The sequence below is a fragment of the Schistocerca gregaria genome, chromosome 2 (genome assembly GCF_023897955.1).
Source record: "Schistocerca gregaria isolate iqSchGreg1 chromosome 2, iqSchGreg1.2, whole genome shotgun sequence".
Lineage (NCBI taxonomy): Eukaryota > Metazoa > Arthropoda > Insecta > Orthoptera > Acrididae > Schistocerca > Schistocerca gregaria.
In genome coordinates this window covers 923,249,388-923,393,566 of record NC_064921.1, presented here as the reverse complement: position 1 = coordinate 923,393,566, position 144,179 = coordinate 923,249,388, and the positions used below count along the sequence as shown (strand labels likewise).

At 41.1% G+C, this 144,179-nt stretch overlaps 1 protein-coding gene across 1 annotated transcript; it reads left to right on the top strand.

Annotated features, from left to right (window-relative positions):
• The first annotated feature begins 47,157 nt into the window (after positions 1 to 47,157).
• Positions 47,158 to 136,056, top strand: LOC126336054 (glutamate receptor 1-like). The gene is made up of 7 exons (XM_049999534.1): positions 47,158 to 47,549; positions 58,343 to 58,592; positions 66,201 to 66,543; positions 87,836 to 88,052; positions 90,438 to 90,649; positions 118,131 to 118,318; positions 135,709 to 136,056. Exons 1-7 carry the CDS (start codon positions 47,158 to 47,160, stop codon positions 136,054 to 136,056), a joined length of 1,950 nt encoding a protein of 649 aa, XP_049855491.1.
• The last annotated feature ends 8,123 nt before the right edge of the window (positions 136,057 to 144,179 follow it).

Sequence of the window (144,179 nt, the reverse complement as noted above, 5' to 3'; positions counted from 1 at the left end):
TACTTCGTCTTGATTTATAATCTGCTTCACATCGTGAATGCTAGATCGATAACTTGTTTTGCTTCGTTTCTTTGACAGTAATAAAAACTTTTTTTTACAACAGGATAAGAGAATCTACAGCTACTAAAGTGAAATGAAGTAAAGGTTGGTCATGTCTTAGAATTACATATTATTTCAACGAAAATAATAGAGTGGGAGGTTCACAGCTTATGGAACTTCATGGGAATCAGCAAGTATGGTACGAAAGTGTCCATAATATGCTATACATATATCATAGATCCTATTACTAAAAAGAAGCTGAAATCTGTGTGGCAAGGACGAAGAAACACAGCTAACTGAAGTAGGTGGCCCATGTCTATACTGCCATCTCAGGCACGGCTAAAGCTTCCTTCAAAAGTAGTTTATTTTGCTTTGATTTAAATACCTAAACTACAGCCAAATCAATATTAAACTCCCAACCAGTATTTCAAGTCGAAGAAATTGTAAATAATTATAATCGCATTAAATAAATGATTTCGAATCATTGGCTTCCAGTTCTGATCACAGTATCATTTTCTTCTGTATTACTATAAATATAATATGATTTAATAACGTTATTAAAACAATTAAATCGTTTATTGCTCAAGAAACCTCGAAATTAGTAATAGTCCGTTTTTACTTGTCTCATCTATTTTCATATTTTATTTGACTTTCCTACTTTTCACATTGTGTCATTAGCAATATTGCAAGCTTAAAGAAAAGAAATCTTGGCTAAAATTTGTGGTTATGTATTAACAATGTGAACAGAAAATTAAAATTCATTTTATAATGAGTTTCTCCACAAACATGTTGCATTCAAATAGGTCCACCTCAAATCCTCAACAACCTGTCCGTATTCAACTCACAACTACTGCCTTCGACCAAATGCACAGTAAACAAAGGCATACCTAGTTAATCAACGTTCTTAATTTGTAATCAGATAAAGTTATCTTCGCCTGCTGTAGATTTGCTGTTTCATACTTAGATTTTATTATATTTACAAAAATAATTAATGCTGTAAGTATTAGCAAAAATGACTCATATTGTTGTTTCCAAGACTGAAAAATAACTTTGACATATTTTAAGTATAATGTAGTTTCTTCCAAAAGAAATCTTCTGTACATACCTTTGCACTCATAAAAAAAATTGTGATTGAACAGATGTTGCTGTATAAAAGTATGTGCCACGCCACATATTATACAATGAAACTGTGTCACTGAGAATTACATTTATGAAATCTTCCAAGAATGTTGCAGAAATGAAATGTGTAACAGTCCCATCTTTAGTTGAAAAGAAATGGAAATAAATGTTTTTCAGAAATAAATTATTTACTGAAAGGAAAATATTCTTAGTTAATGCATGTATATTTTGTAATCCAGTAACATTCATGTGAAATAAAGCCCCACAGCTACTGTAATATTTAACCCTCATACAGTACTGTTAATAAACAAAACTTCAAATTACTTGCTAAAATGTCACGAGTGCCACAATCCACCATTCCATTATGGATTACATGTTCCATTCCTTTTTACATTTTTAATGTTAGCATCACAGTTCCCACAATATCAATTTTGTTTTGTCGATATATTTTGCCATTAAGCCCATCGTCCCTTTTGGTAGCGTCCAGCACATCTTGCATGATAATCCAACATATCTCACGTGGAAGGACAGCGTATGTAACATTTCCTTTACATAACAGTGGTCAGTAGTTACAGAATGAAGAATTTCTCGCCTGAAATTATCATATGTATAGTTAAAACTATATCTTTACAAGTTTCTGAGCAAGTTTTACGTAAGCAATGAAAAGTTCAGGGACATTATTACACCTGAAAATTATTGCAGAAACCCAGTTTCAACATATGATTCAAACTACAAGAAAAATGCTATTTCCGAAAAAAATCAACGTGAGATATGTGTAATCCAAAGTTAGAACCAGTACTGAAATATAATAAACAGTTAATTTTTTCACTAATGGAGTCAAATACTGCACATAAGTGTTAACACTCCTACGTATGAAAAGCCATTGCCTTAGCAGACAAAACTTAATTACTATAGGCCTCATTTCATGGTTCAGTATGTTTTCACTTCATATAGTATGGTACACATTGCAAAGAACATTAATGAAATCTCACTGGCAAACTAATTATTTAGTTGTTTATGTATTTGTCGCTGAAATAATATCAGTGAATTCAAACGATTGTTTCTATCCTTTCCTAATTCATAAAAAGAATCGATCACAAATACAATCTACATCTTCATCTACATCTACATGGATACTCTGCAAATCACATTTAACTGCCTGGCAGAGGGTTCATCGAACCACCTTCACAATACTCTATTATTCCTATGTCGTTTAGTGCGTGGAAAGAATGAACACCTATATCTTTCCGCACGAGCTCTGATTTCCCTTATTTTATCTTGGTGATCACTCCTCCCTGTGTAAGTCGGTGTCATCAAAATATTTTCGCATTAGGAGGAAAAAGCTGATGATTGGAATTTCGTGAGAAGATTCCGGCGCAACGAAAAACGCCTTTCTTTGAATGATGTCCAGCCCAAATCCTGTATCATTTCTGTGACACTCTCTCCCATATTTCGAGATAATACAAAACGTGCTGCCTTTCTTTAAACTTTTTCATGTACTCTGTCAGTCCTATCTGGTAAGGATCCCACACTGTGCAGCAGTATTCTGAAAGAAGATAGATAAGTGTAGTGTAGGCAGTGTCCTTAGTATGTCTCTTATATTTTCTAATATTTCGTCCTAGTTGACTACACATTCAATTGCTCTTCAGGATAACTTATACTTCATTACATGTATGATCCACATAATTCCATGAATACAGTTCCCATATGCCCCAAGCCAATTAATCATTAGCCACCACATCACACCCCTTACATAATCCTAAATAGATCCCAATAATGCTCAATAATCATCTTCATTATCAACATCATCAGCATGGCTAAGATCAACAAAAAACTCCACAAAGAAACCTAGCACACTGTAGTTATACCATCTCAAAGTAAATATCATTACATCAGTTCCAAGCTATCTCTTAAGTAATAGAACCCAGTACGTTGTCCTCGATGGTGAGTGTTCGTCGGAGGTGAGTGTATCATCTGGAGTGCCCCAGGGGAGTGTGGTAGGTCCGCTGTTGTTTTCTATTTACAGAAACGATCTTCTGGATAGGGTGGATAGCAATGTGCGGCTGTTTGCTGATGATGCTGTGGTGCACGGGAAGGCTTCATCGTTGAGTGACTGTAAGAGGATACAAGATGACTTGGACAGTATTTGTGATTTGTGTAAAGAATGGCAGCTAACTCTAAACATGGATAAATGTAAATTAATGCAGATGAATAGGAGAAAGAATCCCGCAATGTTTGAATATTCCATTAGTAGTGTAGCGCTTGAGACAGTCACATCGATTAAATATTTGTGCGTAACATTGCAGATCTATATGAAGTTTGACAAGCATGTAATGGCAGTTGTGGGGAAGGCGGATAGTCGTCTTCGGTTCATTGGTATAATTTTGGGAAGATGTGGTTCATCTGTAAAGGAGACCGCTCATAAAACACTAATACGACCTATTCTTGAGTACTGCTCGAGCGTTTGGGATCCCTGTCAGGTCGGATTGAGGGAGGATATAGAAGCAATGCAGAGGCGCGCTCCTAGATTTGTTACTGGTAGGTCTGATCATCACGCGAGTCTCTGGACGAAAGGAGGTGTTCTTTTCGTGAATCGCTACTGAGGGAATTTAGAGAACCAGCATTTGAGGCCGACTGAAGTACAATTTTACTATTGCCAACTTATATTTCGCGGAAAGACCACAAAGATAAGATAAGAGAGATTATGGCTCCTGCAGAGGTATATAGGCAGTCATTTTTCCTTCGTTCTGTTTGGGACTGGAACAGGGAGAGAAGATGCCAGTTGTGGTACGAGGTACCCTCCGCCACGCACCATATGGTGGATTGCAGGGTATGTATATAGATGTAGATGTACTGCTTCATCATGAAAGTAGTGCATCATTATTCATCCAATGAAAATCGCACCCCAGAAATAAAGCCTACATCATTAACAGTGTATTTCATTAGATTCACATCTGCAGATGGTTATAAATTAAAAACTTGTCTGCCGCTCGGGATTAGCGGAGCGGCCAAGGGCGCTGCAGTCATGACTGTGGCTGGTACCGGGGAGGTTCGAGTCCTCCCTCGGGCATGGGTGTGTATGCTTGTCCTTAGGATAATTTAGGTTATGTAGTGTGTAAGCTTAGGGAATGATGACATTAGTAATTAAGTCCCATAAGATTTCACACACATTTGAACATTTTTAAACACGTGTCTCCTTTTTCAGTACTTAGTGGTTAAAATCTCAAAGTTCGAATGAGATAGATTTAGACAAATGTATTCTGTATTACAGTTGTTTCATAACATTAGACGATATTTCTGATTCATCGTAAGGATGATTAATGTACATCATTAATTATTATTGAAAACGAGGAAATTCAAAATACACCCATCTCACTGAACGCAACCTTCCTCCTTCCATAAGCTATGGTGCCAGTATTCATTTAGTACCTTGTACAAGTATATATTTACAGGGAAGAGTCACCTAACGTTACCGCTGGATGTATTTCGTAAACCATATCAAATACTGACGATCCGATTCCACAGACTGAACGTGAGGAGAGGCGCTAGAGTAATGGTTTAATACAAACCATACAAAAATGCACGGATGTATGTTTTTTAACAGAAACCTACGTTTTTAAAAAAGGAACCACGTTAGTTTTGTTAGCACATCTGAACATATAAACAAATACGTAATCAGTGCCGTTTGTTGCATTGTAAAATGTTAATTACATCCGGAGATATTGTAACCTAAATTTCACGCTTGAGTACCACTCCTCCGCTGTTCGATTGTGTGTATCGGAGAGGGATCCAAAGGAAACGGTGATGGACCTTAGGTACAGAAGAGACTGGAACAGCACATTGCGTCCACATGCTAACACATCTTTATTGGTCTTTTTTACTGCCGCAGATGTACATTACCATGAGGGATGAGGTACACGTACTGAAGTCGTTGCCGTTTTCAATTACGGAGTGGAATAGTGCGTGTCTCGACATGTCAGGCCAATAGATGTTCAGTGTGGTGCCCATCATTTACTGCACACAACTGCAATCTCTGGCGTAATGTTCAGATATGCTAACAAAACTAACGGGGTCCATATGAAAAAACGTAGGTTTCTGTTAAAAAAACATACTTCCGTGCATTTTTTTGTGGTTTGTATTAACCAATTACACTAGCCCCTCTCCTCACGTTCGGTCTGTGGAATCGATTGGTCAGTATTTTATGTGGTTTACGAAATACATCCTGCGGTGATGTTAGGTTACTCACCCTGTGCGTATATGCGTATATATATATATATATATATATATATATATATATATATATATATATATATATATATATATATATTCCTGGAAATTGAAATAAGAACACCGTGAATTCATTGTCCCAGGAAGGGGAAACTTTATTGACACATTCCTGGGGTCAGATACATCACATGATCACACTGACAGAACCACAGGCACATAAACACAGGCAACAGAGCATGCACAATGTCGGCACTAGTACAGTGTATATCCACCTTTCGCAGCAATGCAGGCTGCTATTCTCCCATGGAGACGATCGTAGAGATGCTGGATGTAGTCCTGTGGAACGGCTTGCCATGCCATTTCCACCTGGCGCCTCAGTTGGACCAGCGTTCGTGCTGGACGTGCAGACCGCGTGAGACGACGCTTCATCCAGTCCTAAACATGCTCAATGGGGGACAGATCCGGAGATCTTGCTGGCCAGGATAGTTGACTTACACCTTCTAGAGCACGTTGGGTGGCACGGGATACATGCGGACGTGCATTGTCCTGTTGGAACAGCAAGTTCCCTTGCCGGTCTAGGAATGGTAGAACGATCGGTTCGATGACGGTTTGGATGTACCGTGCACTATTCAGTGTCCCCTCGACGATCACCAGAGGTGTACGGCCAGTGTAGGAGATCGCTCCCCACACCATGATGCCGGGTGTTGGCCCTGTGTGCCTCGGTCGTATGCAGTCCTGATTGTGGCGCTCACCTGCACGGCGCCAAACACGCATACGACCATCATTGGCACCAAGGCAGAAGCGATTCTCATCGCTGAAGACGACACGTCTCCATTCGTCCCTCCATTCACGCCTGTCGCGACACCACTGGAGGCGGGCTTCACGATGTTGGGGCGTGAGCGGAAGACGGCCTAACGGTGTGCGGGACCGTAGCCCAGCTTCATGGAGACGGTTGCGAATGGTCCTCGCCGATACCCCAGGAGCAACAGTGTCCCTAATTTGCTGGGAAGTGGCGGTGCGGTCCCCTACTGCACGGCGTAGGATCCTACGGTGTTGGCGTGCATCCGTGCGTCGCTGCGGTCCGGTGCCAGGTCGACGGGCACGTGCACCTCCCGCCGACCACTGGTGACAACATCGATGTACTGTGGAGACCTGACGCCCCACGTGTTGAGCAATTCGGCGGTACGTTCACCCGGCCACCCGCATGCCCACTATACGCCCTCGCTCAAAGTCCGTCAACTGCATATACGGTTCACGTCCACGCTGTCGCTGCATGCTACCAGTGTTAAAGACTGCGATGGAGCTCCGTATGCCACGGCAAACTGACTGACACTGACGGCGGCGGTGCAGAAATGCTGCGCAGCTAGCGCCATTCGACGGCCAACACCGCGGTTCCTGGTGTGTCCGCTGTGCCGTGCGTGTGATCATTGCTTGTACAGCCCTCTCGCAGTGTCCGGAGCAAGTATGGTGGGTCTGACACACCGGTGTCAATGTGTTCTTTTTTCCATTTCCAGGAGTGTATATAAAATACTTCCAAAACTGTAGTATTGCTCGATTTGCTTAATTAACAAACTCAAAATAACATAATTACATAGCGTCAAAGGTAAGACAAACTATTATTAGTACTTTTTCCGGACATGCTGCTTTTACGAATAACACATTGAAAAATTAAAACATGAATAAGGAAAGACAATACCTAATAGTGACTAGAAAAGTTGATCTTCATTGTTCATAGGATAGTGTTTTAGCACATATCGTAACACAGGAACATTAATAAGTTCCAATCAGCGATGTAAGTGTCTTGTAATAGAATAACAAAGTTTTTCCCTCTGTTTCTTTTCGACTCACCAGTCTTTTGACTGGTTTCATGTGGTCTAACCCGAGTTCCTCTCTCCTGACCACCTCTTCAGAGTGTGACACTTGTAACCTATGGCCTCGATTATTAGCTGGGTGTATCTCAATTTCTGTTCTCCCCTACAGTTATCCTTTCACTTCTTGTCAATGTTTTATATGTACTCTTTACTCTTCGTTTCTTTGGAGAACATTGCAATTCCTTACGTTAAGAGTCCACCTAATTTTCAAATTCTTCTGTGGCACCAGGTCTCTAATGCTTCGATTTTCTTCTGTTCCGGTTTTCCCACAGGCCATGTTTCACTGACGCACAATCCTGTACTCAAAAAGTACTTGCTCCGATATTTCTTCCCCAAATTAAAGCCTATGTTTAGTATTAGTAGACCACCCTTTTTTCCAGTTCTAGTCTGCTTTTTATATCCTTCTTGCTCCGTCTGTCATAGGTTATATTGCGGACTAGGTAGCAGAATTCCTTAACTTCATCTACTTCATGATAACCAGTCCGAATGTGAAGTTTCTTGCAGTTATCATTTCTGCTACTACGAGTTACTTCTGTCTTTCGTTGATTTACTCTCATGTATATTCTGTAGTCATTAGACAGTTGAGTCCATTCAGCAGATCGCATAATTCTTCTTCAGTTTCACTGACGATAATAATGCAGTCAGCGAGTGTTATCATTGATATACTTTAACCTTGAATTTTAATTCGATTCTGGAACCTTTCTTTTAATTCCATCAATGCTTCTTCGACGTACAGATAGTACAGAAGGGGTGAAAGACTACATCCCGGTCACACACTCTTTTCGTCCGAGAATATCGTTCCTGGTCTATAGTTTTATTATTCCCCAATCCGCTCTAATTCTCGCTAGGACGAGAGTGAACCTCACAAGCTCCGATAACCGTCCTGTCATGTACAGTTTCCCGTCAATCACAGTCCACTGTCAGCCGCCTATCACCACAGGGGAAATCTAGGGGAACCGGATAAAACAAATTCCAAAACATCGATGTTTATGTGGCCTAGAAGATGTATTACATGTATGTCGAAAACACAGGATCCTTTGCTATAATATGAGCGAGTGCAGCAGCAGTATGCCTACGCCAATATCTAACTATCTGTCCGAAAAATGTGTTAACCAAAAGCATTTGGCAACACATTTCAGGCTATGGTATAAAACTGTTGAGGGGGGGAGGGGGGGGGGGATGAGTGCTGCTTTGTCAGTAGAGAAGCACTAGCAGCAGAGTTGCATGGACAGTGCCTTCCAACGTGATCTTATCACTGTTTGTAACCTGAGTAAGACGGGTATTTAAACCCTTTCTATGCTGTACCATTCTACTGTTCGTGATGTGAAGTGAAACACGAACGAGCAACAACCACACACAGTACTAGTCAGACCTCATGTACTGAAACAGAAGTTTCGTGAAGCACCGTGCAGACTGGATCTTAAGAATTACATGAAACCAGCAACAGGAATCATTCACAAGCTCAAACGTGCTACAGATAGTCCAGTTTTCACAATGATTATACATAAAAAGTTGGAAAGAATGGGCGGCCAAGGTCGAGCAGGTCCTCATATGCCAGTTATTTCCGAAGTCAATTATAAGCAACCCTTGTCGTGGTGTAAAGGGGTATGCCATTGGATTGTGGATGTTACGGTATAATGGAATGATTTTGTGTGATGGCCGTTATCTGCTGTCGGTGAAGTATGAAGATAACGACACTACGATAAGGGGAAGTTTTTCGGGATTAGGGTGCCGTCCTCCTGCTGAGCTTAAGAAAATGCTAAATGGGAAAGGAATCGGAACCATTGTGTTCTATATACATCAAAATAAGTTTTCAGGGACTCTTTATATGAACATGACAATGCACCATGTCATAAAGAAACCTACGAGTAATGGTTTGTGCACAACATTCCCGAAATGGACTGGCCCGTCGAGGGTCGCGACGTGAAGCCGATGGGATACCTATGGCATGAGTTAGGTCGACTTCGCTCCTGATCTCAGCGATCGACATAACTACATGTGTAATTTCGACCCTTGAGGAGAAATGGGCTGTCATTCCGCCACAGACATTCGGACACCTCATTTAAAGTATTCACAATAGAGTTCATACCCTATTAAAGGCGAAGAGTGGACACATCCCTCAATCAATTTTACATTCATGAAATGTTTTCTGTAGCAACGAATGCGGAAATGCTTGATGTGCATCTTCATGTCTTCGCAGTGCAATGAGTGCTTCCTTAAATTTCGGGAGTGTAGCATCATGAATTCCGCTTCTTCTTAACGTACCCCTCCCCTCTGTGGACACATTACAGAAAATGCGTTGATATTGCTAAGGCTGTGCCAAAAGATATGTTTATGTTCTGGGTCCTACGTGAACATCAGTGCCAACTTAATAAGTATGCTCTTAATAAAGATTAACTATAGTTAACTTTTTTGTAGTGGGCGTAAGTACTCCGCCGCCGCCACCTTTTTAGTACACGCTATGGAAAATTTATTGGTATTGGTATACAAATCCTGAAATCTGTTCCATCTAAAGTGCAGGATAGGTGTATTTAAAACACTGAATTGTTTATGTTTCAGTATAAAAACAGGTTGATTGTTAGGTTGATGATACGTTATGCACATTGCTGGTAGTTTTCCCACACAATGCATGGAAGCGTCATTTCGCCATTTTTAACAAGGATACAGCAGCGAAAACTTGGTTGTATAGTGGAGTTGCCTCCAATATTTAGTCATATTGTAACAACCTATTGTTTGCAATAGGTAATATTCTAAAAAGTGTTGAAGACGATGTACAATGTATAGGTTGATTATTGTTAAAGTTAGTGTTTCAAAACGCTGGTCAGAAAGACCTCGAATTTGAATGCAATATTAGCGAAGAAATTGGATATGTTATGAAAAAGAAAAAAATTGCGAACTTTTTCCCACTAGATATCTTTATCAGAGTCATAAAGCAAATGGGATCAGCTACAATAAAAGATTACTCGCAGAACGACACCTATGGTGTGAGCTGCGTATTAAAGGAATCGTAGTGTGCACTGTGCATAACTGTAAAATTTTGACATTAAACAATTGTGGGTCTGTTAGTTATATAAGTCCATCCTGCACGACAGGGCCATACCACATCGGATGGAAGAAATCGGTTGCTAAGTGTCTTGAAACTTCCTGGCTGATTAAAACTGTGTGCCGAACCGGGACTCGAACTCAGGACATTAGCCTTTCGGGAGCAAGTGCTCTACCGACTGAGCTACCCAAGCACGACTCACGCCCCGTCGCCACAGGTTTAATTCCGCCAGTACCTCGTATCCTACCGTAAGCAAACAGTTGCATAAAAGACAATGATGCAATTGGTTTTTATCTGTCATGAAGTCAAAAACCGTATAAAAAGCAAAAACAAAATAATTTCTTAATTTTCGTGGCGCAAAACGTGCTCAGTATGCTGTCCAACATTTTCTGTCACAAGTTGAAATTAAGATACAGTATATCTCGGGAGGTAAGTTAAAAGGTGGCTACACTGGTTCACAGCGCCAGCGATTGCGCCAAAGAGTATTATTTAGCCGCCTCCACTGGCAGTTGCAGCTGAGAAATTGGTGTGGGCAATTGTAGTTCTGAGGTAGGCGTCATCAGTGCTTGTTGAGACGTTGTCGATAGAGTACTAGTTGTGAGCATGTCGTGTGCAGTTATTCTGTTGGGAAAGAAACCATATGTTATTCGATTGGGGATGTTGTAATGATCAAAGTGTATTTTTCGTCAAAATATATGAAGGTAAAGAATTTTTTTTATTTTAGATGTCGTAAACAACAATTCCTCTTGGTCACAGGTTCCGTCAACAAAGCATCTGGCTCATGTTCTTGTATTAGACTGTAATTCCGGTTTCTATGTGCAATCATAACATTTCTGCTTTTTTTTTTAATTCCTGCATTGCAAATGGCAATTAAAGCACCTTGTCGTATTGAGGAAGAACCGTGCCAGATATGTACGTTCAATCACACTTCCACACACAGAACAGCTACACTTATGCTTTGTTGTTTCATAGCTTTTATAGTTGCTAGGGAGTTATATAATTAATTGTGTTAACGGAAATTTTCTTTCATTCTTTGTTGTTATTCTATGCCGTCAGATTGCGTACTAATATTATTCAGGGCCAACCGGTTACGAGACAGCGTAACTGGACAAACAGTGACTAAAATTAAAAATATTTGCATTTTATTTAATTAAGCCCCCATGCACGTGGCGACCGCTGGTTCGGATGCTCCCTAGGAATTCTTTTCATAATAAAAATAACAGACAGTAGTATTGTTGTAGTAATTTGTAGTTTAGTAATTGTAGTCTATATTGCACTTGTAGATTTGGTAATTGAACATTTGTAGTTGTCTTGTCATTCTTCTGATGGTATTTTGGCAGAATTTAATTTTTGATGTCTTGTATGTGGATTTGACAATTTTGTGCAACTATGAAGATTTTAATTGTTAGTTAGGCATGTTTGTCGGGAAGAATTTCGTGTGAATGGTATTGCTGGTGATAAAGTGTTATATTCTGTCTAATTTAGTATTGTGACGAGTTTTGTATGTTTTGTAAATGACTACGCGATCGATGAAAAAGGCAAAAATGATGGGTAGTGAGAATGACGAAATTGTTAACATGGCGAACTCGCTAATACAAGAGAACAGTATGACGAATAATAAAGTAGAAAACAATTTAATAAGTCGGGAAAATAGTCCAGAACCAGTTCAAAATTTTTTACAACCAAAAAATTTCCAGAATTCGAAATTAACGACGGAAGATTCTGTAATAGTATCGAACACAGATAGCTTTACTGCTATAACGAAGGAAGATAGTTTTACAGCAAATGTTAGGGGCGAAAAGAACTTCGAACAAGTTAATATGGAGCAGTTGATGAGTGCAATATTAAATTTGGGATCACGGTTAGACTCACAAATAGGAACAATTAAAACACATATGGGAACATTGGAAACACGGTTAGACTCACTGGTATCACAGTTAGGATCTGAATTAAACACAGTGGGATCACAAATATGAACAATTAAAACTGATATGGGAACAATAGAAACACGGTTAGACTCACGAATAGAGACATGTTTCAAAAACATGAAGATGAATTAAAGAAAGAAATTAGAAAAGAAGTACAACCGATTTTTAATGCTCACAATAATAGATTAGTTTCAATAGAAATCAGACAAAAGGAACAAGATAGAGAACAGGAAGAAAGAGATCGCGTGATAGTACAAAAATTTTCTGAGTTAAATTTACAACGTGCACACGATAAGGACGAGGTACTTGAAAGAATCGAGGAATCCGTACCAAATGACAGAATAAGTAACCTAACACAACAGTATGAACAGTAAAGTATTAAATGTGTCAATAATGAGACACGAGCCGCGACACTTACGGAAGACGTAAATAAACAGGAAGAACAAATAGGTGACTTATCGGAAAGAGTTGAGGAGATTTCCGATAAATTTACAAGTTTAGTTTAAATGGGGACAGAGATTCATATGATACAGCTCCATTGCCATTTACAGAAACAGAAGAGTACCAGAACATAAAGAAACACGTCGAAAATCAGGGAAAATTTAATGAACGCGTTAAAAGGGAATTTGAGGCGTTACGAAAGCAAGTCAAACAAATTGAAAGCGAAATCGTAGGAAAAGACAGCAGAAGAAATTTAGAATCACAGATAGCAGAGGGGATTGAAGAAAATAATTTATTTCATTTACGAGAAGCAACAAGAGAGCGCCAGGCGCGCGAACTTGACAATAATCCAGACGCGGTAGGTCTTTGTCGCCACGAGGCGAAAACTTTGACTATAAACACTTCTTAACTGTTCGGATATTTAAGGTCTTTCGCAATTCTAAGAATGACATACATCCATGTTCATGGTTACATCAATTTATGTACGCATTTTCACGAAATTGGCCACTAAGTCACCAACTGGAATTTATGTGCGGCTATTTACGTCCTCAGGAGATTCGCTACACTAAGTGAATATGTGCCGTAACGTGAACAGGGCCCTAGATGTAGTGGTGCTATTTCCCTTTTAGTTTTCTGCACCGCTGCCTACTCTTTTACTATTCTATGTATCTATCAAAACAACTCTTCAACTATCAATCTACCTAGAGAGCCGGTAAAGAATAACCGAATATAACTATTTTACCCAAAAGTGATTTCGAAAATCACCGTTTGGATTTACTATATCTTCTGCAGAATTCATTCGTGGTTTAAACGAAATTTTACCTGTTTATCTTCGTGACAATATTACTTCATATGTTGACGATATTCTTATTCCTAAACGTTCTTGGAGTGAGCACAACAAAATTTTGGATTCATTTTTACGTATTTTTGCAAAAGTTGGCATTACAGTGAACTTGGAAAAATCTGAATTTGGTCGTTCTCAGGTGAAATTTCTTGGTCATATTATTTCTACAGAAGGTATTCTTCCTGATCCAGAGAAACTAGACGCTTTTCGTAATTTTGCTGTTCCTACTACAAACCGTGATGATTCGTAGTTTCCTTGGTGTCTGTAATTTTCTTAGACGCTTTGTTTTCGTGAACTATCTGGAAAGAATTGTAATTGGTGTTGGGATGAGGAAGCTCAATCAGAATTTGAACAACTTCGTGATGCTTTAGTTGCTGCTCCACTTCTTTCAGATAAGGATTTATCTAAAGATTTTTGTTTGGCAACAGACTCGTCATACAAAGGCCTAGGTGCACAGTTATTTCAAGAGATAGAAGAAACCCGCGTTGTAGTACAGAAAACTATTGCATTTGGAAGTCGTGTTCTCTCTGCATCAGAAAAGAATTATTCGATTACGGAACTTGAAGCCTTCGCTGTTGTTTGGGCTTTCACAAAATTTTGCATCTTTTTGTACGGCAGACATACTAAGGTTTACACCGATCATCGACCTCTGGAATTTCTTATGTCAACAAAATTAACACATGGAAGATTGTCACGATGGGCGCTGTATCTACAGGAATTTGATTTTAGTATTGTTTACATACACGGTTCTTCAAATATTATTGCTGATGCTTTATCACGTGCACCTATGGGTTTGAAACAAAGTGCTGAGGAGGACTGCAAAGAAAACACTTATTGTTTGATGTACACTCCTGAAAATGGAAAAAAGAACACATTGACACCGGTGTGTCAGACCCACCATACTTGCTCCGGACACTGCGAGAGGGCTGTACAAGCAATGATCACACGCACGGCACAGCAGACACACCAGGAACCGCGGTGTTGGCCGTCGAATGGCGCTAGCTGCGCAGCATTTGTGCACCACCGCCGTCAGTGTCAGCCAGTTTGCCGTGGCATACGGAGCTCCATCGCAGCCATTAACACTGGTAGCATGCCGTGACAGCGTGGACGTGAACCGTATGTCCAGTTGACGGACTTTGAGCGAGGGCGTATAGTGGGCATGCGGGAGGCCGGGTGGACGTACCGCCGCATTGCTCAACACGTGGGGCGTGAGGTCTCCACAGTACATCGATGTTGTCGCCAGTGGTCGGCGGAAGGTACACGTGCCCGTCGACCTGGGACCGGACCGCAGCGACGCACGGATGCACGCCAACACCGTAGGATCCTACGCAGTGCCGTAGGGGACCGCACCGCCACTTCCCAGCAAATTAGGGACACTGTTGGTCCTGGGATATCGGCGAGGACCATTCGCAACCGTCTCCATGAAGCTGGGCTACGGTCCCGCACACCGTTAGGCCGTCTTCCGCTCACGCCCCAACATCGTGCAGCCCGCCTCCAGTGGTGTCGCGACAGGCGTGAATGGAGGGACGAATGGAGACGTGTCGTCTTCAGCGATAAGAGTCGCTTCAGCCTTGGTGCCAATGATGGTCGTATGCGTGTTTGGCGCCGTGCAGGTGAGCGCCACAATCAGGACTGCATACGACCGAGGAACACAGGGCCAACACCCGGCATCAAGGTGTGGGGAGCGATCTCCTACACTGGCCGTACACCTCTGGTGATCGTCGCGGGGACACTGAATAGTGCACGGTACACCCAAACCGTCATCGAACCCATCGTTCTACCATTCCTTGACCGGCAAGGGATCTTGCTGTTCCAACAGGACAATGCACGTACGCATGTATCCCGTGCCACCCAACGTGCTCTAGAAGGTGTAAGTCAACTACCCTGGCCAGCAAGATCTCCGGATCTGTCCCCCATTGAGCATGTTTGGGACTGGATGAATCGTCGTCTCACGCGGTCTGCAAGTCCAGCACGAACGCTGGTCCAACTGAGGCGCCAGGTGGAAATGGCATGGCAAGCCGTTCCACAGGACTACATCCAGCATCTCTACGATCGTCTCCATGGGAGAATAGCAGCCTGCATTGCTGCGAAAGGTGGATATACACTGTACTAGTGCCGACATTGTGCATGCTCTGTAGCCTGTGTCTATGTGGCTGTGGTTCTGTCAGTGTGATCATGTGATGTATCTGACCCCAGGAATGAGTCAATAAAGTTTCCCCTTCCTGGGACAATGAATTCATGGTGTTATTATTTCAATTTCCAGGAGTGTATATTCAAGGTGCTGCGTTTGAAAATTTTATTTCCTCTTCGCCCCAGGACATCGCTAAGGAGCAAAATAAGGATTGAATGTGGAAGGACATTAAGAAGTGGAGGAGAAAGGAAAGCGTAGCGATTAGACAGTATTATTTAGTTCGCAATGATATTCTTTTTAAACGAAAATCGGTCATCAACTCTGTTTGGTTTTTCTGCATTCCTGATGAGTGGGTTAATAAATTGATTTGGTATACACATTTCAGTTATGCACACTTTGGTCCCAGAAAATGCTTTCTAAAATAATGAGAAAATTGCTACTTCAGTAACATGGAAAAACGTATTCGATCTGCTCTTGCCAAATGCAAATTATGTCAAAAGGCTAAGCCGCGAAATATTTCTCACAGAGCACCGTTGTTTCCTATCACTCCAGCGAAATTAATGGACATGGCTGCAGTCGATTTGTTCGGTCAAGTGGTTCGTTCTACTAATGGTTTTGCGTACATTTTGGTAGCAGTGGAACTGACATCAAAAATGTGTGTTTTACACCTTTACGCAAAGCAACAGCTCGTTCAGTATATAATGCTTTCATCAAACATTTTCTTAAGGAAGTGGGTTATGTTGATAAGGTTATATCAGATAATGGATCACAGTTTCGCTCTAAAATTTGGCTTCGTACTCTACGACCTCGTAAGATTAAACCAATTTTCATTTCACTTTTTCAATCTCAATCTATCGCTTCAGAGAGAAGGATGAAGGAAATCAATAAATTGTGTCGACTTTGTCATCAGAATCATAGAACGTGGGATTAGTATCTTCATATTTTTCTAAACATTCTGAATGAACTCCTTAATGATTCAACTTCTTTACCGCCTATATTGGTATTAAAAAATAAAGCACCGACAAATCGCATTTTTGAAATCGTTCCTTTTCCGCCTTCACGGAAACTGCGGCATTCTGAAGCTGTCAATCTGGCTCTACAAAATAATGCATATGCGGGTGCTAGAAGAGAGAAATCAGCTAACCGTCCTGGTCATTTAAAAATCTTGTTAGTTGGTTAAAAAGGTGTTAATTAAGTCTCATCGTTTGTCTCACAAAGGAAAAGGCTTGTGTCGCTTTGTAACGGTCCATATAGAATTCGCAAAATTATTCATGATAACACTGTCGAAGTAGAAACTCTTAAATCACGGGGCTCTAAAGGAATACGTCATATATGGAAAGTTAAATTTTTTTTTGGAATGACATACTTTTGAGAAACTACCAGTTATACGTAAACACACGGAGAGTACAAGGATACCGCGCCGTGTTCTGGCGGCGCCACATACTCAAAGCAACAGTCAAGTCTGCGCGCCGCACAAGGCAGTCGTTGACCGCAAACAATTACTTCCTACGTCAAGCGTACCTACAGCTGATCGAGAGCTCAGCGTGAATGCACTGACAGCCGTAAACAAATACACAGTCTAATTTCTCCGAATAAATTCAGTATAAAAATAGTGACTTGATGAATTACGTTATTAACGTTCAGTATTTCTCAGGATACGGTTCCATAAAATATTTAAGAACATCAGGTAAATTTTGTGTGTGTCCGATGTTAAGAAGACTTGCTATCGAGAAAATCACAGGAAGAATGTAATTTCGAAGAAGAAAGTAATAAACTAAAAAGGTAACTATTAACTGAGTTTATTTTTCAGGTAACATATTTCCACTTAGGTACGTACTTTCGACGTAATTTGCTGCTCGCGATTACGTGATTTATACGTTGTGTTAACTGATTTTGACAATGCTTGATTAATGAACAGGGTTGTTAATTATATATATTATGCATCACCTGGCTGCTGTGCTTTTTCACTGATGTCACATTTTTTTTATTTTGTGCCTGCTGTGCTTATTTACTTAAATTATGATTGTCACACGATTAGTCGTCCTGATATGGTTATGTATGTAAGTTATAATTTGTGATTTATCTGCTTGCGCCTTCATGTTTACTTGTTTAGATTACATATGAACATTTATTAGCTTATGCTGATATGATGCTAATGACCTGTTTATTATGTAAGATATATATTTGCTGCTTTGCGTATCGATAGCATATTTACACATTTATGTTTTTTTGTCATAACTACCCTTTAATTTGGTATATAGAAATGCTGATATACTGTGTACGAACATGGAGTTTAGGCCACACTATGGTATTAATTATAAATTGTTCGCTTGGCAGAGCCTCGTTATAGGGATTGTGCTACATCCACTTGTTGACATTCTGTTGTCTACTGGTATATGTACTCGATATTGCATGTTTTGCTTACGCTCAGTGCTTTATATTTTAAGATAAGAAATTGAACTGCTGTAATTCTACGAACGACATTGGTACAAGAAACTTCAATTTATTCTAATAGAAAGGAAGCTAACGACATGAAATACCAACACTAGGTTTAGACCATTGACAGTTATTACACTTCATTCTTCGTGAGCAATTGAAACAGCAAATGACACTTGACACAAGAAATACTCCACATGTTTGCTTCTGTTCTGCCATGATCCTTGAAGTGGTGTACACACTGTGAAATATTACGATCATTCACACTCCGTAGTCGTCTTTACTTACTGAAAGTTATTCAAACTAAAGGCTGTTAGACGTCATGTACGCATTTCCTTTATTTAATGATGGACAAGGTAACCAAAATGTATTTTATAATTCATAATGAGTAGAAGATTTGGCTCAGATGGATTACACAGAGGTTGTGTGTGGACATTGTGTCTTCGGACTGTATGTGATGATAAATTGAAGTTTGCACTAGGATTTTATCTGTACTTGTTCGAGGAGACTGACTAGAGGAAAGAGTTGTTATGGAAGTGAAATGATATTGGTGATAAGGTTTATATGTATTGACGTTTTGAAGAGGTTTTATTGAGGTATTGAGATTGTGTGAAGTTGATGATTATTGGAGTTTTGGTGGACAAGAGGTAAGGTAAATGATATTGATGATAATGTTTATATGTATTGCCGTAAGAGGTATTATTGAGGTATTAAGATTATGTGATGCTGATGATTATTGGAGTTTTGGTGGATAAGAGGTAAAGTAAGTGAGGAACATATTTTTTTGTTGGTTTATATGGAACAAGGAGGATGAGGATGGCAGACTAGAACACTAGAAGATTGTCTACACACACACACACACACACACACACACACACACACACACACACACACACACACACTTTGTTAAATCAATAAGCAGTATATATTTCTTTTTGGAGAATGGAAGTATCTGCATATCATGGCAGACTGACAGTTGTTCAGTAAAAGTTGACTTGGCAAACATTGGTCTTGACATGATGACTATGACGTTGACTAACTATTATTGACTGTTAAACACTGTACCACTACTACTTGATACACATATTGATCATCAAATTTTGAAAGAACTACATTTCCACAGTTAACACTATTCAATTACACAGTAGTACTTAAATGTGGATGAAAGACGAGTGAGTGTGTTTTGTGTGTTTTCCTTTCCTAATCCCAAATAATTGGTACCGACCTATCTCCTAAATATTAGTTTACTTGTTTGTTGTGGCTAGCACTGACACCCACAATTATTATAGGTTTACTGATATTTCTGTATTTGTAATAGTTAATATGACAATTATTTGATATCATTTGTGTGTTTATTATAATTTGTATGTTTAGTGTAAGAGCATTGATAATAATTTTATTAAAGCAATTGTGTGTGCATTCAAACTGTTGTTCGTGCTTACACATATTAACACTGGGTGGGTGCCACTTGGAAATGTTTAATTTCTGCTGATAAACTCTGTTGAATTGTTTGATTATCGATAGTAAATATTATGGACTGTTACCTGCACTTGTTCACCATTGATGGGTGCCACTGGGAAATGTTTAATTACTGCTAATGAACTATGATGAACTGTTTAATTATTGGAAGTGGATATTACGGACTGTTACCAGCACTTGTTCAACATGATGGGTGCCACTTGGAAATGTTTAATTTCTGCTGAGGAACTCTGATGAACTGTCTAATTTGTGATAGTTAATATTATGCACTGTTACCTGAACTTGCTCAACATTGCTGGGTGCCACTCATGAAACTGCTTCTACTGAAATAATGTTACTTCTTGCTGTCTGCACCTGTTCAACATTGCTGGGTGCCACTGATGGGCTGCTTCTACTGAGATAATGCAACTTGTTGCTGTCTGCACCTGTTCAACAATGCAGGGTGCCATTGATGGAACTGCTTCTACTGAAATGATGTCACTTGTTGGTGCCTGCAGCTGTTCAATATTACTGGGCGCCACTGATGGAACTGCTTCTACTGAAATGATGTCACTTGATGGTGTCTGCACCTGCTCAACATGGCTGGATGCCACTGATGGAACTGATTCTACTGAAATGATGTCACTTTTTGGTGTCTGCACCTGCTTAACATTGCTGGGTGCCACTAATGGACTGCTTCTACTGGAATGATGTCACTTGTTGGTGTCTGCTCCTGCTCGACATTGCTGGGTGCCACTGTTGGATGTGTTTAAATACTGTTGATGAAATGTTATGAGACTGCTATTTGCACCTATTGACCATTGCTGGGTGCTACTGCTGGAACTGTCAAGTACTTCGAGGAGTCCTACTTGTTTATTGAACTACTGGATGGATTTTGTGTGAATATTTGTATAAACTGATTTTTTTTGTGTATTTCTGTGTATGGAATGTCATGAGACTCTTATCTGCACCTATTCATCATTGCTGACGCTATTGATTGAATTGTTTAACCACATGATACTTGTGTAAACTATTTTGTAAAATCACATGTATGCAAGCATTTGTATTCCTTACTGTATTTTATATATTAGGTTATTGAAGGGTCAGTGCAAAGCCAAAATTTATTTTGTTTTGTGGTATTTACTTATTTAATATTATGTTTTATTTTTGTCTGTATTTCTTTTGGACGAATGTGGTGGTTTTTTCACCACCAATGCTGACAAAAATACCATCAAATTCTAGCCCATGGAGGAGGGGCATATGAAAGGTGTCTACACTGAGTCACAGCGCCAGAGATTGCGCCAAAGAGTATTATTCAGCCGCCTCCACTGGCAGTTGCATCTGAGAAGTTGCTGTGGGTTGTTGTAGTTCTGAGGTAGGCGTGATAAGTGCCTGTTGAGACGTTGTCGACAGAGTACTAGTTGTGAGCATGTCGTGTGCAGTTGTTCTGTTGGGCAAGTCACCATATGTTATTCGACTGGGGATGTTGTAATGATCAAAGTGTATTTTTCGTCAATACATATGACGGTAAAGAATTTTTTTTTATTTTGGATGTCCTAAATAACTCTTGGTTACAGGTTCAGTCAACAAAGCATCTGGCTCCTGTTCTTGTATTAGACTGTAATTCTGGTTTCTATGTGCAATCATAGTATATATATTTTTTTAAATTCCTGCATTGTGAATGGCGTTTAAAGCATCTTGTCGTATTGCCAGATGTGTACGTTGAATCACACTTCCACACACAGAACAGCTACACTTATGCTTTGTTGTTTCGTAGCTTTTATAGTTGCTGGAGACTTAATTAATTAATTGGGTTAACGGAAATTTTCTTTCATTCTTTGTTGTTATTCTATGCAGTCAGATTGCGTACTATTATTCAGGGCCAACCGGTTACGAGACGGCGTAACCGGACAAACAACGACTAAAATTAAAAAAAATATTTGCATTTTATTTAATTAAGCACCCATGAAACGTTCAGAATCCATTCTGCAGCTACGTATGTAATCGGACCACGGCGCCCAGTATCTTTCAGATGACGCCACAGCCAGAATTCACACGGATTAAGATCAGCTGCTTTGTATGGTGAGGTTGTAGGGAAATGGCAGCTGATAAATCTGAAATTTCCAAAACGCCTCTGCTATAACTGTTTCACTGGCAGAGTAGCGCCATCCTACATAAAAATGATCCTACCGACACGTGCACACTCTTGGAAGGTTGAGATGACGTTGGTGCGCAAAAGACTCTCACAGCATTTACCTGTGACAGCACAGGTAACGGGACCCTTCCTTGAGAAAAATAGCCCTACGATAAACCCTGCCCTCAATGCTCACAGTTAGCTTTGCAGAATGAAACTCTACCGATTGATGTGCTAGTGAATTTTCCGTTTCCCATATTCTACAATCCTGCGTATTTCCGTGTTCTTGCAGATGTAAATGGGCTTTGTCTGTCACAGCTTGTTTCATGGTTATTTATTATCCTCATTCATGCAAACACCAAGTTCTAGATTCGGCGTTTGGCATATTGGCAGGTTAGCCTGAACCAATTTCTGAGAATGGGAAATTTTGTATGGATAACAATGCTGGATGTTTCGTAGAATTTTATGATTTAGTGAATAGCAATCACAGGAATTCCCTGAGAACTCCCTGTTCATTGCATCTCTGCACACCACTACTCGACCCCTGCTGCAATGCTTTGGCCAAATTTTCTACAGCCATCGGTTAACTTGTTCTGTTCCCTCTGCTACATTTTAGTTCAAAAAAACCTGTCTATTCGAGTTTCGTAATTATTTTCTCCAGACACTTGCCAGACATCAGATCGACGCCTTGTTTAATATCCTTGAGCATCAGGGGCTTCTACAGAGTTACTAGCGCACAAACACCCTTCTTCCAAAGACGCTTAACGTCAACGTTCGATCCTGCTTGAGACAGTCAAGCCGAACATCTCAGATGTAAGCTGGGGAGCAGCCATGTGGCCTAGGTCTTTTATTTTCTAAATTCTGCTGCTTACAGTGCCATACAGTGATGATATTATCGTTGAGTATATTTGTTCCCATATCGTTCCCTAGTGTGTCATAACATTCCTTTCAAATCTGACGTCAAGAGGTACGTCTTATTTTACAGCGTTTTGAAACTGGAACTGTAATTATTATCACCCTGTATAATATACCTGTGCTGCAAGTCAAAATTTGCCATGAATTGTTGCTCGAAAACGTATACAAATGTTTATAATATACACTACTGGAAATTAAAATAAGAACACCGTGAATTCATTGTCCCAGGAAGAGGAAACTTTATTGACACATTCCTGAGGTCAGATACATCACATGATCACACTGACAGAACCACAGGCACATAGACACAGGCAACAGAGCATGCACAATGTCGGCACTAGTACAGTGTATATCAACCTTTCGCAGCAATGCAGGCTGCTATTCTCCCATGGAGACGATCGTAGAGATGCTGGATGTAGTCCTGTGGAACGGCTTGCCATGCCATTTCCACCTGGCGCCTCAGTTGGACCAGCGTTCGTGCTGGACGTGCAGATTGCGTGAGACGACGATTCATCCAGTCCCAAACATGCTCAATGGGGGACAGATCCGGAGATCTTGCTGCTCAAGGTAGTTGACTTACACCTTCTAGAGCACGTTGGGTGGCACGGGATACATGCGGACGTGCATTGTCCTGTTGGAACAGCATGTTCCCTTGCCGGTCTAGGAATGGTAGAACGATGGGTTCGATGACGGTTTGGATGTACCGTGCACTATTCACTGTCCCCTCGACGATCACCAGAAGTGTACGGCCAGTGTAGGAGATCGCTCCCCACACCATGATGCCGGGTGTTGGCCCTGTGTTCCTCGGTCGTATGCAGTCCTGATTGTGGCGCTCACCTGCACGGCGCCAAACACGCATACGACCATCATTGGCACCAAGGCTGAAGCGACTCTCATCGCTGAAGACGACACGTCTCCATTCGTCCCTCCATTCACGCCTGTCGCGACACCACTGGAGGTGGGCTGCACGATGTTGGGGCGTGAGCGGAATACGGCCTAACGGTGTGCGGGACCGTAGCCCAGCTTCATGGAGACGGTTGCGAATGGTCCTCGCCGATACCCCAGGAGCAACAGTGTCCCTAATTTGCTGGGAAGTGGCGGTGCGGTCCCCTACGGCACTGTGTAGGATCCTACTGTCTTGGCGTGCATCCGTGCGTCGCTGCGGTCCGGTCCCAGGTCGACGGGCAAGTGCACCTTCCGCCGACCACTGGCGACAACATCGATGTACTGTGGAGACCTCACGCCTCACGTGTTGAGCAATTCGGCGGTACGTCCACCCGGCCTCCCACATGCCCACTATGCGCCCTCGCTCAAAGTCCGTCAACAGCACATACGGTTCACGTCCACGCTGTCGCGGCATGCTACCAGTGTTAAAGACTGCGATGGAGCTCCGTATGCCACGGCAAACTGGCTGACACTGACGGCGGCGGTGCACAAATGCTGCGCAGCTAGCGCCATTCGACGGCCAACACCGCGGTTCCTGGTGTGTCGGCTGTGCCGTGCGTGTGATCATTGCTTGTACAGCCCTCTCGCAGTGTCCGGAGCAAGTATGGTGGATCTGACACACCAGTGTCAATGTGTTCTTTTTTCCATTTCCAGGAGTGTAATTTAAATCCACAGCATTTCTCTTTGATTTGTTTTCCTTTCATTCACTGTGTAATATTTTATAATGTTGTTGCTCTATTAAAGTAAGCATTACTATGAGGTTAATTTTAATAGAGAAGCAAAAGGTGATGGAGGAGAATAGGAAATACACAGAGGTGTATAAATCAGAGTAGTGATGATGCGGCAGTTGTGGACATATTGTGTACACAAATATTAGATGAAATTTAATGACGAGGCAATACAGTACTGTATTTGTAGGGGTAGAACGTTATGCGGTGTGTGTTACTGTAATAGAACAATAGAAAATAAACTTTTTGTAAGAACACATACACTCACATACTCTGTTCCTCGATTACTATGAGAGAGAGAGAGAGAGAGAGAGAGAGAGAGAGAGAGAGAGAGCACATATGTAATGCACACAGTATTTGATGTATGAGATACAGAGGCATGTGTGTGTGTGCTTTTGCACTAATTTACGCTTTTCAGAAAAAAAATTTTAAACATAAGGCAATGGAAACCGAATACCTTTGAACATGAGGCCACTTCAGATGAATATAAATTTTTTTTGTTGAGAAATACGGCATACTTTTGAAATTGTTGCGACTTTTCCGCAACTCAGGTGACTAGTTACCTCGTCTAATATTATACCTGAAAGGGGAGGAGAAGAGGAGACAGAGTGTTGCTTGTCCAACAATGATAATGTCATTGATATGGAGGGTGGGGCTTTGCAACATCTGAGAAACAGTAACGATGCCTGTACCCTTACAACCCGCAATAGATATTGTGCTAATAGGTGTAAAACCTCCTCTAGCCTTGATAACGGAGTAAATTTTACGGAGAAGAGAATATACAAGTTCCTTCAGATACGGTGTGTCCAGATAAATCCACTTATTGATAATCAGGCATTCTACAGCTATCAAAATGCCGGATTATTAACTGTTATGTTGAACTTTCCGTTTCATTTAGTTATATATATTTTGAATGTAATAAAACTATGAATATTGAGCGGGCGAGTCGAGGTGTGCTGGGAAACCGGAGCTTTACTCTACGAACGTGGCTGTTGTGTTGGAGCACAGGAGCATCTACAGAAATTCATCTATCAGACCTGAATGTTTGGCCATCAGAAACTTTGAAATACACATCTTGGTGGTATTTAATTGTACCCTCCATGATTTAAACTAAGGCCAAGGTAACGAAAACGCTCACGAAACATTACAGAACCACTTGTGACCCGAACCACACCTCATTACACTGCCGACTAAACACCGTCATTGCATTTAGCGTCTTTCGTTACTGCAAAATAGACAAGATCGCGATTTGTTGTACCACAGTACTTCTCTTCAGTCAGTTTCTGTTCAGTATCTGTGTTGTATAGACGATTTCAGCAATAGATTGCTGCCAGATACTGTTGCGGCCTAAAGACAAGCGCTGGCAAGGAGATCAAGAACGATGCATCAGAGAGGGCTGTGAGACGACGTCAGCAAATACCACGCTGACTCGGACGTCACCACGACTGGAGCGACCTCTGCACGAAGAGAGTAAAAGCCACGTGCCGTCTAGCCGCGGCCGGACAGCTAAAGAGGCACCATAGAAAAGCCGCAGTGGTCTTAATGATAGCAGTGACTTATGAACTTGAGTGATAAGCTTGAATGGAAATTGTATATATCAAAGGACATTGATTATTTGCATGTGCCCACGGGCTTGCGACCTATCATGTAGAAAGATAAGTATTGTCAGTTCACTCACTGTAATGAACTCCATTAATATGATTTGCTTGTATGTTGTCTAATTGTCCGAGAAAACAGATTCCTAGCCACCTTATAAGAGACGAGTGATCAGGATCCCACAGATACACGACCCTAAACGTCCATTTCATGCACTTTCGTTCGTAGTTTTCACTCCGGATCCGTTTGAAATGGACCTATATTCACTGACAACAACATTTCCTATCAGGTTTGAAACCGTCATTGGCAACGATTGACTCTCTTTTCCAGTCCCTATCGCATATTATAAATGAAATGACAGTATAACATTTATTAACCGGCATATCCCCTTAAGAGTTCGGACGCCGTATTGCAAATCTTCTTAGTTGACGCCACTTCGGTGACTTGCGTGTCAATCATGCTGAAGGACACACAACACCCAGTCACCTGCCGGGAATCGAACCCGGGCTCCCTTGTGTAGTAGGCGGTAACGCTACCACTGGGCTACGGAGGCGGACGTCACATATTATATTTTTACAACCACAGTGCTTGCTCGTTATTCGTGTCAGCGGGTGGTCCGCTATTCCTTCTAGACACCGTTCCTTCTAGGCAAGTTGGTCAGTACATTAGTAAATTGGGCCACTTCTCTCATGGCATGTCATGGATATGTTCAAACACATGGATTCTTTCTGCCATTCTGTTACACCCCCATATATCGTTCCACCGAATGTGGAGCTGTTTTCATACAACGAACTACCACCTACACAACACTTTAGCGCCATAGTAACGTCAACAGTGGAGGCTCACATGAGCGCCTGGCAACTGTTCTACAATATCTACAGCGTTCCATGCACTTTTTCATGGGGTGAACAGTATTTCGTCCGGTGGGTTTATCTGAACTAGGCTGAAAGTTAGATCCTGGATATGTATGAGCGATGTGAGATATGAAGACGTAGTGAATAACTGAATTTCTGTTAGTAACGAAGTAGGTTCCGCTGAGTATATGTATGAGTGTAAGTAATACCCCAATAATATTGAATAAATATCCTCGTAGTACGTGTCCAATATCAGTAGAAATGACGAGAGAGGATAAATTAAACTATCTTAGACAGTCCCATTTCCTAACCAGTAAGCATCCGGTCACGTTTTGTCTGCTTATGTCCTTCTGACAGACGTAATATACTTGCCACTGAAAGCTGAGCTATGCGATTACTAGCCGTGCGAAGTGGCCAGACCGTTTGAGGTGCCATGTCACGGATTACACGGCCTCTCTCGCCAAAGGTTCGAGTCCTCCCTCGGGCATGTGAGTGTGTATTGTCCTTGGCATAAGTTAGTTTAAGTGACGTGTTGTCTAGGGACCGATGACCTTGCCAGTTTGGTCCCTTAGGACGTCAAACCCATTTTAACATTTATATAATTGATGAGAATGACCGCTTTCTGTAAGTACCGGTATATCAGACAGTTCTTCGTCCACACCAAGCTATCAACAGTCTACAAGAAGGCGGGGCGTGGATGGCAAAGAGGCTAAACGGAAGAAGAATGACAGCAATTAACAAGTGTCTTGGCAAAAGCCCATTTGAAGAACCCGATCATAAACTGTGGCCAGTTATAGCCGTAATTTTAAAAGCATGTAGTAACAGAAAACGGTGGAAAACGCAGACACCACTGCGAGAGAAGTGCCATTGTTTTCGACTTTAATAACGGATGAATTCACGGTGGACTGACAGCAGATGGAAGGCATATTCGTATGTTAAAGTTGCGAGTAACAAACGTCCACACTGGCCCACATAAGGTTTAATTCCCTTCGCAGAATTGCGGGGAAAGTTAATGTTGGTCACGCCACTGTTAACGGTGATATAAATAGATGGTTCAAACTAATATTTTTTCATGCACATTTTTCTTCAAGCTTTCAGTTTTGGGCATGTGTGTAAGAGTTACATTCCAATCATGTGATAACAGTCTTTTCTTTCGATCTTTATCCTTAACCAAAAGTTGATAAAACTGAAGCGTTTGAGAAGTGGTGCTCTAGAAGGTTGTCGGAAACTGTAAAGTCTGAAAAAATAAGGTATGAGGGGGCTCTACACAGAAGTGGTTAAAATATGGAAATCACTGCTAAGAAGAAGGGACTGGAAATGGGTCAAGCGATAAGACATCACGCAATAATTTCCGTGGTACCAGAGAGCGCTGCAGAGGCTGAAAAATTGGGTGAAGAGAAAGATTGAAGTACATGCAACAAAAACTGAACACGTAGGATGCACGTTCTACTCTAAGATGAAGAGACTACCAAGAGATGAACCGTATCAAACCTGTCAGATGATTATTGACTTCAAAACGAAACTTACTTTCAAAACATTACTGTTTGCACATCATGATACACTTGTTTTACCTTATTATCTTAATTTTGCTACGCAGTTTTGGTTTTTCGCTGTCGATAATTCTTTCCACTTCAGGTTTGACTTCCACTGGGTTTGGCCATTCGGATCTCGCCAAAACGGTATTTTTTCGGCTGCTTGACGTGTTTCTGTGATATTACGTCGTGGCACTCCCCCACAAAAGTGAGGACGAGGCTGTCTCGACGATAGCTCGTGACGATGGTTCAACACTTTATGGAGCCGTAGGAGCGTCAAATAACGCTGCAGGAGCCACATCAGGAAGAGATCCTTTTGCAGCAGCAACTACAGCATGACCAGATGCAAGACACCTCAGTGTGAATTTGGAGCTGATCGAAAACATGGGCATGCAACCTTTGGGGTCACCTTCACACCCAGTTCCCGCCGTTTCATGTGTTCGACGATACAGTGGGAAAACTACCTGTCTAGATTTATTCCAAATTGCAAGGTAACATAATAGGTGCCAGAATCCTGAGCGCTTTGTTACTGAACTCATCACAGTAACTACATCCCGTGCATCCACCTGGAACTAGATTGTAATACCACTGATATTCAAGTCTATTACTACTTTACTAGGAGCTTGGTCCGCTTCAGTCGAGACTGGAGTTAAAGCGGACACCTCCGCTTGGTCAAGTTCTGTTACCCTCAGTGCAACGGCGAACCCCGGTGCATCGGCCCGTAGCGCTTTCAACAGTTTGGACAAAACTTACGCATCGGTGTTGGGTGAGTCCGACGGTGAGGTGGAACTTTTCGTATTATCTAATGGTTGAAATGGATCTAAGCACTATGGGACTTAAGATCTGAGGTCATTAGTCCCCTTGACATAGAAGTACTTAAACTTAATTTACATAAGGACATCACACACATCCATGCCCGAGGCAGGATTCGAACCTGTGACCGGAGCAGCAGCATCGTTCCAGACCGAAGTGCCTGGAACCGCTCGGCCACCGCGGCCTTATTATCTAAATTGAGTGACCCATGTCATCGCCTGGCTATTTGGGAGTAATAAATTTTTCCCTGTGTGTCATGTACTGGATAAGTATTACGAAACGTGGTGAAGAACTGAGCTATAGGCCAATTACCTGAAAACGTGGTTGGACGCACTTCTCTATGCCTTCGCCGCAACTGCATGTTGTATCATACAGCCAGCAAAAGAAGGTTAGGTAGGATTCCGGAACTGTACGTGTCTATTTTTGCATAGTGATTTAAACACTGAGATCCAGCCGACAACCCGTATTAAGCACAACTACAAATATTGCAAAAAGGTTTGAGTTGTAGGCAGTAGTTCAACAGCAACTGCCGCAGATTACTTCATTTTGTCAACACACAAGAATGTAGAACAGCAAATCTCTGTGTTGGCCAATGGTTTGTATGCAGGTGATGTAAAAATTTTTGGTGTAGATGCGTTCGTCGCATTTGGTGTTTAAATGTTGAATAAGGGGAAAGTGGTATCCATCCGGCACAGTACCGTTCCAATATTTAGAACCGTTACTAGAGATTCCATCCAACACTGTTAAATAGTTTAAGGCACATATTTCACTCAAGCATTTAACTATGTAAAAATTTTATCATGCACAGCCAGTTCCCATTCACAATGCACGAATCGTATATGCCCAGTTACACAGATTGCAGGATCACTGCGCCGATCTCAGACAGTCAGTGTCTAACGTCTCCTTTTACAAAAAAAAAAAAAAAAAAAAAAAAAAAAAAAAAAAAAAAAAAAAAGTTCGAATGGTTCTGAGCACTATGGGACTTAACATTTATGGTCATCAGTCCCCTAGAACTTAGAACTACTTAAACCTAACTAACCTAAGGACATCACACAACACCCAGTTATCACGAGGCAGAGAAAATCCCTAACCCCGCCGAGAATCGAACCCGGGATCCTTTTATACAACCACCGTTTGCGAAAATACGTTTGACTGTGTTCGCATGTGCCTAACAGAGAATAAAATTTGCGTGGATTGGGGAGAGGGGTATATCGGTTCTGAGGGTGAGTTTTGCAGCAAGTTATCTCTGAGGACAACCTATTCCACCCACTCTACGTTGTTAAATATAGTTCAGTTATCAAAAACTGTGCAACCATTCACGTATTTCTTAACGAGGAGGAGCATCATGGGACTCGGGATACAAAACAGTACACTTTATTGATACTAGTACTTCTGGTAGTCTCGGCAGCCCAGTTGGACACTGTCCGTTCAGTAAGGAATTAAAATAGCGAACAGCAGTGAATAAGGAAAAATTGGAATAGAATAAGATTTTCTGGCGGTTTTTTCCTCCTTGTCTCTGCCACAGATTGCAGCCGATGCTGGATTAGCTAAGTTGGATTACACAGTGGGGAATCTACTGACCTCTACGTTTTGTGATGAGACATTGTCGTCGTATAGCACACAGGCTATTCGTTATTTCACCGTCTTTCATACAGCTTTGCCGTTTCAGAGATTCTTGTGTCCAGCCGCATCGCCACAATAATGAGTCCTTTGACAAAAGCGCTTATACCAGTGGATAACCACATTTTCGGGTCGTATCTTTGCTATAATCTACATCTACATCTGCATACTCCGCAATCCATCATCCGGTGTGTGGCGGAGGGTACCTCGTACAACAACAAGCATCTTCTCTCCCTGTTCCACTCCCAAACAGAAAGAGGGAAAAATGACTGCCTATATGCCTCTGTACGAGGCCTAATCTCTCTTATCTTATCTTTGTGGTCTTTCCGCTAAATGTAAGTTGGCGGCAGTAAAATTGCACTGCAGTCAGTCTCAAATGCTGGTTCTCTAAATTTCCTCAGTAGCGATTCACGAAAAGAACGCCTCCTTTCCTCTAGAGACTCCCACCCGGGTTCCTGAAGAAATTTCCGCAACACTCGCGTGATGATCAAGCCTACCAGTAACAAATCTAGCAGCCCGCCTCTGAATTGCTTCCATGACCTCCCTCAATCCGACCTGATAGGGATCCCAAACGCTCGGCCAGTACAAAAGAATACGTCGTATTAGTGTTTATAAGCGGTATTCTTTACAGGTTAACCAAATCTTCCCAAAATTCTACCAATGAACCGAAGACCACTATCCGCCTTCCCTACAAGTGCCATTACATGCTTGTCCCACTTCATATCGCTCTGCAATGTTACGCCCAAATATTTAATCGACGTGACTGTGTCAAACTCTACACTACTAATGGTGTATTTAAACATTACAGGATTCTTTTTCCTATTCATCTGCATTAATTTACATTTATCTATATTTAGAGTTATCAGCCATTCTTTACACCAATCACAAATCCTCTGCAAGTCATCTTGTATCCTCCTACAGACACTCAACGACGACACCTTCCCGTACACAAAAGCATCATCACCAAACAGCCCGACATTGCTATCCACCCTATCCAAAAGACCATTTATATAGATAGAAAACAATAGCGGAGCTACCACACTTCCCTGGGTCACTCCAGATGATAGCCTCACCTCCGATGACCGGTCGGGGTGGCCGAGCGGTTCTAGGCGCTACAGTCTGGAACCGCGCGACCGCTACGGTTGCAGGCTCGAATCCTGTCTTGGGTATGGTTGTGTGTGATGATCTTAGGTTAGTTAGGTTCAAGTAGTTCTAAGTTATAGGGGACTGATGACCTCAGAAGTTAGGTCCCATAGTGCTCAGTGCCATTTGAACCATTTTGAAGTCGCCTCCGATGAACTCTCACCATCGAGGAGAACATACTGGGTTCTATTACTAAAGAAGTCTCAGAGCCACTCATATACTTAGGAACCAATCCCATATGCTAGTACCTTAGTTACGAGTCTGCAGTGGGGCACCGAGTCAAAAGCTTTCCGGAAGTCAAGAAATTTGGCATCCATCTGATACCCTTCATCCATGGTTCGCAAGATATCATGTGAAAAATGGGCGAGTTGCGTTTCGCAGGAGCGATGCTTTCTAAAGACTGCCCATTCGTCTCTCTTCCAATTACATTCTTTCCTTACTGTGTCCCGTACCCGCAACACCACCAGGAGGCATCAACCTGGCGTTGGAAAGTGGCTATAAAGTTTTGGATCGTCTGTGTATCATTTGTCTGCCACGTTGTTGGCAATACCCTTCCACAATTTTAAATTAAATCTGTTGCGTGAACTCGACCCTGCTTTCTGAGTGTGTCAAAACACTCTTCCTTCGCTAATAAATCCGTACTATGTACACGACATGATACGAAAATTTGTTTACCCTAAACTGTTAGTTGAGCGTTCGAGACTTTACTCGCTACTTCGGTGGTGGTCGTGACCAACGCTTCCACCTCAAATATTTTGTCTTGCGAGACCCGTCTACTCCTTAACTTTCGTATCATCTGTCGATACTAAATTTGTCAAATTTGAGATTTCATTCGCTTGTACCTGTAGCACTGTAGCGACATGTTAGCTGAATCCATCGCTCAACATGCTTCCTGTGTTCTAGACAGTCGGTTCAACATTATCTCAGTATCACACAAATCGACCATTTACATTCTGACCTTGCGACTTCATGTCGTCATGTCGCGTTTAGGACTATCAATTTCGGTACTGATTGTTTCCATATCCTTCTTTATCGAATGTTCTTTTTTGTTCACTGCAATAACACTGTTATTGATAGCAGTAACCCATTCACCTAATTTCTTTCGTTGTGTCTCCATTTACTCCATATCACTTTTGACTTATGTATTGTGGGCATCTATTTTCTTTCCCTGTATCTCCATTTTAACAAGCGAAATACTTGAGAACACATTTATTTCTCGCAGAGAGCATTTTTGTGCCTCTAATGTCGGTTCCTTTTTAACCTCTTCATATAAATCGTCAGCTGGTTCAGTTTTAATAAATGTAATGCATTCGGTGGCGATTTCAGTAGCGTGAAATTCCTCTGCCGTAAGTGTTCGCATTGCCGTGGCAGCATCTGGGACGGCTACCGTCCGCTCCTCAGTTACAGATTCCGACTCACGCGGCATTCTTTGTTCGACCGCCTGGTCATAATTAAAGTCGACCAAATTCCGTTTTTCAGTACTCAGCATCATTTTAATATCTTTTGCTAATGAAATAAAATTTTACTATCCCGCGCCGTTGTTATATCTTCTGTGCACCTGCGGTAACAGTACGTGCACGACTATTTGTTCATTGTGAAAAGAGGCTTCATTACCACACGAAATTTCCACATAGTGCAAAATTCGGTTACTAGGCAATCGCAAGATTGACATCGGCGTCGCCACGTATATCGTCCCCCCACACGTAACTGCCTTTTGCGGAAATACGATTGAACGTGTTCGTGAGCGCCTAACAGAAGTAAATTTGGCATGTTTCCGATGAAAACGTAACACCACCTAGCAAGAGAGAGGCTTACAATAAGCTCTCTCTGAGGACAAGTTATTCCGCCTGGTAATAAAACACAAAAAAATCTTCAGTTGACTTTAGAATTATTTAAATGAAACAACTACCACTGAATATCAACACAACTACAAGTCATCACACAAAACAGCATCACAAGTTTACGTAAAATTAGCAAGTGTGAATAATGTTTTCTTTTAAGTAAAATCTTTAGTTTGCAAAGTTGGGAATTAATTTACTTTTAGATAAGTGAAATTACTTTTGAACTAAAAGAATAACTTTGTCTCTAAACAATATTTATCTCAACAGTGAAGTTCCTCAGGCGTATTAAAAATACTTCGCATTAAAAATACTTCTAATTCTGTTTCCAAAATTATTGAAAAATATAGAAATGAATGCCACTGATATTCTTTTTTATATATTTCTTTCTTTTCAAATAAACGATATGCGATGTTTTTCAGTAACAGAAATTGAAAAGGGACCCACTTGGTAATATTGACTCGCGATAACTATTAGGTTAAAGATCATAAGTTTTTGCTGTCATTTATTAGAACTAAAGCATCGTCAGTATCATTGAGTACTGCCGTTATAGATCTAAAAAGGTGAACTAAGTGATACAGTCTTACGTCCTTCGCTGTCGAAGAGATGAAGCTGCAGTCGTCATCGACACTGCTGCTGTAGTTCCAGAGAAAATTTGCCAGCACACATCTAGTTAGCAATGACCACTGGCGGAGCAGGATCTAGATGCGAATGGAGCTGCCTTTTCATTTGCCCGAGCTCGTCAATTGCTATCGTGCCACTAATTAAAACGTCTCGTCACACACGCTCAGCACTTAACTCGCAGGTCTAATCACAGAGTCTTCAGCAAAGTGCCTGTGCAGTGCGTTCTGACGTCACTCCACTCGCGTCCAGTGACGCCGCTGCACAGTGCGTCTTTACTTTTTGATACATGTCCGTAATATTTCTCTAACCAGTATTAACCGAGTGCAAAGTACAGTTTTTACAGCATTACTTACACAGATCGATAAACATTCTTCACACATACAAATATTTTTAAGGCTTACAGGGGAACTGAAACACAATTTTTATAGTGTTGCCACATCGAAAATGCAGATAAAATACCTTCTACACCATCCAAAACATTTCGCCGTTTAATATCCGTTGATAACTTGTAGTGTAATTCTAATTCCGAATCTGTAAACATTATTACAGAATCCATGTATAATACGTAGAGGATGTAATAGTGTATTTATTTCTGAAGTTGTGTAATTGATGATTATTTTGATGTTAATATTGTAATTGCTGGGTTATAGTCAAGGGAACTTCATTTAAATGCATTCATAGAAACGACGAAATGGCAGTAGCTGTGGCGTTGTCTGTCTTTGCGTTCCAAACAGAGACGAAACAGAGCAGCTTGAGTCGCGAAACTGTGTGGAAGTGTTTGTTGGGAGCTCCAGCAGATACGGTGAGCAGCTACGATCGCGCCAGTACAAGCACACCTAATTCGACTGAGACCACGTTAGGACTGGACAGTTGGAGAAAGCTACAATTCTAACTATTACCTGTCTCATAATTATCCGTGGCTCTGGAGACGACTCGTCGTTCTCAACGAGCAGCAGCAACTGCAGTAACTCAGCGCGGTCGTCGGCTACATTCTTCGTCGTCCGCACAGCTACAACATCGTAAGGCTTTTAACTGGCAGAATATAGTTAATATTGTACAGGCATTACGGAGTGGTATTTCTTTCACAAATTTTGACTTACATTCTTGAATAAGAACCTGCTGCAGATAAAACTTGCAAGTCCCCTGTGTTGTCGTAGTCCTTAGACACTATTACCCAGCAGAGTCACTTCCCTTTCCTTGCAATCAGCAAGCGTCGTAAAATTATTAAAATTGATTAACTATTTACTCCCCGTTTTGTTTGTATGCTGATGATCAGTTTCAGGATAAATTTTGTTGCCTCAGAAACTGTTCATTCTTGTATTGTGTAACACAGACTTAAACAATTTGCAATTTTGAGTATTAACTTAATTCACTTAAAGTAAACCAAGATTTCAATGGCAAAGCTAGTAAGTAAAGATACAGTTCAAATTAAGAGGGCGCAATTTTACTCGTATGTATTCTGTATTCACCTTAGCGAGTGACTTCTGCTGACTCGGTATGTGTTTTATTGTTGTTATATTAAAAGTAAAGTGAGTTGCTCATTTATTTAAAGTGAATTCAGTTCAGTATTTCAATAATCAAAAGTAAATAGCTTGCCTTTTTATGAATTTTGCTTTATGTTACACTGAGGGTACCCAAAGTAGCTTTTTTTCCATAACGAAGTTTTAGTTACATTTATTTAACCAGCGACTTCATTTAATTTCACTTTCAAAATTGACAATTTGAGAATAAGTAACTTCAAACTCAGGGCCTTATGATTCATTTATTTTCTCGTGAACTATTGTGTTGTGGAAAAGCGTGACAACTTTCTGTTGCCACGTCAGTGATTATATCCTTAATTTTCTTTTTCGTTACCTACCTTAAGATTCTGTATGTTCATTATCCTAGTGGGCATATGAATTAAAGTGTTACAAGTGCACAGCTCTCTTGGTCCTTGTGAAGAAAGCGAAAGGGACCATAAGAATTTTCGGTTATTTTACGGCAACGATTAACGCTCAAAAAGAGACAGGCATTTATGCAGTCAGTACGCGAAAGGACATTTTACCAAAGTTAGCAAAGGAGCAGAAATTTTCAAAGGTTGATTTGGAGGACGCGTACTTGGAGTTATCTCTATATGCAGATTTTCAGATAAACCTGGTAGTAAATGCGCCTTTAGGAATGTGTCAGTATAAGAGTCTGCATGAGCACCAGAATTTTCCAAAGATATGCGTGGCATTCCGACTTGTGTGAACTATTTGGATGACATTTGGGTGTTGGGTGCTACTAGGCAAGAGCAAGCGAAATTTACTAACCCAACAATTGCTGGGGAATTGAATCTGTTGCGACCTGGACAAATTCTAGTTTTCTGCATCATCTGTTCAGTATCTGAGGCTTACGCTGAGCAGCAAAGAGATCACACAGATGGCAGCGCATTTTGATGAAACTGAGAAGCTGCTAGCCTGAAATCACGTTAAGCCATCACAGGCTTTATCTCATTGGAAAACTACATCACCCATTCACTGAACAATCTGGAGAAGAAAGATGTTCTGTTCATTTCCTAGCCTCCGCGTTACAAAGCATTCTTGAGTAAAAAAAAAAAGAAAAATGTGATATTATCCCATGCTTAGTGACGTTCTCGCCAGGCAAGCTATTGAGCCTTGCAGCACAAGCGCCCTTCCCTCACATACGTATGCTAATAGTACAGAGCAAACAACTGCTTTTGCCTCTAAAACACTATCACATGTGCAGCAAAATTATTTGCAAATTGAGAAGGAGGCGTTAGCCATTGTGTATTGCATTAAAAAGCTCCACGTTTTTCTAAATGGGAATAAGTTCCAGTTGTTACCTACAAACCTCAAACCCTTTGTTTATCGTTTTGGCCCATGATCCCGTCTGCGAGACAAAACGGCGCTGCGTTCGAAGCATTGGGCTCTGTTCTCGAGCAGTTACCATTATGGCATTTATTTTCCTCCTGTGCACAGAATGTAATGGCGGAGGCGTTATCACAGTTACGCATTGGCCCTAAGGTCCAATTGAAAATAGTATGTTTTGTCCTAGACGAGACTATGTGCCATTCTTTGTAAGATTTCCCAGTCACTGCTCACGAAATTGCAGTGGCTACTAGCCGGGACTCTCTGCTTCATTGACTCATGCGTGCAGTGCCAAGTGACTGGCTCTGGTTCAAATGGCTCTGAGCACTCTAGGGCCAAACATTTGAGGTCATCATTGCCCTAGAACTACTTAAACCTAACCAACCTAAGGACACCATACTCATCCATGCCCGAGGCAGGATTTAAACCTGCGACCGTAAGAGTTGCACGGTTCCGGACTGAAGCGCCTAGAACCGGTCGGCAGTGACCGGACAGAGAGTCTCCATAAGCGATCAGCCCCAGAATCCTAGAGTTATTTTTCTATGAAATAGGCTGGATGTGGTTGAGGAAGTAGTATTATTGTCTGAATGCCACATCATTGTTCCACCCCACTCCCTGGTGGCGCCCTTGCTTTTGTGTCTATAACCCAATGGGATACACATAGGATGAAAGCTATAACTTGGCGTTACTTGGCATAGACGGTACACTGGAGAACACAGAGTGCCGACGTCAGGTGTGTACTTGCAACCAAGTCGTCCCACAATAATGTTTTTCCCAGTGTGCTCGGCACCACACTCGATACTAGCCTCTCACACCTACAGCTCTGCAGTAAGAAGCAGGTAGCTGGTAACATAGAAAACGCAACTGGCTGCACTGGTTCAAATGGCTCTGAGCACTATGGGACTTAACATCTCAGGTCATCAGTCCCCTAGAACTTATATCTATTTAAACCTAACTAACATAAGGACATCACACACACCCATGCCCGAGGCAGGATTCGAACCTGCGACCGTAGCAGTCGCGCGGTTCCGGACTGAAGCGCCTAGACCCGCTCCGTCACAGTGGCTTGCAAACAAATTATTAAGAAATTGAATGATAAATGTATGCTTATATGACACTTGAAAATACAGAAATATGTATTAGATTATATTGCAGTCAGAGACAGATTTATGACTTAGTTAATGTGCAAGTACTCGTATAACAGAAAGTGCAGAACACGATTCAAATTATGTGATCGGCGTCGTACGAAGTAGACTGAAAGGCAAAAGAAATTTAACGTGGTGATAGACTGAGAAATTAAAACCTTGGGATAAAGTGAAAACATCGAGGGTTGTTTGAGGGGGGGGGGGGGGGGGGGAAGGAATGCAACAGTAAAACAAGTCACTCAGGCTGATCATACCTCTGTAGTTCAAAGCACAATTAAAGAGCAAGATACTGCCATTACAAGACAACTCACGAACGACTTGAAAAGATTTCCTTGTGGTAGGGGTTATTATATGATTTGGTATGTAAGCTAACCTAGCTGGCACTATTAAAAAAAAAAAAATCCACTCACTCTATTCTTCAACCTTTGAGGTGCCGATGAAAAAATTAATACAGTCCAACTGAAATGTCGCAATTGTTTAGCCTCAAGCACTACATGAATAGGAAATGTTATCAGTATTGTTGGTATAATAAGTGGCTGCACCATCTTCTGCACTGAAGTTTACACATGACGCCTCTACAGAGCAATACTACTGTGGTACTTCCTTCAGAAAAATATGTAATAGGTTTAACTGGTTTACAAGAGGCTAAGTATTGAATTGCTTGACAGGGTTTTGGAGATAAACAGAATGCAGTAGTAGTAGCTGCACAAAATGTGTCGGAGGCTGCTGTTCGTCATCCTGAGTAAAGTCTGTTGATGGGTTTCCTTTTCCCTTTCTTTTCTTTCGTTTTCCTGTTATTGCATTCGTCTGTCCGTCAGGGTTAAGATGGCCTGAGCAAGATGTATGAGACACTATAACTATAAAGAGCCTATCGTCACAAAACTCTCCCAACTGTTGAGCAAGATGTATGAGACACGATAACTATAAAGAGACAGTTCTGACAAGACTCTCCCATCTCATGAGCAGGATGTATGAGACAGGCAAAATACCCGCAGACTTCAAGAAAAATATGATAATTCCAATCCCAAAGAAAGCAGGTATTGACAGTGTCAAATAACTGAACTACCAGTTTAATAAGTCACGGCTGCAAGATACTAACGCGAATTCCTTACAGATGTATGGAAAAACTGGTAGAAGCCGACCTCGGGGAAGATCAGTTTGGATTCCGTAGAAATATTGTAACATTTGAGGCAGTACTGACCCTACGACGTATCTTAGAATATAGATTAAAGAAAAGACAAACCTACGTTTCTAGCAATTGTACACTTAGAGAAAGCTTTTGACAATCTCGACTGGAATACTCTCTTTCAAAGGGAAGGGAAGGGAGTGAGACAGGGTTGTAGCCTCTCCCCGATGTTATTCAATCTGTATATTAAGCAAGCAGTAAAGGGAACAAAAGATAAATTCGGAGTAGGTATTAAAATTAATGGAGAAGAAATAAAAACTTTGAGGTTCGCCGACGATATTGTAATTTTGTCAGAGACGAAAAAAACTGGTTCAAATGACTCTCAGCACTATGGAACTTAACGTCTGTGGTCATCAGTCCCCTAGAACTTAGAACTACTTAAACCTAACTAACCTAAGGACGTCACACACATCCATGCCCGAGGCAGGATTCGAACCTGCGACCGTAGCGGTCACGCGGTTCCAAACTGAAGCGCCTAGAACCCCAGTACCCACACAACTGTTGGTCGCTACTGGCAATGGTCACAAGGTGTGGCCTGGCACCAACGAAAGCTTCGGCGAATCGCCTTTAGCCCGAAATGCAGACGGGGTCTGGATCATAGCCCATGGGAAGTGTACTTCATAGGGATATTTATACTGGATACGAAAGGACACTCTACCGGTGGGTGTCCATAGGATTGTCAGATATACGATTAGGATTACCAGCTAAGATCGCCCTGTATTATCTGGGACGGAGTAACTGGGGAAAGTGTACAGGCCACTGCCCATCTGACGGGGGCTGGGTGGGGCTACTTTTTTCATACGTACAAAGTGGGCTATCCCCCTAAACAGGTTTACTTCTTCTGCAAGTTATTGACAATTGCAAATTTTCTTTCGTATTATGGGTAGCTTGCAAAACGGCAATGTACAGCTGCCGGGCCATCGACCGTCATCGGTTATTTTGCTCCCCAAACAGAAAAACTCCTTTACTACTTTAAGTGTCTCATTTCCTAATCTGTTTCCCTCAGCATCACCCGACTTAATTTGACAACATTCTATTATCCTCGTTTGCGTTTGTTGATGTTCATCTTATATCCTCCTTTCAAGACACTATCTATTCGTGCAGCTGTTTTTCCAGGTCCTTTGCTGTCTGTTGAAAGAAGGCTAAAATTGCCAGAACAAAGCTATTACAATTTGTGTGACAATAGTGACGTGTGGGGCAATTTGCTACCGATTTTCTATAACATTGACAATGTTATATAATTTTGCTGTAAGTTGATGATGTATGGGGCAATTTGTTACAGTTTCATTCGTTTCTTATCTGTAACCCAAGACAAAATGAGGGAAACAGGCATTGAACATAAATACTGCCAGCTTCTGTCGTTACGACGCAGATTTAAGATCGAATAGTTGACACATACGGCACGTACACACTGTCAGCTTTATGTAGTACAAAACTATTCTGAATCTAATAGCCGACGACGCCGACTACTAGAATACCAACATCCAATAGCCACTGGATTCAGAAACCCAAGTCAACGTACCTTAGCAGGACCACAATAACTGCTGTATAACTGGTAGAGCTCACACAAACAAACCTCCTCTCAGTTTGCAGCCAAATTGCCTGGATAGACTATAGCAGTGCACATTTCCTTAGTGAAAAGTTACAGCTGTTTATCTCTAATGGTGACCAGGAGCTCGTTTTGTACCAGTTTAAAGGTTTTGACGTGAACTCTAGTCATAGGTCCGTAACATTTGGCTCTGAGCTAGAAAGTCACAGTTGGAAACTGTTTGAAACTGAAATAAGCGTTTAAGGGCTTACACCTTGGGCTTGCTTTCTTTGGATCGTCCAGACACAATAACTGGATTTTTTATGTACTTCTTTAATTATTTCATTACTTTTGTTATTTCCCATGAAATGAATCACAATACCAAATAAATTTATGAAAGTTTTGTACCACAGAGATGATTCTTTAAAATATTGCATTTGGCTGAAGGTACAGTGTTGTCTTGTACCATGAGGAACAGCTTAAAGTCAGTGGGCAATATACACTAAAGCGCCAAAGAACCTTACATAGGCACGCGTATTCAGATACAAATAATCCTGAGTTAATAACGGTCATCAGAACGGGTACAAGGACTAATGAACACATGGTTGTCCTAGCGAGATTGAATATTGTAATCCCCAAATTTTCTAAAACTAAACGAAAAAAATACCTTTTCAGAAAAACAGATGAAAATTCACTTGACGCCTTCGTCTTAGACAACCTCCACTCCTTCTAAATTAATGATATAAGTGTAGACCAGATGCGGCTTGAAATCAGAGAAATAGTATCAGCAGCAATTGAGAGTTTTATACCAAATAAATTAACAAACGACGGAGCTGATACTCCTTGGTTCACGTAACGGGTCAGAACACAGTTGCAGAAACAACGAAACAAACATGCCAAATTTAAACACACGCAAAATCCCCAAGATTGGCGATCTTATACAGAAGCTCGAAATTTATCGCGGACTTCAATACGAGATGCTTCTAACAGTTTCCACAGTGAAAGTTTGTCTCGAAACCTGGCAGAAAATCCAAAGAGATTCTGGTCGTATGTGAAGTATGTTAGCGGGAAGAAACAATCAATGCCTTCTCTGTGCGATGGCAATGGAGATACTATCGAAGACAGTGTGGCCAAAGCAGAGTTACTAAATACAGCCTTCCGAAATGCCTTCTCAAAAGAAGGCAAAGTAAATATACCAGAATTCGAATCAAGAACAGCTGCAAACATGAGTAACGTAGAAATAAATATCATAGGAGTAGTGAAGCAACTTAAATCACTTACTAAAAGCAAGCCTTCTAGTCCAGACCGTATACCAATTATGTTCCTTTCAAGGTATGCTGATGCACTAGCTCCATACTTGACAATCATATACAACCGTTCGCTCGACCAAAGATCCGTACCCAAAGACTGGAAAGTTGCACAGGTCACACCAGTATTCATGAAAGGTAGTAGGAGTACTCGACTTAATTACAGGCCCATATCATTAACGTCGATATGCAGCAGGATTCTAGAACATATATTGTGTTCGAACATTATGAATTACCTCAAGGAAAACGGTCTATAGACACACAGTCGCCACGTGACATTAGCCGAGCGGTCTAAGGCACTGCAGTCATGGACTGAGCGGCTGATCTCGGCGGAGGTTCGAGTCCTCCCTTGGGCATATAGGTGTGTGTATTTGTCCTTAGGACAATTTAGGTTAAGTAGTGTGTAAACGTAGGGACTGATGACCTTAGCAGTTAAGTTCTATTAGATTTCACACACATTTGAACATTTTGAACACACAGTCAACATGGGATTAGAAAACATCGTTCTTGTGAAACACAACTAGTATTTTATTGGCATGAAGTGTTGAGCGTCATTGACAAGGGATTTCATATTGATCCCGTATTTCTGGATTTCCAGAAGGCTTTTGACACTGTACCACACAAGCAGCTTATAATGAAATTGCGTGCTTATGGAATATCGTCTCAGTTACGTGACTGGATTTGTGACTACCTGTCACAGAGGTCCCAGTTCGTAGTCATTGACGAAAAGTCATCCAGTAAAACAGTGATTTCTTGCGTTCCACAAGGTAATGTTATAGGTCCGTTGACGTTCCTGATCTACACAAAGGATTTGGGACACAATCTCAGGTTGTTTCTAGATAACGCTGTCGTTTATCGACTAATAAAGTCATCAGAAGATGAAAACAAACAGTAAAAAGATGTAGGAAAGATGTCTGTATGGTGCGAAAATTTGCAGTTCACCCTAAATAACGAAAAGTGTGAGGTCATCCACATGAGTGCTAAAAGGAATCCGTTAAACTCCGGTCACTCTATAAATCATTCAAATATAAAGGCCATACATTCAACTAAATACTTAGGAATTGCGATTACGAACATTTTAAATTGGAAGGAACACATAGAAAATGTTGTGGGGAGGCTAACCAAAGACTGCGTTTTATTGGCAGGTCACTTAGAAAATGTAACAGAGCTAATAAGGAGACCTCCTACACTACGCTTGTCGTCCCCTTTTAGAATACTGCTGCGCGGTGTAGGAACCTTGCTAGGTATCACTGACGGAGTACATCGAGAAAGTTCAAAGACGGGCAGCAGGTCTTGTATTATCGCGAAATATGGGAGAGAGTGTAACTGAAATGATACAGGATTTGGGCTGGGCTTCGTTGCGACGGAATCTTCTCACGAAATTCCAATCACCAACTTTCTCCTTCGAATGCAAAAATATTTTTTGACAGCAACCTACATAAGGAGAAACAATCACCAAGATAAAATAAGAGAAATAAGAGATCGCGCGGAAAGATATAGATGTCCATTCTTTCCGCACGCTATACGAAATTGGAATAATAGAGAATTGTGAAGCGGTTCTATGAACCCTGTGTCAGGCCCTTAAATGTGATTTGCAAAGTATCCATGTAGATGTAGATGTAAACAGGCAGAATACGGCGGTGCGGTCGACAACGCCTGTATAAGACAACAAGTGCCTGGCCCAGCTATTAGATCAGTTATTGCTGCTACAATGGCAACTTATCAAGATTTAAGCTAGTTTGAACGGGGTATTATACTTGTCGCACGAGCGATGGGACACAGCATCTCCGGGAACTTTCCCGTACGACCTTTTGACGAGTGTACCGTGACTATCAGGAATCCCGCAAAGCATCAAATCACCGACATCGCTGCGGCTGGAAAAAGATCCTGCAACGACGACTGAAGAGACTCGTTCAACATGACAGAAGTGCCACCCTTCCGCAAATTTCTCCTTTTTTCAATGCTCGGCCATCAACAAGTGTCAGCGTGCGAATCTTTCAACGAAGCATCATCGATATGGGCTTTAGGAACCGAAGGCCTGCTCGTGTACCCAAGGTGACTGCAAGACACAAAGATTTACGCCACGCCTGGGCCGTCAACACCTACACTTTACTGTTGATGACTGGAAACATTTTGCCTGATAGAACGGGTCTCGTTTAAAATTATATCGAGCAAATGGATGTGAACGGATATGAAATCCATGGACCCCGAATGTCGGCAGGGGATTGTTGAAACTGGCAGAGGATCTGTAATGGTGTCGGGAGCGTGCTGTTGGTGTGCTATGGGTTCTTCGATATTCTAGATACGACTTTGACAGGTGACACGCACCTGTCTGATCACTTGCGTTCATGTCTGTTGTGTGTTCCGACGGACTTGGGCAATTCCAGCAGGACAATACGACACCCCATACGTCCAGAATTGCTATATAGTGACTGCAGGAACACTCTTCTGAGTTTAAACACTTCCACTGGCCACCTAACTCCCCAGACATAAACATTATTGAGCGTATCTGAGTTGTCTTGCGCGTGCTGTTCAGAAGAGATCTCAAGCCCTTGTACTCTTACGGATTTATGACAGCCCATCAGGATTCATTGTGTCAGTTCCCTCCAGCACTTCTTCACACATTACTCGACTCCATACTACGTCGTACTGTGGCACTTCTGCGTGGCGGCGGGGGATTTACACGACATTAGGAGGTGTACCAGTTTCGATGATGAACAGACTTAGCTGAACATGAACACAGGGCTAGTAAACCGAATTCTAAGTGATTACGCATAAAGATAGTTTTTCTGTTTATCTGCTTAGGCATAAAATCATGTTAATAAACATATAATAGTTACAAATTTCATTTATTGTATTAAGCCTACATACTCTTTCTATATTGTTAATCTTTATTGCTATATTGTAAACGTCTGCTCCAACGTACCTTGGGCCATGATAATCATGCTGTCAGCAAATGGCTCAAGCTACAATTTTCATCCCATCTCATTAGCATAAACTAAAATAATAAAAATGGTTCAAATGGCTCTGAGCACTATGGGACTTAACACCTCAGGTCATCAGTCTGCTAAAACTTAGAACTACTTAAACCTAACTAACCTAAGGACATCACACACATCCACGTGCGAGGCAGGATTCGAACCTGCGACCGTAATGATCCATTAGCTTCATCATGATTGTTAACGATTTACGATTAATTTTATTTACGCATATGTCGTTAGAATAGAAGTCGATTAAGAAAATTAGAATTTACGATTAGGTGAAAAAAGGATGGCTTACGTATGAACATGAAATAATTGCTCCTCGATTCCGTTCTTGTGTTACAACCGCTGGCTATTCTCGTATCATAGTAGGCAACCTTTAGTGTGAAAAAGTTATAAAATTTACAATAGGTACGTGCCGGCGCAAGTTAAGAGCAGATAAAGGGTTACGAAAATATTTGACAGAATATAAAAATTAACCTAAACTGTAAGAATTCTAATAAACTATGACGACAGCCGAACACATTATACTTTAACAAGGTGCGAGTGAAATGTTGCAGGAAGTACGACTTCCGGTTGCCGCTGTACAGGCATACCTGATGGCCAGCTACATAATGCATTAGCGCCGTTGCATTTCCTTATCGGCGCTGCCGCCACTCTCATATTCTGTAGGCAATCTTTTACACTTTTGGATGTCTCTCCACGCGACTTTTCTACTGGTTTGCGTTTTATAAATTTCCTAGCATATTTACAAGTCATATGATACGACATTTTCGAAAATATTGTAATTTTCAATTAAATCCGATTTTCACTTATAATCCGCCAACATTTTTAGTGTTGCTCTTTTGATACCAGTAGTATTCCTCACGCTCTTCACAATGACACATGAATCAATGTCCTAGATGTCCTAACTAAACGCATTTCCAAGCTACACTAATTTTTAACTATACTGAAAGGTAGGTCGTAACAATTATGCGCGACCGCATGCGCCTGCGCAGGTACGATGACGTCACAGACAAAACAAACGCAGGGCAACAAACACGTTCAGACATGATCTATCCATTGCGGTCTCAACCACTGTTTACTCATTATTAGTCTCGTAGTCATCAGGGATTCAAATCTGACGGTAGTTTGTCACACAAAAAAGCTCGACAACAAGCGAATAGACATTTTCAACTCAAAAGTCCGTTGACCACGGATGAATAGCTACAGATGTATAATTTACGTTAGAATGCTGCCATCTCGACACGGTGCTTTGAGGTTATTATCTCGACTAAAAGCGGTCATTTGCTTTGATCTGGAATTCAGAGTGGAAACGAAATATTTAACATCTGCCAGGAACGTGAGGGTAAGTATCGGAAGAGGTAATATTTTAAAACGACGTCGGATGATTGCCTGACCCGACTCTTTACTTATATTTCAGAAGGAGACTTTTGATCTATGTATAAATCGTGCAAAATATTGTTTCATAACCAAGAAATGTGTTCAGTCTATTTTTTGCGTGAAAGGTAAAGGAAACGTAGTTCCAATTAGCTCGGGAGGCCGATTTAAATATTTCATGGTATTTGCCTCATATATAGGGTTGTACGGTGCCCGAGAACACGCATTTAAACGGCATCAGATGTACCACACAGACAACAGACAGGAGTGAATCAGATGTTGAGTTAATGTAAACCGAAATATTACTTTGGCGACTGGGAATTCTCCCAGCGAAACATAAAACTGGTGTAGTTAGAGGCGTTTTTACCAGGATAGGTTTCCTCTGTCACTAAAGGCAATGCATTCCTTCCCGATGGTGGCCACATTAGTAATTTCTCTGTGCGATGGACGTCTGACACTGCAGAACGACGATCTTAGCACTTTTAATGGTTTGATACAAAAAATGGGGTCCAGAATTCTGTTGAAAGAATTTGAGAATTACAAATGTGTAATTGCATTGTCAGATGTCCCAGATGGTTTAGCGTACTTAAATTTGTGGTTTCGCGCAGCAGTACTAATATCGCTGGCCAGTGGAGAAGTTCCTGTGGAGCGCTTTTTGGTGTCCGCCCTGGATGCCGACTGCCGAGGATTGGTGGTTCGATGTCGCGACGCAGCAGCTTGCGTCGACGCGCTCCTCAAGGCGTCCAAACTGGCCATCGTGCGAGTGAATCGTCGCTTGCTGGTACTGCCGGCAGCTCAGTCTCCACAGATTAACGTATCTGCGATCTTCGCTCTGCCCAACATCGACCTTGTTCCCGACATTCTAGTGGCTAGAATGGCGGATGATAATGGCAGGTAAGACGCAGATATATTTCACAGCTACTTCCTTTCACCCAGTCGGTGTTAGATTGTCGTGAGATTTCTGTTTTTGTATAGGGGATTTCAATATCTGCTCAGTAGGTACCTTCTTCCTGTTAATTTAATCATATCTTGCTGTACATGTCATACATTTTGCCTTTCCCATTGTTTCATAATTTGAAGCAGTACAGGGTGCGTCAGGGAGAAAGGGATATGCTTTGACGGGGTGAAATTATTGGTAATTCTCAACAAAAAATTTGAGATGGACATATGACTTTTCCGTAACCATATCTGACATAAAGCTGTTTGAAAATCATGGGCGTAAGTCACATGTTCTTCTTCACCAGCGTCCTCATGTGAATACAACCAAAGCGACAGTACCCTATGTAGTGTTGTCTTTATTGACAGTTTCAATTATGACCAACTCATCGATCTACCTATTTCAATGGAGTGCACTACTATGATCCCTTGCAAAATCTGTTACCAGAGTATTTGCAGGATATGCCTTTGGCAACACAACGTCGTATGTACTTTTAGCACGACGGAGGTTCTGCACATCCCGCACAGCCAGTGACACAGTGCCTCACTAAGACTTGTCCTGTGTATTGGATCCGTCACCGTGGAGTCTTTTCTTGGCCACCGAGATCAGCCGGTTTTTATTGTATTACACTTTGTGGGCTTGGCTTAAGAGTCAAGTCTACAAGACAGAAAGTAAGAATTTCTCAGTCGTGTATTACATGTGTGTGCTCAAATAATGGTCAGTATGCATGAACTCAGATCAGTACTACAGCAGCTGTCTACAAGAGCAGAAAAATGAATTGCAGTTGACGGTCGACTTGTTGAACGTCTTTTGTGAGGAAATTTGCACAGTAAAACGGAAAATTAGATTACAAAGTTTCATTTGCTAGCACCAGCATTAGTTCTATTCATCAATGCTTTCATCCGCTTCCTCGGAAACTTTTACGAACTGAACATATGTTCATACGGCGTTTTTCGTTCACAATGACTACCACCCCTACACGTATTTGCCTTTCCTTCAGCCTCATTCAGTAACTTGTCAGCTATTTAAATCAAAATCTGTGTTAATGTACAGTTTGCAGAATTTTATTAAAGGATAGTTTTCGGGATGTGTGCCTCCCGCTTTGATGCTTGAACTGACATGTCTAACCTCGTCTGAAAAGAAACCAGGTTGAACGAAAATACTACATGTATTCTATAAATATGTTAAATCTGAAGTAAAAATATGCCATTTGTACGTTCCTGGGAAGAACCGTATAATCTGGAAACTATATTCTCCGACGTAGGATACTGCAAGGTTTACATTTTCTGTGTACGCCACAGATATAATATAGTCTGACGTTACTGGAGTAACAACTAAAGATATTCTATGCTGTTTTAATTAAATCATTTAGGTTGTTAGGCCGCATCACTACAAAATGCTAAAACAATTATACCACTATTTCGACTGTCTTTGGAGCGATCGAGGGTAACTGTAGAGGACCGTTGCAAGACGGTCGAAATACCCGTAGTATTGGTATAGTGTTTGATTATGACGTGTCCTAACAGCCAAAATTATTTTAGTGAAACTGACACTGACTGTGAAAACAAACAAATTTATATCTTACTTTGTTTGTCTGTATGAACATAGATGAGAATGTCGTGTAGGTACTGAGGTATAAAGTAATTGTGTGACCTGGTAAAATATCTAGCGTCTGCCAGAGTACAAGAGGAAAAAGAAGACACATAATCTATAAGTATAGATACGCGAAGGGTTATCTGAGGTGTGTTTATTTGTTTCATCAAATATAATGGTAGGTAGACAAGATCTTTGTAAGCTAAAACATTTTCAGACTTTCGCCTCAAATATATGATAATATTATTACTCCATTTTCGAATTGTGGACTCACTTTCTGTATACTGCATTTTTTTTGGGAAATTGCAGAAATTACCTTGGAAAGGAAAGGTGTTCCTAAATGTGTAAATATGTCACTGGTTACTACATGATTGTGTGCCTAGGAACAAATTCTATTGCAATTAAAAAGTGTCGCATTCAAGAAATTCTTATCAATACTGAATTTAATAGTCTGTCAGTTACATTATTACACATCAATATTTAGAAAGTAACATGAAGTTAACTAGAAGTATTATAAAATCCGTTTACATGTTAAATACGTTATGAAACTGAAGCTATTGAACACTAAAACAAGTTTCCATTTTCTAGGCAAATAAAGCTGATAAGATATTGAAGAAACTCAGTAACTTACAAAATCGTATGTTCTGTAGTGTAAGAACTTTTTTGTTTCAAGATAGTATGATATAATTATCCACATGCTGTACTCATATAAATAGTTTTAAAAATACATGACTTTTCTTTCTTTAAAAGTGTATAACTGAATCATTAAAAGTGCCATCCAAGCAGCTTAATATATTACGCGGCACATAAATGTGTAGATGCGAAAATATTTAAAAACTATGGAAAAACAGGCCTCATAGCTGACAACAACGAAAATAATAGAAAATTTCGGGAACTTCTTATGTTGGTCTCTAGTGTGTGATTCTAAAGTCAGCTACTAGAATAATACATCGACCAGGAACAAACATGTGTCCATAGGTTCACTGTCCCCAAGGTACACCGCTCTCCCCTACAGTAAGTGAAAGAGGTCATTAGTTTTAGGAGAATACAGAAAGGAGCACATGAAAAATATCTTCACTGGATATGGATTTATCAATCGGATATTGAGACTGCTTCAAGTTCATCATATAGATGGTCATAATAAGTCTCTAATGGTAAGTAAGGTGAGTTGAAACGAACATATAAGATTAAATAAAAGAAATGTAACAGCCATATTATTACCGATTCAATGAGCTTGTCGATAGCTGTAGTAAGAGAGAGATTTAATGTTGAAAGTCAGAGCGAAGGAAGAAAACAAAAACATATTTAAAGTTCTGCCGACGATGACGCTATGAAGACGGAACACAAGCTCTGACTCAAGAAGGATGTTGAAATTCATAATTCGTCTCAATTTAAGAAGTGCTTTCTGGAAAATATACTGAGATATTTAGGATAGTCGCAAGAAACTAAACCTGGACAGCCAATCAGGGATTCGAATCTCAGTCGTCCTAGATATATTAATGTTGAAATGATTAAATATGAAAATATACCATACGATAAACGAAGTATTTGAGGCACTAATCTAAGGATAATGGAAAGCAATGAATGGTGAGGTGAGAGAAGAATGTGAACAACCCTTAAAGAAACTGTAACAAAAGAGTGATTAAATTATATATTCAAAAGAATGAATGAAATATCTCACGATATGGGATGTGACCGCTGGAAAAGAAGTCAAGAGGTTTTTTATATGGCAAGCGGAACGGCTCAGAGAGTATTTTGTGAAGGATAATCAGTTTAAGCCTGATTTCTACTGCATATATGTCAGATTGTATCTGCGACGAAAATGTAGTGTGTATAGAATGTGGCATCTCATATTCAACAAAAGGAAAATAGCTCATTTGGTGTAGAATTTATTTGGAAAGTGTCCCAGTACTGGTAAGAAGCAACAGTAATATATTGCGTGCTCAGTTTGAGAATAACGGAATGCCACGGAACTTTCAACCTGTTGGCTCGAAACGTCCTGTGTGCTTATGTATAAATTTGTTCTAATATAATTATTATTGTTCATATTTATGATCTGTGACATCGATCTGTCTGTTGGGTAGTTTATTGTCCATGCTCGAATTTCTGGGAAATAAAAACCTTCTAACTTGAATGTTTTCAGTAAATACTTCCTTCCAACTAAGGGAAGTATGTAAAACAGTATTGGTGAACTGCGATTGGTATATTTTAAAATATGAGTACATAATAATAATAATAATAATAATAGTAATAAATTATGAAAAGCTGTTAATCAATTAAGTGGACAGGAGCAGGCAAAATAACTGCTGGAACCGTTGAAAAAACCTTCGCTTCCAACACGAATGTTGTTAGATACAGGCTACGATGGTGAAAAGGATTGGGCATATGCGCACTGGGGGTTAAATATTAACTTCATTATAGACATTACATCCGAGACCGAGGATCTCACCGATACTTGCCTCTACAAGAAATGTACTTGCAACTCAGAATATGGACAACAATGCTATATAATGGAATTGTGGCAATGAAAATTTGTTCCAGACCGGGACTCGAACCCGGATTTCCCCCTTATCGCCTCACCATTTGGCTATCCGTACACAACTTACTGCCAGACCAAAACTTACATATGTCGTCAACCCCTCACTAGACAGTAATCTGTTCCAGCGAAAAGATATTGCCTCTTTTGGAACGATGCGAGATGTTGAGTGCTGCGATAGTCCAAGGACACTTTTAACACGCCTCACAGTTGTAATTGAATTTCAAGCTGTTCAGAGAGTTTTATCATAATATGATTTCGTCCCATTCTTTCAGGTTAGTTTGAACTCTGAGCAAGATGTTTATTTCACCATAATCAGTAACCGAGCATTGCCACTGATTATCTATCTTCATGATGAACGTTCTGTGGACAAGCCTGTCTTCCAATATGTAAAGAGCCATTTTCATCTTCTACACATATGCGCCATGTTCGAAGAACCCTCAAAACAGCCCATCGCAGCTCAAATGGCCTACTGAAACACCCGATCACATTCACATTGAAACTGTTTAGGAATGCTTGGAACAGCAGGTGAGCGTGGCAGTCAACATCACAAAATCCTGTAGCTCGACGAGATCCAATCATCGGTGCTTCAATTGGGAGCGGAATACCGGAAGCAGCTTGTGGCCCTCTTCCTTGCCGGAATTCGTCGTCTGTCAAGGTTAGAGTCACGGTTACATGGCGTTAGCAGAAAATCTCTGTCAGTTTTCAACTTTTCCTGCTGATGCTTCTTAATGACACGTAACATTTGTGAAGTATCTAACTTCGACAAAGTTTCTATTTGTAAGAATTTATATATTTCTATTGTATTTAATTTTTTTTTTGTTTGGTGGTTGTGGGAGCAGGGGGTGGGGGACGGTGGATCGTCTTCCGACTGGATGCTGAGGTCCGACACTCCCTCCTACGCCAACCACTTCCCTTCAGAATACCACTTCCATCCAACGTCTTGATTTATTTCTTCGATATGTTCCATACTCTGCCTTTATCTACTTCTTTGTTTTAAAAAAATCTTTACAAACTCCCTCTTGTACCACGAAAGTTATGCTGATGTTTGAACACATATCGTATCATTAAATCCCTTCTTATTCTCAAGATTCTTTGTGGTTACTTTTATAGCCGCTTCAGAGTAGAGCCTCCTCGTTTGTGATCTTACTGTTAGCACTCCACCTAGTTTTCAATATTTTTGTGTAGCGCCACATCTCAGACGATTCCATTCCCTTCAATTCTGGTTGCCCACTGTCCGTTATATAATCCTTCGCTTCAAATGAAAATTATCAGAAATTTATTCCTCGAATAAAGCCTTATATTTCGGACGAGTTGACTACTTTTAGCCAGGAATGCCGTCTTTCCCTATGTCGGTGGCTTTTTGTATGTCGTCCTGGCATCATCCGTCCTATGTTTTCTTTCTTCCCAGCTGTCAGAATTGCTTTACTTAAGGTACTTCGTGCTAACCAACGTCGATGTTAAATTTATTGCTAATCTCATTTGTACTGCGTCTCATTACTTTCTATCTTCTGCGGTTTAAATTTAAGCCAAATTGTGCACTCATTAGACTATTTCATTTAACCGTTCCTGATATTTTTTCTTATGCTAACTGAGAACAGCAACATTAGAAACGACTGTTATCGTGTATTATTCTTTCAGGATGAAAATTGATACTATTTCTGAACCTTTGTTTCATTTTCAGCATTGCCTCATCGATGTATAAATTGAAAAGAAGGGGCACCAGACTGCTACACAGTATTACATTGAAACGTCCCCTTTGAAAAATTATACATGACTCTACTTAAACTGACACACAATATTTTCAGGGCAACGCAATTTGACTTTCAGTAATCCCTACAAAAGAATGGCCCAGACTAACATTAACCTATACCTTTCACAAATCACTTACCTCACCAAAAATCTTCGTTACTCGAACTACTGCAATACAGCGAGCACCACTACTGCCAGTTAAATAAAAGATTCAAACTACTGAAGGCACTAACTACTGATAGGCACAGTTAGCAAATGAAAGATTTTAATAGAGAACCAACAATGCATTTACTTTAATAGTCTTTATATATATATATATATATATATATATATATATATATATATATATATATCAGTTCATGACATAAATTCTTACAAATTTCAAAACTCCGCCATCTCTATCCTCAAATCCACCACTGCTGGTGGCTCGCCTCCAACTGCGCAACGTTACGCGCTGTTAACAGCCAACAGCCCAACACTACAATGGCAGACAACAATGCAAACCAGCCACAGACTGCACGCGGCGGCGTTACCAATAAAAAAAAACTGAACTGCCTACTTACAACATTCCTTTTAATTGGGGCACTTCGTTCTTGTTCTTTCATTCTGATTGTATCCTCTTGATGATTGCTCATACTTTGTATTAACCGTTTTGCTTCCGTAGCTCAGCCTATTTTTCTCAATATTTCAGATACCTCTCACCATTTTGCATTCTGAAATTCGATTTCTAGGTTAATAAATCGCATCAATATCTATTGATTGTTCTGAAGCGTTGCTTTGCATAAGTAAACGCTACCTCAGAACTCCCTCTCAGGTCCTTTAAGTATCCTAAAGCTAAACTGACGGCCGTCTATCCAATTCTCAATTGTCTTTTCCATTTTCTGATGGTAGGAGGATGCTATGACCGTTTTCGCCCTTGTCTGCCATTTCTGTCTTTGAGATTGTGAGGATGATATTTTTCCGAAAGTCTGATGATAGGCGTCCAGTCAAATAGATTCTACACACCGACTAGAACAGTGGTTTGGTTGCCACTACCCACAAATGATTTTAGAAGTTTCGAACGAATGTTATCTATGACTCCCGTCTTAATTGATTGCAAAATTTTCGTAGCTTAATTCTTGCTGTAGCACTGGACGTCCTATGTCTTACAGATCGACTCCCGTTTCTTCTTCTATCACGTCATCAAACAAATGCTTCCCCTCGTAAAGGCCTTCACTTTACTCTTGACATCTGTGCGCTCTTTCCTCTGCATTTAAAAGTGGAATACCTCTTGCTCTCATAATGTCGACGTATCCTCTTTTTATTTTGCCGAAGGTTGATTTGACTTCTCAGTTTACTGAGCCAATCCATCCGACGACCAATTTTCATATTAATTCACATCTTTCATGCAAACCTTTCGCTTTCGATCAACAGAACTTACTCTTTACTTTGTTTCTAAGTGACCTATATTCCAGTTTTCTATGATAATTTTTATACTTCCTTCTTTCGTAGATAAATTGATTCCTTTTTTTTTACCCAAGATTTTTTTGTACTTTTCCCCGTTCCCAACAATAACTGTGGAAGCCTTGAGAGGATGGAGCATTTAATGTGAACAATCCAATGAATGTGCATTACTAACAAACAAATGTAATAGACAGGTAGAATATAGTTTTGTTGTTATTTGTTCACCAAATGCGTTTACCATTTTCAGTGAGTACCATTCCTAATGGACCTAACCTTTTACTACGGTATTCATTATCACTGTATCTACAAAATTAGAAATTTTCAAATGCAGTTTGTCATTACTTATAAGTTCAGGATCCAGCTGATTCTTCCTAAAGTTTCTCTGAAACTTCACCCTATTCTTCAGTAATACTAAGTTCAAGTCTGAGTTTATATTTGCTCCTAGGTATATCTGAAATACACTACTTGATTTATTAATCTGTGTCTCAGCATGGTGTAATCTTCAGGAATCTACCAGTGGTTCCAGCCTTTTATAATTATAGTTTCGTGTGCTGTGGTTTTTGAACAGTATGTTCGCTATCATTAACTCAAATTTATTGCAGTACTCAATTAGTCATTCCTGTCTCGCATTTCTACTGCGAATCCCATAAGCCCCAGTGACTCTGCCGCCTGTTCCGTACCCTTCTACTCCATTTGGATCCGCAGTAATTACTAGATTTTCATCTCACCTTAAGTACTGTATTAGCCGTTCTATATCCTCATATGCTTTGTCTGTCTCTTCCCCTGAAGCTTATGAAATTGGCGTTAGTTTGCTATCGGTTGTGATCAGGACAATCCTTTGACTAAACTCTTGACATTATCTCAATCTCTGCCCTGTCTTTCTGTTCACGATTCATCTTACTCCCGATATACCATAACTTGCTACTTATGTTCCTATACTCGTCCGGTGATATCTCTTTTATATTCCACTTTACTGAACTAAACTATATCTGAACTGAGTCTTTGAATTTCCCTCATGGAATTTGTAGATCCCAAACCACTTTTCGACCGCTGACGTTCTACACTCCGACACATAAAATGCTATCATTTCGCTCGTTGTTCAGACTTTTTGTCATGGTCACCTCTCTAATGGCAGTCACCTCCAGGAGATCCGAATGGTGGACTAGTGCAGAATCATTTGCCATTGGAGAAATCATCATGACACTTTTCCAGTTGCAGAAGCATGTAGTGTGAATATACGTTATGTGTTTATATTGCCTTCTGCTTCCTCATCAAGTTGATCACTACTGATTTTTCCGCCTTTTGGGAGCAACTTTCCACCCTATGTCCAATAGAGTGCCCCAAATTTCCATCTGCCTGTTCCCCGTCTTTGACAAGGCCGCTGAACGGACCAGGGTGTCCCGCCGTACTGGGAGTCTATGGCTGTCGTTACCGATGAGTTTTATTGAGAACTGAATTATGGCTGAGTTCGAGTCCAGAAGCTACAACATTGTAGACAGTGACCAAAGACGTACCGCTGCTCCACGGTAAGCCTTGATACTACATTTAGTTTGCCGCAATAACACTTGAATTATCTTATACACACATTAGTAAGCATGATTTTTTCGTCGTATTTTTATTTCTATGTAATAGAAGAAACCAACTACGTTTCAGTCGTATTTTTTCGTCGTGTTTTTATATCTATGTAATAGAAGTTTCATCTTACCGCACCATTAACAATTTTGTCACTTTGTATCTTTTGAAGGAACGTTAATATATTGGTTCTTGTGTAGTTTGTTCGATTTTTTTGTATTTTTCCGCGTTCCCGACAATAATCTCACTGTGGAATCCTTGAAAAGATGGAGCATTTAACGTGAACTATAGTTGCTATGAGATTTCTATCAAAACTGCGTTCTCATTGTCATTGTAACCGTAGTAAGGTAAACACCTTCCGGCTATCTGTCGCTTGGAAATCAATCAGACCTACTTGGTCTTCTTCTTACAAGCAGTTGGAGATTCGACCGTTCCACTCTTGGAGAAAGTTGTGGCCAACGTTTCTTTGGTCTTCCAATGACGTTTTACTATTTGGTCTACCACAGAAAGCGTTCTGCTATTCTTCCGTGATGTATACTGTCCTCTTGTGAGGAGCATCTTCCTTTATTTTGTTTGGTTCTAAATTCTATCTTTAAAATATTCATTTCTCCACATTGTCGTTATTAAATATGTTTTACTTTCATTGAGCCTTTCAAGTATCTCAGGAATATCGAATTTTAGCCGCCTAAATTACTAACAGTTGTCACTTGGCACTAATGTCTCCGAACCCTACATTTTATATAATTAGTCTATTACAAGTTTTTATAGTTCTGTTAAAAATGCCATACCGTTCGTCACATGAAACTATTTTACCACGTCGCTGTCGTTTAAAAAGTTTAATTACGATTCAATAACATTTCCGGTTTGCTGATAAAGTTAATTCTGATCTGAAACTTCCTGGCAGATTAAAACTGTGTGCCCGACCAAGACATGAACTCGGGACCTTGGCCATTAGCGAGCAAGTGCTCTACCATCCTTTTTTTTTTAACATCTCATTTTGTTCGCTTATGTTCGTTGCATCTGCTCGGGGCGGAAGTCGTAGGACATCCGTTTAGGTTCGTTATTTATCTAATAACTCGTTTTCTTTATTACAGAGGGCAGCTAACCCTCTGACCGAACATGCTGAGCTCTGAGCTACCGTGCCGGCTACCATCTGAGCTAACCAGGCATGACTCTCCCCCCCCCCCCCAAAGTCCTCACAAACATACATCTGCCTGTACCTCGTGTCCTACCTTCAAAACTTTACAGAAGCTCTCCTACGAACCTTTCAGAACTAGCACTCCTGAAAGGAAGGATATTGAGGAGACATGGCTTAGCCTCAGCCTGGGGGATGTTTAAAGAATGAGATTTTTACTCTGCAGCGGAGTGTGCGCTGATATGAAACTTCCTGGCGGATTAAAACTTTGTGCCGGACCGAGACTCGAACTCCGATGGTAGAGCACTTGCCCACGAAAGGCAGAGGTCCCGATTTCGAGTCTCGGTTCGGCACACAGTTTTACTCTCCCAGGAAGTTTCATATCAGCGCACACTCAGCTGCAGGATAAGAATCTGATTCTTGTTAATTCTGATCGCTATTGCATTTGTGAAAAGTGACGAGCGTCAAAATTATGATGGTAATCCAACATATACTCTGAATGTTAGCAAAAATATAGAAATCAAAACTAAATATCAATCTAAAAAAGTATCAAAAATAGTCAAATTGTCATTAAAAACTGTCACGCTTACAGTACAAAAGGAGGTAGTTTGGCTGTGCGGTCTTCAGCAGTTTTAATTTCTTATAATTTCTCGAGGTGTATTACATTGTTTGTGTAAGAAAACTGGATGTGTTCGCTGAGACATCATTCTGTTCACTAGCTTTGAGTTGGTGACGCTGATGTTGACGGGGGAGGAGACGTGGCGCAACGAGCTGGTTGTGGCGCGGTGGAGCCGGGCACGTGGCTTACACCCGCCGTCTGCAGACCTCTACCCCGACAGGTTGGCAGACCTGGCCGGGCGCACTTTCATAATCGCGACATTCGACTACCCGCCGTATGTCGTGCTCAACAGCGACGCTAATCTATTTGACGGTGTCGACACCCGCATTATCTTAGAGCTCGTCAGAAAGGTACGTACTCGCAGCTTCTGAGAAATTAGCTGACAGATAATATCATTACATTCCCCTGACGAAAACGTTGTAAACAGCAGTCTCCATGCTTCTGTGCAACAATCTGTTTTCATTGACTCATTCTTATCACTCGCAGATTCTTATTTAAGAAATTGCTGAACCTGAGTTTTGAAGCAGAATTAGCACTACGTTAGATTAATTACTACAGCAAGTGCTTCTGAATTTAGTAGCTGTTATTACATTTACACGTGCATAATTCCCTACGAATATTCTTATACCCTAAAGGAGCCATTACTGTGAATCTAAAAGGAACTAAATTATTATATACAGGGTGTCACAAGAGGAAATGTGAATAATCACGGATATGACAGGAGCGATCATTTGAAGAAAGGAAGTGTGGTAAACATTGGTCTGAAATGCATACCTTGAATGCTATGAGGACTTGTTGAGTGGAACAGATATGTTCCAGAGAAAAGGAACAATTACTTTAAGTTGTGCGCTTTAGAGCGCATGTTTACTGGTAGTTTTTTTCTTGTTTTAGTCTACTACCACTTCTGATAGTATGGAATTAATGGGCTTGCAGTAGAAGAAATTTGTTTCACAATACAGAAGGTAAAGAAGTGCTCATAGTCCTAAAGATATGTATTTCAGAGGTCTTGTTTACTAGATTTTTCGATTCGAATGATTGTTCCGCACATATTCGTGAATATTGAATAATCCTGCTTGGACACACTATGTATCCGCAAGAATTTGACGAAATGCTTAGACTGTGTCCCTCTGTCAGTTTCATTAACCTCTTATCGCCGTCTTGGATTGTGTCTGTCTTGGGCTTACTACATAAGGTGCTTTCTGCTTTTCTAGGCAAAGCAGCACTTGCAGTCATAATAATAAGGGTTGTACATAGATGATACTAACAACTGTATGATCAAATTGGCATGGGTGCTCAGTTGTTATTATTATCCGTATGACACACAAATCCATTACGTTTATAATACGTTATAAATAACATTGCATAAAACAAAAACAAATCAGCTTAATGTTAATATTTAAGTTTTTAATACATTCCACCGCTGTGGCTCCGGCATTCATAAAACCACTCTACGTGCCCTTACAGCATTGTAGGACGCACTATGTCCGACAGTCTGTTTCAGCGCACCACATTCACAGCACACAGACACCACAGTACCCAATTTATGATGTGAGTCAGAGCACCGCAAGTCTAGTGCGGATTCTATTTAATTTGACCAGCAGGTCCCCTGACGAGTTCGACACCGGCAGTATCACAGTCATATTTCTCGAATCATTCACATTCTTTATAATTTCCGGTGAATTTGCAGTTCTTGCTCCAGAGATCTCTTGCTTTGTTGTTACTTGCAGCTAGCTGTTCAGTAATCGCGGGTGTCTCAAAAGATGCCTGTTTCTTCGTAAGACAGGTGTGTCATGAAAAATGGGTAGTTCCTTTTTCTCTTGTAGAAATCTCTAAGCAAGGTCTCAGTTCTGCGAATCTGGGGTGGGTAGATATTTCTTAGCTGGGGGATCCATTAGACGGGAGTTGGTCTGAATGTGCCTGTAATCGTACGCGTTGTTGCATTGTGTTGTTGTTCGGCGCATCGATGAGGCTAGTATGACAACAATTACATGATACTGAAGAACAATAATCTGAGGCCTCAAAAACATTGTAAAAGCCAATTTTCGCAAAGTCTCCATTGAGGCACCCTAGGTTGTGTCACACAGCCTCTGAATGATGTAATTGAGAATTCTTTTCTTGGCTGATATGTTTTCTTGATGATTATTATAAGGTAGTGTGCAGTCAAGTGTGATGCCACGATACTTGGTCTACCTCTTTTGCTGGAGAATAGCTCCATCATATTGCACCGTTAGCCCCATGTTAGCTTTTTTGTTGTTAAGGTGAAACGAATAAACCTCTCTTTTACTCGTACTGGACTACAGACACCATTTTCTTCCATGAAGATGATTTTGGAATGTCAGAAACATAAAGGCTAAACAGGAGGGGTGCGAGGACTGAGATCTGTGTCAGAGCCTTATTTAGTTTACTAACCGAGCTTAGATTATCACCAAAGCGAACCTAAGAATATCGATTACTTATCGTATTAATAAGAAACAGTGTTGTTCATTATTTAATTAGTTTCATTAGTTTGTAATTTATGCCTTCCTTCCAGATGGTGGGTCAGATACTGCCGTAAAGACTATAAAGCCCACAGATGTTTTTAATGTCTCCTGATTACCGGCGAGTATGAAAGTTCTGAGAGTTAGCAAATGGTCCTTGCAGCTTCTGTGAAGCCTAAATCCCGCTTGTTCTATTGAAATTTGTTCTAAAATACTACCTCCAACTCTATTGTAAATAAGCCTTTCCAAGCGCTTATAGATTCAACTACGTAGGGAAACTGGCCGAGAATTCTGGGGGAGAGCCGGTGATTTATTTCGTTTAAAGATTGCCACAATTTTTGTATTTCGTTTCCTAGAGTGTAAATCCAGCTAACGTCTGCAGTAAAATACTGCACGTGACACTACGTGACGTAGAGCGTGTTGGTAGCCACACCTTTATTTAGACTTCCAGGCTACCATCATGCAGACTAACTTAGATTGTTCAGTGGATGATGTCCTGCTATGGTGTCTAACTGCCTTGAATGACGTTATTGATGAAGCACTAAATCTAGCTCTCACGACATAACTAAAGATAACATGGTGGCATCATCATTTCTTATGAGCAACAACTCTTTTTAATATTTACCTACTTACCCTGCTGCACAAAATGATACCCGCTCTGCTAATGTGGAAATAGGAACACCTACCCTGCTACTTCACCGCATGTTTCCCTTAGTGCAAGCAGAGAATAGAACCAAAAATTGCTAACACATATTACTCAAGCCAGTATACGAAGCACCTATGTCATTAGCACCAAGCAAGTACATATGAAGCTCAAGACGGTGAGCTATCCTTAACTTCTTGAACGAAGTGAAAAAGACATGACAACCTAGTAACTCAGCAAATAAATGTTAGCCTAATTTCATTCCTGTTGTGAATTGAACATAAGCTATGAAGTGATATTATGTATTCCTTTTTATATGATGTTAGGTTTCTCTTGTTGTACAGTTAGAGAGTGCAATTCAGTGTCGAATGACAGTTACATTCACCACAGACGTTAAAGATTTCTGCTCCAACGCCATTTAATGACTATTGTTGTATGGTTAATTTTTGTGTACTGTTGTTCTATCTCCGAAAGTAAAGTTTTTATCTGGCCCTGAGATGTGCATTGCATCTGACAAATTAACATAAACTATTATAGCAATTGTTGAAGGTCCTGGAAAATATGCATTTGATTGTAACAAGGTGTTCTACAGCTACAGTCTGACAAATGAGAAATTGCGGATCTACATATTACCTCTGTTGCATACTATTGTTAGTTTCTGAGAAACTTCTGCACAGCTGTAAAATGGATTACTGATGCAAGACCAAATAAAAACTGTCGTATATATCTGCAATACGTATTTATACTGCAGTTTGGCTAAATGCAGTCTTTCATACTGTAGCTGCAACTTTTCATGAAATAAGTAATTACAGTAAAAAGTCGCCTTTAGTATTTTTCCCACATGTAACGATTCTCTGATCACAATGTACCGCAAATAATATTTCCACTTTTTTCGTAACGTGTTAAATCCGTCTCAAATTGTGTACGAAATACTTACCCATAAACGTTTTTTTTAATCACTTTTTTACCCTCCTGGAATAGGCTACTGCACCATCTGTAGTTTATGTTAATTGCGAAACATAGTTTTTAATGCCATGGGAGGTACACACACACAACCTACTATGTTTTAAAAACATTTGGTAATTATGCTTACCACCAAACTATTTTCTCCAAGAGCCTTGGGAAGTATACTTACCATAACATTAAAATGTCTTTTATGGACCTCTAGAAGTGTACTTCCCCTCACCTTAATGGTTTTACGAAGCTTTCGGTAATATTTCTTACCACCTTTGGATGTGTCTGACATACTATGGCAGCAAATTGTACAAAGTATATAAAAACTGCTACAACATTCAGTTTCTGTTTGTCGTGAGGTCATTACTTTTGTTACTTATGAAGTCGGAAAACATTGTCTCCTTCCCACACTGGCAAATACACCTACCACTAAAATAGAAGTTAAAAAATTATCCATGCGGGTATACATGCCATCATCTTTTAATACTAAATCACGAAATAAAATTACAAAAATTACTTTATATAGTGAGTACATCTATATACACAAAAATGTAAACGTTTGTTTGTACAAAATCTTAAATTTCTGAAAGCTGTTCACAGATTTCTTCTATATTTTGAAGCAACGTTGCATTCGCATGCGTGTATATCCTTGTTACCTTCTGCAGCGCCATCTTTTGAACATATATGCAGGGTTTCCCCCCCCCCCCCCCCCTAACTCTGCCACCTCCAATGTTTGCGAAACGAAACAAAATGCCAAAAATGCAATTGGACAGGTAAACAATCATCACATTCAACGCAAGTTACCTTTTTGTTACCTTTATTTCCTTTTCTTTTTTTTTTAAGTGTCTCACGTATGATGACCGAGAGACAGATGGCTGAAAGGATGTAGTGAGTAGAGGAATGCGTCCAGAAGAAAGGAGAAGACTGGACCAAGTTCAAGACGGGGATATGGTGAAAATACAGAAGACGATGGAGAGACCTAGGTTCCATACAGACCAGGCCAGAGGCTGGAAACTGTCCAAGATGATAATGATGGTATGTGAAGGAACTGGAACCATAATTTCCGCCATAATGAGTAGAGCACGGACTGGCTACAACAAGGTTCACGACAGAGGAGGCAACCTGCATTACGAATTACTGCATTATAGCTGTGACATCATTTCCATTATTAAACGTGTCAGTATCCCAGACGGTATAACGCTTAGAGTAATGTATCCAAGTCTGCGTCAATTAACTCTACCTCAAGTTTTCTTTATTGTAGAAAAAACATACACGTGTTTGGAAAAGGAATGTAACTTAGTGCATGATGTTTGCATACTTGTAGGGATCTACATTGCTGCCCGCTGTGTGAGCGGCAGACATAGGTGCGTCCCTGGACTATTGCAGTTTTCACGTTTAGTTTCATTTAGGAACTACATAGGGGGATGGCAAAGTTATGTGGAACACTATGTATAGCGAAATGCTGTACTTTTTTAGCAAAAATACTGAAACGCTCTTGTCCGATTTACTTCAGATTTTTACACGATACTCTAATAGAAGGGACATACGCTGCATAATTTTGAATCTATTTAATGTATAGAAATGTATATTTAGAACAAATATACGAGAAACGTTGTTAGAAAAAACTGGAGTGGCTCTTGTCCGATTTCATCTGCCCTTAACAATGTCGTTCAACCCACAGTGTTATACAAAGCGTTCAAAAACCAAGTGTGAGGTTTTCATATTGTCTTGTACAGAAGTGATTCCCACACTTAGCCACAAAAGTTTAAGTGTGTTGTTATTTGCGCCCCCGTTTCTCTCACCGCCCAAAAATTGGCGACTGCACGAATTTCTTCCCACATTCGATCTTTTTTGGTTTTCATTGACTGACCTAAAGTTGTGTAAATTGTACCTAAGGATTTTGTGATTTTTAACAGCATAAAATAAACAATGACATCGATGTATACGTCAAGCTTTCTGACTACGAATATACCGTGCTTGTTAGGGTGCAGTTTGGATCTAATTGTCAAAGTAATTAATTTTAATGTACCGTTTACAAAAGCCGTTTTTCTTTCATTATCCTCATTGGTATACTTTTGAATGAATAATGTTGACATAGTATTCGACTAGGCTAGTGGTGTTATAGCCCAGTCCATAGACATAAAAAAATCTAATATCGGCCATAATTCGTGAATTCAGAAATTTTTGTACAGTGATAAGAGTAAGTGTCTCGAACAACGTAGTAGAAATACTGATTGGTGTGGGATGAGTGTGGAGGTGCCTATGCGTTTGAATGTCACTTGCGTACGTTTTCCTTGACTTACTTGAAAACCGAGGGCTCCAATGCAAATGCATCCCAGTACGAAATTTAACAAAATGAAATTTCCCACAAAAAGCACTAACAGTTAATACATAGCGAGTGAGAGAATATGAAAATCGTTAGCGTGGTTTTTGAAGGCCAAATATAACATTGCTGGTTGCATAAAAAGACGTCGTTAATAGCAGCCGATGATGCTCTAATAAAAATTCTGTCAGACGTTCTCTTTACATGCAATACATCTACACAGCACTACATTGCTGCATTTGTGCCTTCAAAATGACAGCGTGTGCACTTGTCGAAATAACGGTGGCCAGCAAAGATGTCACGTGGTTCCATTCCCGCAAATTATTCATATATGACTTGTATTCTACATCCATTCGAATAATCTCATTTAACAAGCACAGTCTTCAATTGATGAGTTGTTAATGATGATACGAGAATGCCAATACACGTCATCTTTTTGATAACTGCAATAACTGTACAGGTAACTGCACAACAGTTATTACCGCCCACTATGCAAATAAATTGTAGTCACTAAAAAGGTTTTATGTGTTACATTTCGTTAAGTAATCAGATATCTGCATTCATACTTCCACTTCTCTGAAATGTAATAATTAATAGGTACTACAATCTGATTCACGTGTCTGTTGTAATCCAGCTAAAAATGAACAATGTTAAAGCAAAGTACAGATGGAGAGATAACCTGTGAATACCTGTATATTCGCAGCATGTGCCACATTTGCCATAACAGGCTTCTAGGGGTTGTAGATGGTGCTCGCTACATACGTTTTCGGTGAGAAAGTCATGAGTGGAAATGTACTGTTCGGATGTAAAGTAAGTCTAAAGGTCAGATCATTTTCAAATTTCAGCGTTACGGTACGCACACAGCAGAGACAATGACCTATGACCTGCGTGATCTACAAGAGTCTGAAGGGTGAAGTTCAAATGGTTCAGATGGCTCTGAGCACTATGCGACTTAACTTCTGAGGTAATCAGGCGCCTAGAACTTAGAACTAATTAAACCTAACTAACCTAAGGACATCACACATATCCACGCCCGAGGCAGGATTCGAACCTGGCACCGTAGTGGCTGCTCGGTTCCGGACCGTAGCGCCTAGAACCGCACGGCCACTCCAGCTGGCTATAGGCGAAGTTTCGAGTACTCGCAGTCCTGTTGTCTTCTACTTGACGAAGGACGTTATCTTCAAAATTGCGAGTGTAGTGTGTCCATGGAGACCATAGTCAACTCTCCTGGTTGCGAAAGTGTCAGTTTCTCGTTGCTGTCGTCGTATTCCGACAAAGATGATATGTGATGTCATAATTACAACACATACTGATGACCGCTCTTCTTTGAGTGCGTGCCGTGAAGCGGGAGATTTTTAAATCTACGTGGAACATTTCCGGACATGGATTCCTGGTCAAAGCTTTATCTACGAAAACTCCTCTACAATCCCAAGAAGGCTGTAATAGGACTTGTGAAAAACCCTTATCTAGTAGTTCTTAACCTACCATGAATATACTGTGAATCGCGGGATCATTGCTTGTTTATCTCGCCTATTAATGTTCAGTTCATGGATGTTTGCAGAAGAATGCAACATGGAGCCTGCTTGAAGATACAACATATAAGTGGGGCACAATATGGGAGAACGGTTCTGGAAACGGCGTTCTTGGCGCCGTGGCGATGGACGAAGCGGACTTGGCGGACGATGGGCTCTACACCTGGTACCCCGAGTACCTGTTCGTGGAGTACTCGCGCCCCTACATGAGAGCCGGCATCGCGTGCCTGGCTCCTCGGCCGCTGCTTCTACCTGGCTGGCAGGTCCCCATACTGCCCTTCTCACCTCCCCTGTGGGCGGTCGTTGGATGCTCCGTGATCTTCGCCACGGCCACACTGTACGCTGCAAAGAAACTCTCTGATAGGGTTCTTGGTGAGTTACAGCTTGGTGTCATGACGGGTGCGACGATGCCATCATATGACACCAGCATTTGGCTTCCTTGTCACTGTGGAGTGTGTTATCTTCCACCTAAGCAACTACTCCGTTTTGAGAGTCTATCCTTCTTTAGTTTTAAGAGTATCTTAGCATATCGAATTTTAGCTCCGACACTTGGCTTTACACCTCATTATTTGTAACCACGTGCAATACTAAATGTAACGTAGAGTTGTACAGCAGTAATTCTCACAATTCGTTTGAATTCATCTGAGTAGGCTCCATATCCTCCCCTAAATATAAAGAACGACGTCATTTCTACTGGGTCGTTAGTTTAAATAAGTATTCCATTGAGCAGTAGTGCCCAGTTTCGAGAGTGCGTTACTCAACCATGTGGCGCTGTGTTTTGTGCACTGGACTTGCGTTCAGGAGAACGACGGTTCATATCCGCGTCCAGCCACTCCGATTTAGAATGTCCGTGATATCCCGAATGAATGCTGCGATGGATCCTTTGAAAGACCGATGCTGTTTTTCTTCGATCTCGTTGCCCACTCAAAGGTTGGGACCTGTCTCTAACGACCTACTAGTCCATGGGTTTTTAAACAACTATCTCCCTTCCTCCCTTCCGTCAAGTGTGTCCTCACTTGCATGTACAATAACATATAAAAATTGAATGGAGGTAAAAACCACAGTATGAGAGGACAGATTGAAGGAAGCGATGCCAGAGAGGATAAGGAGTAAAAAGGTTCATATGGACATACGGCCGGAAATGGGTTCGAAAGAAGATTCACCCACCTGAATGGGGAGATAAACGATGTTTGACAGTGACACCACTATCCTGCATCGGGTAAGCAAGACAATTGTGTGAAACAACTGACACTATCTGTATGGCTTAAAATGCGTGCAGTTCTAATTACCTATGCAGAAAATCTCCACTGTATGGTCCAACGGCTCAACCTCAGTCTGTGGGTGTGACTTTTTGGCAACCGCTTCGTGGGATCAGTCATCCATCCCCAGCGCCTCAAAAAATGGTTCAAATGGCTTTGAGCACTATGGGACTTAAAATCTGAGGTCATGAGTCCCCTCGAACCTAACTAACCTAAGGTGATCATACACATTCATGCCCGAGGCAGGATTCGAACCGGCGACGGTTGCGGTAGCGCGGTTCTAGACTGAAGCGCCTAGTGCCGGCCCAGTGCTTCACAGATGTGGGGGTGTTCCTGTCTCCTCCTCTTCTCTCTTTATTGTAGATGTACCTTTCATGAGCAGAAGGCCAATGAGGCTACTGGATAATGACGCTCCAGCTCCCTACCATCCTGATAGTGGACCTAATACACTAGTACAGTCGGAACAGTCTCAGCTGACTAGAGCGTTCTCATGTGTGCTTTAAATCAGGGATTCCTACAGTGCCATTCTGTCCATCGTCTGGTGTTTTTACCTCGCTTGGAATGCATTTGACACCTGATCTTCATATGACCTTTGGGGCTCCAGTTCTATTATCGTACAAAATTTGGGCCAGAGTTCAAGCATACGCCACTTGTTGGCACTGCAGTATGAAGTCTCAATTGAAATATTTTTTATATATCCTGCTGCTAACATACATGATTTTTAAATTTCCCTGATCGCCCATCTTGGATTTTTGATATTCCGATGGAGACTGGAATTTCAAAAATACGAGAAAAATGGTTCAAATGGCTCTGACCACTATGGGACATAACATCTATGATCATCAGTCCCCTAGAACTACTTAAACCTAACTAACCTAGGGACATCACACACTACCCAGTCATCACGTGGCAGAGAAAATGTCTGACCCCGCTAGTAATCGAACCCGGGAACCCGGGCGTGGAAAGCGAGAAGGTTGATGGTGTGGCTGAAGGAAATAAAAATACTCACACTGGTGGATGGTGGAAAAAATAAAACTTGACAAGGGTGGATTGCAGGTATTTAAAATTGAAGATGGCAGTAGTTAAAGATGGTGAGTGGTAAGATATTTAAAAATCAGGTACAGCGGTTAATGTCACTGTCTTTGGTGCAGAAGGACACAGATTCGGTTTCTGGCACCTCCTATGATTATTGTGAGGTATGGAGGACCGGGACGGGATCACTCAGTGTTAGAATGAAGTTAAAATGAAAGCTGAATGGTGAAGGGAGATACCTACTGAGTTCATATACGTTGCTTCTTGAAACTGAGGCACAAATTCCTGAGTTCAAGTATGATTTGATGGAAATCTATATAATTTAGTTTCAATATATATGTGATCAGGAAACGTCAATAGAAAGTGATCAGATAGTGAATGTGTGAAAAAAATGTAAAGCAGTGAACTTAAAAGCATTGTTTGATTTCAGCTCTGAAAATTCCTTCTCAAAACTACAGGAATACCTTCGCTGGCGACCATTTCCGCTGTCTCAAAGGAGCAGCGGCCCAGGGCGAGGACGTAAACAGGTGCTTTGTGGCGAACGCCCTACACGTTGACACTGGAGACGTTGTACACATACAGGTGATAGGTGTGAGGATTCCCTAGCCTAAAGATTGAACACATTGCGAATGGCCTGGCGAACAGTGAGCAGTGTAACAAAATCTGATGGGCACCTTTAACCACTAGGGCGGAGCGTCAAGAATGCGCAGGTGAAGGCATGTGAATTCTTCTGGCTTTGCAGTTGACGTTTTACCTACCTTAGAAAGCAAGAACCTGTCGACAATTCCAGCACTCCACATGCACTGGGAGCAGCGTACACAAAACACGAAGAATTCACAAAGGGAGACCTGTGAAAGAAGCCAGCCTGCGTAAAAAGATGTTTTCTGGACATCCAGGACATTTCTTACAAACGACAGAAGCCAACAGACTCTGAAACGAAGCACGTACATGAGTCTGTCCAGGCTTCATACACGAGTCTATCCAGGCCTGCTTCCAGTGCAGCTTTGGAATGCAGGAAAACATCGCTAGAATGTAGCGTCAACGCTGGTGAAATCGTGAGAAAGGCAGCAATACCAGAGTCACGCACGGAATTTCCAACCTTCACCAAGAGGCGTAGTCATGACATTGCAATCAGTCATCTGGCGGCATCGCAAATTTAGTCTGCCAATGGCAGGGCCGCGAGACAAGAAGATTTCGACGAATTGTTAAGCAGAGAGATGGATGGGATGTGAAGAAGGTTCGGAGAGTCAGCGCGGAAGCAAGAGCACATGGGGGCTCGTCTATCCATCGGTATCATTAGCCTTCAGACACCTCAGTATCGCAGCTTCGCCCACGCAAGGGACAACAGGCAGTCTAGGCCGAGATCGCACCTGGGCCACGCCGCAAAGCCTTGGGTGCCGTTGAGAGCGGCCAACTCGTTCCTCACAGCTCTGAGGCGAAGCGACGTACTGAACGCAGCGCCTACCACCCACAGCACTAAATGGCAAATCTACATCTACATCTACATGGTTACTCTGTAATTCACACTTAAGTGCCTGGCAGAGGGTTCATATAACCATTTTTATACGACTTCCCTACCACTCCACTATCGAATGGCGCTTGGAAAAAGAAGCACTAAAATCTTTCCGTTCGAGCTCTGCTTTCTCTTATTTTATTATGATGATCATTTCTTCCTACGTAGATGGGTGTCAAGAAAATATTTACGCATTCGGAAGAGAAATTTGGTGATTGAAACTTCGTAAATAGGTCTCGCCGCAAAGAAAACCGCCTTTGTTTCAGTGACTGCCAGTCCATCTCGCGTATCATGTGTGACACTTTCACCCCTATTGCGCGATAACATAAAACGAGCTGCCCTTCTTTGTAATTTTTCAATGTCCCCCCGTCAATCCTTCCACGTCGCGCAGCAATATTCCAGCAAAGGACGGACAATTGTAATGTAGGCTGTCTCTTTAGTGGGTTTGTCGCATCTTCTAAGTGTTCTACCAGCAATGTGCAGTCTTTATTTCGACTTCCACACAATGTTATCTATGTGGTCCTTTCAATTTAAGTTGCTCGTAATTGTAATTCGTAGGTATTTAGTCGAACTGACAGTCCTTAAATTTTTGAGATTTATCGTATACCCAAAATTTATCGGATCTCCTTTAGTACCCATGTGGATGACCTCACACTTTTCTTTGTTTAGTGCTAATTGCCACTTTTCGCACCATACAGAAATTCTCTCTAGATCAATTTGTAATTGGAACTGATAGTCTGATGATATTAGTAGACGGTAAATAACAGCGTCATTTGCAAACAATCTAAGGGGGCTGCTCAGATTATCAGCTGGATCATTTATATAAATCAGGAACAGCAGAGGGCCTATGACACTACGTAGCAAAACGCCAGATATCACTTCTGTTCTGCTCGATGATTTACCGTCTATCACTACGAACTGTGGCCTCTCTGAGAGGAAATCACGAATCCAGTCACACAACTGAGATGATACTCCATATGCTAGCAATTTGATTAATAATCGTTTGTGAGGAACGATATAAAAAGTCGTCTGAAAATATAGGAAAATGGAATCGATCTGTGGTCGCTTGTCTACAGCACTCATTACTTCATGGGAATAATGAGCTGGCTATGTTGCACAAGAATATTTTCTGAATCCATGTTGGTTATGTATCAATAAATAATTTTCTTCAAGGCGATTCATAATGTTCGAGTACAGTATATGCTCCAAAATCCTACTGCAAATTGAGGTCAGTGAAATGAGTCTGTAATTCAGGGTACTTTCGTATTGTGTGTGAATGTGTGTGGTAAATGTAAAGCACTAAATATGAAACAAAATTAAAGGCATTAAAATCCATGGAGAAGAAATAAAAGCTTTGAGGTTCGCCGATGACATTGTAATTCTGTCAGAGACAGCAAAGAACTTGGAAGGGCAGTTGAACGGAATGGACATTGTCTTGAAAGGAGGGTATAAGATGAACATCAACAAAAGCAAAACGAGGATAATGGAATGTAGTCGAATTAAGTCTGGTGTTGCAGCGGGTATTAGATTAGGAAATGAGATACATAAAGTAGTAAATGAGTTTTGCTATTTGGGGAGCAAAATAACTGATGATGGTCGAAGCAGAGACGATATAAAATGTAGACTGGCAGTGGCAAGGAAAGCGTTTCTAAAGAAGAGAAATTTGTTAACATCGAGTATAGAGTTAAGTGTCATGAAGTCATTTCTGAAAATGTTTGTGTGGAGTGTAGCCATGTATGGAAGTGAAACATGGACGATAAACAGTTTGGACAAGAAGAGAATAGAAGCTTTCGAAATGTGGTGCTACAGAAGAATGCTGAAGATTAGATGGGTAGATCACATAACTAATGAGGAGGTACTAAATAGAATTGTGGAAAAGAGAAGTTTGTCGCACAACTTGACCAGAAGAAGGTTTCGGTTGGTAGGACATGTTCTGAGGCATCAAGGGAACACCAATTTAGTATTGGAGGGCAGAGTGGAGGGAAAAACGTGGAGCGAGGCGAAGAGATGAATGCAGTAAGCAGATTCAGAAGGATGTAGGTTGCAGTAGGTACTGGGAGTTGGAGAGGTTTGCACAGGATAGAGTAGCATGGAGAGATGCATCAAACCAGTCTCAGGACTGAAGACCACAACAACATGAAACAAAAATATGTACAATTTAAATTCTGACTGTTTCTTGCTGTAGCTAGATTGTGGGTAAATGTGTGCATGGAGCTTTGTTAGGAATGCAGTCATTATACACTAATTAACTTTACATATGAAATATTTTGTTTAACTTATCTACCTTTTTAAACTTTTCAAAGAGAGACATGGAATTTACTGATGATCAGTATAGTATTTGCTGTGAACAGACAGAGAAAGAGAGAAGAAATTTACTGATGATGTGTCACACACATCAGTGGGGCATAAAAACAGATAGAGAGATGAATTTTACCAATGTGGTAGAGGTGAGAAAGGACCTTCCATAAAAGTATTGGCGATATTTCCTTTTCCCATGGTACAAAAAGAATGTGACACTTTTGATTATGGCAGGCTATACGTATTGACTAGCCTTTCTGATTTAAGGTTAAAAATATACTTTGATATCATTTGCTCTTGTATTTTAATGGGCACTAAAATTTCTTTAAAATATTTTCCGGTCTGTAGGGCCTTTCTTTCGTTATAATGTCTGTTCATAACATTACACTGTAAATGAGTTGTTTATTTTAGTGGATACGGAGAAACGTTTGCTTAAAATTTCCCCACATTGTTGCATTTCTTAATGGGTGATGTAAAAATATTTCCTGCAGGTACCACCTTCCATAATACTACACGCCCTTGCCATCGCCTTCTGGCATTCTGAAATTTCCTGCCAAAATCAAATTTAACTATTAATTTTCCCACCATCTGTCTTCTTTAATTTTTAAAGGTTTCCCCATACGACAACTTTAATTATTAAATTTCTCACCATGCACAAGCTTTAATTTTTAAGTATCCTCCATTTGTTTATCTAATTTTTAAATTTCCCACTTCTTCCCCTTTTTTGAATATGTTTTAAATCTCCTGCCATTGTCTCCTTTGATTTTTAATTTTCCCGCCATTCGCCACCATCGAGTTTCGAATGTGTTTCCATTGCCACCTAAACGACGCCTGTAGTGTCGACTGGTGTCAAACACTGAGCTGTGGCTGGAAGCCGGCGTAGTAGTTCTACTGTCTCCTCTTCGTGATCCTTTCCTGCAGTTTTTACTCATGTAAAAACACCATCTTGCATAAAATTTTCTACAACAAAACTGGATGCTGTATGAAAAATTTATTATGTAGTTCACTTTCCCGTACTTTCTTTAGGACGGTTTGTTGACTTTTGGCTGTAAAACTACGTATTCGTAAAATCAGATATTGCCACTTCATTAATCTCTATAAGCAGTAAACTACTTTATGGAGATGTGATTTACTCAGTTGACGGGAATAAGAAACAACGATTGTTTATAGGACGATCTTTACCACATTTATTATAAAGCATCGAATCGCCTTGGGAAACAAATAATGTCAAATATCATGTTAATGGAAAGGCGTCGTTCGTCTATTTACTCAGTTACTTAGTACTTTGTTTCTTACACTTGTTAATAGTCCTACATTACTACTGTTGAGTGACAATATTAGGTTTCAGTGCTGGACACTATTTTCTCGAAAAGCGCCTGTCTGCTTGATGGTTGGTGGCTGCAAAATAGTTTTCAGTTTTTCTCCTACAGCTTCCAATCTTGCCCAAACCTGACGCTGGGTAATTGAGTGTTGCTGTTAAATATCCTGAGATCATATTGGATATTGTTTTGAGCTATCTGTTATATCTAGATCTTCATTCATTTTGACTTCAACATTTCTTTTTCTGTGGGTCATTTCATGTGCCTAAGGAAGAGAGGTGAAGTGAGTTGGGAGTCTGAAGTTCACTCTTCACTCTGTGTATCTTGCCTTCCAACTCCACTAAATTATTTACAATAAGACGTGCGACTGACATAAGGGATTACATCAATAGATCTTAGCTATGTGAATGACGATTCAGTTCACAATGGAAGGGGAAAGGCCAGTTCACTAGCAAGTTACTGAGAAGTAATGTCAAAATGACATGTCTTCCATTTAAACTCGCTGCGAGAACGAAACTCGATACTAGTCAGCAAATGAAGAACTCCGGAGACGTCCTGTGGGATTTTATTGTTTTTACTTGCATGTACGTTGTCACTAACATGTCACTCTTCGTATAATTTGTTGTAATTAACCCTCTGTCCAAAAGGTGGGATGGAAAATTACCTGCCCGCCCTGTTTTCTTTAGTGTGCATGTGCTATGTAGCTCATGTTTTATGCCCATCTAGTGTTTCTACCTTTCACGCTCATGGAAGTGGAGGCGTCGCCTGCTCCTTGGTACGTACTATTTGGATCGGATTCCACTCGACTTTGTTGTTAATGTCCTTGACACCCACTTTGTAGGCAGAGGGTGACATGTCAATGAATGAGATATTAGTCGTAAAAGGCTTCTACCGATTATAGGAAGAAATTTTAAGATGCAAGTCAGGAGATATATTTCACACTGGTGCACTAGATAGAGACGTGAAGTTAAGAATATGTAATAACTACGTTCGTATTCGCTTGCGATCTAGTAATTCTTTATACACATTCCTGTTTGTAAAAGATTCTGGGAAGTCTTAGTACTTTAATAAAAGTATGTCCTGTAATATTCATTGTTACACTGAGGTGACAAAAATCATGCGATGCCTTCTAATAAGCTGTCGGACGCCTTTTTGGCCGGCGTTGTGCACCAGCTCAACGTGACATCGATTCAACAAGTCGTTGGAAGTCCCCTACCATCTCTATAGCAGTCCGTAATCGTGAAAGTGTTGACGTTGCTGGATTTTGTATACGAACTGATCTCTTGATTTTAACTCACAAATGATCGACGGAATTCGTGTCCACCAATCTGGGTGGCCATATCATTAGCTTGAACTGTGCAGAATGTTCTTAAAACCAATAGCGAACAATTGTGGACCGGTCTTATAGCGCATTGCAAGCCATAAAAATGTCATCGTTGTTTGGGAACATGAAGCACATGAAGGGCTGGAAGTGGTCTCCAAGTATTCTTCATATCCATTTCTACTGAATGATCGGTTCAGTTGGACTAGAGGACGGAGTCCATTCCATACAAAAACAGCCCATGCGATTATGGAGCCACCACCACCTTGGAAAGCATCTTATTAACAACTTGGGTCGATGGTTTCAAGAGATCTGCAACACACTCGAAACCTGCCATCGTCCCTCACCAACTGAAAGTGGGACTCATCTGACAAGGTCATGGTTTCCCTGTCGTCTCGCCCAGGAGAGGCAATGAAGGCTTTTTCGTGCAATTAGCAATGTCAATTGTATCGGTCGTCTTCTGCCACAGTCCAATAATACCAAATTTCGCCATACTGTCCTAACGGATACGTTCGTCGTACGTCCGACATTGATTTCTGCGGTTATTTCACGCAGTGTTGCTTTTCTGTTAGCACCGAAAACTACGAAAATGCCATTGTCCTCGGTCGTTAAGTGAGGGCCGTCGGTCATTGCGTTGTCCATAGTGAGAGATAATTCCTGAAATTTAGTAATCTCAGTACACTCTTGACACTGTGGATGGCGAAATACTGAATTCACAATACTGTCCCAAGCGGCTAGCTCGAACTACCATTCCGCGTTCAAAGTCTGTTAATTCCCGTCGTGCGGCCATACTCGCGTCTGTCATTTTTCCACATGAATCACCTGAGTGCAAATGATAGCTCTGACAATGCACTGCATTTTCATATCTAGTGTACATGGTACTATGGCCATTTTTACGTGTGAATATCGTTATCCCATGACTTTAGCATATATATGATATATTGCATTCAAAACCGGTTCCTAGTTGGACTGCGTTTTCTGTAACTAAGACTACTTTTTACTGAATCTCTTTGTTACATCCAGAATTTCCTAAATATAACTATAATTTAATGCCATACTTGTTTGAATTATTTTTAAAAAAAGTCTTTTAACTTTGGACATTAAATGAAAGTAGCTTTAAATGGAGAAATTTGTTTCGGGGATACATTTCAATCAAAAGCAATTAAATGTAGATTCAGATTAATAACAGACTTGTGTTGTCTAATTCAATACAATCATACAGTAAATGATAATTTTTAAGCAGCATGACAGAGCCATGTCAGCAGTATTAATTTTAAAAATTGAAATAAAAATGATCATATATTGAAAATAATGCAATTAGTAATATATGTTTAACGAAAGCAGCTTGAATCTTAATTAAAGATAAACATAACTATTTCTTATACATATGACCAATACTTTACAGCCTTGTTTTTGGTCACTGACTATCGCGTCCTACAAACATTAATAACCTTGAATCGATTAAATCCCCTACCCTGTTTCTCTATCTTTTCAGGTAATTGTGCTTCTTGAACTTCGTCCACTAATTGGTCGTATGCTTATTTTGCCATCACAATGTATTGATTTCCTTTTTGTGTGTTCGTCAATCTGTAAAACACTATTTTCCTATTTAAAATCAGTTTTTATTGAGATTCGTTTTTGACCATTACTTACTAGTGGTTACAGAGGTATTGAGCATAATCTAGTTTGAACTAGTAAGAACGCGTTGCAACTAAAATCGGATTTTCACTGACAAAACATTGTTTAACGTTCTTACCAAAAAACTCGAAAAGTACTGGACCTGTTGACTTCACATTTTTACAAGATACTCTAATGGGCTGTACATTTTTTATACATATAATACATAACTTACATAAGAAGGGGAATATTGGGCTACTAGGGCGTGAGGAACTTGACGAGTCCTGGGAACACCTCAAGATCATTAACAGTAACATGCAGTTCACCATGACGGCAGAAAGAGAAAATGCATTGCCATTCTCCGACGTCCTTGTCTACCGCAAACGAAATGAAGACGGCCACAGAATCTAAAGAAATCCCACCCACACCCATCTGTTCTAGCACGAAATCCTTACCCGGCACTGAATATCACTGTTTTATAAACATTGGTGCATCGGGCAAGAAAGATACCAGACGCTGATGACCTGCCACTTGAGCAGAGCAACCTACGCAAGGTCTTCAGGAGCAACGGGCATAGCGTTCCGAAAATAAACGAATTTATCTTAAGCAAGAATCATAATAAAACCACGGATGAGGAGAGGGGAAAAGAAACTTTCTTTTTTGCGGTTCTCTAGCTCCGTGTCGGGCTTGATAAGAGGCCTAATGAAAAAACACAATATTAAGTCGACGTTCCGGCCTCCGTGAAAATTTTGTCGATTACTGAGACCAGTTAAGGATGCAGCAGGTCTCATAACACATGAGGCCTACAAGATCCCTTGCGAGTCTAGCCAGTTTTAAGTCGGACGCCGAGTACGCACTGTTAACAACGCAGGAAGGGGAGTAAGAGGTTTCATCGCCTACACGAACCCGAGAAATGTAAACACGCTTTAGAAAACGTCGGGACTAGCGTTAACGGCTTCTGGGATTTTTTAATTAAAGAAATCATTGAAATAAAAATCACCGACTACAAGCTAAATAGATACGGTGGTCTGCAGCTCAACACAGTGTGGTACCCAGCGAACGCGCGCCTGAAGAGGTACATCGAACGCCGGGTCAACGTGTGCCCATACATGGCGATGCCGTCGGGGCCAGTGATGTCTCAGCAGGTAGCTAGAGTACATAAAGGACGTACGAACAGCCGACTGGCAGTTATACTACTTGAAGATGGCCAATGAGTGCTTGGCCGAAAGTGGGCATCTTGAATTTGCACACCCGATAGCCTGACTGGCTAATTTTAGTGGTAATTAACGCAGAATCCGCGCAATGCGTCTGACTTTTTATTAACAACTATTTCTCACAACAACGAACAGTACAAAAAACTTAAAAGCCTTTATGACTGTTTCTGACTACCCAAAATAAGAGAATTCAGTCTTCTTGGATTTTGTGAACATGCCCGAGGACACTGAGAAAAAATTGCAATCGGGGTAGTTTCTTTGGCAGAGGTAGGAATAACGCGATTTGTAAGGAAGTATCCAGATCCGTCTTATTTCAAAACTGAAGTTGTCATACAACTCCGTCACTTTACGTACAAGGTGTTCGGAAATTCTGTGTTCGGAAATTCTCGTTAGGACTTATAGACGGAATAACGTTTCGAATAGGAACCAATGTCCGGAAACATCCAGCGACGCTACAGAGGGTCAAAGTTATAGGCGCCGGTGCCTGTAAACATGCGGTCTATACAGGGTGGTGGTGGACGTTAAATGTATCAGTCTGAGTCAAGTGATTCTGTACCGGAAAGGCCAGAACCGCGCGACTGCCAGGGTCGCAGGTTCGAATTCTGCCCCGGGCATGGCTGTGTGTGGTGTCGCTATCTTAGTTAGGTTTAGGTAGTTCTAAGTTCTAGGGGACTGATGACCTCAGATGTTAAGTCGCATAGTCCTCAGGCCCATTTTTTATTTTATTTATTCATTTACTATTATTTTTTATTATTTTTTTGTTCCGGAAATAGTGTCATACCTCTGAGAGTGAAAACAGTACTGTTATTGAGATTGTACAGTAGGCAACTTTCAGAGCTGGCAGTATGGACCAAACAAAGGAAATATGTCCAGTAAACATCGGCTCTGAAATTCATACCTGGGGAGTTATGGGCATGTCTTCATCTTCGTTACTGTGACACACACCTTCTTTATTGAACAAGTGTTCATTACTCTTAAGGTACGCGTTTCAGAGTCCATGTTTTCTAGACATTTTTCTTTCTTTTGGTCCATGCTACCACCTGTCAAAGTTGCCTATCCTACAATCTGAGCAATAACAGTATTAGTACATGTATCACTGTCAGAGGTATCAGTGATTCGTTCGTTTCCGGTACAGGGACCTTTACATGAAACTGATACATTTTCCTTTCTCGATCATCGAAGAAAGCTTTTAACATCATCACGTAATCACCCTATATACAGGGCGCACATTAATAAAACCGACAATCTCCTGGGCAGATTCCTGATCGGAAATTGATGAAACAAGGCCTATGAACATGTATCCGGACATGCATCATTGCAATTTTGTTTGTAGTGGCTGGAGTTGGTGACGGTAATCGTACTGGTATAGCCGTGCTGCCTCTCGATCGCTTCAAATCAGGGAGGCAATACACAAACATCACCTCGGCTTCTTCCCGATATGTATATCGGACCTTTTTTCTGTTTACAGCACGCTACGTCAACCACATTGCCTACAACACTCAGGAAACACATGGCACGTTGTCAGAGAACTTTCATTCGAACGCGCCGTCTACCACGGCACCGATACATAAATGAACGCCTGTTCGTAGGACCTTTCTCCATCCATTCCGAGTCAGGAATACCTTGGTGCAGTTTGTCGGTTTTATTAATGTATACCCCTGTAAACATTCATTTACAGGCTCCTGCGGCTATAAATTTGACGCTATATTGCAGCGCTGAACGACGTTTCCAGACATGTTGTCCTATTCAAACTATTTTGTACTTACTTCCCTCTATAAGTCCTAGAAGTTTGTAACGGGAATGTCCGAACGCCATGTGTACTTGCTAATGAATATATTGCACTGGTTGTTAATTTTAAGACCCATGTGACACGACTCCCACACGGGAGTGAAATGATGTTTGAGGTATGCTGAGCACGGTTGATTAAAAATGTGCTTCCAAGTGTTCTGCCGAGTTGTTGTTTTCATTTTACGTGCAACTATCGGCTGCTATGGCGAAACTGTGCATAGAACACTTGGAAGGAAAGGCTCTAGAATCTGCGAAGCTGGAACGAATATACTTCTGTCGTTATGTAGAAGAGCCATTTGTGGTGTGGCCACAAGGTGTGAAACAGTTTCCAGAGATAATAGAACATATACCACTCCCCCCCCCCCCCCCCATGAATCATGGACCTTGCCGTTGGTGGGGAGGCTTGCGTGCCTCAGCGATACAGATAGCCGTACCTTAGGTGCAACCACAACGGAGGGGTATCTGTTGAGAGGCCAGACAAACGTGTGGTTCCTGAAGAGGGGCAGCAGCCTTTTCAGTAGTTGCAGGGGCAACAGTCTGGATGATTGACTGATCTGACCTTGTAACACTAACCAAAACGGCCTTGCTGTGCTGGTACTGCGTACGATTGAAAGCAAGGGGAAACTACAGCCGTAATGTTTCCCGAGAGCATGCAGCTCTACTGTATGGTTAAATGATGATGGCGTCCTCTTGGGTAAAATATTCCGGAGGTAAAATAGTCCCCCATTCGGATCGCCAGGCGGGGACTACTCAAGAGGACGTCGTTATGAGGCGAAATAAAACTGGCGTTCTACGGATCGGAACGTGGAATGTCAGATCCCTTAATCGGGCAAGTAGGTAGAAAATTTAAAAAGGGAAATGGATAGGTTAAAGTTAGATATAGTGGAAATTAGTAAAGTCCGGTGGCAGGAGGAACAAGACTTTTGGTCAGGCGAATACAGGGTTATAAATACAAAGTCAAATAGAGGTAATTCAGGAGTAGGTTTAATAATGAATAAAAAAATTGGAATCTACTACAAACAGCATAGTGAACGCATTATTGTGGCCAAGATAGACACGAAGCCCACGCCTACTACAGTAGTACAAGTTCATATGCCAACTACCTTTGCAGATGACGAAGAAATTGAAGATATGTATGATGAAATAAAAGAAATTATTCAGATAGTGAAGGGAGATGAAAATTTAATAGTCATGGGTGACTGGAATTCGGTAGTAAGAAAAGGGAGAGAAGGAAACGTAGTAGGTGAATATGGATTGGGAGTAAGAAATGAAAGAGGAAGCCGCCTGGTAGAATTTTGCACACAGCACAACTTAATCATAGCTAACACTTGGTTCAAAAATCATAAAAGAAGGTTGTATACTTGGAATAAGCCTGGACATACTGACAGGCTTCAGATAGATTATATAATGGTAAGACAGACATACAGGAACCAGGTTTTAAATTGTAAGACATTTCCAGGGGCAGATGTGGACTCTGAGCACAATCTATTGGTTATGAACTGTAGATTAAAACTGAAGAAACTGCAAAAAGGTGGGAATTTAAGGAGACGGGACCTAGATAAACTGACTAAACCAGAAGTTGTAGAGAGTTTCATGGAGAAAATAAGGGAACGATTGACAGGAAGGGGGGAAAGAAATATAGTAGAAGAAGAATGGGTAGCTTTGAGGGATGAAGTAGTGAAGGCAGCAGAGGCTCAAGTAGGTAAAAAGACGATGGCTAGTAGAAATCCTTGGGTAACAGACCAAATATTGAATTTAATTGATGAAAGGAGAAAATTTAAAAATGGAATAAATGAAGCAGGCAAAAACGCATACAAACGTCTCAAAAATGAGATCGAAAGGAAGTGAATAATGGCTAAGTAGGGATGGCTAGAGGACAAATGTAAGGATGTAGAGGCTTATCTCACGAGGGGTAAGATAGATACTGCCTACAGGTAAATTAAAGAGGCCTTTGGAGATAAGAGAACCACTTGTATGAACATCAAGAGCTCAGATGGAAACCCAGTTCTAAGCAAAGAAGGGAAAGCAGAAAGGTGGAAGGAGTATATAGAGAGTCTATACAAGGGCGATGTACTTGAGGACAATATTATGGAAATGGAAGAGGATGTAGATGAAGATGAAATGGGACATACGATACTGCGTGAAGAGTTTGACAAAGCACTGAAAGACCTGAGTCGAAACAAGGCCCCGGGAGTAGATACATTCCATTAGAACTACTGGCTGTCTTGGGAGAGCCAGTCCTGACAAAACTCTACCATCTGGTGAGCAAGATGTATGACACAGGCGAAATACCCTCAGACTTCAAGAAGAATATAATAATTCCAATCCCAAAGAAAGCAGGTGTTGACAGGTGTGAAAATTACCGAACTATCAGTTTAATATGCCATAGCTGCAAAATACTAACACGAATTCCTTACAGACGAATGGAAAAACTAGTAGAAGCCGACCTCGCGGAAGATCAGTTCGGGTTCCGTAGAAATGTTGGAACACGTGAGGCAATACTGACCGTACGACTTATCTTGGAAGCTAGATTAACAAAAGGCAAACCTACGTTTCTAGCATTTGTAGACTTAGAGAAAGCTTTTGACAATGTTGACTGGAATAATCTCTTTCAAATTCTGAACGTGGCAGGGGTAAAATACAGGGAGCGAAAAGCTATTTACAATGTGTACGGAAACCAGACGGCATTTATAAGAATAGAGGGGCATGAAAGGGCAGCAGTGGTTGGGAAGGGAGTGAGATAGGGTTGTAGCCTCTACACGATGTTATTCAATCTGTATATTGAGTAAGCAGTGAAGGAAACAAAAGAAAAATTCGGAGTAGGTATTAAAATACATGGAGAAGAAATAAAAACTTTGAGGTTCGCCGATGACATTGTAGTTCTGTCACAGACAGCAAAGGATTTGGAAGAGCAGTTAAACGGAATGGATAACGTCTTGAAAGGAAAATATCAGATGAATATCAACAAAAGCAAAACGAGGATAATGGAATGTAGTCGAATTAAGTGGGGAGATGGTGAGAGTTTTAGATTAGGAAATGAGACACTTAAAGTAGTAAAGGAGTTTTGCTTTATTGAGGAGCAAAATAACTGATGATGGTCGAAGTAGAGAGGATATAAAATGTAGACTGGCAATGGCACCGAAAGATTTTCTGAAGACGAGAAATTTGTTAACATCGAGTACAGATTTAAGTGTCAGGAAGTCATTTCTGAAAGTATCTGTATGGAGTGTAGCCATGTATGGAAGTGAAACATGGACGATAAATAGTTTGGACAAGAAGAGAATAGAAGCTTTCGAAATGTGGTGCTATAGAAGAATGCTTAAGATTAGATGGGTAGATCACATAACTAATGAGGAGATATTGAATAGGATTGGGGAGAAAAGAAGTTTATGGCACATCTTGAATAGAAGATGGGATCGATTGGTAGGACATGTTCTGAGGCATCAAGGGATCACCAGTTTATTATTGGAGGGCAGCGTGGAGGGTAAAAATCGTAGGGGGAGACCAAGAGATGAGTACACCAATCAGATTTAGAACGATGTGTGTTGCAGTAGGTACTGGGAGATGAAAGAGCTTGCACAGGATAGAGTAGCATGGAGAGGTGCATCAAACCAGTCTCAGGACTGAAAACCACAGCAACAACAACAACCTAAATTCTGTTCATCGTAATATAAAATTCATTGTCGAACTTGAGAAAAGGGACCAACTACCATTCCTCGACGTGTTAATTACGAGAAGAACGAATGGATCCCCGTGTGACAGTGTTCATAGAAGATCTCCACGTCTCAAACCATTACCGTCAGACTCTGCTCAATAGAACTAAATCACTTTCAGGCAAGGAGAGCCCCACAGAAGAATTATAACACCTACAAATAGTATTCCATAGGAATGGCTATTCTGATCATCAAACTGAAGTGGCGTTGCAATCGGAGTCAAGAATGGCTTAGAAAGAGGTTGAGACTGAGACCTGAGAAGACAGTCCAAGAAAGGACAGGTAATTTATTTCAGTTTCTATAGTAATGTGTCACATCACCAACAACTTTAATCTTGGCACAATTAATTACTCTAAACTTTAACCCACATGGAAACAGACTCTGATTCATTTATTTTACGACGATTCCTTTTCCAAAGAAACAACGTCGGTGTAGACATATAATAAGATGAACCACGATCTCTGTTATACACACCACATATCTGAAATGTACGATAAGCAATAACTTCTCGAATACCTTAAGCCAGCCCAGTATCCTGAAAGATCGATAGACTCTTACTTAAATCTGGAATACAGTGTGTTTTACTCTCTTCAACGAATATAAAAGAATATATTTTTAATGTTAGGGGCCATCCAGGTCTTACCACAGTGACGACGACCACGTGCATAAATGGTCGGAAAGTTGGTATTTTGTGACACGTCGCGGTCAACAAACCTAAAGAATTTCATGCAAATTTATTTCAGCCCCAGTGGTCTACGAACTTTGAATGAAATATATTTTGGTACAGGCGTGGCTGTGAAATACATTCACTGACAAGCTTGTGCATGATGTGGTTTGGCTGAAAATTTGCGGGATGTATCGCCTGTCCAAAGGTATTAGGGACGTTTGACCTGGAAATGGGTTCGGAGTTGCCTCTAGTAAGGCTGGTGGTTGAAGAAAGTCATAAATAATGCGTCCAAAATCCTTTTTTTTCTTAAGTCAGTCTTCTCACAGGTGTGATGCGTCTTGCACAATTCCTCTTGTGTGCCAGCTTCTTCATCGAAGTGTAGCACGTACTTCTAACGATCCCGATTGTATATTGGATATATGACCTATCTCTTCCACAAAGCTTTTTTGTCAGTAAAGTCGCCTTTGGGTACCGTGGTATATATTCCTTGAGGTCTTAACACATGTCCTAGCATCGTGTCCGTTTTTGTCATCAAGGTTCCTCACATATTGCTTTCCTCGCTAATTCTGCAGGAAACCTCCTCGTATCTTAATACAGCGAAAGTAGTTGTTTGTAGAAATTATAATTCTAGTCTATTGTGATTTAGTTATTTCTAGTAGCTCATATAATGGACAGTCAATTGAAAATGAGACAGATGGAGAAAAATTATGTAAACTTGTGTACATAGTTCCGCATCGTCAGCGCGTACACAGCTTTCCCACTTGAGCGCGCCCCGCTGAGCACAACAGCGCTGGCGTAGCGCTCATGCATCTCCGCACTATGAGATGGCGCTGTCTTAGAGACGGACCAAATTCTGCTTCCGTCGATCCGCGTATCAATATGTAACGCAGCCAATGAGATTGCTGCTAACGTAGAACCTTTTCTCCTCGCGTATGACACTCTCACAGTGATACCTGAACGCTCGAGGTATTATAACGAAGTGTGTAGACCTATTATTAGTCAGTCTGCATTTGTCTGCATTAGTCTGTAGTCAAGTTTCAGTCTGGGCCTAATAAGATTATCATATTCCTGTACATAGCCACGAAGAGAAATGTATAGACACTTTGTCAAGTAAGACAGATACGTGAGAGTAAGATTAACGTACCAAGACCAAAGGAACTTCAGATTGTCCATTGTAAATAGCATCTAGAATCAAGTTAAGTACGGTTTATGACTGTCATTATTTTAATAAATGTGTGTGAAAATTAATCAAGTTCAGTTTAAAGTTGGTCACCGTCAATCTGCTACTCTAAGCGTGCAAATGGCATTTCTATAGTCTGACCAAACGGCAGAAGATAAACACGCCACGATAAGACCACAAGACATATTGCTGACACTCACCTACTTCGCTAGAGCGACCAGTCATATAATCTGATGGTATGTGTGCCGAAGGTCTTACAGTACGCACAATACCACAAAATTGTTTATTATTACGAAAGTAATCGCCATAACTGTTAAATGGTTTATCCACTGTGAGGCACTATAGAAACATGCTTCCGGTTGCTTATTCAGCCAGATCTTACCAACACGTGCACCTCCTCGTTGAAAGCAAATCGACGGCCATGACAGTCTGTTTCATTGCTCCAAATGTGTGGAAATCATAGCGTAGTCGGAAGAACCACCATAATGACCTTCTTTGTCTGCAACGTCGTGCTGCTTACTGAGTTTCTGGAATGCGGCACCAGATTTAACGCCGAGTGGTAGGTGGATACTTAGAAACTGTAGTGCGCTATCAAGTCCAAACGCCTAGAAATGTTCACAGACGGCATCATTCTGTTGCAGAATAATGCCCGCCCACATGTTGCCGAGATTGTTTCCTCTGTGCTGTATATCTTTCTCTCTCCCCTTGTGATTTCCTCCTTTTCTTGAGTCGTGAAGAAAGACATTCAGTCATGGACTGTGCGGCTGATCCCGGTGGATGTTCGAGTCCTCCCTCGAGTTTGGGTGTGTGTGTTTGTCCTTAGTGTAGAGTCTCTTTTTATTTCTTTCTTGTTATTCTTATTATTTGTGAGGCATGGAGAGCTGGGCTACATGGGTTCTTCCCTTGGCTCAGAGGATGAGGTACCATAAAACATCCCTTACTCCAAGAGTTATTTATTGACAAACATTTCCTTGACAACAGTGCATTCAGCGGACTTGAACCGGTTTACTGTACTCGCTTGGTTCAGTGCTTCCGTAGCAACACGACGTAGTGGCCTCGGTGCTGGCGGCGGCGGGAGATGCTAACGTAGACAGCAAGGAATGCCCCAGAAACAGCAGCTGACGACGGCCGCACGTGGCGAGCGCTGCTTACGCGGCAAGACTGTGTGCTGGCGAGTGTACTTGCCTGCAATTCCGGGCGGCTGGTCGACCACTGCTATGTCGAAAGTTGCCCCGTGCTAGAAGCGAACCCGTGTTCTCAGATTCGGCGGTTCTGGGTGGCGTCCATTGAACTGGAGTTCTTCCCAATTCATGGGTGACTTTACTGGTTCGGCCGCATCCCTTCGTCCGAACCAGTCACCCGGCTTATTCACTATACGTCTCCCTCTGTTGCTATAGGTGAGACTTCGACTTTAATGACTTCACTCGGAACGAAGACTCGACTTCTGTGATATAGTGGCGAAGGGACGACATCTTCTTCTTTCTTCGTAAGTCGTGGTAACTAGACGCTGCTATCAGGTTCGATGCTGTCCTACGATCTCCCTAGCTGCCGCTTCTTCTTCATGCGTATCGTCGGGAGTACATCAGCACGCCCAGCGAACGTCACGAGGCTTCCGGAACATGACAAGCGTACTCCATAAGTTGACCAGCACTACCAGTTAGACTTCGAGCAGACTTCCAACAGACTTAAGAAGAAGCTGCAAACTTCGAGAGGGAGCTGCCTCTTTCCGGGGTATTTATTTCGTGTTCCTGCTGACGGCTTGACGTGTGTAGCCCAGTGACTGACCTCTATACTTCGATGCTAGAAGGTTCCCTCGTGTATAGTACACGTGACTTATGCTGGCTCCGGATCCGTCTGCCCTGCTTTCCAGCGGGGCGGGCAATGTCCTCCGGATGCCGCCCCCAGTAGACTGCTGACTGATTGGTTCGGTTCGCATACTCGATCGGACGATTACCTCTCCGCGGTCCTGCTCCTCTTCCGTGTATCTGCTAGCGTGCTTGAGTCCCTGTAACTTCCTTCACCAAGTCTTTACTTAATTTTATAACTAATATTTACACATACGATCACTACACCTATTACATTACGATAATGTAGGCTAAGTAATGTGTGTGAGCTTAGGGACTGATGACCTTAGCAATTAAGTCCGATAAGATTTCTCACACAGTTGAACATTTTTTTAAAAAACTTGTCTCCTCTTTCAGTACTAAATGGTTAATATCTCAAACTACAAATGAGATAGATTTAGACAAATGTATTGTGTATTACAGTTGTTACATAACATCAGACGATATTTCTGTTTCATCATAAGGATTATTAATGCAAGTCATTAATTATTATTGAAAACGAGGAAATTCAAACTACACCCATCTCACTGAAAACAACCTTCTTCCTTCCATAACCTATGGTGCTAGTATTCATTTGGTACCTTGTACAAGTATATATATAATATTTCACACATATTTTTGAGAAAGACTTTCAAGACAGACGAATTGCTCTTCAGATGAGGAGGTGCAAGTCCGGGTGCGACCGTAGTTCGACAGGCAACCTCAAACACTTTTTATCTTGTCTCACATTGGGGTAAACGTATTGGCAAACTTGGCGATTTCTTTTGAAAAACTAAAAAGATCATTTACTTTTTTCCACCTGTGTCGTTTTTATTTCACTACCCTTCGTACATATCTTGGTATTTCTCCGGTTATCGTTTGAATGTAACCTATACCTCTCACCGTTGACCAATTTTCAGGTAAAGACGATGGGCCAGCAGGCGGTCGGTACTCGACGGTGGAGGACTGCTTCTTCCGTTCTTTGGGCCTGCTGGTGCTGCAGACGCCGGACGTGGAGCGGCGCCACACACGTGTCGTGGGCCCCACGCGCCACGTGCTGTCCTGGCTGCTGCTCGCCTACCTGCTCGTCACCGTAAGCTACGGCAGCGGACTCTCTTCCATCCTCACCATACCCAGGTAATAAAGAGGTTCATTATCAGCTGATTAAGCTCACGAGAAGAACGTCGGCATTAAAACGGGTTGTGGTTGAACACAATTTCGAGCATTCGAAAGGCAAATTTACTATCCTCGTCACACAGGGTGAAACAGCTAACAAGGGGAGGCCACGACGTTTGTAACGCGGATTTATTGCAGACTTCTCACACTCGTAGTACTCCATGAGGACAACAAAACGTGTAAGTACTAGCGCGTACTGCTCAAGCGTTATTGAGAAAATCGCAAGATAATTTCGGTCCTCAAATATATACATGAGTTTCCAGAATGAGATTTTCACTCTGCAGCGGAGTTTGCGCTGATGTGAAACTTCCTGGCAGATTAAAACTGTGTGCCGGAGCGAGACTCGAACTAGGGACCTTTGCCTTTCGCGGGCAAGTGCTCTACCAAGTTGTGACTAAGCTATGTCTCCGCAATATCCTTACTTTCAGGAGTGCTAGTTCTGCAAGGTTCGCAGGAGAGCTTCTGTAAAATTTGGAAGGTAGGAGACGAGGTACTGGCAGAAGTAAAGCTGTGAGGACGGGGCGTGAGTCGTGCTTGGGTAGCTCAGTTGATAGCTGGCACGGTAGCTCAGCGTGTTCGGTCAGAGAGCTGGTTGGCCTCTGGAATAAAAAAAAACTGAGTGATAGGATCAACAACGAACTTGAACGGATGTCATACGACGTTCGCAACGACCAAACACAAGGATAAAAAAAATTAAAGTTGGTAGAGCACTTGCCCGCGAAAGGCAAAGGTCCCGAGTTACAGTCTCTTTCCGGCACACAGTTTTAATCTGCCAGGAAGTTTCATATACCTGCTTCTTGCCATTTGTACCATGAAGCAGCAGCAGAGGAGTGGTTAGCCTTCGATCCCCGTAATCGCTGGATCAAGTCCCAGCCGTCAGTTTTTTACATTCAGCACAGTAATTTTCTTTACTATTTATATTACAATTGTTATAATGGGAAAAATATTAGTAACTGGATGAACTTTTATTAAATTTACTATGTTATTTGGCAGTCTACAAATTTTTACTATCACAAAGACTATAATATTCATCTTTGTCGACTAGTAAACGACCGAAAGGACAAAGCGGTACGGAAAATGTATGCTTGTCCGTGATTTGAGAAATCCCTTTTACCTGGAAGGAGCCCGAAATGACTTGTTAACTCCAAGTTTTGGCCGGCGCAGATGGCTTTCGAAAGATGTACAATTAATCGTCGCTTTCGACATTACGAGTACAAGTTTCAGAATGGTATTTTTCGTAAGAACGTGGAAAGCATAAAATTAAACGGCACCAGCTGCATTGAATAAATGCTATGTTTCCGCATACGCAAGGTCTTTTGAGGTTTTCCGTGGAAAAAGAAAACTCGTAAACATTTTCAGAAACCCCTCTTTCAGCCGATAATTAGGAAGCAAACCATGCATAACGCTGTATTTCCTTAAATATCGGCGCTGATAATTGGTCGTGCAGTATCGAGTGTATTTCACTAGCGTCTTCACGAGAAGTAATTTCTCGTTCTCTTTCGATTAAATACGAACAATTTTGAAGACACGGACAAGCATACATTTTCAGTATCACTTTATGCGTTTGGTAGTTTACTAAAAGATTGTTATGAATATTATATTATTTGTGACAGTATAAATTTGTAGAGTGCCAAATAACATTGTAAATTTAATAAAAGTTCATCCTATTACATATATTTTCCCATTATATCAACTGTAATATAACTAGGAAAGAAAATGACTGTGTAGAAAAAAAAAGAATGTGACGAACGGGACGCGATCCACCGATTACGCGGCTTGAACGCCAACCACCTTTTTTTTTTTTTATTCCACAGAAACAGTAACAAAAATAGCTAGAATGAAATGACATAAACAAGGTGACAAATAACTGGAGTCATAAATTACACTACTCGGCTGCTGTCGCTTCATGGTAAAAATGACAACACACAGTTATATATTTGAGGAGCGATATTATCTTACTAATTTCTGAATAACGCTTGAGAAGTACACGCTACTGCTTACACATTTCGTTGTCCTCATGGAGTGCACGAGTGTCGAAGTTTCCAGTAAATTCGCGTTCCAAATGTCGTTATCTGCTCTTGTAAGACAGACCATCCCGAAAACATGCAAGGTCAGAGCGGCTTTTGTTTGCTTTTATCAGTTATTGCAGAATCCTTCGAAGAGGGTTTCAGCCACATAATATATGTGGAACTTGATCAAATGCCAACAGATACGAACACGGCAGCCAACATTACTGCCTTCACAAGAAGTGTTGACACATAGTGTCATTGTAGTAATACAGTTGATGCCTTAAATTTCCGAAAGTTACTGTTTAATACAGCAGTTTTAATTTTTATATTTATCTAGATACGAGCCTCCCATAGACACCGTGGTCGACTTGCATGGCAGTGGGCTGAAGTGGGCAGGAATGGACATTGCGTACCTCAAGTCTCTCAGAGGTCGCACAGATCAGATCGCCTTGGACCTGATCGACCGCTTCCGGGTGCTCACACCAGACACCCTGCGTTCTCGGATCACCACTCGAGACTTGGCTTTTGCCGTAGAGCGGCTTCCAGGAGGTATGATCTGCGAATGATATTTTTCAGGTATAGTCTTCATTAAATTTTAAAAAAGTAGGGATATATTCCATATTTTGTGAATCGTGGTCATAAACTACCCCTGATTTCTTGCGAACTCCTCGCTTATCCATTGAGCACATGTCTTACGCTTATATAAAAGTTGAAGGACGTTAGAACGTTTTAATCAGTGGTCTGGTACTAAAAGGCAACATGTATGGGTAGCTAATGGGATAAGCGTATCATGTAGAACACAGCGGGAATTATATAAAAACATTAGGAGTATCAGAAATCGAGCTGGGGTAGATCATAACAAACAGTACAGCAAAGTTCTTACAACGTCATTAGGAAGACAAAAATCTTGTAGAATGCGAAAAGAACAGCTAATTCTGAAGGTGAAGGAAATGTGTGGCCAACAGCTGAAGGTCGATGATTGGAAATCAACACGTAGTAAAGATTTTTTTCTTTAGCGTTAAGTAAAGCATATTTACAGTACTTAAAATCATTTTTAATATAGTAGGTGAATTGAATAAGAACGTATTTTCTAAAGGGAATCATGTAACTGTTTTATAAATCTCTTTCCAAGACTTCTATACAAAATACGCCTCCGTGATAGAAACACGGTGCGGCGGTGCGGTTCCTTTCATCCTGCACCTACCTTAGAACTCTTTGCAGGAGATCGCCATTAGGAAAGCCGAGCAGAAACCTACCGCTCTGCAACTCGCACCAGGCTACATACAACGTAACTACTCTAAGACTCGGGAAAAGGTCTTCATTTTGGATGAAAATTGGTAATACTGGCAAAACTTCGGTATATTCTGAAGTCGAGAATTACAAGTTAACTGCCAAGCCCGTGCTGATACTAACACTGTCATGTACAAAGCCTTTCATTCACGATAGGAAGTTCACGCTAACGTATTCCGCGAAATCTGAACAGCTACTAAAGAAGGATTGTTCTTAAATGAAAATGCTCGCCCCACTATTAAATTTATCGGTGTCAGTGCTCTCAGGTTTTTAGTCACCGATCTGCTCAATATGCCACGCAGAATTACCGTCTTTTCTCATACTCAAAATTACTTAAAAAATCCGTACTTTCTAAAAAGCGCGCCGTAATAAGTAGGTATTCACTTTAAAACACTTTTGGAACCTGTAGCAGAACTAAAACCGGCAAATTACAAATTCCTTCGGAGGTCGAATTACACACGACCGTACCATTGAAAGGCTGTGCTCTCGCTACTTATACTACTGTACGAATTCTCTATCTCCAAGAGAAAAGACACGCGAAGAATACTCCGCTATGATTCTTCAGTTTTCCTTAAGGGCAATAGAAAAACATTATTCTCCAGCGTTAGTCCGCGCTTTTCATGACTAACCAATCAACAAATAACACACATTCGTACTGTACTTTTTGCCGAAATATATATTTAACATTCTGATATTTTGTTTATTCTTTATTTCATGAACTATTTTCATTTGCTCTCGAATTAGCTTTCCTTTTACCCTAAGCTTACTTAACATATTATGATACGAAATTCCCCGTCGTCTGTATTCAAACTGTCTTAAAACTTTCTCGCACTTCAGCGTTCATTTGTAGAACAATTATTTACCTCTTTACTTTACACCACATACAAGCATCATTCACTCTACTAAACATATACAAAACTATACAAACACAAATACACAAAAACCTTAAAGAAATAAACGGATAAATTCACAAAAACATTCTCTTGACCTGTTTCTTGAATGTCTCTGTCCGCTGCTGTACTCTGGTGGATGAAAATTAGAACCACGTACTCGACTGAACCCGCTTCACACCATATGTGTGCACGCATGAGTCAGTCTCCCGATACACAGGCTCTAGACACGAGGTATATATAAGGCGCCACACCTCAAAGGGGGCGATTGAATAAATAATTAGATCGATAAAAACTAAAGACTCTCACGGATATGATGCTGTATCTGACAGGATACTAAAGCACTGTGCTGCTAATGTTAACCCACTAATTATCTGCATTTGTAATTTTTCCTTTAGAAATGGTTAGTTTCCTGAAAGATTAAAGTACTCAACGGTAAAATGCCTTTATAAAAAATGGGAAAGAGGTAATTTACACAATTTTAGACCTATTTCTATGTCAACAGCATTACAAAAGTTACTAAAAAGGCCATGTGTATAAGGGTAATTGATAATAACAGTTCAAATAAATTGCTATCAAATGCAGAGTTTGGTTTCAGAAGAGTCTTAAAAACTCAAAATGACATATTCGCTTTCTCTGTGAGACACTGGATGAGTGAAGCAAAAGTTGTGAATACTAGGCATCTCCTTTGATTTAGCTATGCATTTGTTGTGTGGATCACGAAAACTACTGCACAAGGTGGACCATTGGACCATTAATGGAATAAGAGGAGTAGTTGAGTGGTTCACAGTTCAGTCCTCACATACTTTAAGAACAGAGAGACAAAGGTCATTTTCCATTGCAATGAAAGCAGCTATGAATGGTCTTCTGACTGTGGCACAGTTAAATGGGTAGTTCACCAGGGGTCAGTGCTGCTATTTGTTATATATATATGGCTTCTGATATTGTTGATATTGTTGTTGCTTTGGTCTTCAGTCCAAAGACTCGTTTGATGCAGCCCTCCACACTACTGTGTCCTGTGCAAGCTTCTTCATCTCCCAGTACTTACTGCAACCTACATCCTTTTGAATCTGCTTAGTGTAGTCATCTCTTGATCTACCTCTACGATTTTTACACTCCACGCCTCTCTCCAATACTAAACTGGTCATCACTTGATGTCTCAGAACGTGTCCTGTCAACCAATCCCTTCTTCTAGTCAAGTTGTGCCAGAAATTCCTATTCTCCACAGTTCTATTCAGCACCTCTTCATTAGTTACCGGATCTACCTATCTAACATCAGCATTCTTCTGTGGCACCACATTTCGAAAGCTTCTTTTCTCTTCTTGTCAAAACTGTTTGTCGTCCATGCTTCATTTGCATACTCCATACAAATACTTTCAGAAAGACTTCCTGACACCTAAATCTACGCTAGATGTTACCAAATTTATCTTCTTCAGGAATCCTTTCCATGCCATTGCCACTCTACGTTTTATATCCTATGTATCATCATCAGTTACTTTTCTGGGCAAATTTCAACACTCATCTACCACTTTAAGTGTCTCAATCGCTAATCTAATTCCCTCAGCAAGACCTGATTTAATTCGACTGCATTCCATTATCCTTTTTTTGCTTTTGTTGATGTTCATCTTATATCCTCCTCTGAAGACACAATCCATTCAATTCATCTGCTCTTCTAAGTTCTCTAACAATGTCTTCGGTAAACCTCAAGGTTTTTATCTCTTCTGCCTTGATTTTAATTCATATTCCGAAACATTCTTTTGTTTGCATAACTGCTTTCTCAATATACAAATTTAATAATATCGGTGATAGGCTATAGCCCTGTCTTACTCACTGCCCAATCACTGCTTCCCTTCCGAGCCATTCGACTCTGATAAGAACCACCTGGTTTCTGTGGCAATTATAAATAGCCTTTCGCTCCCTGTACTTAACCCCTGCCACCTTCAGAATTTGAAAGACGGTATTCCAGTCAACATTGCCAAACGCTTTTTCTAAGTCTGCAAAATGCTGGAAATGTAGGTTGTCATCTCAATAACCTCTCTTCCAAGATAAATCTTAGGGTCACTATTGTCTGGCCTGTTCCTATATTTCTATGGAATCCAAACCGATCTTCACCGACGTCGGATTCTACCATTTTTCCCATCCGTCTGTATAGAATTAGTGTTAGTATTTAGCAACCACGACTTATTAAACTAATAGTTCAGCAATTCTCACACCTGTCAACTCCTGCTTTCTTTGGAGTTGCAATTATTATATTCTTTTTGAAGTCTGAGTGTATTTCGCCTGTCTCATACATATTTTTCACCAAGTGGGAGAGTTTTGCCATGGCTATCTCTCCCAATGCTATCAATAGTTCTAACGGCATGCTGACTACTCCAAGGCCCTTGTTTCGACTTAGGTCTTTCAGTACTCTGTCAAATTCTTCACGCTGAATCACATCTCCAATTTCAATCTACGTCCTCTTCCATTTCTATAACAATGGCCTCAAGTACATCGCCCTTGCATAGACCCTCTATATACTTCTTCTACCTTTCTGCTTTCTCTTCTTTGCTTAGGACTGGTTTTCCCTCTGAGCTCTTGATATTCATAGAAGTGGTTTTCCGTTCTCCAAACGTCTCTTTGATTTTACTTTAGGAGGCATCTATCTTATCTTAGTGATATATGCTTCTATATCCTAACATTTGTCCTTAAGCCACTCTTGCTTAGCCATTTTGCACTTCCTGTCGATCTCATTTTTGGGACGATGTTTAGACCTTTTCGCCTGCTTCATTTACTGCATTCTTATATTTACCCCTTTTATCAATTAATTTCTACATCTGTTTAGTTACCCAACGATTTATACTAGCCCTCGTCTTTTCTCCTACTTGATCCTCTGCTGCCTCCGCTATTTCATCTCGCAGAGCTAACCATTCTTCTTCTATTGTATACCTCTCTGCTGTTCTGGTCAATCGTTCCCTAACGCTGCGTACGAAACACTCTACAACCTCTGGTTCTTTCAGTTTATTCAGGACCCATCTGCTTAAATTCCTACCTGTGTACAGTTTCTTCAGTTTTAATCTACTGTTCATCACCAATAAATTGTGGTCAGAGTTCACATCTGCCCCTGGAAATGTCTTAAAATTTAATACCTGTTTCCTAAATCTCTGTCTGACCATTATATAATCAATCTCAAACCTTCCGGTGTCTCCAGCTGTCTTCCACTTGTACAGCTTTCTTTCATGATTCTTAAATCAATTGTTATCTCTGATTAAGTTACAATCTGTTCAAAATTCTAACACGCGGCTTCCTCTTTCATTCCTTACCTAATTCCAGCCGCCCATGATTAGTAAATCTTCATCTCCCTTTACTATCTGAATAATTTCTTTTACCTCATCATACATTTCTACAGTCTCTTCATCATCTGCGGAACTAGTTGGCATACATAATTGTACTACTGTGGTAGATGTGGCCTCCGAGTCTATCTTGGCTACAATAACGCTTGCACTATGCCGTCCGTAGAGCTTATCCGCGTCCCTAATTTTTTTATTCATTATTAAATATGCTCCTGCATTGCCCCTATTTGATTTTGTATTTATAACCCTATATTCTCGAGACCAGTAGTCCTTCTCCTCCTGCCACCCAACTTAATTAATTCCCACTATATCTAACTTTAACCTATCCATTTCTCTTTTTAAATTTTCTAACCTACATATAGGATTAAGGGATCTGACATTCCACGCTCCGATCCGTAGAAACCCAGTTTTGTTTCTCCCGATAACGATGTCCTCCTGAGTAGTCCCCGCCCAGAGACCCGAATGGATGACTATTTTATCTCAATATTTCACCCAAGAGCACACCATCATCATTTAACGATACACTAAAGCTGCATGCCCTCTGGAAGAATTACGGCTGTAGTTTCCTCTTGCTTTCATCTGTTGGCAGTATCCTTCACAGCAATATTGTTTTCATTGATATTACAATGCCAGTTTAATCAATAATGTAAACTGTTGCTCTTGCAACTACTGAAAATGTTGCTGCCCCTCTTTAGGAGCCACATGTTTGTGTAATACCTTCTAATATGACCGTACATTTTAGACTATTTAGGTTTGCTCGTGACACTAGCATGGTAGTGAAGGATGCTGAGTGCATCGTAACAACTTATCAAACACTGCAGTTCAGGAGATAAGATCATGGCATGTAGGAAATAAATTGAAGATAAATCTAGGTAAGACTCAGTTTTTGCAGTTTGTAACACATAATTCAACTAAAACTCACAGTTAGATTACACAGAATGTTTATACGGTTAGTGAGTTTAAACAATACCAATTTTTTAAGGTGTTCAAACAGATAGTCATGGAAGGCTAATGTTCAGGACCTTGTTCAAAATCTGAATGCTGCTGTATTTACCATTAGAAAAAATTCTGCAAATAGTGAGGACTCCAGCATGAAAATAAGTTCTTTCGGTTATTTTCATTCGCTTCGTACATATAGTATTATAATTTCGGGTGCGACTCCCCAATGTCGTGTGACTAGGGCCTCACATAGGGTAGACCGTTCGACAGCTTCAAGTCTTTCGATTGGAGACCACTTAGGCGACTTGCTTCTCGATGGGAATGATATGATGATGATTGGGACAACACAACACGCAGTCCGTGAACGGAGAAAATCTCCGACTCCGCCGGGAATCGAACCCGATACCTTCTTTTCTTCGGTATTGTTGATTGCATTTGGTCTGGGCGGACGTCACAAGACATCCGTCCAAGTTGTTCGTTGATTTCTTTACTCAGTTTTTTTATTACAGAAGGTGAGCAGCCCTCTGACCAAACACGCTCAGCTACTGTGCCGGCGTCCCTTAGGACTGACATTCTGTCACGCTGACCACTCAGCTATATATATATATGTATATATATATATATATATATATATATATATATGTGTGTGTGTGTGTGTGTGTGTGTGTGTGTGTGTGTGTGAGAAAGAGAGAGATCCGACCGCTGTGTCATACTCAGCTGAGGATTGAGGATGTGGATAGGAGGGGCGTATGGTCAGCACACCGCTCTCCCGGTCGTTATGATGGTTTTCTTTGGCCGGATCCGGTACTAGTCGGTCGAGTAGCTCCTCAGTTGGCATCACGAGGCTAAGTGCACCCCGTAGAATGCCAACAGCTAAGGGTAGTCTGGATGGTGACCCATCCAACTGCCGGCATCGCTCGACAGCGCTTAGCTTCGGTTATCTGACGGGAACCGGTGTATCCACAGTGGCAACGCCGTTGCCAATATGTGGGGGAACTTTACAAAATTCTGTTCAGGAGTCTGGGAATTTTCTTTAACGTCGTCTGTTGTTACAATACGAGCTTACTCCCAAGAATTAGAAAATTTCACTCAATTAATACTAGGTGGAAATCCATTCTGCCTTCAGATTGTATCTCCTTGACTCTTTTGCTGCATCCACTTACAGTAAGCTAACAAAGGAATTAATAAATATTAGCAGTGACCATCGCTCATTCAAGCCTAATGATTCCCGTATGAATCACTCGTTCTATTCTGCCAGAGCGTTTCTGGGGTAATTAAGGTGATTCCGATGACTCGCTGGATTGTGGTAACATATTTCATGTACTGACTTATCCCCTGGTCATGGAGATTTGCTGCAAAATTTTGTGCTACACAACTAGACACGTAAATTACAAAAACACTCACAAAAATGTGCAATGGATGTTGTGTAGATGCATAACACTTCATTTGCAGTGAAATTAATTTTAATTAACTGATAAATATTTAAATCTTCCACTGATATGAAGGCGCGTTCCACAACTACATATAACTGGTGTTAATAACAGCAGCTGCTCTTCTTAGAATTTTTATTTGAAAAGCACTCTCAATTTTGGCCTCATACACGACCATTTTCAGGTGACTGCAAATATACTGTATACATTAAATGTTCTTCATACGGCTGAAACAGTACTTGAAGTTAACTTGTAAATGACTCCTTTGGGGTCGTAACCAGAAATACCTTAAATAAAAAAGATTACAACTGTTACGTGCGTTCTTTAAAGAAAATAATCTCACAACTACAGCTGTAGAAAGTGAAGGCATAAATACCCGAATAATTCCAGTTTACTGTAAAATTTTGGAGTCCACGGGGCCACAGAAACGTCAGTGGCATTTGTATTTGTCATGTTGGCAATCGTTGTGCACTAACGAAAGTTGTCTTTCAACTTTGTCTACAGAACCGTAGTGTTTACATCGCTTTTAGAAGTAGCAGTGTTATAAGAGTTCCTTTCAACTGGATAACTCTTCAAAGTTTACGGCCGAAAAATTCTTTTTGTTTTAAGCGATATGTGACTAGCTGAAATGTATCCAAAAGCTGGTGAAAGAGTGGATGTGTAACTTCGTACTGATATGACCCTATTTCTTTGGAATTGCCTTGGTAAAATGAAATCACAGATAAAAACGAATAGATTATGTGGAATGGGAACATTAACGAATCAAAGTGTATGGCGTACCTAATGTCGTGATGGCATAATTAATGATGAAAAATCTGGGTGGTAGTGAATGTTTGCATAGTCGGAAAACAATAACACGCGTAGAAATCTGTGTAAGAATTGCGTTACTTTTATTCATCGATTAATTACAGTCTAGGCTGTCAGTAGTTATTAGTGTTCTGTTTATTTCGATTTTTCTTATATATAATCTAGCAGTAAGTAACGTCATATCTGCGAAACAGAGAACTAGCAGGATGAAAAGAATATGTTAGAAGCGTCCTGGAAAGAAAAGATAGCCGCGCGGGATTAGCCGAGTGGTCTTTGGCGCTGCAGTTATGTACTGTGCGGCTGATCGCGGCGGAGTTCGAGTCCTCCCTCGGGCATGGGTGTGTGTGTTTGTCCTCGGGATAATTTAGTTTAAGTAGTGTGTAAGCTTAGGGACTGCTGGTCTTAGCAGTTATGTCCCATAAGATTTCACGCATATTTGAAGATTTTGAACAAAGAAAAGTAAAAAAAAGACAAATATAACCAAGTGTGACATTTTGAAAATTTACAACGTGTACACATCGTTCTAACAGCCTCCTTATGCACGAGATTTGGTATCCTTTAGCTTCCACGTATTCCGAAAATAAACGTCTTGCATTCCAATGACAAGATTTTGGCAATCGTTGATGGATATTTAGCGTACTTCCCATAGTCCCTGAATGCTCACTAATAGATGTAAGATGAACGATGTTGTCCTAAGACTGGGGTACGTAAAGTAAAAAAATTGCGAATAAAATTTACGAACATTAAACTGCGAAATATGTCTTTCTTTCCAAAGCAACTACGATATCTCATTATCCTTACAGTGCGGACCATTAAAGAAACTGAGCAAAGTTCGATTTTTACACAGTCTCGAAACAGGCGTTATAAAGAATGAAATCAGCTAAACTTAAAGAAACTAAACTTTATTTAGATATTTCATGTAGCTTAATTCTTCTGAGACTTTGGAACTGGTTAAAAAAGTTTCAGCACAATAATCACCACAATGATTATGCATACCTTTAGCTGTATTCATCGTGATATTATCATAGGTCATTGTTCGATGTTCACTAATACTCTAAGGCAAAAATGTTAACGACTAACCATGAAGGAATTAGATGAATGGGACGAAAATCAGTACATGTACAGACAAACCAGTATTTCAGAAATACTGGATGGTTTATTCTAGAGAAAGAGCTTCACAGCGTGAGCAGGTCAACAGTGCGTTGGTCCACCTCTGGCCCTTACGAACGCAGTTATTGGTTCAAAGTGCTCTGAGCACTATGGGACCTAACATCTGAGGTTATCAGTCCCCTAGACGTAGAACTACTTTAACTTAACTAGCCTAAGGACATCACACACATCCATGCCCGAGGCAGGATTCGAACCTGCGACTGTAGCAGCAGCGCGGTTCCGGACTGAAGCGCCTAGAACCGCTCGGACACACCTGCCGGCCGAAGTTATTGGGGTTGGAACTGACTGATAGAGTGGTCGGATATTCTCCTGAGGGTTATCGTGCCAAACTGTGCCCAAATGGAGCGTTAGATCGTCAAAATTCAAAGCTGGTGGGAGAGGCCTGCCCATAATGCTCCAAATGTTCTCAGGTTGGGAGAGATCTGGCTACCTGGCTACCCAACGTAGGGTTTGGTAAGGACGAAGACAAGCTGTAGAAACCCTCGGCGTGCGTGGGCGGACATTTCGTCTACGAAATTTGTTGGCCTCCATGGCTTGCCATGGAGGGCACCAAAACAGGGAGTACAATGTCGCTGGCGAACCGCAATGCTGTAAGGTGCCGTGGACGACAGCCAAAGTCTTCGTGCTGTGAAATGAAATGGTAGCCCAAATCATGACTTCTGATCGTAGGAGCATGTGGAGTGCGATAGTCCGCTTGACATCACGCCGCCTTCCAAGGCGTCTCCAGACACGCCTTCGCTGATAGTCGAAGCTCAGTTCGAAGCGGGACTCATCCCTGAAGATAACTGTACTACAGTCAACAAGATTTCAAAGCAAATTTGTGCGACCCATTTCAAACGGTCTAGTTGGCGTACCCAGGTCAATGGTAGCCAGCGCAGTAGATGCCGTGAGCTCAGACACCTGTCTGTCAGCCGGTTATTCATGGTATTTGTGGTCACTGAAGCACCAGTTGCACGTCTGATCGATGATGATGATGATGATGATGAACCCGGGGCTCTGAGTACCTCTCTGACAATCGATTGGTCCTCTCTAGTCTAGTGCATCCTTTTTGACGGTGTGTCCACGCCCCTGCCTGCGGGACACACCTACTGTCCAACTCAGTACACTGAATGAAATTCGCAAATACCCTAGCTCTGGCATCGACGTGTCCGCTGTTTGCTATCCTTGCCGCCTGCACGGTGAAAGAGCGCGGCAGCGTTACAAATTCATCCATCGGCCGGAAACGTTTACAGTTTCGCGCTATCCGTCGGTATCTAAATTACTATAAATTTGTGACCATTCATTCGTGGTGCGTCGCTTTCTTTTTTTCCCAAGTACTGAACAAATCACTGTTTGATTTATCTGTAATTATAAAACATATATTCATAAGTTCTCTCAATTGCCCTCGTTGCGGCCTTTTGCCAATTATCATCGAAGTTGTTAGTAGATTCCACACTGAAATTGTTCGCATGTTATATTGGGGTTATCATCATCGTTGCTCTCATATGCTGCTTTTGAAATTTCCTACACATTTTAAATTGCTACACTGCAGCACAAAGAAACAACTCTATCTTGAAAAATAAGATTCACTCTAGTCATTAGTCGTCCGACTGGTCTGATGTTGCCGGCCGCGACTTCCTGTGCCAGTCTGTTGACCTCTGACTTACCCTTACACCCAGTATCCTCATTTATTTATTGGTAATATTTTCCAATCTCTGTCCTCTCCTACAGTTCTTACCTCCTATGACTCAGTCCATGGTTTGACCTATTACGATGTCATTTCGCCAGTGTTTCCCGCCGCGCGGGATTAGCCGAGCGGTCTCAGGCGCTGCAGCCATGGACTGTGCGGCTGGTCCCGGCTAAGGTTCGAGTCCTCCCCCGGGCATAGGTGTGTGTGTTTGTCCTTAGGATAATTTAGGTTAAGTAGTGTGTAAGCTTAGGGACTGATGACCTTAGCAGTTAAGTCCCATAAGATTTCACACACATTTGAACATTTTTGCACATAGTTCCCCTCGCCGATTCCGTGAAATACCCAATAAGTTCTTATCAGTCCACTTAAATTCCTCATTACAGAGCAATGTATAATTGAGTAGCAGATTTTCATACAGTAATGGCTACATAATCTCGTGATTTAATGAACATATACATAATGTATACCACTTTCCCTATCAAATGGACTGACAGTCACCATTCGTCTACCTCCATTTGTGTACTACAATTTCACACAAAGTACAGGTTGTTTCAGAAAGAATACATTGTCTAGTTCGTGTTTATTTACATACTTAATTAGCCAATGAAATGTGAATGACAGAGATGTTTAATTAAAGTCCGCATAATTAATTAGACAAAACAGCTACACGAATACCATAGCAGTCTGAGTTGATAAATACAATCGAAATCATAAAAACAACATTTACAATGAACGTTTCCTATATTTAATTATCAGCTTCAATGGCGACACCCATGAGTCCAATTCTATTACTGATATATGAATTTGGACAGCAGTAGTGAAAAGAGCAGATAATTTCGACCGAAACTGACGTACCATGTCAGTATATATTGCAAAAATAGAGATAACATAAACTGAATATTGTTCTCAGTATTTGAAATGTGCAGTTGCTTTAGCTACCGAACTGAGAACTTTTTTTGTATATTATTTTGATCATCATTTTTCCGTCTGCTGATAACTATATGTTTTATTAATGGACTGAGATCCGCCTCGATTGCGAAAAAACACCTAGTGTTTACCTAGGTTTCGGTGTAGATAACTACACCTTCTTAGGAACAATAAACTCAAAACTGTCTATAAAGACCTTTGTCAATAATTAAAAGCTCAGCATAGCTATATATTTATAAAAGAAAAAGATGACACATAAAAGTACATGTGAACAAAGTCAAAAGAATAACTTAACTTTATAAATATATAGCTATGCTGAGCTTTTAATTATTGACAAAGGTCTTTATAGACACTTTTGAGTTTATTGTTCTGAAGAAGGTGTAGTTATCTACACCGAAACCTAGGTAAAAACAAGGTGTTTTTTCGCAATCGAGGCGGATCTTAGTCAATAAATGTATTAACAAACGATTGCTGACGCGCTGCAATGTTGAAGGTTCTTAAACTATATGTTTAACTCCTAACCAACGTGGTTAGAGGTTTTAACACAGTCGACAGAATAAAATATGTTGTGTCTGGCAAAGATTTTTTGCTGTTGTTGTTTTGGGAACTATACGTAATGAAAGACGTATAAGAAACCAAACTTTTTTACTTAGTACCAATTTAAAAACAAACTAAGGGAAAAAATATGAAACTAAATATACTACAAAAATAAGCGTGGTCTTACTCCTACACAGTCTGGCAACTAAGATAGTGTATTGACCACAAATTACAACAACTGAAGCACCAAAGAAACTGGTATAGGTATACTTATTCAATATAATGAGATATGCACACAGGCAGAATACGGCGCAGCAATCGGCAACGCCTATGGAAGACAAAAAACGTCTGACGCAGTTGTTAGATCAGTTACCGCTGCTAAAATGGCAGGTTATCAAGATTTCAGTGAGTGGTGTTGTAGTCGGTGCACAAGCGATGGGACACAGCACTTCCTAGGTACCGACGAAGTGGGGATTTCCAGTACGGTCATTTCACGAGTGTACCATGAATATCAGAGATCCGGTAAACATCAAATCTCCGACATCGCTGCTACCGAGAAAAAGTCCTGCAAGAACAGGACCAATGGCGACTGGAGAGAATCGTCTAAAGTGACAGAAGTGGAACCCTTCAGCAAATTGCTGCAGATTTCAATGCTGGGCCGTCAACAAGTGTTATCGTGCGAACCATCAATGAAATATCATTGATAAGGGATTTCGGAGCCAAATTCCTGCTCGTGTACCCTTGATAACTGCTCGACACAAAGCTTTACGCTTTGCATGAACCTGTCAACACCGATAATGGAATGTTGATGACTGTAAACATGTTGCCTAGTCGGACGAGTTTCGTTTCACATTGTATCGAGCGGACGGACGTGTACCGGTATGGAGACAGCCTCATGAATCCACGGGCGCCTCATGTCAGTAGGTGACTGTTCTAGCTGTGGAGGCTCTCTAATTGTGTGGGGTGTGTGCAGTTAGAGTGATACAGGACCCCTGATACATCTAGATGCAACTCTGACGGGTCACACACACGTAAGCATCCTGTCTGATCACCTGCATCTACTCATGTCCATTGTGCATTCCGACGGACGTTGGAAATTCCAGAAGGACAATACGACACCGAACATTTCCAGAATTGTTACAGAGTGGCCCCAGGAACACTATTCTGAGTTTCAACACTTCCGCCGGCCACCAAACGCTCAAGACATGAACATTATTGAGCATATCTGGGATTGCCTTGCAAATTACTGTTCAGAAGAGACCCCCACACCTTCGTAGTCTGGATTTATGAACAGCCCTACAGGATTCATGGTGTCAGTTCCATCCAACACTGTTTTAGACATTAGTCAAGTCCGTGATACATCGTGTTGCTGCACTTCTGCGTTCGGCGGGGGCTCTACACGATATTAGGTAGGCTTTGACTCTTCGGTGTACATTAACGAAAGAAAAGTGAAATTTCGCTTAATAATACGTCCACTCACCTACAATGTCAATAGTAGCTTGGCATCTCCGTCACATTCTTGAAACCAAATTGTCCAAGTATCCGCGTGAAAGGGACATCCAAATTCGACGAATTTGTGTTGTCAGCTGTTTTAAAGTAAAGATCTTGCTTCCTTGTAACTTCTCTTTCACACAAGACCATACATTTAAACGGCATTAGCGTCAGACGACTCTCAGGCCAATTCATCACCTATACACTTTCCTTCTTTTTCCAGTCGTTCCAAATCCTGCTGCGGTGCTAGCGATGAATGTCTTCCTGTAGTATCTAATCTTCATTTCTGACGATGAACCAGCGTTTGGCAGTCGGCATCAAACGCCTTTAATAAAAGCGACTCGTAAGTGTCACTTATGTCCCTTCATATGTATCTCAGTCAAGAATTTAAAGTTATCTAATGCATTATGGACATTCTATGGAGGACAAAGCTTCCCTCTGTAGGTTTCTGAAAGGCATGAGGCAATATCTTTTGCGTCTATGCATAATGCCGACCACACTCTTCCTTAAGAGACTGTATCTATATTCCAAGAAAAACCTGATAAATACAAAGATTTTTTTTATAAAATACGGGTTTGATAAGGTCTGAAATATAAGAAAAGAGCATACATTTATTTTTGTAGGTGAACTATAAAATATTGACAACGGATCTAAGACTCTATTGAAAACAGATATTCTGCAACAAACTGGATATTTCCACTCGACTTGACACATTGACTAATTACATTATTTGTGGAATGGACGTGTGTTCCCGATGAGTAATGCTGACCTGGACACAGTATATTTCGGAATTGTGAATACTACCATTTTAGTAAATTTTTGAATGATACCTGATATATTTACAGTATGAGCCCCAAGCCTTTTTAGATGTCAAATGGATATGGTAAGACCGTTTTCACCAGTCTGCTATTTACTTTGTGCAAGAATGGAATAAACTGTGAATGATACTCAACTTTAAATCCGTTGTTGGCCAACATTATTTACGTGCCGTGCCTATACCCCAATCTAATATTTTGTGTTCTGGATTTGTGTATCAGGAATTCATTTACATTTTTATTTTAGATAGAGATCTCAGTACGAGCAACAACCCCTACGAGAATGAGAGGAGGGAAAACATTCAAAATACTCATATATATTATTAATGTACAGTCACAGTTACGGGCTCTCATGGGGGATTTAGCATGCGCTGCAACTGCACCTGGAGGCTAAGCTGGATTAGCTGCACATCGAACGTGAGGTGTAATCGAAGTGGGGCACAAGTTTCATTGCTTCCGCCGCAAATGCATTAACGTCCCCTGCACGTCAGAAGCAGCACGTGCCAACGGTTTTCGTGGCAGTGCGGCTCTGATCACACACATTCATAAGTTCGGCTCCACTGCATCGTAACTAAGGTCGCGCAATACTCACAGATGTCATTGGTACATCAGCAGCGAGAGGCAGCAGTTTTCATGACACTGTGGAAAACGGCAGGTCCTTTCGACACGGCTTTCTCCTAGTTTATTTGGTGGTGTTCTATGTTTATTGAGACAGTGGTGGTAACGCTGAATTCGATCGTACTTGTATGACCGCAGTCACTTCAGATGGATGAGACGACTGATTGGTTTGCATCGCGCAGATGTAGCAGGTCAGACTGAACAGCGCGAGTTGTGAAAAGACTCGGTCGTAGGTATGCGAAAGATAGCTGGCTAGCGTTTCGACGCAACAGTGGCTGTCACAAGAGAACACAGTCCGAGTAATACGGAGTCACTGGTCACACATAGTGGAGACGCAGCAGTAGGTGCTTGGCTGTGTTGTACCTATAACCAGAGGAGAAATGCCCAACCTCTTTCACAGAGGTTGCGTACGAATGAGAGAGCGGTAGTTATTCCCCCGCTAAGAGTGGCGTAGTCCGCATTTTCGGAGGGGTCTCATATTGTCTCCTGTTTCCACTTGAACGGTATCCACTTGCTGGTACAAATATTTCTCAGAGACACTACTGGTAGCCGGAAACTGGGTGCACGAGAAGGCTGTTGCGTTCCTTCAAGGTCACGTACGTGCTCTGGTCCTCGCTGTTCCCCATGTGTCAAAAATAATAGTCGGTTGATCGGACTGCAGACAGTGACGCAAGAAGTCGTCACAGTGGACACATGTCCCTATACTAGGAGTGGAGGAACAGTCTTCAGCCGCCTTATGAAGGGAGGCTGCACAGTATTCGAATTGATACGCAATTGACGTACGAGTGTTTTCCGAGCTTTCGATCGGCAGCTTAGTTTCTTGGTGAAAAATGCACGTCGAGATTGCCCCAGCCGGAGGGTGTGGAAGAAGACAATTCGGTCCGGGGTCCGCGGGGAAGTACGGACGACAGGGTATTCGTTCAATATTGGTGAAACAACGGAAGAGGAAGAGTCGGTCTTCCTCCGAGGAAAATGCAGACGAAAGGTCCACAGTCTTACCTAACGCCGAGGTGCACTACGCACCGCATCTCGATTTTACTACGTGTACGGTCAGCAATGCACAGCACAGGCACTAAGAATCTTGGTAGCAAAGTCTCTTACCTTATTGCTCGCCCATACAAGCAGTACTTGTGGTCCGATCCTAGTGCATTGTAGAAGTCAGTTTCTGGGCTCAGCTCACATATCTGAAGTACAGTTATTCCTTTCTATTTTAAATTAAAGTTAAGTCATCACCCTTGTTTACTTTGCCATCTGGCAGCCAGGGCTTTCTACTGTATGAATACTAGACAGTATATAATCCAGATGTTATATTGACTCACAACCCGCTTTTTACAGGTACTTTCTAAGAATAAATCTGTCGTGATATTTAATTCGTTCTTTCATTTAAGTTCACAAGACACCTTGACCACATTCAACAATTGCATTTACGTAAGTGCGAGATAATAGGAGTGATCTTGTAGTAAGAAATACAATCGGTCATCTTCGGTGACTCCACACAGGGCCACCTCTTGTAATCATTTGCGGTCATATCCTTGTGCATAGTTTTCATAGTAGGGTCACTGAAGTGGTGGCTCCGTAACTTACAGTTAGTGAGACGCAGATGTTCATTAGAGACAGCCACATGCCTAGCCATGAGAGAGACTCTCTGTCACTGTATTACGAATCACAAACACGCAGAGATTTGGCACCATCGGTAGCAGAAACTGTCATGCTGCACTCACGAATATTGCCGGCACAGCAGCAGTGACAAGCAGCAGTCACCATGGCAGCACAGAATGACCAAGCATAGGCAGATGGTCCGGGACTGCAGCGCACCATACTAACGGCCATGCAGAGCTTGCAATCACCGCCACCACACTAGCAGCAATCTGTGGTAGCAGACGCTAGTAAAGTCCCAGCAGCATTTTTTATTGTTCTAGTATGGCCTTTGCAGAATGCTAGCCTTGTATGACTTACTAAGCTGTCACCCAGCGAGTTTGCTTCCGATTGCGCAGCAGATCGTGATGCTAGGAGTTCACATAGTTATGCAGGGGAAGAAAATATATTTCTGTCAAAGAAAATGTCTAAGCAGGATGGAGATATATCATGGAGAAACTGACAGCAATGGAGAGTTTAAAGGAGCAGATGAACAGTTAGCCAGGGGCTCTCTTTAATACTTCAGTATTTCCGTAGCAGGCGTCTGGTGTATCACGTACACATTGATGATAAATTGCTATTTATTGGTATTGATTTAACTGTTATTGCAGTAATTTACAATAATTACAAGTAACACTTAAGCTTATTGTTAACAATAGTATCATTCATGTTACAAATTTTAATTTGGCCCATTGGAATAACCACTTGTAAGTTGAGTGTCTCCAAACTTGGATTAATGCACACTGCATTTTTGGCAGCGAACAGTTGTTTGAGAATAATTTTTGCAAACAAAATCATCACAAGAACTAAATCTTATCATTTAGAACTTATTCTTGGCCCTTCTACAAATTCCACATCAAATTTTTTCTACATTAGTTGTTGCTCTTATATATGCGTCTCTTCAACTATGGAACGACGCAGATACATACTAACATCAAAAATAAAATGTGGCTTCGTGCGTTGAAAATAAGGCTCTTTATAAAAACGCGACATCGATGTATTTCCGCTTTCCATTTGCTTGAATCGAATCCTGCCCATTATTTCCATCTTAATGTTATTCTTTTTATGGGTCGCTTGGTCAACAGCTTCAAACCCACACTTTTTCTTATTGCAATTTAATATTATGTTAAGTTTCTTAGTGGCCTCATTTACAGATCCTTCATTGTGCATACTGGAAATGAGTACAGCAGATTTGTTACGTTTGGCATGGTAACGCCTTTGTGGTATCCAACAAACTGTCAAACCGATTTCTCTGTCCTTTTTGGGCAAAAACTCAGTCTTGATATCTTTTTTACCCTTTCTTATGGTTCCTACACAAGCGAATTTGTTTTTTAGCAGAGGTAGACTGTAGAGGATAGCTAGTATATCAGTTAGCCATTGCAACGTTTCTAATTGTGCATTTTTTCGGCTCCATTAGCCTATACACAATTTCAAATGGGTCATTAGAAGCCCAAAATGGTCCTTATGGCTGGTATCCATAGTATGCTTCCAAGAAAACAGTGTGGAATAACAGCGTGCCACAGGGCAAACATTTTTATGCCATGTTTAGCTGGTTTCTTTGGAATATATATTTAAGACCTCTGAATGCTTCTAGTTTCTCGTCCATAGTAACAACTTCTAAAAATGCATCAATAAATCTCCTAATTGCTGGTAACCTATCCGTTTAAGGTCTTATATCCCTAGTTTTTATCATCAAATCTAATATACCTTAAAAGTAATAAGAAGCTCTTGTACCTGATGTACGATCTCAAAATAAATCCGGGCAAAGTTTCAATGCATTTGTGTAGTTTCCACTTGTAACGTCAACAAAACAAAAACGTCTAATAGTGCCCACATATCATTTCGATAGGTCAACTTAGTATCCATAACTCTAGAATAATTTTAATCTAGTCTTTTTCTCTGCATGTATACGTCTCTAAATTCACAGTTTCAACCATCATACCAGTACTAATTATTTTATAGAGCGAAACAGTTTTCTTTACAATACCTCATGCTATCATTATAGGGCTTAGGGAAGTCTTGATAATATTTTTTGCTGCTACCTGGGATGTCTTTTTTCGTAGGTCACTTTGCATTAATTTTGTTGGTTTTTCCACACAAATAAATACATCGTCTTCAGTATCAAAAGAAGGCAAACCTTCGTCCCACTCAAGTCAGAGTTACTAACATAATTACTTGGTAATATTACTCTGTGTAAGCAAACAAACATCTCTTCAGTCGTCTTCTCCCAAAAGTACCTCTAGAAGAGTCTGCTCTAATTCCTTCTGGGTCAAGTTCTATTTGGTATTAATTTAGAGACATGAACCACTGTTAGCAGTTAATCAAGAATAATAACGGACGCCTCCAAAACACAGCTCTTAAGCACACCGATCCGTGTAAATATGCAAGAGATGACGTTGGAAGTGAAATAGTACTTACAAGACCTGGAGCTTGGTTCTGGTAAAAGCTTATCGTTACCCTTGACTTTAGATTCTACAATCGCTCTGTAATAACTTCAGCTTAAACAATGACTCGAAAGGTTAAAAATGGTTCAAATTGCTCTGAGCTCTATAGAATTTAACTTCTAAGGTCATCAGTCCCATAGATCTTAGAACTACTTTAACCTAAGTAACCTAAGGACATCACACACATTCATGCCTGAGGCAGGATTCGAACCTGCGACCGTAGCGGTCGCACGGTTCCTGACTGTAGCGCCTACAACCGCTCGACCACCTGAGCCGACCACTTGAAAGATGTCAACAATTAGATGGCAATAAGGCTTGGCGTTTTCTCTCACGTATACCAGATGTGTGGGAGAAGTAATGAGACTGACTGGTGTCATTGCGAGAGATCTGGCGCCGCTGGGTTGTTCTACTTGTGTTGACCAGTGTGTTCACCCCTTCCAGATATTCAATCCAAGTTTCAGCTTCGTACAGCCACAAAGTGGTTTTTTAGAGTGCCATTAGTGAATCTGGGGCTTTGTTGTATGTTACGAAAGTGGAAGAACGCAATTTAGAGCAAGGTTATTTAATCACTTTGTGTTTGAACATTGACAAGTTGATACAGGCCTATAGATGAATATTCGTTATCAAAAGCACACTTTTTTTGCTGGCACAAATAAAAGGCCGAGAACACGTTGAAGATCAGCGTCGCTCAGGGAGACCTTCACTTTCGAAAACGGACGACACGTCGAAAGTGTGCGTGCGTGCTCTTGTGGTATCAGACAGATGTTTAACAGTATGGATGATGTGTGACCTATTAAACTCTTTCACAGTAGATTTCATTTTGACAGATGTTTGGGACATGCGAAATATTTGGGTCCAAATGGTCCCGAAAACCTCACAACTGAGGGGAAGGACCGTGTGCATTGACGTTCTCCGTAGTATTTCCAACGACCATGAATGGTTCAGCCTTGTCATCGGGATTCTGAATTTTTGAATACGATCCTGAGACAACGCGACAAAGTGAGGACCGGCACACTGAGACTTATCCTGTCCTGATGAGTAAATCAAAGATCCTCACGTGTTTTTTATACAATAGGGTTGTCGTGGATGAAGAATTTGTTCATCCAGCACAAACTGTCAACCACATATTTTACAAGGACTTAAAAGGCTAATGGAAATGGTGAATCGAATGAGAGCGGACATTTCAGACAAGTGCCTGCTGCATTATAACAACGCCACTTCCTTCACGGAATTTTAGACACCTTTTAAAGGCATTCCTGTTGTGGCACAGCCCCCCCCCTCCCCTCGCCCCTTGTTCACCTCATCTGAGTCCTTCTGAATTTTTTATGTACTTGAAATTGAATTAACGGTTTAATAGGACGTCATTTTTAGACCCTGGAGAATTCCCAAAAGGATGTGACCGACATGTTAAAGGCCCTACCAATCGAAGCCTTTCAGCTGTGCTAGCCATAGTGCCGACAACGACTCCGCCGGTCCATAGCTGCCGAAGGAAACTGCTTTGAAGGGGACAATATTGATGCCTCAAAAGGCAAAAACTGTGGTAGTTATAATATCAGCCTCATACATTTTCTCGCTTCTATCGTAAAATACACCAGAGAGCTCTCTCTAGGGTGAAGTGGGCAGAAAATCACATCAGTGATCAGATCGAGCAAGCCCAGTCTGTATTAGAGGGATACAGCACTCAAGACACTCATATTTAAAAGAAGGTGGTAGAGCGGATAACCGAGATAGAGAAGGACTTGACGTAGAGAATAAATGCTGTGCCGACGGAGCGTGGGAACAAACCAAACGAGACAAATGTGCTGTTATCTGGATAGGCAAAAGTGAAGGACTGGTGATACACTGCAAGGCAGTAATGAGAACGGAACTGCACACAGCTGTAAGGAGGGAGGCAGAGGTAATGGAGAAAGAATTCGGTAAGAACTAAATTAAGTAACATTGTAATTGTTGCGGCGCAACGGTCGCAGGTTCTAATCCTGCTTCGGGCATGGATGTGTGTGATGTCCTTAGGTTAGTTAGGTTGAAGTAGTTCTATATTCTAGGGGACTGATGACCTTAGACGTTAAGTCCCATAGTGCTCAGAGCCATTTGAACACTGTAATCTCCCGGTTGCGAAACAAATGTAAAGATTCCTCGTTATAGACGACAGAGCAGTACGTTATTGACAACGATCCACACATCACTGCTACGTCAGTGTTGTGTTCGGTGCTGTTCTCCCGTGACGTCAAGAGTGGAGTTTTTAATCGTGTGCTGTAGTTGTACGTAGTGTTGCTGTCAGTGATTGTTATGTGCTACGCCGCCCATCGCTACTTTTATGCTCCGGCCGTTCTTCGCCTTGTGTTTCTTTTAAGCGTCAGATTATGTGGTTTTTTGTGTACAGTTTTTAGGTTTTTATCACCATTTTTACAGTCACCCCATTTTTTACCCTATCTTCCACTATGTTTCCCCTTTTATGTGTCTGTTTTGCCGTTTTTCCCCCTTTATGTTGTTTTAAGTGTCTCCATGTTCTGTACTTACTGTCTGTCTCTCGGCTGAAAAGCTGCGCCTCTGCTGCTGTCATCCCACCCCATATGGGGCACTGAAATACAATAAAGAAAAAAATATAGCCGCGGCTGCAATAGAAGAGCTGCACAGGAAGACGATCAGTGACTTGTGAACAGTGCCATATACTTGCATGGAAATTGTATTCCTTGAAGGTCATTGATTATCTGCATGTCGTCAATTGTTTACGACCAGTCTTTGTAAAGACGCCAAGTTAAGTATTGTTAATGTACTTTATCGAAATATGGACGATTAATATGATTGTCTTTAATTGTTGTTTAGCTGCCCGAGAAAGCAGCATCCTAGGCACCTTATATTACACGAGTGGACAGGCTACTCCAGTAATTAACCAAATGAAGTTCATCGAGCTCCAGCGTCGTAGCAGCGCACAAACATGGTCGAATCAGGACTCTCCAGGTTTTTTTGATGACGAGAAATTCGAGGAGCATGTCTTACATACGTACTGCGGGATAAGAAAACCGATGCTATTGCAGAATCGTCTTCTAAATGGGCAGTGCTATCACAATTATAGTGGATGTATGAGCGAGTTCTGTCAGGCCGAAGTGCAGAAACTAATGTATTTATATAACCCGTTCGGAATGGTGTCACAGACTTCTACTCTAAAGTGCCGCTTTCTGGAATGTCCATAGCCCTACAGTATCGTTGGACAAATTTCTTGATTCCACAGAGGGCATGCATAATGCAGTATGTTACAGTAACAACGGAAACAGTTCTCGAAAGAATAATGGTAACATTTGGGGAGGACGCAGGTGGCGGGATATGTAGGATTCGTATAGGAAGAGATTTCAGTGGGATAAGTATAAATATCAATCAGATTCCGGGAACCATGGCAGTAGCAGAAATATAGGTGATGGTTGATATAGTGGTAATGAGTAGGCAGAAACCAGAAAACTAACTTTCCTGTCGCCCGCGGTAAAAGAATGAAGTAGGAGACAGACTTTCCAAAGAATAGGACAAGAGAAGTGATGAGAAAAAGAAAGTAGCAGAAACAATTAGAAGGAATGAAGAAGGCACAGATATTTCCTATCGAGTTTGTGATACGCAACGAGCTATAACGGGAAGTTTGAAGACAACGATCATTGAGACAATAAAAAGTATTAGCGAAGTGAAAATTTAGTGGATGTAGATTGCAATTATCTATTTAATCACGATTATGATTTGCTAGGGTTGGCAGCACGATAGGTCTTAACAACAGACGGTATAGCAAACCTTTATCTGATGGCAGAGATAGAGGTTGTTTTAGAGTCCTGGTTCTAGCTACTGATAAACAGGATGTGGAATGTGCTGACGAAAATATCATTGTTCAATTGGTTGTTGCAAAGAATCTTATTGTCGATTCGCTGACTTGAACACTGTAATCGCCGGCCGGGGTGGCCGAGGGGTTCTAGGTGCTACAGTCTGGAACCGCGCGACCTCTACGGTCGCAGGTTCTAATCCTACTTCGGGCATGGATGTGTGTGATGTTCTTAGGTTAGGTTTAAGTATTTCTATATTCTAGGGGACTGATGACCTTAGACGTTAAGTCCCATAGTGCTCAGAGCCATTTGAACCATTTGAACACTGTAATCTCCCGGTTGCCAAACAAATGTAAAGATTCCTCGTTATAGACGACGGAGCAGTACGTTATTGACAACGATCCACACATTGGTTTTTGGCTTGGTGTGGATAAATGTATAACTGTGATTACGCTCCTAAAGTTTACGTAGTGCAAGACGAGATGGAGAAAAGTTGGTACCATTGCGATGGGTAATGGAAAAAATGAATGTAACCAGAAAGCTGTGCAGTCTCGGAGAAATTCTGCCAAAATTTAGAAAGAGTTCTATGACGACAGTGAAACGTAGACTCCCAGTGACATCTGAATAAATACAGTGGCTTTAGCGGAAAAAGATTGATCTGACTGAAGAGACAGAATTGAAAAGGGAGCCAGATGCAAACAGTATTGAAATCGAATGCTTCGTCGACAAAGATAGTAATGTGTTACGTGTGTTCGAATCCTTTTTAATCGTATTAGAAACAAGGGAAGCGTTGTTTATACTGGGAGAAGAGTCGGAATTAAATCTCCAACTGAGAGCTACGTCTGGCCATTAAAGAGTGAGGTTATCCTCGAAGAAATGATCGTCACTCCAAATCTGTGCACCAAAGTTTTGTTAGGAATATATTTTACAAGCAAGGAGCAGATATCAGCTACAAACAACAGTTTATTCTGTTGAATGCCGTCCCCAGTCACAAACTTGTCAATTTTAAGGATGCACCGGCAGGACTGAAAATGGTGGCATGTATCTGTTTGGCTAATAGGTATTAATGACTTATTGTGTATAATGTTTTGATTAGCTGACAAACTTCTTTTGTTGTGTGAATTCGGCTCTGGATTTAATGCACTTCTTTCTTTGTGTAAGTGTCAGATGTAGATCAAGTTTACCTTTCCTTTTCATTCGTTGCAGTGATATGACAGCTGATGTGTTGGTTTCTGAGTAATTTCTGCTTTGCGAACGCGTTTGCTAGACGTGAGATTCTTTAACGAATGCAGGTTATGGTCGGTGTTCTTTCAGTGTGAAGATAAGTGTCACACAGAAGAGGTGAAAATCTGTATCAGCATGTTCTGTTCTCCACACAGCAGCTGTGAGTGTATTTGTTTCATTCTCCTAATGACTTCTTAATCGTATAAGTCTGGTCTGACAAGGATGTTTACATAGAGCATCACCCATGAGTGACATGCCTGAGTTTTAATCAGGTGACTTGTAGGACTTTTTGTTTCTTTGCTACTGGATGAACCGGCTGGCATGCGGGAAGGGTGACGCAGCGATGTTGGCTGTAGTTGCAGTGATGTTGGCTGCACTGTGCCTACTGATATTTGAACAAAACCTGCTCTGGCGTCAAACGTAGTGCATGTAATTCAGATTGTATCATTTGCTACGTGGCGTAAGAGAAATGACACTTTAGTACTTTGTAGCATGTGTAAACGCAAAATGTGTATGATAGAAACATGCAAACCGTTGCTAAATGATATTCAGATCAATCTGGAAGGGTAATTTGAGGCCGAGAAATGATATGGTTTCAGTAGATTATTCTGATTATTCTTTTAATCAGAAGCTCAAATGGCTCAAATGGCTCTGAGCACTATGCGACTTAACTCCTGAGGTCATAAGTCGCCTAGAACTTAGAACTAATTAAACCTAACTAACCTAAGGACACCACACACATCCAAGCCCGAGGCAGGATTCGAACCTGCGACCGTAGCGGTCGCTCGGCTCCAGGCTGCAGAGCTTGGAACCGCACGGCCACTCCGGCCGGCATCAGAAGCTCAGTTTGTACAGTTTTGAGCACTGGCTCCGATTGGGATAGAGTTCCAATAATTAAATATTTTTCTTTTTTGTTTATAAAGTGTCGCACTGGCATATACACAGATGCACACAAGGTTAATGGTTTATTTTGTACATGTTTTGGTATGAAGAGTCGTAGTTCTAGGTAGAATTGAGAGTGTCACACGCAAGATTTACTGTTAGCATTGTAGTACATAAGAAACGTGCCATACATGCTGAGTTTACAGTTGCCCAAGTGATTGCTCTTGTTAACTTTTTTTCTCAACAAATCTATGGATTTCTTTGTTGGGACGATGAGAGTTAGAGCTAATATCCTTGTCTGAACCACAGTGTGAAAAACAGGGTAGGTGGACGTACTGTAATGCGACAGATATTAAAGAAATTGGAGGTAGTTTTGTTTTGATCGTCATGCAGTTCAGACACTTGGCAGGAAGACCCATGTGGGAGCCGGTCACTGATGTGCTTGTGTTAAACTTGCTCTGTCTGGACTTCTCACGTCACCTGCTGCAGCACCCGCAGTGCACTACATAGCTCTGTACGTTTTTGGGTATGTGGATGTAGGCATCTGAAATTACAGCAGCGGACTACACACAGATCCAATGGCAAAGCGGGATGCTTCAGTTGATGTATAGACTGATTATGCAAATGAAATGTATTTAATTTGTTATTGAGCCAATGAGGTATTTGCAGCGGATCCTCACCACGTCTATAATAAAAACTGTAACAAGTAAACTACAAAAAGATAGAAGGCACTGATCGAGATACATAAAACGGGTGACTATAATTTTTATTTACGTACAGGGTGACAATTATTGAACTATATGAAATCAAATCGTCATATTTCTGAACTGTTTGCATTAGGACATTCAAACTGCATCGTGGGCCCAGCGGGAATAAGTTTGCGCATGCATGGTTTGGTTTAGCGACGAAGTCCTCTTTCATTAGGATAGGTCCGTCAATAAGAAAATTGGAGCACATGGGGGGACTGAGATTCGGCATTTCGCGATCGAAAAGTCTCTTCGCCCTTAACGGGTGACTGTATGGCGTGCAATGTCCAGCCATGGAATTATACGTGCGATATTCCTTGATGGCTGTTCCCAACGGTACTGAAGGTCTCGAGAAATGATTTCATACCAATCATCCAAAGTGACAAGATGTGGTTCGTGCAAGACGGAGCTCGACCATTTCGAAGCAGGAGAGTGTTCGATGTCCTGGAGAACTTTGTGCACCGCATTCTGGCTCTAGGGTACCTAGAAGTCATTGGCATGGACCTCGATCGGATCGCATATTCTCCTGATCTGAACATAAGTGACTCCTTTCCCTGGGGCTATATTAAAGGCAACGTGTACAGCAATATCCCCAAAGCCACTGGTGACCTGAAAACTGCTTTTTAGTAGGTCATCGAAAGCATCGATGTTCCAACATTTCAGCGCGTCATGCAGAATTTCACTCTTCGTTTGCGCCATATCACAGACAATGACTGCAGGAATATCGAACAAGTCATAACCTAAATTCGTATACCTGTACTGACTTTGCATATCGAATAAAGTGTGTGCACGTCGTAGTTTGTAAGTAATTTACTTTTCCTCATATAGTTGATTAATGTCTCCCTGTACTTAATGAGTCAAAGTAAGGCGACAGAATAAGGTACTTAATTGAACTTAGCGTAATTGTTTCGCAGGACAGAGACATGGACAGCATGGTGGAAGATGTCAGTAAACATTATCACACATCACAAACAAAATTTAGATCCTAAGTTTTCTGCAGTATGTAATACAAACGATTATAAATACATAATTAGAGTTTTTCATATTTTCGTCCAAGTTACATAAATCCGGATAGCAGCAATGAGATGAGCACATGGTCACCTACAAAACTAATGTGCCATGTATGTGTATATTGTAAATGTTCGAGGCGCAGCTAACAAAAACAGTATTATTCTCTTATTTGGTATGTGAATTTACCTTAGCACCTTCACAGAGATACAAAACGTCCGAATTTATTTTGCAGATTAACATCCGTGTTCGTATTATTTAATGCAACAGGTTGCAATAAATTTTATTCTCTTGCTAGGTAAGTTTGATAGTATCATAGAACTACACTGATAGCCAGTGTAAAGGCTAGTTTGGTGTGATGCGATTCCTTCTTTGTCCACAGAGTACTTCGCCATTGGTGACTACATGGACGAGGAAGCGCTGAGCAAATGGTTACGACCAATGCGCGAGGATATCTACTGGGAGAACGTGGTGTTTGCGGTCCGCAAAGGTTGGCCTTACCTTGAACAGCTCAACGATATCATCGACAGACTTTTCGAGGCTGGAATAATAAGCACGTGGGAGGGACAGGTGTGTTTACAAACCAGCTTCTGTTGATGTCTGATGCCTAAAAGTTATAGAGCATACCAAATTAATATTCATTTATGTCAACATATTAATTTCATTAGTTACAGTAGCTTTTACTGGCATGTACTCGTCAAAGATCTCTCATTACAGGCATAGTAATGACCATAGCTCAGTTCCTCCATCAGCAACCTTCCTCTGAGAAGCCATGGGTACATCTTGTCCTAAAATGCAGTCTTAAGACAAAATAAGCTGCGATGGACAACGGTAGAATTATCCGAGTTTGTACAGATATGATGTACATGTACAACCTAACAAATGATCACAGTTTCAGAAAACTTGGCTGATTGATTTAGTAGAAAGAGCTTTACAAATCTTGCAAGTTATTAATTAGTTGGTGCATCTATATCCGTTATGCGAGGAGCGCGTTAATTGACAGAGATAGTGGATTTCCTCCTGAGGGATATCGGGCCGAATTATGCCCAACTGGCGCGTTATACTGTCAATATCTGGAGCTGGTAAGGGGGGGGGGGGGGGCGTGCCTGCACATAATGCTACAAACGTTGTTAATTTGGGAGAGATCCGGGGAACTTTCTGGCTAAGGTAGGGTTTGGTGAGCACGGAGACGAGCATTTGAAACATTCGCCTTTTGTAGGCGGACATTATCTTGCCAAAATGTAAGCCCAGGCTGCCTTTCCTTAAAGGAGAATAAAACGGTGCCTCGAATATCCACGACATACCACTGTGCTTTAAGGGTGCCACGGAAGACAACCGAAGGGGTTTTGTTATGAAAAGGAATGGCACTCCTGGTTATCAGGCCGAAAAGTTAGGGACATTGAGATCCGTATTTCACCACTGTCCAGGACGTCTCGAGGTAACTTCACTGGTCATCGGAAATCCGGTAGAACTGGGACTCATCATTGGAGACAATTCTACTCCAGTCAATGGAATTCCAGGCCGAGTACATGTCCGGAGGGGTCCTCGAGAGCGTTGGGATACCAACCTGACTGTCGGCCATACTATGGCGGACAACCGTGAGCGATGGTCTGGGATGCCTTTCTTTTCATAGCAGGACCCATTTGGTTACCATCCGCGGTCTTTTGAATGCCAACGGTTTCCCTACATCGTATTAGGCATCGTAATGTCTCTCTATATTCTTAGCATGTCACTGTAAATTGTGGTTACCCCCAGGCTGTTATCATGTGTCCAGTTACATATGACATCAGGTGTCCTGATTTGATTGTAATGCACGTTAGTCCTATGTAGTCATAAATTCACACGACTCCCGCTGTTATACAAAGTGTGAAAAAAGAAAAAGGGATGGTCAAATTTTCAAGAAACATTTCAATCACGTAGAAGAAAAAATATGTTACATAAACAAGTCTACAGAAATGCTTTATTTCCATGTTTATACAATTCGTCAATACATTAGTCTTGGGAAACAAACAGGAAAAGAACGTTTTAGCACAGTATGAAATTATTTCCTAAATGAAATGTTTAGAATACTTTCCGTTAGCAATGACACAAGCAATTAATCACCTATGGGGTGATGCATCCCTAAAGAATTGCGCACAGTTTCACAGCATTCCACAATACGGACACAAAGACTCTGTACGTGGAGTATCGGGGTTTTTTATGAAGAAGGTTTCGAATTCCCTCGCAAATAAAAGTCTGGTGGTTTTAGGGTTGGAGGGCGTGGAGACAAAGCAATTGGTCTATCTCTTCTTACCCGTCGTTAACGGAATCTGTTATTAGAAGCCTAACAACATTATTACTTAAATGAGGAGGATCTCCATCAGTCACGAAGTACAGGTTTTGCCTCTGTTGTGAAGTCTTTCTACGAGAAAGAGTGGTTCCTCCCTTGAAATTGTCTCCGATGAGCCTGGTTGGAAGAATATGAGGCTCTAACAAACGGCCTCCAATAGTGACGACCCAAACGCTGACAGAAAATCTGTCTTGATGATGTGATTGCAAAATTTCGTGAGGATTCTCGATGGCGCGTGTGTGCTAAATGAGAACATTTACAATCTGATCAGGTTAAAACTGAGACTCATCCGTGAAGAGTAAATTTACGCTAAAATGAGGGCTGACATTACTGAATGAACCATTCGCTCAAATGCAGCCGTGTAGAAACATCAGCTGAAGTGTATTGCCTGAAAGCCTTATACTTGGTTCGCATACATGCTTTTCTTATGTATCATTCTTCAGGGCAGTCATGTGGTGAATGCTGCTTGTTGCCGCTAACTGTCTTACGCTGACACTATGGTTTTCGTCAACTGCCCGAAGAATTTCCTCTTCCAGCTGATATGTCCTTTTACGCCTCCCAACAGCACGAAGAAGTTCCTTCTCCAATTGATGTGTCAAGTCCTTTATGGCCTGCCCGAGAAGCAAATAGTAGGCTCAAACGTCCCATGCTCCCTAAGAAGACAATCAATTGCTTCCAACGAACTCCTCTCGTGGCGCTAGGATCATTACCATCTGCAGATTCCTACAGCAAATCGGCATCTGCCAACTCCACATCTGAGTACACTTCCATTGAACTGTGCTGGAAACCAAGTCAGTGGTGAATCATTGGTGAACACGAAGGGCTTGAGTCTACGTGTGTGCACAGTCTCTGATGCACAACCAACAGTTCATGCTACGTGCTTGGACAATCCGTGATGAACTCTAAAGTGATACGTGCTAATAGAGCAATGAAATTACCAGCATGTAAACAATGAATATAGCTGCTTGTCAAAATATATGAGCAACTAACACATTATAACACGAGCAATGAAGTGAGTGAGTCACATGACAACATTACCATAGTTCTATAGCAACAGCAAATGCTGGCGGTGAACCGAAGGGTTACAAATTACTATATCTTCTAACCAAACATAATCAAAAGCGTACTGTAACCTTTAATGTAAGAAAACATTTCATGTAGTGGTGGAACGTTCTGTTTCTGTGTGTTTTCCCGTGATTGCTGTCATTATGAAGGGAAGTAGAAAATGAGCTATGGAATATAAGTATAGTGTTGGCAGACCCACGTCAGTGTAACACACTTTATTTCTCTATGTGTGAGGAATGTTTTCCGAAAGATTGGTCGTATCTTTTTGTTACACTCTACATAAAATTAGCCATTTAATAACGATCTTGGATTCTAAATTGGTCTTGGAATCAGCGTTTTTAGCAATTAAAGCTAAATGCCTATATGGGAGATGTTAAAAGTGTTGAAAAAATAACAAATTACATTTTCCCAATGCCCTATCCATCCGTCGTAGCCTGCCATTTGCTTCACCTACAACTGGGCCTATATCCTTGTTCCACTTCATACCTCTACGGATTGTTAATGCCAAATATTTACATTATGTGCCTTACTTTAAACAGTACTCTATATTCGGTAATCAAGTGATCATCATTGTCATGATCATCACCATGATCATTTAAATTCATGGCTTTGGATCCAGGAACGCGCTCCAGTTTGAGTTTTCTTAGCTCCATAGTTCTCTGGGCCGACTTACGTTCTCTAACCGTTTGGTATATGTTTCAAATTTTTATAGAATATCTGCCGTATTGCATACTGTTTGTGTGTTCCTTCTATTTCTACTTATATGTGTGGATTTCATCTGTTGTCGTAAATTTCTTAATCTCATTTATAATATCTTCATTTCTTAATTTTTCTTGTAGTTTACATCCTTTAACTGGTCTGAGGGATTGTATTTCTGACGTCACTACGAATTTATATCTTCGTTATTTGCGGTCTGTGATCAGACCCATAAAACCTCAATGGAACAGTTTGTATTTTATTAAATTTCTTTAGCATTTCCTTAGATGTCGTGTATAATGCCGTTTTATTTGTCTTACAGACACCCCATAACTTTGATGTTTTGTTCTTTATAACTTTATCAGAGTGCAAAGAAACGTCGCTCAGCAGGTAGTTACAAGGACGTAATAGTTGATTAATTAGTCTTCTACGACTATTCTATGATCGCACTTTTTTCCCCTCGGAATACCATTACTTTTATATTTACCATAGATAGTTTGAACTTATAATTTTTATAAGTTGGCTGTAATTTCAAAATATACTTTCGTATTTCTTCTTCTGAAGTGACTATTGTAATCTGACAGTCAGCATACATTAATGGTTTTGTATAATGGTCCTCATCTCGTTCTGTTCCTTTGTGGTTCTTTTGTATCCTAATTCCACGTTGTAATCATATCATTTATATTTAAACTGGATTTAATTGAGGAAAGACTGCAAAAGTTATCTAACACCGTGGTTAACTACAATGCAGCTCTTAATTATTTTGTGAACTGTTTCTATAACAATTTTCGTAGTACAGCTTCTTATATCCAGTAATAAGTATCATGGAATTTAATTTTCATTTAAAATTAAGCTCTGTCTAACGACTTCACATAGTCGAAAAAGCTATGTGTGCCTCATTATTAGACGCTGTTCTTCTATTTACGAATATATGATCCAGTGTTGTTCTTCGTAATCTAAAACCATTCTGGTTTCTAGTTAAAATTGTTTCGACAATTGATCTTAGTGTTGGACTTAAATTTTTGGCATCTATTATAAAACACTTATTCCTCTATAATTATTGTAGACTTTTCGATCTGCTTTCTTAAAAAATTGAGTAACCAGTAGCTACTGACCAGATATCTGGTATTTTACCAGGAAATATTTTACATATTTGGCACAAACTGCTATGGGTGCTTTTTTACGCTCCTATTTGGCAATTTCTGTTTCTTAATTATATTCTGCTCTTAATTCCTTCGTAACCTCTTTATATCTTCTAAACTTTTTCTCAGTGTTTCAAAAGCGGGTTTCTGTAAACGACTACTTATATTCTCTCGTTCTTCGTTAATATCTGCAGTGGCAGTTTTCATTAGCATTACTCATTTCCTCTATTTTCATATAATGATTGTCCGCCCCAGTAGCTGAGTGGTCAGCGCGACAGAATGTCATTTCTAAGGGCTCAGGTTCGATTCCCGGCTGGGTTGGAGATTTCCTCCGCTCAGTGACTGTGTTCTCCTAATCATCATTAATTATCCCCATCGAAGCGCAATTCGCCGACGTGGCGTCAAATCCAAAGACTTGCACCCAGCGAACGGTCTACTCGACACGAGTATTTTCATTTCTGTTAGCGTTATTATTTCTTCTCTATCGTGATAGAATATTATTTTTACAAACTGAGAAATATTCGTATGAAAAGGTATCACTTCCTTAATATTCTCTTGTACCAGATATCAGCGATGATTCTTTTTGGTTAACAGTTATGTATTGAAATATGGATCTTTGATCTCGAACAGGTAATGTATACCTGTGACCATCGTTTTGTTTTTAAAAAGCATTGGTGATTTTCCAGTTATTAAAAATTGCTAATTGTCTTAGATTAGATTACGTTTAGTTTTCGTTGCACAGACCAAAAAATGAGATGATTCTCGTGGGTGTCGAACACGTCAGAAAGTATAACATGAAAAACATAGAAACTTTAAATATGATACGCACTTTCCTCATCATTTCTCAACAGATTGTCAGAGTATGTGAATAAATATAGTAATCTGGAGCTGCAAATATTTACAGAATTAGTACACTGTCACAATGAAACGTATTTATGCACTTTTAATAAATTCATCATACACAAAACACCTAATCTTCTGTGTTGTAACCAAGTGCTGTAGAAACTAGTATCTAAAAGATATTTTTACTAAAGCTGGTCTAAGAGCCCTGTTATTATCTAAAAGATATATTTTTTAAAGCTGGTCTAAGAGCCCTGTTAAGATATTCATCTGAAAAATAAAATGAGTTGCATATCGAAAAGTACTTTCCTTTATTTGAAACCAAGTTTTTAATCGCTTCTGACAATTTATTGAAAATGTATGTTCCAGAATATTAGAGTCCTATTTGGGCCAAGGAAAGGGATTTTAGGCGATTATGTATATTGTTCTTGTTCCTATTACTGATGTTACGTATGGAGCTATTGGTTGGAAATAGAGACATACTGTTTGCCACAAATTTCATTAAGGAAAGACTATACTGAGAAGCAGTGGTTATAATACCCAGTTTCTTTAACAGCTTTGTATGTGATGTTCTTGCATTTACACCACAAAAAAGTCTTATTACATGATTTTGCACTTTAAACGCTTTTGCTTGGTTTGACGAGTTACCCCCAGATTGTGATCCCATATGAAATAATGGATTGAAAGTAAGCAAAGCATACAACTTTTTATATTTGTATTCCTCCATCTGACATCATTCTCATTCCAAATATACAGGTTTATTTAGGCGCTTCAGCTATTGTGTAGTATGCCCAACAGAATTTATTATCAAGTCGAATTCCAGAAATTTAATACTGTCAACCTCTTCTTTCTGGAGCTCTTCACATGTCATACACATGCTGGACGAAAGTGCCTTACAGGCTCTGAATTCCATATAGAGGGTGTTTTCAACGTGTAGTGACAGTGGATTAGCTTTAAAGCACTTACGAATGTTAGTGAAAATTTGATTACTAGACATTCATAAATCTGTACTTGTCTTGCTATTTATTGCAATGTAACAGACGAGAGATTTATTAATTTACTCAAGAAATGCTGCAGGCTCCCGATCGAACCCCAAGGAACACCACAGGAAGAAGAGTGATTACTTACTCTACAAGAATCACGCAACGAAATCATGTGTTTACTGTTAGTTAGGTAAGACTCGTACTATTGCTCAGCAGTGCCGGAGGCAACCTAATGTTACTGAACAGAATGATGAGATTCATCCGCTGAAAGGGCACAGAAAATGGTAATAGCTTCACATTTGTTATCTAATGAATTAAGTACGTTCTCACCGTACGTGTAAATAGCCTTCTCTATATCGGAACCCTCAATGACCTCGAACTGTACCTTTCACAATATATTACTTGCAACCGACGCCCCGTCCACTATGACTTCACTGGATTCTCTGCAATATCAAAAATTGCCGCCGTCGCTTCTTAACGCTATGCCACTACGCTATTATATGCCTAACGTGTGTTTCTGCGTTCGTCAATAACGTCGCTAACTTCTTCTACACTCTGCTTATCTCTGAAATTACATCTTGTACAAGCTATTGACTGAAGCCAACCATACGAGTTCATGTGGCGATGTTATTTAATCGTTTTTTAAAATGTTTTTATAATTTGCGTCAGTAATTTTATAATATAAAATTCTCTTATATTTCATTTTAGGTCAACCTAATTCTGATCACGCATGCATATGAAATTGTAGTAGGTTATAGAGACATCTGTGTGAGGACTTCCCCTGGCTAGCCCCACCATTCATTCCCAGTACATCTATATTACTTAGTCATCCTACCTAAAACACTAAGATACGCTATCGGATGAAAAGCAGCGGGACGTCCTACGTAATGCGGAATAGGCCACTAGGTATCACGACAAGTGGACCTGCCAGGGTAACAGGATACGAGGAATAATTGTATTGAGAGGCACTAGCAGCAGAATGGCACTGACAGGAGACTCGATTAGTTCTCACGTGGAATAGGAATAGTCATTGGACGTCACCTGAGTAACATGTCGTTCACAGATATTTCAACCCTTCTTAAGCTGCCCAAGTCGACTGTTCGTCATGTGATCTTCAGGTGGAAAGTTGAAGGAACAACCACAGCTAAGGCACAATCGGACAGACCTTAACTACTGGCAGACAGGGAATGCCGGCGTTTATTTATTTAGACGTCTCGTTCCGCAGGAAGTAACTAAGGAGCAAATCTCCAACGTCATGGAACGTGTCACTACACGAAATTGCAATATAAAAATAACAGATAAAAATAAAATATATATGAACACGAAAAAAGTCAAGCCAGGTTAATTTTTTAGCTGACTCCTCGACAGAATAGGAGTAACACGTGAGTAAACTTTTCAGTTTCAATTTGAAAGCTGCTAATATTTTTGAATTCTTGTGGATGCAGCAGTATACTACACCTTTCTGCACAAGAGTTAAGGAACTCCGATTTTAATGCAACTTTGATATGAGTCGAGTATTAACTGAGTGAAAGCTGATTATTCTTCGGAACAAGCTAGTATTGTTAACAAGAAATGACAGGAGTATACATATTTTGTTAGGCCAATGGCAAAATACTGAGATTCATGAATACGTGTCCACAAGAGCACAAGAGGTTCTTGAACTTATTCCACTTATTGCCCAAACCACCCGTTTCTGAACCAAAAATATCATTTTAGAACAAGAAGTATTACCCCAAAATATAATACCATAAGACATAAACGAATGAAAATGAGCTACGTAGACTGATTTTCGAGTCAAGTGATCACTTACTTCGCATACCTTTGGAATAGTAAAAATGTTATCCTTATGTCTTTGAACAAGATCCTCAACGTGGGCTTTCCACAACAGTTTACAACCTATTTGAACGCTTAGAAATTTGAACTGTTCAGTTCCGCTAATCATATGCCCATTCTGTGAAATTAAAACTTCAGGTTTTGTTGAATTGTTTGTTAGAAACCGCAAAAACTGAGTCTTATTGTGATTTAACTTAAGTTTATTTTCTACAAGCCATGAACGTATGTCATGCACTGCACAAGTTGCAACCGAGTCAATTTTGCACACAACATCGTTTACTACCAAACTAGTATCATCAGCAGACAGAAATATTTGAGGGTTACCCATAACACTAGAGGGAATATCATTTATATAAATAAGGAACACGAGTGCCCCAGCACTGATCCCTGGGGCACCCTCTATTTGACAGTAACCCAGTCAGACCCCACACCACAGCCCTTCTCAACATTGTGAATAATGACCCTTTGCTGTCTGTTGCTAAAAGAAGAGGTGAACCAATTGTGAACTGGTCCCCATATTCTATAATGATGCACTTTCTGGAGCAATATTTTGCGATCAACACAATCAAACACTTTATTTAAATCAAAAAATATGTCTAAGGTTGGTTTAATCCATCCAGGGGTTGTTTAATCCATCCAGTACCTCACAGAGAAAAGAGAATTTAGCATTTTCAGTTGTTAAACGACTTCCAAAGCCGAACTGTATATTTCATAGCAAATAGTGTGACATGAAGTGATCAATTATCCTTACATACACAGCCTTTTCAATAACTTTATAAAACACTGATGGCATAGAAATAGGTCTAAAATGGTCCGAAGTATCCCTTTCTCCCTTTTTATAGCGCGTCTTTACTACTGAGGTCTTTAATCGTTCAAGAAACCAACCATTCCTAAGAGAAAAACTACACATATGGCTAAATACAGGGCTAACATGTGCGTTGCGGAGGGTGACTGTAAAAAATTGTATTAAATCAACGGAAGAGGTCACTAGAAAGTCCCAAATGACTACCAGCAGTCCAACTAGAAAATGACTGTGTGTAGGGTTTTAAGAAGAATTGCGCAATGGTCGAACACCATCTTCTGAGTCACACATTCCTGCAGTCAGTGTTACAAGACTCTTGAGGTGGCGTAAAGAGCGTCACCACTGCACAGTGAGTGACTCGAAAAGTGTGTTATGCAGTAAGGAATCGAGGTATACCTTGTGGGAACTCGATGAAAGGATCTGAGGTCTGAGTTTGGCGAATGCCTAGTAGAACGGTATCTGTCATCATTTGTAAAGCCAACAGTTAAGTACACAAGTCACTGTATGGGTATTGGTATGGTTTTCGTATTTAGGGTTTGGTCCCTTTACTGCTCTTAATTAAACGTGAATGTGGAACGGTATGGACACATTTTGCAGCACTATTTTCTGTGTACTGTAAAGAGACATTTGGAAGACTACGATAGCATCATTATGAGAATACATTTTCATAAAGCAGCATCTGTGAGGCAATGGTTTGTCCACAATCAGAATTCTGAAATGGACTGTCCCACAAGAGTCCCAACTTGAACCCAACGGAGCACATTTGGGATGAGTTACAAGATCGACAGCTGTTCAGACCCCAGTGTCCTACATTATATTATTTCTGATTTCGCCACTTGAGAAACAATGAGCTACCATTCCTCCATAAACACTCAGAGACCTTACTGAAAGTATCCCCACCAGAATTCAAGCTGTCATAAGGGCAAAGGGCTGGTAGGCCACACATTAATGCTCTCTAATTAGTGTATTGATACTTTTGATCAGATAATATACTTTCGACCCGATCGGAAAGCAGCCTAATTTCACCAGACAGCAAAAGGTCTACAATAGACTAAAACTGCTAACAGGCTGTACATAGGAATTAATGTCTTTAACATTCGACGTAACCTACAAAACCCTCATCTGCCCCATCCTACCTATGCCAGTTTTGCATGGAAGTCATCCCCATCCTAAATACTACGAATCCCACACAACTCTAGAACGTCGTTTATTCGGCCTTGTCTTCTCCATCTGCCTATGCATTCACACCCACCTCCTGTACCAGTTAATCACATTTACACATCGTCTGTCAACGTGAGACTCGACGCCCAATAGTCTCGATAATCCCCCCTCCCACATTCCCATCCTTGAGAATCCTCCCTGCGGCCGCACCTCTATTAACAGGCCCCTTCATCTCCATGCACTCCATTTACTCACCAAAGGAATTTCAATCGTTTTTCCCTCCTAGACAATTAACTCATTTTTGGGATCCATCACTCTACAAACCCCTGTGCCCAAATTACGACATATAAAGGCTTAACAGTCTGTTTCCTTGTCCTGCTGTCATCCCACCCCTATTATAACACTTAAATCCCAGGTTTCAGTCATTTTCCACAAATATATTTCTCATCATTTTAGACCCAACACCCTCAGCAATACCTTCCACATCTCGATCTCCACTCACAGTGAGTAAAACCTGTAGATTATCTTCAATATTGAAGAAATGTGATGTAAAAACAGACATAATGTCTTATAGGACAACAGCAATCAGTGATTTTACACTCCTGGAAATGGAAAAAAGAACACATTGACACCGGTGTGTCAGAGCCACCATACTTGCTCCGGACAATGCGAGAGGGCTGTACAAGCAATGATCACACGCACGGCACACCGGACACACCAGGAACCACGGTGTTGGCCGTCGAATGGCACTAGCTGCGCAGCATTTGTGCACCGCCGCCGTCAGTGTCAGCCAGTTTGCCGTGGCATACGGAGCTCCATCGCAGTCTTTAACACTGGTAGCATGCTGCGACAGCGTGGACGTAAACCGTATGTGCAGTTGACGGACTTTGAGCGAGGGCGTATAGTGGGCATGCGGGAGGCCGGGTGGACGTACCGCCGAATTTCTCAACACGTGGGGCGTGAGGTCTCCACAGTACATCGATGTTGTCGCCTGTGGTCGGCGGAAGGTGCACGTGCCCGTCGACCTGGGACCGGACCACAGCGACGCACGAATGCACTCCAAGACCGTAGGATCTTACGCAGTGCCGTAGGGGACCGCACCGCCACTTCCCAGCAAATTAGGAACACTGTTGCTCCTGGGGTATCGGCGAGGACCATTCGCAACCGTCTCCATGAAGCTGGGCTACGGTCCCGCACACCGTTATGCCGTCTTCCGCTCACGCCTCAAAATCGTGCAGTTTGCCTCCAGTGGTGTCGCGGCAGGCGTGAATGGTGGGACGAATGGAGACTTGTCGTCTTCAGCGATGAGAGTCACTTCTGCCTTGGTGCCAATGATGGTCGTATGCGTGTTTGGCGCCGTGCAGGTGAGCGCCACAATCAGGACTGCATACGACCGAGGCACACAAGGCCAAAACCCAGCATCATGGTGTGGGGAGCGATCTCCTACACTGGCCGTACACCTCTGGTGATCGTCGAGGGGACACTGAATAGTGCACGGTACATCCAAACCGTCATCGAACCCATCGTTCTACCATTCCTAGACCGGCAAGGGAACTTCCTGTTCCAACAAGACAATGCACGTCCGCATGTATCCCGTGCCACCCAACGTGCTCTAGAAGGTGTAAGTCAACTATCCTTGCCAGCAAGATCTCCGGATCTGTCTCCCATTGAGCATGTTTGGGACTGGATAAAGCGTCGTCTTACGCGGTCTGCACGTCCAGCACGAACGCTGGTCCAACTGAGGCGCCAGGTGGAAATGGAATGGCAAGCCGTTCCACAGGACTACATCCACCATCTCTACGATCGTCTCCATGGGAGAATAGCAGCCTGCATTGCTGCGAAAGGTGGATATACACTGTACTAGTGCCGACATTGTGCATGCTCTGTTGCCTGTGTCTATGTGCCTGTGGTTCTGTCAGTGTGATCATGTGATGTATCTGACCCCAGGAATGTGTCAATAAAGTTTCCCCTTCCTGGGAGAATGAATTCACAGTGTTCTTATTTCAATTTCCAGGAGTGTATAATGTTACTTAAAAACCGTCTTGATTGCAATTTTTTTTTATTCATATGACCGATTACGGTTCATTCAGAACCATCTTCAGATCTGATATTTCAGTTACAGGAGTAACCCGTCCAAATCCAGCAGTTTTCACATGCTACGTCACATAAAATGTGACGTGGCATGTGAAAACATAAAATGTGACGTAGCATGTGAAAACTGCTGGATTTGGACGGGTTACTCCTGTAACTGAAATATCAGATCTTAAGATGGTTCTGAATGAACCGAAACCGGTCATATGAATCAAAAAGAAATTGTCATCAAGACCGTTTTTTAGTAACATTATAAAATGTGATGTAGACTCAATGTTTTCATTCAATGTGTGGTACTTGATATTTGTAGGGAGGACATTTCTCAAACAGTAGTCTTCAACAGCCGATATGTTATGCCACAGAGATTATGAATACAATCACTGTATATTTTGTTGCCAGTAGCATTCTGTGAGAAGTGAGTGAGTCGTGTGATGGACACATTGCTGAGCACTGCCTGCTTATCTGTAATTTAGGATGTGTTTGGAAAACCGATAGTTTTACTGGGATTCCTCTTTCTAGGTTCGAGTTAATAGTTTCATTAGACAGATCTCATTAACCTATTCTCATGGACTGCACTCAGAGGTTTAGAGTTATCACCCCTTTACCATTTCAACAATTAATTTCATGACGTAGTCATATTTGTAAAAAGAAGTAAGTTTTGTAAGAATGGTTATAACTGCAAAGGAGGATATTTGAGTTTCAATATGGTTTTTGAATGCTAGCCCTTTTACCTCAATCAGCAAACTCGGTATCCACCACTGTCTAATAATTTAATTGTGTGAGTGGACACCCTGTACTTTGCGAAACACAGTGGTTAAAACTGAATCATGATCTGCTAACAATAGTCGCACATCCTTGAATTGCACTACGCAACACTTCCTGATATTGAGCTGGAATCCTGCTGTGCTGTATTTTTATGTTCATCACTTCGAGCAATAACGCGTCTGCGTTGCCACAGGTAAGCCAAGAAAAGTAGTTAGGGTCAGTTGTACGTCATACATCATAGTAACATTATACGGTTGAACACTACATTTAAAAATTGTTTAAAGGGTGAGTTTAGGTAACGTTTAGCGCAGAATTCACTTACAGATTCATTCTTACAGGCAGTTTTATATTTAAGTGGGTATTATCTAGCACTGAAGAACATTTGGAGACGCAAGATTTTGAAGGAAACGGACGTATGTATATTTATCTATACAGACTGTTAAATATTTATTTGATTTATTGATTCTTTAATGTTGAGTAAATTGGTTTTGTATGTTTCTTCATGATCCATAGGACTATTGCTAATTGCAGGAGTCTCAGAAATCTCTTAACCACAAACAATATCGCGTGATCATTGACTCATGACATTTATAGGGAGAGATCATGATGCCTGTTACGTCCTGATCAACCTCGATACTGAGAGTACTGAACATTCCAGTACACTCTCAAGATCTCTCACCCAGTGAACAGAGGTAGTCACGGGTTACCAGTAGACTGAAATGCCATTGCTCTTCAGCCATTACAAGTGATCTACTCTGGTACGGAAGCAGTATTGGGATGAAGTACCCTTATCTGTTATCCAGTCTCAGTTTGACTCGATAGCGGCCCGGTTAGAGCGCGTGTATCTGCAGTTCAGTATACCGAGTTTGCCACACTAGACAGGGTGATTTAGCTGCCACTACAGAAATCGTTTTATGCCATCCGCAATGTTATATCTGGCCTTTGTAATGTAATAAAATAAATTTTTTATTTGTTTTGTGACTATTAGTGTAATGTAATATAATAGAATATGAGCCGTTACTAATAGAAAAAAGATTACTTATACAAAAAAGAAACACACATTACTGCAGTGGCTCAGCATAAAAGAGAAATAATGTTGGAATATTATTAACAGTGTAATATGTTGTTTAATTTAGCCCGACGTGTATAAGCACACAGTAAACTAGCTCAGTTGTCAGGGTAGTTACGTAATAGTCTGTAATTAATTGTCCTTTTCTTATTTATCCAACACTAGGATCGTGAGAAGTCGTGTGCTTTTTGCACCAGAGAATATTTGCAAAGTCTGTTCGATGTACACGACAGTAGTGCGTAACGTAATGTCGTGGTTTCGCCTCGGTTCCCCAATATAAGATAACAATAGTAGCATCTACAAACGAAATCTTATAATGGAACTGGAATCCTGTGACCAGATCTTTTCTGCCTGGAATTTTATCTTGTTATGTAAAGAAAATCTGTAAATAAAATGGTTAAATTATTAGTATCTCCCTCCAGTCGCGTGGGATCTGAAATAAAGTTAATTGTCCTCACCGACGGCACGTCTCCTAGATGAGCTAAAAGAAAAATGTTAAAGATTTTTCTAAGATGGCGCCTAACACTGAAAATTCTTTGTTGGAGCCCATATCTACTTAATACAATAAAGGTGTCAGATTGACAATAGACTGACCACATACACAAATTCTTTTCACAAAATAACTATTACATTTTTCGTGTTTTAAATACAACTTACATTATCAGCTGGTACAGCAAGATGGGCTTTACACAAGCACGTCCTCTTAGGTCCGAATCCAAGCAGATAAGATTAGCGAATGACAAAGGAAAGATAGCTCATGCATAGAAGCGCAAGAGTCCATTGTAGTTCTCTCTCTTCTTCTTTGGCGTACTTGTCGATTATTAATAAAATCTATCGTAATATTTAGTTTACTTTTTTTTAATCCACGTCCACCCAAGAGAAACAATACACCATAAAATATGCGCAAGATTTTCGACCTCTCGCTCGCTACACGCAAACTATTAGTCCTACAGAAGAAAAGGAGAGGACATTTTTGTGGAAAATGTAATGTACTTAAATTTTATTTACTTCGTAGGCTTTCCCGGTGTTATCATTTTTTGTAGTCTCCATCTATCCACCATTATAAATTTTCATTGAGCCTCAGCAGCAGCGTTAATCTGAAGATGGTGGACATGAATCTCCGAAATTTCGAATGACATTGTTCTTACACTCTAGCAGGAGACCAGAGTGCACTATCAAGAGTTAAGGTTTGTAATGGGATACGTTTTTGCTAGAGGCCACGGTTTTCGATTTATTCAATAACAAGTACAAAAGTACCCTTCAGTCGCACCTCCAGCCCCACAAACATCTCTCACCAGCCAGGATTTCTAGTATGCTGTTCTTGCAGCTCCCTCCTACCACGGTACATAAATTTCGACAGCACAAACTGTTCCCGATATTCGTTCTGTTTTGGTCTGTATTGGATGTGATGTTACGCCACCAGCATAGTAAGCTACTTATTAAAATTGATAATTTAAAAGTGTCCGTAGTTAAATAAAAACGGCTTTTGAAAACGTTCCGCTAAATCTAATTACGTTGATCCAGAATCCGGATCCAGGATCTGGATCCATTCGATCCAGACTTATTATTTACAAGTACAGTTCTTTCGCAGTCAGAAGGCCGGACTAATGTAACGATGTAGTTGTTTACTATATTCTATTAAAGTTTACAAAACTGATAGTTAAAGTTTATGTTACGTTATGTAAACCGGGGACCTAGAAACGACGGAGAGGCTCCGTCCCAGCCGCAGCCGCAGTGGGCCGCCACCCCACGACGACTACCGCAGTCCACTTCATCGCTCCTCCACCCTCACCGAACCCAGCATTATTCTGTTGTTTGGCCCCCCGATGGACCCCCCAGGGAACGTCTCACACCAGACGAGTGTAATCCCTATGTTTGCGTGGTAGAGTATTGGTGGTGTACGCTTACGTGGAGAACTTGTTTGCACAGCAACCCCAACATAGTGTAGCTGAGGCGGAATAAGGGGAACCAGCCCGCATTTGCCGAGGCAGATGGAAAACCACCTAAAAACAATCCATAGACTGACCGGCTCACCGGACATCGACACAAATCCGCAGGGCGGATTCGTGCCGGGGACCGGCGCTCCTTCCCGTCCGAAGAGCCGTGCGTAGACCGCACGGCAAACCGGGCGGGCTAGTTAAAGCTTACTCAGACCACAATTTTAGCTTTTTTAACTGCCTCGACAAAGTCGGTGGTGTAAGACGGCCAGTTATTGAAGACTAAAAAAGGTGGAAGTTGGGAAATAATATGTGCAGTCGCAATTTTTTTGTACAGTGATACGATTGAAATATCGTGTGGCTATGGTCTCCCTTCTGGTAAACCATTCGCCTGGTCTTTCGAGTTGACGCCACTTTGGCTACCTGCTCGTCGATGGGGATGAAATGAAAATGATTAGAACAACACAACACCCAGTCCTGGAGCGGAGAAAATCTGAGACCAATCCGGGAATCGAACCTGGGCTCTCAGGATTTACTTTCTGTCACGCTGACCACTCAGCTACCGGGGGCGGACTAGTGATAGGATTGAGTGCCGTAGATAACATACTAGAAATACTGATTGCTGGAGCTGAGTCATGGAGTGGGGTTTCTTTTGAAAGTCACTTTGTACGTTTTTCTTGAATAACTCGAAAATACGGCGTCCAGCGAAGAAGTGCCCAAGTACAAAATTTAATTTCATTACATTTCGGCCGGCTGCGGTGGCCGAGTGGTTCTAGGCGCGCGGCCACTACGGTCGCAGGTTCTAAACCTGGCTCGGGCATGGATGTGTGTAAATGTCCTTCGGTTGGTCAGGTTTAAGTAGTACTAATTCTAGGGGACTGATGACCTCAGAAGTTAAGTCCCATAGTGCTCAGAGCCATTTGAACCATTTGAACCATAACTACAAAGAGCTCCACTTCATTTTTACTGTAGGCGTTATACTGTGCGCGTAAAGGGTCAGATAATATGAAACTCTCACTCGTGTTTTGTGAACAGCAGATATAACACTGCGGGTTGCATAGAACGACATCGATAGGGGCAGCTGCATTATCCTATGTATCCCCAAATCAACAATACATTTAATCATGTCTCCTTCCAGCTACACTGTCCACGACCTTTCCTAGCCTCGCAGTTTTAATTCCCAGAAATGCACTTGCCAGAATGGCAATACGTAGGCAGACTCTGAGTTGTGCGAATGTTTTCCGCAGGTGGCTCGCCAGTGGCTGGTCCCGCGAGTGCAGCTCGCCGCCCAAGTAGGGATGCGGTCGTACGCGCAGGCGCCGGATGGCCCGGTGAAGCTGCAGCTGACGCACGTGCAGGGAGAGTTCGCGCTGCTGGTGCTCGGCCTCTGCATGTCACTGATCGTCTTCGTGCTGGAAACTGCCGTTCACTGGAAGACCGACGGTACCACACGCTTGGAATTTAGATCCTCGATTACAGTGACGCTGGAGGTGTGCCGTCCAGCAGTCCAGCTGGAAGAGGGGGCTCAGTCAACAGCGGCACGAGCTCACGGTGGTCGGCGACACAGCGGAGGCGTTACCGACTTCATCTGTTAATGTGACATTTGTTATTCAATATTCTATTGTGCTATCACATTAATCTACTAGTTCATGTAATCCAATCAATGTGAGTATCGTAGAATATCGTTTATTTCAAACAGTTGTGGACGGGAGTAGGGTGGTCAGATAATTACTTTATTGGACAACCGTTTCCAAAAATTTATCTTCACAGTGTTGATAGGTGTAAAACAAAGAAAACCCGATTTAAACACAAAAGTGTACATGTATGTTTGACGTAACACATTTTAGAAACAACATGGAGAACCAGCGAATGTACTGTACTGTTTGTACTAGTATGCCCTGAGGTCGCGTTGGAAAGCAGTGACAATAAGAGGGCAAATGCAATGCAGATGGATCGTCGTTAAGTTCATTAAGTCGGTGAGAAGTGGTCAGCATATACAGATACGTTCCGCAATCTTCATTCGTGATCCATTCTCTTCATATAGCGTCACATGTTCTCCTTAGGCTCTCGTAGAATTAAGGTATTGGGACAAAGAAATTGCCTGTCGTTTCAAATATTGTTTCATTTGTATGGAGTTTGTTGGAGGTAGGGTTACATACAGCGAATCTTTTACTTTACTGGTCCGAAAACACTCTATAGACTATATATTGTAGGCTATATGTAATTGTTAAATGTTGGCTTATATATCTGTTATTACGCATGGCAGTCTTAGTCTTTATCTTCGTAATGACAGACAGGTGCAAATGTATAGCTTGGACTCTTCTCTACCTGTGTCTGGTTTAATCATTGCTGCACTATAATACTTTTCATGTAAGTTTACGTAAAATCAATTTGCCATTGGCGGTTTTCCAATATTCTTGCTGATTACTTTTTTAACTTTGAAATAAGCCATATTCGTCATCTCGTGTACGTATTTGTTAATTAACTTTGTTATAGTCCTCCCAAAGTTTTCACACTACTACGCATTTTCTAGTTTGAGGAGTTCAAAATAGCTATTCAAGTAGGCCTACAGTTTAAGAGAGTCTCGCGGGGTAGGCGCCCGGTCTAGGGAGCCTTCCACAGTTCTCAGTTCGTTAGCATCCCCCCCCCACCCCCCACCCCTTCGGTGGTTCGAGTCCTCCCTCGGGCATGGGACTGTGTTTGTGTGTTGTCCTTAGCGTAAGTTAGTTTTAGATTAAGTGGTGTGTAGACCTAGTGACAGATGAGCTCCGCAGTTTGGTCCAATAGGAACGTACCCGACCGGGGTGGCCGAGCGGTTCTAGACGCTACAGTCTGGAACCGCACGACTGCTCCGGTCGCAGGTTCGAATCCTGCCTCGGGCATGGATGTGTGTGATGTCCTTAGGTTAGTTAGGTTTAAGTAGTTCTAAGTCTAGGGGACTGATGACCTCATATGTTAAGTCCCATAGTGTTCAGAGCCATTTGAATAGAAACTTACCATAAATAATCAAGCAAATTTCCTGAACGTTTAAGAGAAGGAGAGCACAAGAAAATGTTTCTTAAAAATCTCAGACTCCTTATTTTTTATTTTCGCAAACAACGTACACACAGCAATTCGAAAGCTGACTTCTTATTGTTCAATCCACATCACAGGAGCCTCAAGGAAGCGAAAAGTTTCCTCTCTGGATGGTCCTTTCTCAGCACGGTCGTTGTTCCTTCCTCTTCGTCGCACGGGTCTCAGTCGAGAATGACTGTGATAGTTATGGTATCATCCATCAATGCATGACAACCGCGATGATCAACTTTATATTAATGCCACTATTTAAGATTGTCCTGGTCGCGTTCTCCAACTTCTATACATTCTGCACTCAGTCCAACTAGTTCGAATACAAATTCGATTGAGCTTATTCATTCTAGACGTCGTAGATAAAGTGCCTGCTTGTTAATCGATTGTAAATAGGATCACAGAGACAGGTTACATGAAATATTTATTTATCTCCATAAGCTCATCTTCAGAAAAGACATGGAGAAATTCTATTACATTTTCGTATCGTGATGCAGGGTAATTAGAGGATGTGAAGTACTTTAATTTAACGCCATGTGTGGTAGTCACATGCCACGTTATGTGTGAAACAACTTTTTTGGTTAATGAGGGAGCATGGGTGGTATTCTGTTGTGCATCCATCTTTTGTCCTTCATTTTAATTGCCTATTATCAGCAGAAGTATCAACATAACACTGTAAATACTATTTATAACCATTGATCCGGCAGCTTCCGCCACATGTCTTACAACTAATAAGTATAAGAAATCTTCGTTGAATGAATATAACATTTTACTCTTCGAACTTGTTCTATGGTTTTTGTGAACATGATGTAACAGTCTCGTGGGTAAATACGTCGATCAAGATTGCTGTCGTTATGAACGTTGACAGACAGTCGTACAGTAATTACACGTTTAGCAAAACGCAGCTGATGTTATATATACATGTTAAATTGAGAGAGCAGCTTTCACGATATTAACTATTCAGTTATTGTTACAGACTAATTCCATATTATTGGCTTTCTAAGGAAACATTGTAACTACAGGAGACATAGTTATTTATCTGCATTGAATAATAACTAATTTTTGTGTGTTATTTGCCAGTAATGAAGACATCAGTTAAAAAGAAATCATAGAAAGAATGGTTTATAAGCTGCAATGTCATTTCATTTTCGAATTACATGCGAATGTGTATCCCCAAATATGTTTTGTATGCAATGATACCGTGGTAGATATAAAATTTAGATGCACGAAAATGTATGATAACTTTATCTGACTATATCCGCCAATAACATATATTGCGAAAACAGGTAAATGATTCATTACAGTACATGCAAATAGTAGGCATAAATAGAATCTTTACTCAATTACATGATAGGCACATGGATTAACATTATCAGCGTTTAAGTAATTCAGCTGATAACATGACAGCATGCTATTGGTATGTTTGGTCCTTTCTGTGAGCCTAGCGTACCTACTTAGAAACGTGAATCTGCAAAGACACAGGGCGATTACACCACACATAACGTCATGAGCTGCCAGAGTGTACATGACAGCCAGTAACTTACTTCATGGTCTGTAAAATTTTGCAATGGGAGTGATATTTAAAAATATAGTTGTTACAACGATAGTGAAAGAAGGTTGCTATCTCAGCTGAAGCCAGAAAGATCGTTAGAGTGAAGTAGCTCTACTGCAAAGTTCTCAAAATTTTTATTGTAAGACCAAGATTTTGGAATAGAAACACTATTGTAACTTATACACTAATGAATGTAACATTGACCCTTGTAAGGCTGAATGTAGGCATAGAAATATTGTAATCATAAAGATACAAATAAATGTACAAATTAACATTTGTGAGACCAAGATGTTGGTGTGGAAGCACTCTTGTAATAAAGACTCAAAGAAATGTAAATGCTAACATTTGTAAGGGTAAGATGTTCGCACTGAAATACTGTAGTAATACAGACACTAATAAATATGCAAATTAAAATTTGTGTTATCAATATTGATATCAAGTTATTAGAATAATACAGACATCAGGGAAAAGACAGCATCAAGTGAAACCCTTGTTACTATGAGCTAATGTATGGTTTCATTTTGATTGAAAATAGCTTTATAAAAATAGTACACTTTAGCTTTTAGGTTTTTACAGCATACATTATTTTTCAGTCATTATGGCGTGAGAGAGGATGTTAACTAGTTTGGTCACACAGTTAGCTTCTTCTGTACAGACATACACACATGGACTGCTTGTTGGAATCTCAGAGTGTACCCAGGGGATTTTCTTGCCAGGCACACTATAAGAACGCTACACTTTACTAAAGAATCTTTATTGTGTCGAGGGTAGAGTGAGTCCCTCTGGGTGACTCAGGCCAACATAGCGTCTTCAGTGGCTACGTAATGAACATCTTTGATCATCGCTCTATGGCAATCGGCTACACGCTATTGGAGCTAGCGCCCCCTCCACCCCCCCCCCCCCCAACCCCTGGTATGTAGGAACCTCCAGCATCCGTCCTGAGGGACCCCGTTCTGCTGGTTTGTAGAAGAACGGAATATGCTACACAGCGAATTCTGAAATGTGCCCACACTATCAGGAATTTACGAACCAGTAGCATTAAATTACTGTGACTGGCGTGGAATATTCGATTTTCGTAGTGCGCTAAACCTTACGTAAGCAGTTCGCCATCTTTTGCTTTGCCTCAGCGCTCTCGCTATAATAGGGAAAGTATGATCAACATACGCATTCTGGCTCTCATTAGAAGCGAATGCTGAAGCCGTGCCATGTTATCACCCGACCTTAAAGTGGAGGTTTTTGGCGATGACACCCGCAACGGTATGTCACGACACGTGTAGCAAGCCCGCTTTAATTCAAAATTTGACCTCTCTTCTGGAATGTGGGTGTTGGTCTATGTTGAGCTTCAGCTCTTTTGTTCAGTCTGCACTTTATTTAAAACCTTAACACTATATTAAAAATCTTCCTCCTGTAGAGGCGATTTTTACCTCAGTTTCCATCAGAATCAAGCGAAAATAATAACGTGGTCGTATTATTTCTATACACATGGATGCCCTGGCCTAGAATTTGCGCAGTTCGTTCCTTCCAGTTAGTGTCCAGCACCCAGGAACAACAAAAATGGATCCAGAGATCAGAGCTTGTATGACACTGCGATTCCATTTAGCCTCTTTGCTTCGCCTTCTGTGCGGTATCGGGCATACATAGTTGACCTTTTAATACGCCTTTTTAACTGTGTTTCATTTTCCGACAAATCGTTTCTCACCGAGACTATACCTACTGAATTTGAGAAACGGTCTCATACGTATATAATTAATGCAGTACATTTGTTTGCTAAGTGCATACAGAATAATTAATATCATTAATCTGTCATGAATATTATAGTACGTGGAGTCAAATGAACTGGGTAATCGAATGTCACGGAATGGACAGAGCAGTCCGTAATGTATATAACGCCCAACTAAACTAGATTGGTGCCGTGTCGGAGCGAATATAAACACACTACCTGAGTACTTTGATCAAGAGATGCGAACAATGAATGGGGCAGTATGTCATGAGTCAACCTACATTCATCGTGCGATCGTTATCATCGCAAGGCCCATGGATCGTAGGATATCGGAGACTACACAATAATTATGATTTCCGACGCCAACTTTGTCTAAAGCGTATCATCTACGTCACAAAGAGAATCCTTTCAGGCACATAAACCATCGCTCTGAGGACCACAAGTGCTTGACGATCGGAAGTCTCCACGCCTTTGTGGATCGAGGTCTTGTTTCTGTTCGATCGCCACCCCGTCAACTTCAATGCAGGGATCGCTGATTTATTTATACCATAAGCGGAAGGGGTAGAATCATTACAGAGACATCTGCAGCCGAAATCATACCCAGTTACTTCTGAGCTCTTAGTGTAGGTTCCTCTACAACTGACGTAGGTACCTAATTTTAGTCATCCAAAGAAACAGAACCTAGCACGCTGCTCTGTATGATGACTGTTCATCAGAGATGAAGATCGTGGCAGTAATTCCCCACAAAGGTTTGGTAAGAATGATCTTGTTTTCTACACACAAAAACGATCTGGTGAACAAGGTTAAAGAGCACTCTCTGACAGTTTGCTGACGCCTCTGTGGTGAATGGAAGGATGTCATCGCTGGCGGACTGTGGGAGAATAGTGTATGACCTACATGGAACATGTATTCGGCGTCATGTATGGCAGCTTCTTCTAAATATGGACTAATTTAAGTTAATGCTAGTGGGCAGAAGAAACAACCCTCCAATCTTTGAGTAACAATATTAGTAGTGTGTTGCGTGAGCCATACACATGGACTGAATATGTATTAGTAATATTACAAAGCAATATAAAGTAGAACAAACTTATTACAGTTAAGGTATGAATAAATTCATTATTCCTATATTACAGTTAATGGCGTGGCGATCTGACGTAAAGTAGACCTTGAACTATACGTAGGAAAGCCAAAGATTGACTTCAGTTTATCTGGAGAATTTAAGGGAAATTTAACTCATCTACAGTAAGACTTAGCTGCACCTACCTGTGAGTGTTATGGAATGCACAACACTCTGAAATCACACTCACAAGACTTTCATATTCTCTCACTTGATACATGCAACCTACTAGTCCTACAGAAAAAATGACCAGGACATTTTTTTAGGAAATGTGGTGTAGTTAAATTTTGTATTTGGCTACGTATTCTCTAGGGTCCGTAGTTTTCGAATTATTCAAGAACAACGTACAAAAGTAATCTTCAGACGCGTCTTCCTTGAATAACTCTGTAACTGTAGCAACTAGTGGATATGTAGAAAATTACAAAATTTAACTCAATTAAAGTTTCTTCCAAAAGTTCCCATTTACTTTTTCCTTTTGGACTGATAGCTTTTACGTGACGAGTGAGAAAGTATCAAAATGGTTTGCATGATTATTGAGGGTGTTGCGGGTTGCATGAAAGCCATTGGTAGGGGCAGCTGAATCACCTTGTATAAAGAATTCAGCCTACATAACACTTGTGGTATTTATTCTTGAGTACTATTCAAAGGTTTGGAAGCCCCACCAGGCCGCATTAAAGGAATTAATCCAAGGAATTAAGAAGCGTATTGCTAGATTCCTTAGTGGTAAATATGATCAATATGTGAATATTGTGGTATTGTTCCGAGGAATCAAACGGAGCTGGTGGGAAGAAAGCATGCTTTTAGCGGCACACTTCTGAGAAAGTTCATAGAATCGTCAGTTGCTACAGACTCCATTAATGTCTAACTGTCACCAGCACTCCTGGAAATGGAAAAACGAACACATTGACACCGGTGTGTCAGACCAACCATACTTGCTCCGGACTGCGAGAGGGCTGTACAAGCAATGATCACGCGCACGGCACAGCGGACACACCAGGAACCGCGGTGTTGGCCGTCGAATGGCGCTAGCTGCGCAGCATTTGTGCACCGCTGCCGTCAGTGTCAGCCAGTTTGCCGTGGCATACGGAGCTCCATCGCAGTCTTTAACACTGGTAGCATGCCGCGACAGCGTGGACGTGAACCGTATGTGCAGTTGACGGACTTTGAGCGAGGGCGTATAGTAGGCATGCGGGAGGCCGGGTGGACATACCGCCGAATTGCTCAACACGTGGGGCGTGAGGTCTCCGCAGTACATCGATGTTGTCGCCAGTGGTCGGCGGAAGGTACACGTGCCCGTCGACCTGGGACCGGACCGCAGCGACGCACGGATGCACGCCAAGACCGTAGGATCCTACGCAGTGCCGTAGGGGACCGCACCGCCACTTCCCAGCAAATTAGGGACACTGTTGCTCCTGGGGTATCGGCGAGGACCATTCGCAACCGTCTCCATGAAGCTGGGCTACGGTCCCGCACGCCGTTAGGCCGTCTTCCGCTCACGCCCCAACATCGTGCAGCCCGCCTCCAGTGGTGTCGCGACAGGCGTGAATGGAGGGACGAATGGAGACGTGTCGTCTTCAGCGATGAGAGTCGCTTCAGCCTTGGTGCCAATGATGGTCGTATGCGTGTTTGGCGCCGTGCAGGTGAGCGCCACAATCAGGACTGCATACGACCGAGGCACACAGGGCCAACACCCTGCATCATGGTGTGGGGAGCGATCTCCTACACTGGCCGTACACTTCTGGTGATCGTCGAGGGGACAGTGAATAGTGCACAGAACATCCAAACCGTCATCGAACCCATCGTTCTACCATTCCTAGACCGGCAAGGGAACTTGCTGTTCCAACAGGACAATGCACGTCCGCATGTATCCCGTGCCACCCAACGTCCTCTAGAAGGTGTAAGTCAACTACCCTGGCCAGCAAGATCTCCGGATCTGTCCCCCATTGAGTATGTTTGGGATTGGATGAAGCGTCGTCTCACGCGGTCTGCACGTCCAGCACGAACGCTGGTCCAACTGAGGCGCCAGGTGGAAATGGCATGGCAAGCCGTTCCACAGGACTACATCCAGCATCTCTACGATCGTCTCCATGGGAGAATAGCAGCCTGCATTGCTGCGAAAGGTGGATATACACTGTACTAGTGCCGACATTGAGCATGCTCTGTTGCCTGTGTCTATGTGCCTGTGGTTCTGTCAGTGTGATCATGTGATGTATCTGACCCCAGGAATGTGTCAATAAAGTTTCCCCTTCGTGGGACAATGAATTCA

What these genes read in the sequence shown, in the direction of transcription:
- LOC126336054 (XM_049999534.1), top strand. Translation starts at nt 47,158, where the DNA reads ATGGGGTCCAGAATTCTGTTGAAAGAATTTGAGAATTACAAATGTGTA. An exon ending in ATGGCGGATGATAATGGCAG is followed by an intron (nt 47,550 to 58,342) that starts GTAAGACGCAGA and finishes TCTGTTCACTAG; the next exon opens with CTTTGAGTTGGTGACGCTGA. An exon ending in CGTAGAGCGGCTTCCAGGAG is followed by an intron (nt 90,650 to 118,130) that starts GTATGATCTGCG and finishes CTTTGTCCACAG; the next exon opens with AGTACTTCGCCATTGGTGAC.